This window comes from Corythoichthys intestinalis, chromosome 5, assembly GCF_030265065.1.
Source record: "Corythoichthys intestinalis isolate RoL2023-P3 chromosome 5, ASM3026506v1, whole genome shotgun sequence".
Classification (NCBI taxonomy): Eukaryota; Metazoa; Chordata; class Actinopteri; order Syngnathiformes; family Syngnathidae; genus Corythoichthys; species Corythoichthys intestinalis.
Genome location: NC_080399.1, coordinates 7191299 through 7335477, shown reverse-complemented (window position 1 = coordinate 7335477; position 144179 = coordinate 7191299). Strand labels below are relative to the sequence as shown.

At 39.0% G+C, this 144179-nt stretch overlaps 1 protein-coding gene across 1 annotated transcript; it reads right to left on the bottom strand.

The window, feature by feature from the left end:
- Nucleotides 1–44667: 44667 nt before the first annotated feature.
- LOC130915995 (zinc finger protein 536-like) lies at nt 44668–109630 on the bottom strand (the record flags this gene model as incomplete). Its single annotated transcript, XM_057836316.1, has 3 exons — nt 44668–45362; nt 68746–69423; nt 108058–109630. Coding segments are annotated over 3 exons (2487 nt in total), but the record flags the coding sequence as incomplete, so codon positions are not given.
- Between the last annotated feature and the right edge of the window lie 34549 nt (nt 109631–144179).

The window sequence follows — 144179 nt, the reverse complement described above, 5'->3', positions numbered from 1 at the left end:
TCCCATGATATTTCTAATCGTGGGGAGAGGGACTGTAAGACTTAAGCTAATTAAAAAAAGGCTCCAAAGGCTGGCTAAATTCACTCTACTCATTTTACACCGTCTTTTATCTCACTATATAGGTAAAACGGCGCTATTACAGATTAAGCGCGACAAATTAGATAACCCTACCTTAAGCCTAAACTAAAGACTGGATGAGTGTAACATATTATGTCTGTAACGTTAAATACAATTAGAAAACGATTTAATTAAAAAATATATATACAGTGGGGAGAACAAGTATTTGATACACTGCCAATGAGAAAACCCATTGGCAATGTATCAAATACTTGTTCTCCCCACTGTATATTATAAAACGGAATGGCCGATATTTTTTTGCCGATTCCGATATTTTGAAAATAACGTGATCAGACCCGATCGATCGATCGGGACACCTCTAGTTTAATCGAATTTAGTATGCAGCCCATTAGAGGTGGGAGTCTTTGGGCACCTAACGATTCGATCGCGATTACGATTCAGAGGCTCTGATTCGATTTTAAATCGATTATTGATGCACCCAAAACCCCCGACCCCGCTTCTAATTTTTTTTTTTACACTTGTTCCAAAATTGTTCAAAAATACTCTCGGGCTAAACAAACTATTTCAGTATCAAGTTAACCGTTAAAAACAGTAAATAAAATACTCAAGTCCCCATTCTGTATCGGCAGCTTTAAACTACAATTAATTGAATGTTGTGAATCAACCGTTAAAGTTGTTAAAATTGCTCCCGTTATTCCATAATTTCCTTTCTGTCTACTTTCGACGTAAAAGTTTTAAAACTGTTTCATCATTTAAAGATGTTCAAGTCAAGATTTTGCCGATTTGTGTGTTTTTTTTTTTTTTTTTTTTTTTTTTTTTTTAAGATTAAAAGTAATTAGGTTCGCTACAACAGAGTCTTCTAGAGAAGCCTACTGCTTTAAGATGGTGCCTGTTTACTAGCGCGGGAAAGTCTGTCATTTCGCATTTAGTTCTTGGTATATGATCTAACACGGCCGTCGTCCGTCATTTCACATCTAGTTCTAGATATATGTGATATCTACCGTAGCCATATGTTGCCGTATGTTTGTAGCAACTAGCAACTGGGCGCTGTTTGTAGTGGCTGACGGCCGCAGTCAGGTATTATTGTTTTTTTGGGGGGGGGGTTTTATCTAGCGGCATGAGTTGAACATGATATTTACTCTCGGTCCGTTCCTCATTGCGTCCTGAAGACCGCACGGACTGTGTTTTATTTCCGCTTTACCTGGTATAATTGAATAATCGGCATTTGGATGTTTGTGAATCGTTCTCGAATCTTCCACGGCCGAATCGCGAATAATCTAAGAATCGGAAATTTCGCACGCCTCTAAAGCCCATTGAAGGGGAATTACAGAACAAGGAAAACGCAACATAGAGAGCCGCAAAATGTCAGTTTCAGTCTCTCTACTCCAATATTTTTAAAGGATATTCTTTTTATCCAAGTATTTTTTTCCCCAATTGCTAAATGAATGGTAAGGTCATGACAAATAACAATCTTGTGCTAAATTGAAAATGAAATAATAAAAATCCATTTATTCAGTACGACATGACAATATTACTCCATAATGGTCAAAACTGTCCACTTCACCTTTACTGTAGCACCTCCTGAACGCTATATTATGCCGCCGTAGTTAGTCAGGCTTTTGACATTTCTCTGCCCCCCCCTGCTTCGGAGAATGTAAACAAACCAAGAGGCGTGACAGCTAGCTGACATGCTAACCCGAACCGAGAGACGTCTCAAAGTCTTATTTTCGCATTCGAAGCGAAAAATCACACAAAACTAGCCCGGACCACGTCACACTAACGCGGGGTTGTCGATTGTCTTCGCCGATCGGCAACCCGCCCGGCGGAAAGCAAGTTACAGCTCGATTCCCCTGCTACTACGGACAGGAGAGCTTGCCGGGGAAGCTGCTGGAGAGTACCGCCGGACAAACCGGCCGAAGTCGGAGGAACGCGTAACTTCCACATGGTCAACAAGAGTATAATGAAAAATAATGCTTTACTACACGGCGACAACATAAACAGGGCGTGCAGTTGTTGTGCAGCTAACATGACAGACAGAATGTGTCTTAGGAGATCTTTTCTATCTGCCCATCCATGATGAAACGTAAGTTAATAGCAGTGTTGTTAATAACGGCGTTACAATATAACGGCGTTACTAACGGCGTTATTTTTTTCAGTAATGAGTAATCTAATTAATTACTTTTCTCATCTTGGCAACGCCGTTACCGTTACTGAGGCGGGAAAGGCGTGCGTTACTATGCGTTACTAAGTTGGTTGAATAAAAAAAAGTCTGAGAGAAACGGACTCACGGGGACGAGAGCAGAGCAGGAGTGGGGAAGACGCCGTTGCAACCGCGATGCTAGGTGGCTCCAATAATACCTGACTGCAGCCATAGCCGACAAACTACACCCACATGACACGGTAGATATCATATTATAGAACTAGATGCAAATGACAGACACTGCTGCATTGCCAACATGTTTTAAGGACTACATGCGTTTGTAAACAGCCGCCATCTTAAAGCAGTAGACCTCTCAGGAAGGCCCTGATGTAGAGATCCTTCCTAGCGAACCTAAGTAATTTTTTTTAATCTAAAATGCTCCTAAATCGGCAGAATCTTAACTTAAATCTATCTTTAAATGATGAAACCATTTTAAAACTTACACATGTTTAAAGTAGACAGAAGGGAACTAATGCAATAACGGGAGAAATTTTAACAACTTTAACGATTGATTCACAACTTTAAATGACTTCCACACATAGCAAAGGTTACTAGCTAGTTATCGCAATACCCTTGTGTCTAGTTAAGTGGAGAGTAAAGAATTGGGCTAGGGCCAATTGTGCCCCAAACCCTTTAAGCTTCACATTGTGTGACCTGTGTTTTTTTGTTTTTGTTTTTGTTTTGTTTTTTTTGAGGAAAAAAAAAATATCACTAGTTACTTTGCCAAGTAACTAATTACTCTTACATTCAGGTAACTGAGTTACTAACGCAATTACTTTTTGGGAGAAGTAATTTCTAACTGTAATTAATTACTTTTTTAAAGTAAAATTAACAACACTGGTTAATAGTCCTTTATTTAAATAAAGTGTGTAGTGTTTACTTTGCAATCGCTGTATTAGCAGCCATTTTAACACAATGTTGCAATTTCTGATGCGGTTGAAAATTTGACAGAACACCAGGCACATGAAGAGGGCAATACACCAAGTATAGTGTTCTCCCGGCGGGGGGATGTTCGACAAGCTGCTGGTGTCGTAGTTGACAAGGAGCATGTCAGCCACAAAATGCAAGCCACCTATGTATTAAAATGATCCCAGTATTTGACATAATACAAAACACGATGTTTACTCACTCCCTCGTAAGTCCTCGTAAATAAATATAGCGATCGCTTCCACACACATCCAAGCATCCAACGACGTCAGAGCTGGCTGCTGCTCGTAGCTAAGCCGAGGAAAGCGCATTCTCGGCGGGCACACCTTTATCGTCGGCCATGTGGGCTTCTCGGTGGACAGGGAGTGTTTTCACCCACAAAATGCAAGCCATCTTCTTATTAAAATGTGTGCCATGATCCCAGTAATAGACATAATATAAAACATGTAGCTTACTCACCTCACAAAGGTCCAACAGTTGTCGGACTTGTTTTGGCCATTATCCGCGGTGAATGGGAAATTTTTGAAACCCAAAAAGCTCACACACCTCTCTCTGGTGCAGCAACACAAGCCTGCAGCACATAGGGCTGGCGTGATGCGAAAAATAAACTAAATAATCAGCAAAATAGGCTGAATCCGCAGTCGTTCTGCATACTGTAGTATTGGCTGTATCCAGAAGATGATTATTCCACTGACGTCACATTCGCAGTCTTCGTCAATCTAGAAAGTTACTCATTTTCATAAAATTTAATTTTCCAAAAATTGAATGAATATATTAGGGCTGTCAAACGATTAAAATTTTTAATCGAGTTAATTACAGCTTAAAAATTAATAATCGTAATTAATCGCAATTAATCGCAATTCAAACCTTCTATGAAATATGCCATATTTTTCTGTAAATTATTGTTGGAATGGAAAGTTAAGACACAAGATGGATATATACATTCAACATACGGTACATAAGGACTGTATTTGTTTATTATAACAGAAAATCAACAAGATGGCATTAACATTATTAACATTCTGTTAAAGCGATCCATGGATAGAAAGACTTGTAGTTCTTAAAAGAAAAATGTGAGTACAAGTTATAGAATATATATATAATAAACCCCTCTTAATGTTTTCGTTTTAATAAAATTTGTAAAATTTTCTATCAAAAAATAAGCTAGTAGCCCGCCATTGTTAATGTCAATAATTACTTACACAATGCTCATTGGTGCTGAAGCCTATAAAATCAGTCGCACCCAAGCGCCAGCAGAGGGCGGCAAAACTCGATAAAACACAATTAACAAGTGAGCGTTTCACTGTACCGTCATTTAAATGTGTCTGAGCGGGGCATCTGCGTTAATTGTGTCAAATATTTTAACGTGATTAATTTTTAAAAATTAATTAACGCCCGTTAACGCGATAATTTTGACAGCCCTAGAATCTATCAATCGCTTCAACACACATCCAAGTGGTCCATTTCATTCAGGAGCATAAAATACCGCATGAAATATGAAATAAACATGCTTTTTGCTGTCATAGGCTGTTTAAGTCTGTGGTACTTACCTGGGTTGGATGCCACCTTAGGTTAAGTCTAAGGGGTTTGGCAATGGTTAAGACACACAGGGTATTTTCAGATGCTGACTAAAGGCAATGTATCATTTTAAACTAGGTTTTGGACTCCTTCAGAGGCTTCATTCACTTTCTTTTAACTGCTAGCACTAAACTAATGAGTTTGAGAATGACTAAGGAGAAACTGGTTTGCTCAGTGGAAGGTTGACTCACACTTTGTCTAAGGAAGTCAAATAGATCTACATGCAGCATGGACTGCGCAGATGAAAAAACAAACAAACAAACAAACAAAAATTACACCATGAAAATAGTATGTGATCCAAGGATGCAAGCTGATTTTGTTGGCCTACAGTAGTTGTTTTCTGTGCTTTAGGTTGCAAATAAACCATTGAAATCTCTCCAAAACAATGAACAAAAAAAGCCATTAAAATACAGTCTCTCAATTAAAAAAAAAAAGTGATCACAAACTGCAATTTCAGCAACTTATTGTTGGATGTTTAACTCACTTTTAACTTCTTAAAGACTACAAAGTATTTTAGCAAGAAACGAGAAGTCAATGCGGATGTTTTGCTTTTGAGGGCTGCACAAAATAATATGGCGGGCCAAATCTGGCCCCAGTGCCTCGAGTTTAAGACCTGTGTCCAACAAGACAGCATAAATGACTAAAATGTGACTCATAAGCGTTTTTGTCTGAGACATCAGAACTAAAATAGCTGCCAAAAACAACAGTTTCACAATTCTGCGTCGTAACTTGACCCTAAAACAATTGCCCAGTGATTGACGGGTGATAAATTCTGGTTAGACCCCGCCTCCTGCATTCTTACACTCATTACGATGGGATAATTCAACTGCTGCTGCCACCCTTATCAAGATAACTGTAAAAAATGAGCTCTACTTTTTCACTCATTCCAAGAAATTACAATCTATCAGCTCGTTCTGAAATCCTTTCACCAGGATTTCTTATTACATTATAATCTTTATTGTAATGGTTAGTTTGTAAAACTACACTGGATTATAAAAACAGCTTTTAAAATATTTGCAAGATTTCTTCACCGCTTTTATAATCGACTGCAATGCCGCATTTCCATAAGGATTCTTCCTCCCTCATCTGCCTCACAGGCTCTTAACTTGATTGTTAGCAATGATATTTTTCATTTGATCGCGTCAGTCATAATAAACAAAAACACAGGCAAATTAGTTCTCTGATTGAGCCGACGATAAATAACCCTTTGGGGGGAAAGAATGTCAGTGTGATACAGCATAGTTTCCTGTGTCACGCGTCTTCCGGGTATTCTGCCTAATCCTCTTTTTCCCAGTCTTGTCTGGGAAAGGCCTTTCACTCTGGTGGCCTGAGGGACATGAATAATTGTTGCTACAGAGACTGTCTCATAAACTCCTAACACTGTAATCGCACTCTGACAGATGTAGACCCACAATGTACTGCACTCAAGCTTGGAAAGAGAAATTTAACCCCTTCGTCTCCAGCTTAACTCAAGACTTATTGGAGCTACGTTAGAAAATCCGAGGTTTGGACTCGCACCAGATTCGGGATAAACAATGCCCATGTTTACATGCAGCCAATAACCCTTTCAAAATTGGGTTTTAGGCAGTAACCTACAGCACCTCTAGCACTGCCTGTCTCTCAGACTTTTTTGGCGCCATTAGTGTGAACAGCACAAAAGAATTTTGGTTTCGTCAACGATTACGATAACGAACGAGCTAAAAATGTGTCTTGGGCAGAGGTGGGTAGTAAAGCGTTACATTTACTCTGTTACATTTACTTGAGTAACCGGAGAAAACTGTACTTCTAAGAGTAGTTTTAATAAGCCATACTTTTTACTTTTACTTGAGTAGATTTGTGAAGAAGAAACTCTACTTTTACACCACCATTTTGGGCTACATTGGACGTTAAATTTTCCCTCTCTAATCTACATGTTAGATTTTTTATTTTTTTTATTTCTTTAGCCAAAATAATCACATGACTCCATTACACCAATCAGACTCAAGCTTGCCGTTCAATGGTCACGCATGCCTGTTCAATCATGCGGCGTCTTTAAAGCTCAGTGAAAAATGAAGTATTTAACGTAAAGCGCAGCCGTTAACATGCTTCGAAAGCGTAAATTTTAACCTCTCTCTCAGATTTTATTTGGCACTGATTGACAATGGAAAACCGGCGATATGATCCTTTTGATTTAATTATAGTAACTACAAAATAACTCTTCACTATTCAAACTAGGAACTGGCAAAATCAATTTGGCAACATGGCAAAAAAAATGCCACATGGCAAAATCAATTTTGCCACATAGGAAAATCAATTTTGCCACATGGCAAAAAATGCCACATGGCAAAATCAATTTTGCCACATGGCAAAAAAAAAAAAAAATGCCACATTGCAAAATCATTTTTGCCACATGGCAAAATCAATTTTACCACCTGGCAAAAAATGCTACATGGGAAAATCAATTTAGCCACATGGCAAAAACAATGCCACATGGCATGATCAATTTATCAACATGGCAAAAAAATGCCACGTGGCACGATCAATTTTGCCACATGGCAAAAAATGCCACATGGCAAAATCCATTTTGCCACATAGCAAAATCAGTTTTGCCACATGGCAAAAAAATGCCACACAGCAAAATCAATTTTTTCACATGGCAAAAAATACGACATGGCAAAAACAATTTTGCCACATGGCAATAAAAATGCCACATGGCAAAAAAAAAAAAAAAAGTGCCACATTGCAAAATCCATTTTGCCACATGGCAGAAAAAAAAGCCACATGGCAAAATCTATTTTGTCACATGGCAAAAAAAAGCCACATGGCAATATCAGTTTTGCCACATGGCAAAAAAATTGCCACATGTTAAAATCCATTCTGCCATATGGCAAAAAATGCCACATGGCAAAATCAATTTTGCCACATGTCAAACAAAAAAAAAGGCCACACGGCAAAAACCACTTTTCGTTCTCGGCCCTGCTGTCCTCATGTGTGCGTGTGCTGTGTGTGGGGTGGACGGTGTGCGTCTGCACATGCACTCACTTCAAGTTCTATGCTTCCTTCGCTAAAATAATAGCACGCATCACAAATATCAACATTTTGAAAAAAAAAAAAAAATGACGAGACTCAGGCGTCGAACTCGCGTAAGTCGGGTCCGTCATAACCCGAGGACTACCTGTATCAGCTTTTTGATATCTTGTCACACCCCTACTTGTAAGCGTAGCAATACATTTTAACCAAATAGCATAATTTTCAGACTATTAGCTGCTAGTTTTTTCCCCTCATTTTTGAATCCTACGGCTAATAGTCCAGTGTGGCCTATTTGTGGATTTATTTGGTTTAATAGGTAACACTTTATTTGACAGCGGTGTCATAAAACTGCCATAAGACCATCATAATTATGACATGACACTATCATGGGCATGAATGAATGCATATGACCGATGTCATTAATTGTCATCCAGCAAATTATGTCACTAACTCCATTTATGTCCTGCTTGGATCTTTTACATCCATTCAAAAGTGAGATAATTTGCCGGATAACACTACTGTAAATCTGTTAAAAGAATTCATTAATGCTCATGACAGTGTCACGTCATATTTAATGATGGTCTTATGACAGTCTTATAGTGCCACTGTCAAATAAAGTGTTACCAGATACCATAATTGGCAATTAATGAAACAACTGAACAGTACCTGAGGAAATAATTAGCACAGAAAATGAATTTTGATTGTTATTTACATCTGTAGAGCTGCAATGCATGCTGGGAGGCATGTTCGGCGATAACAGCAGGTGCCACCAGATGTTGACCGTCTCCCCTAAGGGAGCAATGATGGCCAAATGAAGTTTTTGAAGCAATGCAGCTTTGCAGTCACTTGGTTCAAAGCTTCATGGTGGTTCATTTGGTCTTATGACAGTCTTATGATGCCGCTATCAAATAAAGTGTTACAGATTAATATCTTGTGGTTTGAATATCCCATACAGTGAGGACAGCTCTGGCTTATAGTCCGGTGCGGTTTATCTCTGAACAAATGCCGTTTTCCTGTCAAATTTGGTGGGTAGCGGTTAATAGTCAAGTGCGCCTTATAGTCCGAAAATTACGGTACTCATTTTTTATTTTTAGAAACTGAAACATGAAGAGTGAAGGATGTATGAGTGGTCGTGTTTGCCGTAAATTACAGTTTGGACTTTCCAAAACTGAGAATGATTCACAGCCTCTGACTTAATGCCCATGTAAAAAAAAAAAAAAAAATGAACAGCCTACTCGTTTTGGCTGACCACCCTGACTTTCGCATTTTCTTTAATTGCGTTGTAATCTAAAAGGAATGACATTTGTGAGCCGATCCCGAACAATGGCTTGCGCCGTAACCTTTTGTCCCCCGCTAAGTGGCGGCATCCTGGTATAGATCCTGCAACGATGAAGCATGAATAGTAATTGTTTACCTGGAGTTGCTACAATGTCAACAGTCTAATCCATCACGCGGACCCTGTCTACTTATTTATAGACAAGGGAATAAATCCAATGAGTGGATGAAAGTTGAAAAGACGAACACAAGGACACAAATAGGAGCACTATGGATAATCCTTTAAACATTTTAATCAAAACGTCAGCGACGGGAAAGATAAATGAAGCGTCCGTCCGTCCGTAATTAAACTTGTGCATCATCATAACATGATAAACATAATGTGATAAACAGCCTGACAGGCAGCCGCTGATATACGCGTGCCTATAGTAAGATGAAGGATTTCATCTAAATCAAGGCCTGATGTTTGCATTGTGAAAGTGAAGGTAAGCAATTTGAGCTTTATCATCAATACAGATTAATATCATGGAAAATGTTTGAATATGACAGTGAAGGATTATATTTCAGTGCCATTGACGTCCAGTCCATTTTGACTAGGAGTCAATGGCAGCCTATTAAAGTTTTTTTTTTCTCACATAACTAACTGGCTGCCACTGACGTCGCTATACGTCCAATCCTTTTTAACTGGAAACATCATGACATTTTTCATACACCCTTTATTTTTATCTCTAACAAACTTATTTTTCTAATATGACCTTTTAATTTATTATTTATGTGTTATTATGACCTTATTACATGATATCAAAACTCTCAATGCTTTATTCTAATACAAAAAAAAAATGAAATCATTACATTGCTCTTTTCATTTGGTAAAATGTTTCCCTTGTAATTAAGAAACAAAATATCACCCCAAAATTAGCATTATTCAAATTTTTATTTTCATTTTTATTATTTTTAACCTATTATTATTATTATTTATTTTATTTTATTTTTTGCTTTAATTCATTGGCTGCCATTGACGGCGCTAGACGTCCAATCCATTTAGACGGCGAACGTCATGACATTTTTCATTTACACCCTTATTATTGTCTATTACAAACTTAATTTTGACAGTCTTTTAGTTTATTATTCATGTGTTATTATCACCTTATTACATGATATAAAGACACTAGAATGGTTCATTCTTATCGAAAATGACTTTTTAAATCATTGTGTCTATATTTATTTGGTAAAATGTTTTCCCATGTAAGTAAGAAACAAAATATCACAAAAAAAATAACCTTGGTTTTTTTAATATCATTTTGTTTTACCCCATTGGCGGCCATTGACGGCTCGATACGTCTAAACCATTTTGACTGAGAACATTATGAATTTTTTTATTTACACCCTTATTAACCGTTCTTGCAACCTTTTGTTTATAATATTTTAACTGATTATCGTTGCGATGTTAAAACCTTATTACATGATTATCATTATCTTATGATTAAGCACTTTGAATTGCCTTGTGTTGAATTGTGCTATATAAATAAATTTGCCTTGCCTTGCCTATCAAAAGTATAATACGTACTTAAGTTTTATAGAACTATACAGCTACCATTGACAACGCTAGACGTCCAATCTATTTTGACTGGGAGCATTATTATCTATTACAAACATATATAAATAAAACCTTTAAAATAATTATTCATGTGTTATTACGATCTTATAACATGATATCAAGACTAGAATGCTTTATTTTTATAGAAAATGACTTTTTAAATCAATATATCACAATTTTTATTTGGTATAATGTTTTCGCTTGTAATTAAGAAACAAAATATCACAAAAAATAAACTTGATTTTAATGTCATTTTGTTTTAACTCATTGGTGGCCATTGATGGCTCGATACGTCTAAAACATTTCGACTGAGAACATTATGAAATTTTGTATTTACACCCTTATTAACCTTTCTTGCAACTTTTTTGTTTATAATATTTTAACCTATTATCCATGCGATGTTATAACCCTATTACATGATTATCAAGAGTATACTTAATTTTTATAGAACTATTCGGCTACCATTGACAACGCTAGACATCCAATCTATTTTGACTGGGAGCATTATTATTTATTACAAACACACACACATATATATATATATATATATATATATAACGTTTACAAATATTACTCATGTGTTATCACGATCTTATAACATGATATCAAGACTACAATGCTTTATTCCTATAGAAAATGACTTTTTAAATCAATATATTATTTTTTTATTTGGTAAAATGTTTTCGCTTGTAATTAAGAAATTACTTTTCTGACTCATTTTGAACCAGCTTCCTTCTTTTTGTTTTGAAAAAAGACAGTAAATGCAACTGTCTTTTTGGCATGTTAAAATACCGTTTGATCCTGGCTGCTTGCTCCCAAGATGCCGCAAATTTCAAGTTTTTTATTTGTTTTTTTTTATTTATTTTGGTTTTTTTTTTTTATGTCAGGTGCGTGATTTGTTGGTCCAGCTTTTCAGTGCATCAACAAATCTCCGACTCTTGCAAATGACGTTAAATTTTTATAAACAACATGCAATTCTTGGGATTTGTTGTGTAAATGAATTTATTAATATTATTATTGTATTTTATACTGTAATGTCCGTAACTGTGTGTAATATTCTGATATAATGTTTTCCGAGGCACCCTGAAGTGCACGCAACGTTACTGTTGTTTTGGCCACATGAAGCGGGAGTGCGATAGAGAGGCACAGGCTCTATCTTTCGCTCTGCACAGCCTGCCGAGAGCTCCAAGCTGTGTTCGTACTGTTCGCTCCATGTGTTAATAAATAAACAAAGTTGTCAGCACGTCGTGTGTTCGATACCTTTGTCAACAAAAAAGCTCATAACAAGACACTATGCACGATCCATTTAAGAGACGCTGGGACTGGAGAGTTGTTTGTAGGAAGCGAGGGGGAGACGAGCGAGAAGCAAAACTTTTCGGTCGAATGTGACGGCAGTCCGCTATTATTTTGTTTATTGTTTTTTTTATTGTTCCCACAATAAAGTGGAGAAAGCCATCAACGACTCCTCTCCTTTTTTCCCACCAACGTTTTTATATTATCATTATTTTCTATGCACGAGAGGTGCCGGATCTGCCCAAATACGTCCCGGAACATAGTGAGACCAAAATCAAGAGGTGCCAGATCCTGTTCCGGCAAGATCCAGCTCAATGTAACCACTGTCTGTCCGTCCGTCCGTCCATCCGCCCGTCCCTCTATCTATCTATCTGTCTGTCTGTCTGTCTGTCTGTCTGTCTGTCTGTCTGTCTGTCTGTCTATCTATCTATATTACTACTCTCCAATTATGAAGATAATTTAAGTTTGTAAGCAAAGAGTGAAATGTTATTTTATTATGTAGCGTTGGACATTTCCTGTAAGACAGGGTCTTAAATGTCTCCAGGGTATCACCCAAAACAAATGACTCGGAAAAATCTGTTTGCAATATGTTATTCTTAGCAGCTCGGACTGCGGCTGAATTGCTTTCAAAGCAAACAGTTCATCATTTACCCAGAATATTCCCCAAAGAACAGATAAGGAAAGACGCTGCAGACGGAGTGTTTATCAATATTTTCCACATTTTCAGACTTCTAACATTCCATGTCAGTCTTTTGCTACCCTTCAAGACGAGTTGTCTCCCAAGTCATCACATTTATAGGACAGGAGATGGCACAACACCTTTCGACTGTTGCGGATGCGTTCTGACAGCGGAGGAAGAAATGCATAGACAGGAGAAAACAGAAAACACCTTTAACTCTTATAGACATGTATGCATTTAACTAATTCGCGCTTCTCTGTCAAAATGAATTGGACGTCTAGCGATGTTAATGGAAAATATTCAATTAAGAAAACATGCTGCATGTGTTTTTTTTCTTCAACTTGTTGTCCAAGGTGGGTAATAACGTGTTACATTTACTTGAGTAACGTTTTAAGAAAAATGTACTTCTAAGAGTAAATTTGAGATGTCGCAAGAATAATCACATGACTCCTTTATAACAATCAGACACAACCAGTGTTGGGCACGTTACTTTAAAAAAGTAATTAGTTATAGTTACTCACTACTCCTTCCAAAAAGTAACTGCGTTAGCAACTGAATTACTCTAGAATAAAACTAACTAGTTACCAGGGAAAGTAACTATTTCCGTTACTTTAAAAAGTTGTTGTATGTCAAAGAATTTGAAATGTTCTGAGCAGTATTCGAGTCAGTTGAATAGAGAAGAACAGACAGGTAGTTTATGGAACCTTGTAATATTTATTGCACCTCACCAGCAACAGATTTATCCTACACTTGAAGTGCAACAAAAATAAACTGATTTGAATTGCTTACCACAGATGTCGACAAAAGCTTTGCCCTGGGACATAAATTACACTTAACATGCACGTTCTTTCCTTTAATTTCGACCAACTTGAAATAGTGTTTATATCTCCACCTCGTAAAGGACAAATTTTCCCTCTGAATGCTCTACCATCATATCCCTCTGCATGTTTTGCGTGTGTGTGTTTGCCGCATGTTCCGGTTTGTATGTGAAAACACCGGCTCTGAAGTTTTTTTGTTTTTTTTTAATAAACTTTATTAACAACAAATACACATATACAAACACAGGGCGAGACAATTCACATATTAACAACCGGATCTGAAGTACGTGCGGTGCTCGAGCGTTTACGTCACAGAATGGGGGATCACGTGAGATTTTACAACAACGCAGCCATATTGGAAGCAGGTCTGGCTCGCGGGACATTGAACTTTAACTTGCCAGTTCGATAAAGAGACAAATTCGTTACTAAGGCGAAGAACAGATATGTGATCAAACTTAAGGATGTGAACAATGTTGACCCTTACGAGCAAGCCGAAGACAAATGGAGTAAAGATTAGAGGTGTGCAAAATTTCCGATTCTTAGATTATTCGCGATTCGGCCATGGAAGATTCGAGAACGATTCACAAACATCCAAATTCCGATTATTGAAATATGCCAAGTAAAGCGGAAGTACAACACACTCAGCACGCCGCGCGGTCTTTGGGGCGCAACGAGGAAGAACGCAGCGAGAGTAGTTAAACATCATGCTTCTCATTACCCGGCCCCTCGGGTAATGCCAATGCTCAACTCACGGCTCTAGCTCAACTCATGCCACGAGATAAAAAAAAACCAACAACATACCTGACTGCTGCCGAAAAGCTGCTACAAAGTACATCCACATAATGTTAATGTAGATATAATTTATATAGGACTAGATGCAATATAGATTAGGTAGCGTTAGCAGCACACCTACAAAAAGCTAGATGCGGGCGTTAGTAAACGGCCGCCATCTTAAAACAGTACACTTCCCTGCAAGGCTGTTGTAGCGAACCTTCCAAGCAAACTTAATTAACTTTTTATCTAAAATACTCCTAAATCGGTAAAATATTGACTTGAATCTATCTTTAAAATAGTTTTAAAACATTCACATGTCGAAAGTAAACAAAAGGGAAATTATGGAATAATGGGAGCAATTTTAACAACTTTAACGGTTGATTCACAACATTAAATTAATTGAATGTAGTTTAAGGCTGCTGATTCAGAATGGGGACTGGAGTTTTTTATTTACTGTTATTTTTGTACAATTTATTTACTGCTATATGTTAACTTCATACTAAAATAGTATTTTTGAACAATTTTGGAACTAATGTACAAAACATAATTTTTTTTTTTTTTTTTTTTTTTTAAAGGGGGGTGCATCGTTTTATAATCGAATCGGAGCCTCTGAATCGTAATCAAATCGTTAGGTGCCCAAAGATTCCCACCTCAAGTAAAGATGTCGACGGGCTTCCACAATTACGCGAAATGGACATTCTGCTGTATTTATTGTTTTGGTGTATCTAAACTCATCAGCGATTCCGAAATTACAAATCGCTACAAAGCTACGAACAGTTTGGCTGCGGATGGGTGCAAGACCTGCATATTATGACCGTATCAAACGGCAACTCCATCGTTCTTGCAAAGGTAGGCTATGTGTGTTTACTATTTTCATTGCCATGAACCTGAACACATCCCAAGTCTTGGATGACAAATAAACAGAGCAGAGTACTCGCTACGGCTGGTAGTTTCTTCAAATTGTTCAAAGTAAGTAACGCACTGCTTTTGACCGTCAGTAACAGTAACAGCGTTGTAACAGCGGAAAAAGTAATTAGTTAGATGACCCCGTTACTGAAAAAATAACGCCATTATGTAACGGCGTTATTTATAACGGAGTTATTCCCAACACTGGACACAACAATACACATAACAAGCTTGCAGTCAGAAGTCCTATGATCACGCCAGCGTGTTCAATCACGTGGCATCTTTAAAGCACCATGAAATAAATGTCTCAACATTACTCGAAGCGTAGATTTCAACCTCTCTCCTAGCTTATATTTGGCATTGATAAACCACGAGAAAATTGGGATGTGATCGTTTTAATTTCGTGGTAAGGAAATATTTTTCTCCATTAGAGGGCACTCACTCATGCTCTTTGGATGGGTGATGTTTCATAAATGTAGATTTTGTAGTTTAAATGTAATTATTTTTGTGTATTTCTGGCTTAATATAGTCATGTAATAGGTTATTCTATACAAAATAATAGCAGTTCACATACTGTAGAGCAGGGGTCCCCAACCTTTTTTGCACCCCGGACCGGTGTTATTTGGGTCTTTTTTTCACGGACCGGTGTTCTGACAAACTTTGCAACCCATCAACAATTTCAACGATGCGGTTCTGCACATGCGCGTAACGTTAAACATAGCCGCAAAATGCGCAAATGCAGCGATTCCAAAGTAAACACTACAAACTTTCTTGAAAGAAAGGAATATTAACTTACGTTTGATTATGGAAGGACTTGTGGAAAAGTTGTCCTCAGATACATCCTGCAATGTAAGCTGCACACAACAACTTCACACCGCTCTCACCATTAACGACTTCGCCTTGTCGTTAAACATTAATTAAGAAGCCCGCTTCACAAAGATACAATGTTGGAAATTATAGCAAGGTTTTCAATGCTGTTGTAGCGATGTCAGGATATTCCAGAATGACTTTAATCCAGAACCTCGGTAGAGTTGTTGTCTCAAATGTACGTTTAATAACCGTCAGTTGCGATCTCTACAAGTTGATCTTACTGTTGCACAGACATGCTCGAATCACTCGGTTTATTCACAAACGGGTCACGAATCCACTCCTTCGCAGTTTGTGGGTCTTCGAGGTTGTAGGCTCATCAGGTGCCCTTTTCGCCATAACAATATCTCCAAAGACGTCTGTTTTCCAGTCATCTTCGTTCGTGTGGGGGCTAATTATTTCCTGGAACAAATTTGCTGCCCCCGCGGCCTAGCAAGACGTTATTATCGAGGACAAGCGCACATAGCTATATTATATACACAAACAAAATGTACTGCTAGCAGTCCAATCAATGGATTTCTATGACGACATCCTAATCTATCCCGTAGTATTATATCTAGAGAAGATAGGGTTTTTGGTGCGTTAAGCAGGGGCACAGGGTTAATTCTGCCAGAATGCGGTCGTTATTAAATTATTATTTCTGTGCGGCCCGGTAGCAAATGCGCCACGGACCGGTACCGGTCCGCGGCCCGGCAGATGGGGACCCCTGCTGTATAGGACGTTGTGCTGAGAAAAAAAAAATATATATATATATATATTTTTTTTTTAGGGCTGTCAAAATTATCGCGTTAACGGGCGTTAATTAATTTTTTAAATGAATCACGTTAAAATATTTGACGCAATTAACGCACCCGCTGGCATATTGCCTCAAACATTACAATGAGGCCGTTTATGGACATTAAGAGTGAAGAGAATGCCACCGGCCGCTTGGGGGCAGCGCCGTTCCATACTCATGTCTTCTAAACGTGGGAGAATTAGTAGTTGTGAGACGTTTATGCTGTATTCACAATGCAATGCAAATTGCTATTTGTGCTCCACACATATTTCGGTAAGTTTTCTTTCTTTTAGTGGCAATTATGTGTCTCTTGTTTTATTTTGGGTAAGATATGTACAGATAGAGTGGGGAGAACAAGTATTTGATACACTGCCAATGGGTTTTGGCAGTGTATCAAATACTTGCTCTCCCCACTGTATATGCTATACAGTAAAGGCGAGTGGACACAGGCGCGCCGTTTATTGGCATAAGCTTCTCCTTCACAACAAACATAAGTATCCTTTAGTGAAAGCACAACAAAAATAATATTCCTATCTCTCAAAAATATATATATATTCTCAAAAAGAAAAGCACTTCAGTCTATAGCAATGAGGCCCTATTCTGACACACAGTTAAACAACAATGCTAAATAAACTGGCATTCCATATCAATTTAGCTATGCAAAATACACGTAAAACTTTTCACTCTATTTTTATTATTGTTAGTTTTATTCTTATTATTATTATATTAACTCTACTTTTGATTGAACATTTTACAAATTTTATTAAAACGAAAACATGAAGAGGGGTTATAATATAAAATTACTATAACTTGTAACTATAACATTTATCGTTTAAGAACTACAAGTCTTTCTATCCGTGGATCACTTTAACAAAGAATGTTAATAATGCCATTTGTGGATTTATTGTTACAATAAACAAATACAGTACTGATGTACAGTATGTTGTATGTATATATCCGTCATGTGTCTTATCTTTCCATTCCAACAATAATTTACATAAAAATATGGCATATTTTAGAGATGGTTTGAATTGCGATTAATTGCGATTAATTACGATTAATTAATTTTTAAGCAGTAATTAACTCGATTAAAAATTTTAATCGTTTGACAGCCCTAATATTTTTTTTTTTATCAAACATGTAAGCAGTTACTTATTACTTGAGTATACTTTTCACCGAATACGTTTTTACTTGTACTTGAGTAATTTTTTGGGATGAGTACTTTTACTTAAGTAAGATTATTTCTGAAGAAACGCTACTCATACTTGAGTGAAATTTTTGGCTACTCTGTTCACCTCTGTACAATATATACTACTTAGAGTTAGGCTAGGACTTCAACAGGGTAAAAGTATCAGAATGCATTATGTATGTATTACTCTAGCAGTACCAGTAATGATGCTGATTTTGTCTTTGCTAAAGCTTTCCAAACAGTCATATAATATGGAACTCTTTCACTTCTATCGACAGTGATTGACATGAAATCCATTTGAACTGAGATGACTGGCCCTTAATGATCAAGTTTCAGTGCAATTGGCAGAGATTTACTTCCAACCCATTATGCCTGGTAGAGCTGGCAGCGACTGACTGTAAGTTAGCATTAAGCTAGTGCATGTTCGAAAAACAAATGTATTTTGGTATTTTAATGCAAAGTATGCACACTTTTCTTTATTAGGTGTGTTTAGTGTTACAGTTTACCTCATCTGGATTGTAAAAAAACAAAACAAAACAAAAAACTTAATAGCACAGTATAATAATAACAACAGTTCATATTGATGACAATGTGCTAAGGGAAAAATGTTTAAAAAAAAATATCAGACATTGTAAGCAGTTACTAATAATGTTACTCATTACTTGAGTACATTTTTTTGGATGACTACTTGTACGTAATTTTAAAGTAATGCTACTCTTACTTGAGTAAAATGTTTGGCTTCTCTACCCACCTCTACTCAAGCGCTAAGCGTTAACTAACCTGCAACTTGTCTTGTGGGGAATGCGGAGCAGGGGACCACTGCGGTACACATCACAGCAGAGGAAGAGCTTGGGTAAAGAGGCGGAGGTATGTACCACCTAGAGTTCCAGCAGGAGAGATTCCACGATTTCTCAAACATAGTTGAATGGTTTGGAAAACCACTCTGACATGTGTTTTTAATTAATGAATGCCATATACTGTAGCATGATTAACTCATTTGCTCCCAAAATGTATAAATATGTTCTATTTTTAATCGTTTCAGTGTCCCAAAGATGTGTCTCAGTGTCCCAAAGTCTTTTATGTTTTATTTCATAAGAAACATCTCTGGGTTCTGATTCAACTGAGCTCCAAAGCACAAAGCTGAAAATCAATTTTAAAGCAATAAAATTGGCCACTGGAGGGCAGTAGCGCATTTGGTGAGACCCGCAACCCGATTCAACGGCAACGAATGGCCGGGCAGCACGGCTGTGTTAAAGTCAAAGTTACGTTTGAAATGGATGCTTTCACAAAAAGCTCAATTTCTCTGTTTTTTTATCAGAAATTCGAAAATTGCTCAAAGTAAGGTATTTTCTAATACTGATTTCTAAAGAATGGAAAAATATATGAACTAACTTTTTTTTCCTGCTGAAAGAAGAGAGACAGCTCTTTTGACTGAGCCATGATGCACATCAGACAATGCTTCTCATCAAGACATTTCTTACCAGGTGTGTTTTATCGTGGCCAGGGCAGCTTTAAATGGGTGATTGGGCACACACCTGACTTAAAATGTTTGGTAAAAATTGGTTTTAATTGCTCTTTAAGTCTCCTTAGGCAGAGGCTTCACTCACTTGTTTTCCCCCTCCTGTCATTGTTTGCATACTGTCCTCATTAAAATATGAAAACCTATAAATGCTTGGGTAGTTTTAGTTAACCCTTTAACACCGAACGTGTCGGCAGCGACGCGTTTACGCATATCATCTTTGAAGCTTCGTCACGCTGTAATTACATCACCCACGTGCTGCTGGTTGGTTTCGTTTGAAAGTGCAGAAGTTGATGTCCACACCAGTTTTTATTTGAAGTCAATCGGCCAAGAAAAACGGGAGATAATGTCATTTGAATTTTATAGTTTTATTGCACTCATAAATATGCATTAAAACGCTGCATGGACCATGTATCCATCTCCATATTTCCATCATTTCTTGTCCTTTTTCAAAAGCGAAAGTAGCACAAAAGAGTACTTATCCCAAGAGTCGTTGTGATGTCAGGAAGGACGAACCATATGTGATCATTTTTAATAAATTTCCGAGCGAGGCGCCAACTATTGAAAGGGAGGCATGCGAAGCAAGCAGCGGCCGGTGTCGTGCCGAAAAATGCACAACCCCGGTTGGTTTGAGCGAGCGACTTTGAAACGTGCAGAATGAATCTAAAACTGAATTTAGCACAAGCTAATGCATTATTTCATTAACTCAAGGAAGAAGATGAGTCGTATTTGTCGTTGTTTTCCTCTGATGAATCGGCGTCTCGGCGAGTAGAAGTGACAGTAGAGCGCAAACTGCGAAAGAGTAGGCTGTGTGACGTTGTGTGTGACGCAGCTCCGTGACCTGTTCAAGAAGACGCTCTATTGAGTGCGCAAAAAAAAAAAAAAAAAAAAAAAAAAAACTTTATTGGGTCACATGCCTGAAAAATTTTAATTGAACTACTTGTCAATATTTTTTAAAATACTTTTTTTCAATGTTATATATATTTTTTCTTCACTATAATCTTTTCAATTTTTATGTAGATGTGTGTGCGAGAAGCTTGATTGCATGTACGTATATACTTTTGATAAGGTGATGGGTACAACACCTAACTTCACAAAGAGATATCTTCCTAACCCTTTTTGTGTTAGATGATATATATAAATTTTTTTCTCACTATTTTGCACACTATATAGACTTTTGACCATAGTATGTGTAAAGGCCAAAAACGCCTATGACCATACCTGCTGTTTGTGTTGAATTGTCAAACATAAAACTATTCAATCTTATTTTTTTCTATTGAATGTTTATCCTAACAAGTTGACTAAATATTATCAAGCTTCAAAACGGTTGGTCAAGCATGTTTGGTTGTCAATGGGACGTCAACATTACAAATTTTGAAAAAAGATTTTGGGATTTTTTTTGGCTTTTTGTGTCCAAAATGTGGATTATAATTGGTCAGTGAAGAAAACAACAGTTTAGACATGAATTTCAAGGTGTCCTGAAAAAAGTGACCCAATTTGGCCATTGTAAACAATTTTTTCTTTGAAATATAAAGGCAACATCAAATGCATGCAAATTCGGCCAAAATAGGCTTAGGTGTTAAAGGGTTAAAGCATACACTGTTTTTTCATCTGTGAGATTTTGACAAAGATCAGATCATATTTGATGGTGATTTTATGCAGAAATGTGAGAAATTCCAAAAGGTTCAGATACTTTTTCATACCACTGTATGTCCCTCTTAGCCAATTGGATGCCAGGAAGATACTAGGCAATAGCCATTGGCAGAGCAGCTCTAATTATGTTAAGCTCAGTAAACTCTGGGAGCTGCGAGTAACAGCCGTACTGTATTTTTTCCTCTCGTATCCTAAAATTTCGTTCCTAACAAGAGGCAATATTTTTCCATTGCTTCGTGTCGTAACCTGAAGATTTTGTGTGTAAACATGTTCGTAAGTAGAGGTGCCACTGTAATTTAGTATCATAAAGCTGTCACGGACCCGAATTCCAAAAGGTTCAGATACTTTTTCATACTACTGTATGACACTGAAAGAGCGTAAGTAACGTAAGAGTTAACACCCAGAGAAACAAACTGAAGTTAAAGATCTTATTCTGTTCTCTGCTTAAGCACCAGATTTCCAATGTTACTGGACTCCGATGACAGGCAATGTCATCCTCTTTCAATCCATCGCCGTCTGGGCGTTTGTCAGACAGCTGGGCCACGATGCCAGTAAAATGGGATCAATAGCATCGGGGAAAAAGGGAGCAGACAATCTTTTACCCCCTTGAACTTCTGTACCCGTGATTGATTTGTCCCCCGCCGCCACATAGGAGACATTAGAGACAAGAAACATGTGCGTCCGCATATGTGCGCGTGTGTGCGTACACCTGTGTACGTGTGTTGAAAGCATGTTTTCGTAAAAGCGCCACAAATGCGTGTGCGTGCCAGTGATTGACGATGTAAAGTGCACACACATCATCAGCGAGGCATTTGCGAGGTGTGCGAGTCAGGGGCTGTCATCCCCCCCTCCCTCTCCCCAAGCAGAGGCCTCCCTCGGCGCTTGATTTATAGCAAATCATTAAAATCTGCTTATTATTGCTGCAGCCTGCTCCCCCTCTCGGTGTCCCCGGCCCCACCGAAAGCTTTGTGTGACCAACGACACACACGGAGCGACGGTCAGCAGGCTCTGGCACGTTCAATCCATTCTTGCCGCATGTTGGAATATCAACAGCCAGATGTCTTATTTCATAAACATCGCCAATGAGGGAAGCTGGCTGCGTTCCGGCGTAACAGCTGGAGTGTAGCGCCGTGTCTGTCCTTAAAAAGTGGCATTGAAGGGCTCGGGAAAGTTTATGACACGTACACACACCTGCACGCTGCTATTGTCTGGCGTCTTTGCAAGTGTAAATGTGATGTGACTCGAACGATGACAGGTGTGTTTGTCAAGGATGTGGCTGTCACTTCAAATCAGTGGTTTGTTGCTTTCCACCTGATGTGTGCGCATGTTGAAAAACTAAGTGTTATTCAGGCGTCTCTTCTGATGGCCAATCATAGGAGAATATTCCAAAGCAGATCATTAGATAGAAAAGTGCGCTCAGGTTCCAGTGACTCATACTGTGAAGAGGAGAATCATTATCTAGGCGTGTGTCCATCTCAAGTCCATTAGCGGCAAACAAAAGTGAGAATCAGCATTTGACGTACTGTTCGAGCGGCGCGTGAAATGATGCTGATTATTCCCGCAGAAGAAGCGGAGTGAGAATCACAGCTTGTCTATTGTCGCCTCGGTTTGTCAAGCGCTTTTCAATTACACCCTTTAACTTGAGGCACTCTCGCATCCCCATGAAGTGATTTTAATGGAGTTTTGCTGCAATTGTTTGTTATGCCAGACAGGTCTTTTCAGGAGAATGTGAGGAAAGGAAATGAGAAGAATTTAGAGAGATAACACGATACGAGCGGGTGAGCAGATTTTTAGATTTGAGGTGAATAGCCATTTGTCGGGTTTATGTACTGCGAATTCTTTTGAGGGTCATGGGTGGGCTGCGTAACACTCCGGACTGATAGCCAGCCGATCACAGTAACCACACAAGTATATTCATAAAGGTAGTCCCCAGGTTACGAACGAGTTCCTTTTCTACGCTGGCGACGTAACCCTAATTTCCGCCTCTAAAATACCCATAAATCTCCAAATAACTATCCAAAAAATCCAAAAGTGTTGTATTTTGTTTAATGATGAAGGATACACTGCCCTCTGGTGGAAGCGTTGGGCCTGGCTGGACTGTCCCCATATGACTTAGGAGCAGACACTCGTCTGACATTGATTAAGGACAGCTGCACAATGGTTTGGCCCACACGGGGCTGTAAGTTGTTTCAGCTAATATTCAGGAACTTGACACAATAATGGAAACATAATGGAGGGGGGGTGATGGCGTTGCAAATGTGATGATGATTGGCTATCATTAGGATTAGCATAGCATTCACGTTCTCATTAGCAACTTTTTTTACATACAGTTCGTGGCGTCCAGGTGGGTACATTTATTACAAAATAATATATTGTTTTCCTACTGCTGTATTTTAAGCCAAAAGAACTGTTGTGTTTGATGGCTGTTGATGACCTGTTTACTGACGTTGCGCAACCGCTTTTGTTTCAACCTAGCCATTTAAAGAAGGTAAGTAATCTTATATTTATTATTCGAAATGAGTGTCATTTTTAGCTTAGAATCATTAATTGATGTCTAATATTTAGTTTAAAAAAAAAAACGACTTTAAAAAATTATTCACTCGCATATTTTTAACTTATAAACAAATTACGTCACAATGAAAAAAATGGCGTCTGCAAAAAAGTCACTGATATCTACCTCATAACTATCACTTAATTGTATTTTTTTTCGTTACCGTCGCATTTTTCCCGATATATTTTAGATGATAAATAATTGAGCCATACAAAGACTCATTGGGGGAAAAAAGTTTAAACGGGTAAATATTAGGGCTGCAGCTATCGAATATTTTAGTAATCGAGTAATCGACTGAAAATTCTATCGATTAATCGAGTAATCGGATAAAACAAATATATTTGTAGGTGAAGAGTAATTATAAATATGCATGAGAAAACAAGACATTTCATCTAATCTTGAACCATTTTCAGTCAATCAATGTCTTTATTTTCGATGTATATTGTTGAAAACAGCCAACAATTGCATCTCAGATGTAACTAGAATTTAAAAAAAAAAAGACTAATTCACTGCTTTCACTCAAAAAACTTTTAGATCTTATTATAAAAAAATATATATATATATATATATATATATATATATATATATATATATATTACCTAAAAATGCCGTTATGCTTGATAACACACATCACTTAAAAGTTAGGATTTTTTTCCCACGTGTTTCAATTGAATTTCTCTTTGTGTAAAGCCATTTTTAAGTTCGAGTTAAGTTTTAAGTTAGTCTAAACTGTAAGTCCTGATAGGATCTTGAGTTTTTGCAGTGTTCAAAATAAATGTATGATCCAGGCGGTAGTGGAGCAAATTAGGGACTAGTGCTACTTGGTGTTTTATCCAGCAAAGACTACTGAGCTCAAATTGATAGTTAGCATGATTAAGTTTTTATTTTACACCCTCATCACTCCACAATGCTATGTTATGTTAAAGCCTGTATGTAAGACACATTAGCCACGCATCGACAGTGGTCATAATTAATTGAAACCTAGCCCTCCGCAGGGCTAACGTTACGTAAGCTAGTAGCGACAGTAACGTTAATCTTATTTATTAGCGCTTAGCGCTCTTTATTAGCACTTAGCGCTCTACTGCTTTAAGATGGTGGCTGTTTACTAATGCTGCCCAGACGCGGCCGAGTCTGTCATTTCGCATCTACTTCAACATACATGTGATCTCTATGAGACGCATCAGACGCTACCTGTACCAACGTAGCATCGTGCGGGCTAGTATTTAGCAACGTCGGCGTCGTTTGTGGCGGCTGTCGGCTGCAGGAAGTTTTTTTTTCTCCCTTCTTCCTCTCCGCACGTGACAGCGCGTTGTCCCGCATTAAAAGTAGTCTGAGCAAAACGTGATGCTTAGAGCTGTCAAAATAAACGATTACTTGAGGTGAATAAAATTACTCGGATCAGTTTTTAAACTCGAGTTACTCGAGTTGCTCGAGTACTCGTTTCAGCTCTAGTAAATATATGAATATGAAAATCTCGACCACTCCTTGATGTCTGCGATTTCTGCATCGCGACCCTTGTTATATGACCATGTTTCAACCACAAAATTCCCAAAAAGTCCAACTGTGGCCATTCACAGCTGTGTCTTGACACAGTTTTTGGATCGAAAAGAGGTAAGTACGCGATCTCGTCAAAATCATGGTGTCTGTAATTCTGCTCTCGCGTGCGCTCACCTCCAGATAGGGTTTTGCTGTTTATTTATTTATTTTTTTTAATGCCCTCCTGTTCAAAACTTATCTTCCCCCAGAAAATTGAGATTTTAAGCTTTCCACTGATGTATCACACATGCATAATGGACAATTTTGAAAGTTGGCCAAATTAGGGGTCTCAGAGCGGAACTTCAAGTCACCTGAGTGTTTTCCGCCATAAATATATTATTACAAAAAAAAAAAAAAAAAAATCGTCTCGCCCACCCGGGCGGTATGGTCTCTCCTGTCAAGCTTGGGTCCTCTACCAGAGGCCTGGGAGCTTGAGGGTTCTGCGCAGGATCTTCGCTGTCCCTAGGATTGCGCTCTTCTGAACGGAGATGTTGGTCGTTGTTCCTGGTATCTGTTGGAGCCATGCACCCAGCTTGGGGGTTACTGCCCTTCGTGTCCCGATCACTACTGGCACCACTGTTGCCTTCACTCCCCACATTTCTCCAACTCTTCCTTCAACCCTTGATATTTCTCTAGCTTTTCGTGTTCTTTTTTACCTGATATTGCTATCGCTCGGGATTGCTACATCTATCACTACTGCTGTCTTCTGATGTTTATCCACCACCATTATGTCAGGCTGGTTGGCCATCACCAGTTTGTCTGTCTGGATGTGGAAGTCCCACAGGATCTTGGCTCGGTTGTTCTCGACCACCTTTGGAGGTGTCGCCCACCTTGACTCCGGGGTCTCCAGTCCGTACTCGGCACGGATGTTCCTGTACACTATGCCTGCTACCTGGTTAGGTCGTTTCATGAATGCCTTGCCTGCCAGCATCTTACACCCTGCTGTGATGTGCTGGACTGTCTTAGGGGCCTCTTTGCATAGCCTGCACCTGGGGTCCTGTCTGGTGTGATAGACCCCGACCTCTATTGATCTTGTGTTTAGGGCCTGTTCTTGTGCTGCCATGATCAGTGCCTCCGTGCTGTCCTTCAATCCGGCCTTTTTCAGCCACTGGTATGTTTTCCCCATTTCAGCTACCCCCTCAATTTGTCGGTGGTACACACCATGCGGGGGCTTGTCCTTCCATGATATCTCCTCAGTGTCCTCCTCCTTACTGAGCTTCTGTTGCCTGAGGCATTCACCGGGAAGGTCATCACTGGGGGCCATTTTCATGATGTACTCTTGGAGGGATGTAGATTCCTCCTGGATAGTGGCTCTGATGCTCTGATGCTCACTAGTCCTCGGCCTCCCTCTTTCCGCTTTGTGTAGAGCCTCAGTATGCTGGACTTAGGGTGAAACCCTCCATGCGTTGTAAGGAGCTTCCTTTTCTTGCTTCACATCTCAACCCCATAGAAAATCTATGGCGAGAGTTGAAAGTCCGTGTTGCCCAACGACAGCCCCAAAACATCATGCTCTAGAGGAGAGCTGCATGGAGGAATGGGCCAAAACGCCAGTAACAGTGTGTGAAAAGCTTGTGCAGAGTTTCCAGAAAACGTTTGGCCTCCGTTATTGCCAACAAAGGGTACATAACAAAGTATTGAGATGAACTTTTGGTATTGACCAAATACTTATTTTCCACCATGATTTGCAATTAAATTCTTTAAAAATCAAACAATGTGATTTTCTGGTTGGTTTTCCACATTCTGTCTCTCATGGTTGAGGTTTACCCTTGTTGACAATTACAGACCTCTCTAATATTTTCAAGTGGGAGAAATTGCACAATTAGTCGTTGACTAAATACTTATTTCCCCCACTGTATTTATATATGTATGTATGTATATGTATATGGCGGAAAACACAGACAAGATTGAAAAAGCAGTTTCTGCTCTTGCAACCCTTTTTAAAATAAACTGCTGTATTTTAAGCCAAAAGAATTGTTGTGTTTGAAATAACAATATGTCCATATGCTGCCATAGTAGATTCATAGCACATTGAGCCCCCAAACTATTTTTAATTTATCTGTTTTAAAGCCCCCCGATTACAGACGACAGCCCCAAAACATCACTGCTCTAGAGGAGATCTGCAAGGAGGAGTGGGCCAAAATACCAGCAACAGTGTGTGAAAAGCTTGTGAAGAGTTACAGAAAACGTTTGGCCTCCGTTATTGCCAACAAAGGGTACATAACAAAGTATTGAGATGAACTTTTGGTATTGACCAAATACTTCTTTTCCACCATGATTTCTTTAGAAATCAAACAATGTGATTTTCTAGGGGTTTTTTCCCCATATTCTGTCTCTCATGGTTGAGGTTTACCCATGTTGACAATTACAGGCCTCGCTAATATTTTCAAGTGGGAGAACTTGCACAATTAGTGGTTAGACTAAATACTTATTTGCCCCACTGTACAAGAAATTCTTTCTTCACCCTCCCCCCCATCTCCCCTGGTAGGGTGAGTGGCTGTTCATCTCAAGCTTGGGTCCTCTACCAAAGGCCTAGGAGCTTGAGGGTCCTGCGAAGTATCTTAGCTGTTCTTAGGACTGCACTCTTCTTTACAGAGATGTCTGATGTTTTTCCAGGTATTTGCTGGAGCCACTTCTCCAGTATGGGGGACACAGCCCCCAGTGCTCCTATGGCCATGGGCAGCACTGTTGCTTTCACCTTCCAGGCTCTCCCTAGCTCTTTCTTGAGCCCTTGGTATTTCTCTAGTTTCTCGTGTTCCTTTTTCCTGATATTGCCATCGTTGGGGCTGTCCACTGCTGCTTATCCACGATTATGACGTCCGGTTGGTTAGCCACAACCATTTTATCAGTCTCTATCTGGAAGTCCCACAGAATCTTAGCCCTCTCATTTTCCACCACCTTGGGAGGTGTTCCTCATTGCAATATATGGGTCTTCAGACCATACTCTGCACAGATGTTTCTGTACACTATACCGGCTACTTGGTTATGGCGTTGCATGTATTATTTTCCTGCCAGTATCTTACACCCTGCTGTTAATTGCTGGACTGTTTCAGGGGCCTCTTTGCAGAGCCTGCACCTGGGATCCTGCCTGGTGTGGTATACCTGGGCCTCTATGGCTCTGGTTCTCAAGGCCTGCTCCTGTGCTGCCATGATAAGCCGTAGACTTCGTAATGGTATTAATGGGTCAGATCGGTCATGCACTGCTCCTCGCATTCAAGTAGGGGGCCGCACACATTAAGAGGAGCTATTCACAAACACACACATGCAGCGATCTAACGCCGGATTTCTATTGAAAGAGTACGAAAGCTATACCGCATACAAACAGGAAGGATTGTCTCAGGGGTGATTTGTTCGATTATTCAAGGTAATTATTACATTTTTCGTACCATGCATGCATTTTGAAAGGTTGTGAAAAAAAATAAATCGGAGAAATTAGCCGCTACTGAATCGGCATCATAGTTCGCAATAGTTACGGGAAAAAATGCTAACTGCAAGGTTTTTTTGCTTTTAACCAAGAATCGAGACTCTTTTACGTCCGTATCAATGAAGAATTGGGGGATTTAAGCATTTATTCACAAGAATTTTCACCAGAAAAGCTCTGTTTACATCAGGCGGCCGCTAGTTACATTCACTAACAGACTAGCATTGTAGTTCGACATATTTACGTAAAATAAATGCTAACTGCATGTTTTTTTTTTTTTTGCTTTTACCTAAGAATCGAGACTAATTTACGTCCATATCAATGAAGAATTCAGGGATTTACGCATTAAGCAAATTGTTGTATATAGTCGAATCGTCTCGAAATATGATTCTAAATGACAAAATAATGTTATTTAACACTTTTTTATCCTGTCATAGGCACATTAAGTGTTGTGTTTTTTCCAGCACCTAAATTGGCGCTCCACCACAGTGTCACCACCCTCCGCCTCCCATGTCCGCATTTCCAAGACAGATAAAGCAATCTGTTTTCAATTGCGCCACCGTGTCCCACTTTCCTCCTCCTCGGTTGCCACAATCTCATCTCCCGGATGGTCCGAGCAGGTGCGGGACGGCGGGGCCTCAGCCCAAAGGCCACGGAAGGCAAAACGAGAGAGGCTTGTCGGCACGCACGCAGAATAACAATGCCTCCATTTCTCACACTGACATAATCCCCGTGTTTTATTTGTTCCCTTGTAATTCTTTTTATATCTCGGGCTTATGTTCTTTGGCATCCGTTCAATCCCAGCCCGGGGACACGGGGCTCCATATGTGTGCCTTGCTCCAGTTAACGCCTATTAGTTCCATTGTAAGTGTGACTAAACTGGCACGTCTCAGCCGGGAGATGGGCCGGCTTTGACTGACAGCCCATGTCTGGATCCTGTACTTTGAGTCTCACGCCGACATGTCAAACACAGGCTGTGTCAAAGCCTACGCACATCTGACCGCTTGACTTTAAATTCCGCGTCGGAGCGCGACCTACAGTGAAGTCACGGTCCCAGTTATGTCCTTTAGGATTTGGGAAAAAGCCGTGTTTTCTCTTGTTTTGATTGGAAAGATGGAGAAAATGACGTGTGGCATTTTATAACCTTCCTTAATGAAAATCAGCAACTAGTGTTGCACCGATACCCTATACGGCACTAAAATGATGTAATCTGTATCAGCGAGTAATAAATACAGTGGTATGGAAAAGTATCTGAACCTTTTGGAATTTCTCATATTTCTGCATAAAATCACCATCAAATGTGATTTCATCTTTGTCAAAATCACACAGATGTCAAAACAGTGTCTGCTTGAACTAAAACCACCCAAACATTTAAAGGTTTTCATATTTTAATGAGGATAGCATGCAAACAATGACAGAATAGGGGGAAGAATAAGAAAGTCAACCATCTGCCTAAGGAGACTGAAAGAGCAATTAAAACCAATTTTTATCAAACAATGTAAGTCAGGTGTGTGTATCCAATCACTGATGAGAGGTTTAAAGCCGTTTAAAGCCACCCTGCCCACTATAAAACACACACCTGGTAAGAATTGTCATGATGAGAAGCATTGTCTGATGTACATCATGGCTCGGTCAAAAGAGTTGTCTGAAGACCTGCGATCAAGTATTGTTGAATTGTATAAAGCAGGGAAAGGATACAAAACCATCTCTAAAAGTTTGGATGTTCGTCAATTGACAGTCAGAGAAGTTGTCTACAAATGGATAGAGTTGGGCACTCTTGCTTCTCTTCAAAGGAGTGGCCGTCCGCCAAAGATGACGCCAAAAGGTCAGCGCAGAATACTCAGAGAGGTAAAAAAAGAACCCTAGAGTGTCTGCTGAAGACTTACAGAAATCACTGGCGCAGTCAAATATCTCTGTGGACACATTAACTATATGTAAAACTATGGCCAAGAATGGTGTTCATGGGTGGACTCCACGGAGGAAGCCACTGCTGTCAAAAAAAAAACAAAAAAAACAAAGGCACTTGGACACTCCACAGAAGTTTTGGCAAAATATTTTGTGGACTGATGAAACCAAAGTTGAATTGTTTGTGAGTAACACACAACGTCATGTGTGGAGGAAAAATGGAACAGCTCACCAACATCAACCTGATCCCCATCGTGAAGCATGGTGGAGGGAGCATCATGATTTGGGGCTGTTTTGCTGCTTCAGGGCTTGGACAACTTGCAATCATTTATGGAAGAAAGAATTCAAAAGTTTATCGGGATGTTTTGCAGGAAAACCTGATACCGTCTCTGAGACAGTTGAAGCTAAAAAGACGATGGGTGCTGCAACAAGACCATGATCCAAAACACAGAAGTAAATCAACTTCAGAAGGCTTTCAGAAGAACAAAATACACGTTCTGGAGTGGCCAAGTCAAAGTCCAGAATTGAACCCCATTGAGATGCTGTGGCATGACCTAAAGACAGTGATTCATGCCAGACATCCCAGGAATCTGACGGGACTACAGCAGTTTTGTAGAGAAGAATGGGTCAAGATTAGTCCTGATCGTTGTGCCAGACTAATCTGCAGCTACAGGAAGCGTATGGTTGAAGTTATCACTGCCAAAGGGGGGGGAGGCACAAAATATTAATTGTGATGGTTCACTTACTTATTTTTCCCCCTTCTGTCATTGTTTGCATACTGTCCTCATTCAAATATGAAAACCTATAAATGTTTCGGTGGTTTTAGTTAAAGCAGACTCTGTTTTTCATCTGTGTGATTTTGACAAAGATCACAGATCACATGATTTTATGCAGAAATGTGAGAAATTCCAAAAGGTTTAGATACTTTTTCATACCACTGTATACTCTTAACATCGTTATTAACAACACTGGCTGGGATACACACCTACTCTTCCAGTAGAGGTCCTTCTTATCCACTCGGATGCCAGGAAGATACTAGGCAATAGCCATTGGCAGAGCAGCTCTAAGTATGTAATGCTCAGTAAACTCTGGGAGCTGCGAGTAGCAGCCATATTGTATTTTTGCCTCTCATATCCTAAAATTTCGTTCGTAACAAGAGGCGATATTTTCCCATTGCGGCGTGTCATAACCTGAAAATTTTGTTTGTAGAGATGTTCGTAATTAGAGGTGCCACTCATCAGCGGATTTTAAGAGGGGGCCAGGCCCCCCCTGGTGGCCAAAAAGTGAGATTGCATGTAATTGACTTTCCTATATATATAAAAGATGTTTAGCAATAAAACTGCAACAAAAATGAATAAAATGAACAAAGAAATATATTTTTATTATGGGTCGAAATTATTTTTCGAACAGCTCATGTGACTGGCAACTTAGATGGTCATTTGCTTTGCATATAATTTAAATATATATATATATATATACAGTGGGGAGGACAAGTATTTGATCCACAGTCATTGGGAAAACTAATTGGCAGTGTATCAAATACTTGTTCTCCCCACTGTATATATATTTTTTCAAATGATTTTTTTTTTCTTTGATTGAATATGTATATATATTTTTTAATTGAAGCAACTTTTTTGGGGATTAAATGATTTAGACACAAAAATGTCCTACACATAATATGGCCCAAACAAAAAAAGGGATTGCTTCAATCAAAGAAAACTTTTTCGGTGAAAAAATTAAGTCTTCAAATGCAAATTTTTCAGTCTCAAATATTTTTTCGCATTCAAAAACTTTTACCATCATAGAATTTTTTTATTTTTTTGATTAAATTTTCTTTTTGAAAATATATATATTTTTTGAAGCAACTTATTTTTTGATTGAATAATGACACAAATGTCCTAGCCAAAATGTGGCCCAAACACAAATATACATTACTTCAATAAAAAAAAAATTTTTTTTTTTAAAAAAAGAATGAAAATTAGCTTTCGCATGCATTTTTTTGAGTTTCAGATTTATTTTTTTTATTTTTATTTTATTATTATTATTTTTTTTTTGATTGAAGCGACTTTTTTTGGGGTTGAAAATATATATTTTGATTGAAGCGTTTTTTTTTTTTTTTGTTCTTTTTTTATTGAAGCAACTTTTTTTGATTGAATAATAAAGACACAAATCTACTTCCATATGGCTCCACCCAGGGGATACAATTTTTGACTGGGGTAACTACATTGGCACGACACCGGCGGGCGTAGCATATTCAATGGATGATGATCTTGGCGAAAAGTATTGCCTAAGCAGCCTGATTTAGAATTCCCCTCAAGAATGATGGGAAACAAAAAACACTCATTGTCAACTCATTATAATAAATATTAAGTTAGTTAATTTAATTGCTGAGACTGCGTTTCGGGGTTATCAACATGTTGTGCCCCCCAAGTCAAACTCCGCCTATAGTGCCACTGTAATTTAGTATGAAAAGGGGAAGACGTGGTATTGGTAGAGTATCGGCAGGGTGTCGAAATCGGTATCGCGAGCCAAAAAATGATATCCGTGCCACACTACCTGCTTTCCAATAAGAGCTTCATACTGTAACAAGAGCATTTGTACCACGTGACGCCAACTTGAATACTGTTTTCCCAACTGCGCAAGCTAATTACCTTTAATTTTTCATCTGTGCTCCGAGGGTTGTAGGAGACTGTGATTAGTGATTCATTACTTCTCATTACCTGACCTGTCAAACTGTTTCCTTTCCTTATTGAAGCTGATTAGCCGAACACGGCCCGTCTATCTCTGCGAGGCTGAGAAAGACCTCAAGCATGATCTGCGGTGAGTGTCTGAAGAGAGACTGATAAAGAGAATGAAGAGGAAGCAGATAAGCCGGCAAAAGTGTTCTATTTGATCGACATCGTACGGACATTTTGGGGTATTTGACAGTGATGTTTGGCGTGAGAGAAGGCCTGACTCACAATCTCTGTTCTTGTTTGAGGTCAAGACCTTGAAATGCTTCTACACTGAACCCAACCAACCTTGTCTCACTTGACTTCACTTGGTGCACTGGGGCTCAGAAAATGGACTTGGCCAAACTTCCATAAAGTTCAAAAACATTTAGGAAGGACTTTGCAGAGTAATTGAAGGATAATGAAAAGGTGACATTTCTTACTTGTCTTGCATTAGAGAAAGATGACTGATTTACAGCAGTTTGGAATTCTGGGTAAAAGGTCACATTTTAAATGGAAAAAGCTGTAACTCTTCTTAACAACCTGCATAAATTTGAGCCGTTAAACCAAAAACAGACACCTTTGCTACAGCATCAAAACAAAATATAATGTGCGCAAGGTGTAATCTGTGTGTTTTATCAGGTTTATAAATAAAATATTTAAAAATAACGAATAAACTCTCACCTTAGAAACGTTTATGTCAAGGTTTTGATCCTGAATTGTTTTTGAATGTGCTTTCCTGAACCATCATAAGCATTGATAAAACATCTTAAAAATGATTTGCTTGTGATATTAAAGATATCAAATGTTAAAAATGCTGAATGGACGGCGTGGGGTTGGTTGCCGACGGGCTTACACTCACCAGGGATTCACAGGATTCACTGGATTACTGATTGCTGCATTCGTTTGCGTTATGTGTTGTGAAAACAGAAGAAAGGCATTTCGCTTAAACGTGCTCGTCAGTTTCTGGATGTTGCTAAAGAGTGGGGGATAACAGACAAAGTTACTACTATTAGAACAGATAGTGGTCGGAATATGATGGCAGCAGGCAGGAGTCTGCTCTTTGCTGTATAATATAGACAATTTATTTTATTTTATACGAGCTGAGTTGTTAAATAAAATTTTAAAACTATTTGGTTAAGTATCAATTCATTCACACATCATACAGTTCATCTTAAAACAAATTTTTAAGTCAATTATAGTATTTTCCTAGGTTTTTTTTCCTGAAGAGCAACTTTATTTAACCCGAGGGAAATGTGATTAATCATCATTAATCACACAGTTGACATAAGATTAACTAGATTACGTTTTTTAATCGTTTGAAAGCACAAATATTTATATTAATAACAAATCTTAATTCTATAATTTATTTACACCCCCCCCTTACTTAAGTTGTTTTTTTACAACAGAAAAGGTAACAGAGGCAGTCAGATACCATTTTAATTTTTTTCTGGTCAGATTGTCAGACAGAAGCGGCACGGCAAAATGCCACGCAAAAAAAAAAAAAAAAGTAAAAATACCAAAATGGCTTACCTCTTTGTCCACTGAAGGACCATGGCCCGCCAAAAAATGTTTACTGCATATGAAATGTGAATAGCTTCACCGTGCTGGCGTCAAACTGGTCTTTTGAACATCCGCGCAAGTTGATCCATTGTTCATATTTTTTTCCTCCGAGTTTTTGGTTTCGGGAAACGTATGCAGAAAACATCCTTCATATGTCTTAATGTCTAGAGTCGTTTCTACAAGTTCCATAGCAGCAGTTTTTGATCGGCATGTTCTTTTTTCAAAGATTACCAGAGAAAATAAGCAGAAATACACATGGGTTGTATGCGAGGGCGTGTCGATAATGTCCCACTTCCGTGTTACGATGGCAACGTCACGTTCTAAAAATACCATACGAGCGGTATGCTATTTGGAAGAATGTCTACTCAGACCAGGATACATTAATAACTGTGTATTAATTCACTAATGTATATGGCGGAAAACACAGACAAGACTGAAAAAGCAGTTTCTGCTCTTGCACTCCTCTTTAAAAGAAACTGCAGTATTTTAAGCCAAAACAACTGTTGTGTTTGATAGAACAATATGTTGCCATAGCAGATTCATGGCGCATTAAGCCCCCGAACTATTTTTAATTTGTCCATTTTACCCTGAAAACCACCGTTTACAGACGTCGCGCAACCACTTTTGTTTCAACCTAGCCATACAAAGAAGGTAAGTAATTATATTTGTCATTCAAAATGTCTGTCATTTACAGCTTAGAATCATTAATTGATGTCTAATATTTAGTTTAAAAAAAAAAAAACGACTTTAAAAAAATCATTCACTCGCATATTTTAAACTTTTAAACAAATTACGTCACAATGAATAATTTGGCGTCTGTAAAAAAGTCACGGATATCTACCTCATAACTATCGCTTAATTGTAGTTTTTTTTAGGGTTGTCAAACAATTAAAAATTTTAATCGAGTTAATTACAGCTTAAAAATTAATTAATCATAATTAATCGCAATTCAAACCATCTATAAAATATGCCATATTTTTCTGTAACTTACTGTTGGAGTGGAAAGATAAGACACAAGATGGATATACTGTATACATTCAACATACGGTACATACTGTAAGTACTGTATTGGGGTGGGGTGGCTCAGTGGTAGAGTAGTTGTCCCCCAACCTAGAGGTTTGTGGGTTCAATCCTCCGCCCTGATGAACTCGTCTAAGTGTCCTTGAGCAAGATACTGAACCCCACGTTGCTCCCGGTGCTGCGTCACCAGTAGGTGGATGGCGAGATAGTGTAAAGCGCTTTGAGCGCCTTGAAAAGGTGGAAAAACGCTATATAAGTTTAACACCATTTACCATTTATTTGTTTATTATAACAATAAATCAACAAGATGGCATTAACATAATTAACATTGTTAAAGCGATCCATGGATAGAAAGACTTGTTCTTAAAAGATAAATGTTTGTACAAGTTATAGAAATTTTATATTAAAACCCCTCTTAATGTTTTCGTTTTAATAAAATTTGTAAAATTTTCAATCAAAAAATAAACTAGTAGCCGGCCATTGTTGATGTCAATAATTACACAATGCTCATGGGTGCTTAAGCCCATAAAATCATTGCACTGTGCTGTCATTTTAATCAGCTTGAGCGGGGTATGTGCGTTAATTGGGTCAAATATTTTAACGGAATTAATTTAGAAAAATAATTACCGCCCGTTAACGCGATAATTTTGACAGCCCTAATTTTTTTGTTACTGTTGCATTTTCCCCGATATGTTAGATGATAAATAATCGATCCAAAAAAAGAAAAATTGAAAGAAAAAAAAAACATTTAAAAGGGTAACTATATGAAAAAGAAAATCTCAACCACTCCTTGCTGTCTGCGATTTCTGCATCATGACCCTTGTTATATCACCATGTTTCACCCATAAAATCCCAAAAAAATCTGGCTGTGGCCATTCACAGCTGTGTCTTGACACTCGTTGATACATGCTACATGGAGTTTTTGGATTGAAACAAGGAAAGTACGCGATAATATCTTGTTAAAATCGTGGTTGCTGTTTAAAAAAATATATATATATTTTTTTTTAAATGCCCTCCTGTTCAAAAATGTTTCTTCCCTCAGAAAATTGAGATTTTAAGCTTTCCAATGATGCATCACACATGCATATCGGACAATTTTGAAACTTGGCCACATTGGGGGGTCTCAGAACTTCAAGTCGCCTGAGTGTTTTCCGCCATATGTAAATTAATTAGGGCTGTCAAAATTATCGCGTTAACGGGCGGTAATTAATTTTTTGAATTAATCACGTTAAAATATTTGACTCAACGCACATGCCCCGCTCAAACAAATTAAAATGACAGCAGTGTCACGTCCACTTGTTACTTGGGTTTTTTTGTCTCCCTCTGCTGGCGCTTTGGTGTGACTGATTTTATGCACCATGAGCATTGTGTAATTGTTGACATCAACAATGGCGAGCTACTAGTTTATTTTTTGATTGAACATTTTACAAATTATATTAAAATGAAAACATTAAGAGGGGTTTTACTATAAAATTTCTATAACTTGTACTAACATTTATCTTTTAAGAAGTACAAGTCTTTCCATGGATCGCTTTAACAGAATGTTAATGTTAATGCCATCTTGTTAATATATTGTTATAATAAACAAACACAGGACTTATGTACAGTATGTTGAATGTATATATCCGTCTTGTGTCTTATCTTTCCATTCCAACAATGATTTACAGAAAAATATGGCGATATAATAATATATATAACGATGAATTTTAATCGTTTGACAGCCCTAAAATTAATGTTAGGTATTGCATTATATATATTTTTTTCTATGGTACTAAACCATTAGTTTAGTTACTGTCTGGTTATGTATTACTAATCTTAATAGATATGTTAATTAATGTTAGATAAGGATTATATGAATTATTACACTGTTATTTTAACATTAGTTATTGTCTAAAAATGCAATAAGTAATATTAATTAATGAACCCTTTATTAAAAGTGTTTTTCTTTAATTTTATCAAGGACATAATGTTATGCATCGCTGTACTTATAATTTCCTTGACAAATTTACAGTGGCGGCAGAGAGCGGGGGAGGGGGGGCGCGAAACGTTACATCTTCTTGAGGGGGGCGTGATAGAAAATAATTAAGAAGAACTGACTTGCAGTCTCGACCCTTCAACTGCCATTGACGACAATAGATGTCCAATCTATCTGACCCAGACTTATCGTTTAAAGCTCATATTAAACAAACCTGCAGAACGGCCTTTTTCCACCTGCGCAATGTAGCCAAAATTAGAAATATTTTATCTAAAAACGATGCAGAAAAATTAATTCACGCGTTCGTTACATCTAGATTGAATTACTGTAACTCGCTACTTGCAGCTTGTCCTAAAAGTTCTCTAAAAGGTCTTCAGCTAGTCCAAAACGCAGCAGCAAGACTCTTAACAGGAACTAATAGAAGAGAGCACATCACCCCTGTACTCCAGGCCTTTCACTGGCTTCCAGTTGAGTTTAGAATTAAATTTAAAATCCTCCTTCTTACTTTTAAGACCATTAATGGGTTGGGGCCATTGTATCTCACCGATGCTCTGCTTCCTTACCGCCCCAACAGAACACTCGGCTCTCAGAATGCAGGTCTACTGGTAGTTCCCAGGGTTTCTAAAAGTACTGTCGGAGCTAGAGCCTTTAGCCACCAAGCCCGTTTTATGGAATCAGCTTCCAGCTAGTATTAAAGAAGCCGAGACAGTCTGTACATTTAAGATTAGACTAAAAACGTTCCTATTCGACAAAGCTTATGGTCAAGCTAGTTGAAGTCGGACTAGACTCACAGTTCAGTCTAAGCTGCACTAGAAGCTATAATGCTGGGGGAAGTACAGCCACTGAGTTCTATCTCCTTTTTCTCACTCTACCTACCACTTGTCTTACTTTATTTCTATTTTTCAATGTTAATATCTATAGTTGATTAGTCTCTTCATCACTAGTCACCCGGTGTCCCCTTTCCCCCCTCCCCTCTGGGGAGAGGCTATTTTTCAGCTGCAGCCTCCTGACTATCCGGACGCCTGGCTGGATGGACATCGTCGTCGCCACCTCCGTCTGATGTGGCTAGATGGACCTCTTCTTGTTCCTTTACTCTATTGCATCTTTACAAACTGTAACTCCATCTGCTAATTCCCATTGGCAGTCCAGGTGCATCCTGTCTATCCGTCCTGGGAGTGGATCTCTCCTGTGGTACTCCCCAAGGTATCTCATTTCTCCCAGAGAGTTTTGGAGTTTTTCCATGCCGACATGGAGGGTCGAAGGATGGGGGATGCCGAGGACTAAGCCTGTCGCAATATGCAATAATTCCATTTAACACGCGATAAATAAAAATGAAGGCGGTAATTTTTACGCTGCGATTTATCGCGTCGCATGCACGTGCATGCGCGCGTGCGGCAGACGTGCTGTTAAAAGTTCGGATTCATCGTTACCAACGGCGCAAAATGCATCTTCGTTCCAGGTCAGGCAAAAACTAGCGGCGGAGCCAATCGTTCCCATTATATCCTATTGTTCAACGTATACCGGCCGCGTCAGTGCTCCGGAGTGACTGTGGACCATCAATGGCGCGCTTGTGTTGTTGACGTCTGGGCGGTCCCGTCAGCAGTGACATTTCACGTGGGGCGGCTATATTTCGGCACAACGCCGGATATTACAACGAAGTCCGCCAAAACATTGTCACCGACTTGGTTGCTAAGAACAACCTCGCTTTGACAACGAACAGCTGCTTCAAACTCGTCCTGTTTATGAAAGTCGATTGTCATATGCTGGTGTTGTGTAGTAATGAGCAGATGTGACTTCAGCGGCGCTTGCTAACTTTTTTAATGCGCGCTCACACTAGATATCATGAAATGGCAAACTAGATGTGGTACGTCCCATTCCATTGGCTACGTGAGCCCAGAGTGATTATGGGACACGTAGTCCATATACTACATCGCTGAATTCTAAACTGTCATGACTGAATGGAAGTTAAGAAGGCCAAATCAATCCATACCAGTGACTATAGAAAATGTTGCAAATATTGTTAATTCAGTACGTGACACAGATGGATTCGGACCACAAATAGGATGTCTTGCTCATGTAGTAAACCTAGTTGCTAAGAGAGCTGTAGCAATCAACAGTGTGCCCTGCCTCACTTTACAAACGGTAAAGATTGTTCTCAGCACTTTTGTACAAATTTTTTTCAGATCAGTAAGAAGTAAGCACATAAATATTATGCACTAAAATGCATGTTTATATGAGGGCAATTTAATTTTTGCTCGTTAGCAAAAAAACAAAACAACAAAAAACGAAACAGAAAATATAAATGCTATTTTTTTTTTTTCAAAGCATTAAATGTATTGAATCGGATTGAAAATCGTGTCCCCCGTATCAAAAATCGTACCGAACCATGACTTAACTATATCGTTGCATCCCTATGGAACACCATTGCAGAAGCTATGACGGAAAAAGTTTTCATTTGCCTAAATGCTTAAGTTATTAAGTGTAATTAAAAAAAAAAATGTTTTTACACATTTTATTTATTCTGTGTTTCTGTGCGGTATCAATATTGTTTTTTACTTAAGAGGCATGGTCTATTGTTTTTAGTTGTGATTTCTTAAAAAGTATTTTTGAATTTAAGAGTAAATATTTATCGCGTTTAAATGGGTGTACTTGATCTATTAAAAATATACTGTATTCTCACTGTGTTATTGTAAATTGGTTTTTAAAAAAAATGGGAGGGGGGGGCGCAATAATATCGCATATCGCAATAATTTATGAGAATAATTATCGCACACTAAAATTTGTTAGCGCGACAGGTCTACCGAGGACTTGACCTTTATTTATTTCATCTCTATTTATTTCATCTGCTGTTTCTGACTGTGTATGATATTGCCTCTGCAAAGCCCTTTGAGACAACCTTGTTGTGATTTAGGGCTATACAAATAAAGGTGAATTGAATTGAATTCAATCCATTAGAAAAGGGAGCGAACATTTTTTCAATCTAAGGCAGCGGTTGCGATAGACTTTTTCGTTGTCTGTCATTTTGACTGACAGGGTCATAAAAATCCGGTGATAATCTATTTTTAGCCGTCACTTAAATTTTTAAAATGACTATATCTTGATGCAGTCGCTATATGTACAGTGCCTTGCAAAAGTATTCGCCCCCCTTGAATCTTGCAACCTTTCGCCACATTTCAGGCTTCAAACATAAAGATATAAAATGTAATTTTTTTGTCAAGAATCAACAACAAGTGGGACCCAATCGTGAAGTGGAACAACATTTATTGGATAATTTAAACCTTTTTAACAAAAAAAAAAACTGAAAAGTGGGGCGTGCAATATTATTCGGCCCCTTTACTTTCAGTGCAGCAAACTCACTCCAGAAGTTCAGTGAGGATCTCTGAATGATCCAATGTTGTCCTAAATGACCGATGATGATAAATAGAATCCACCTGTGTGTAATCAAGTCTCCGTATAAATGCACCTGCTCTGTGATAGTCTCAGGGCTCTGTTAAAAGTGCAGAGAGCATTATGAAAACCAAGGAACACACCAGGCAGGTCCGAGATACTGTTGTGGAGAAGTTTAAAGCCGGATCTGGATACAAAAAGATTTCCCAAGCTTTAAACATCTCAAGGAGCACTGTGCAAGCCATCATATTGAAATGGAAGGAGCATCAGACCACTGCAAATCTACCAAGACCCAGCCGTCCTTCCAAACTTTCTTCTCAAACAAGGTGAAAACTGATCAGAGATGCAGCCAAGAGGCCCATGATCACTCTGGATGAACTGCAGATATCTACAGCTGAGGTGGGAGAGTCTGTCCATAGGACAACAATCGGTCGTACACTGCACAAATCTGGCCTTTATGGAAGAGTGGCAAGAAGAAAGCCATTTCTCAAAGATATCCATAAAAAGTCTCGTTTAAAGTTTGCCACAAGCCACCTGGGAGACACACCAAACATGTGGAAGAAGGTGCTCTGGTCAGATGAAACCAAAATTGAACTTTTTGGCCACAATGCAAAACGATATGTTTGGCGTAAAAGCAACACAGCTCATCACCCTGAACGCACCATCCCCACTGTCAAACATGGTGGTGGCAGCATCATGGTTTGGGCCTGCTTTTCTTCAGCAGGGACAGGGAAGATGGTTAAAATTGACGGGAAGATGGATGCAGCCAAATACAGGAACATTCTGGAAGAAAACCTGTTGGTATCTGCACAAGACCTGAGACTGGGACGGAGATTTATCTTCCAGGACGACAATGATCCAAAACATAAAGCCAAATCTACAATGGAATGGTTAAAAAATAAACGTATCCAGGTGTTAGAATGGCCAAGTCAAAGTCCAGACCTGAATCCAATCGAGAATCTGTGGAAAAAGCTGAAGACTGCTGTTCACAAACACTCTCCATCCAACCTCACTGAGCTCGAGCTGTTTTGCAAGGAAGAATGGGCAAGAATGTCAGTCTCTCGATGTGCAAAACTGATAGAAACATACCCCAAGCGACTTGCAGCTGTAATTGGAGCAAAAGGTGGCGCTACAAAGTATTAACGCAAGGGGGCCGAATAATATTGCACGCCCCACTTTTCAGTTTTTTATTTGTTAAAAAAGTTTAAATTATCCAATAAATTTTATTCCACTTCACGATTGTGTCCCACTTGTTTTTGATTATTGACAAAAAATTAAAATTTTATATCTTTATGTTTGAAGCCTGAAATGCGGCGAAAGTTTGCAAGGTTCAAGGGGGCCGAATACTTTTGCAAGGCACTGTATATACACAATAATACTTTATAATATAAAGTAACTAACATTAGTGCAGTCATGGATTACAGTAAGCAGGCCAGTACTGTGTTTCCATATATATTTTTATTATATTATGTATATACAGGATATATATATACCCCCCCCCCCCCCAAGTGGGACTTTCCAAGATCCAAATACATTTATTTAACAATAATAAAATATTATATAATTCCATTATATATATATATATATATATATATATATATATATATATATATATATATATATATATATATATATAATTTATTTATTTATTTTTTATTTATTTATTGTTATTATTAAATAAAAATGCACGTTGATACGACGCACATAAAGGCAACTTCCAATATTTTAAAAAATCGTTAGAAAGTTGTATGGACTTACAATCCGCTAGCTTGCTGTTTCCTGTTGTCTTCCGAAATACACCTGGGTGACGTCAAGTGTTCGTTCATAGCCGACGTGCTACCGTGGTATGTGAGCTCAGCTTAGTAAAAAGAGTACACACAGTGGTGGCACCCTCCATATTTTCCTTGAAATAATTTCAGGCTCTGGCTAGTCTGGTCCGCTTTTTTGGCTTTATGCCGCTTTCACCGTGTTACCAATTCTGCCCTTCTTGGTAATTAGCGGCGTTTTCAACTGCTCGCCGCAGTGAGGAGTGAACCGGCGATTCACTTGATTCGTTGTCATCCTTCACTGCATCAGTCCCTCTTTTTTCACCTATTTTATCAACACCATCGTCGTTTTGGGCTTTTTGAAGAAAGTTCGGACACTCAGTTGCCTTGACATTTTTCCGAGTAAGGCCAACGAAGTCATGCATCAAGAGAGACAATAGCTAATTAATATGCTCACTCGCCACCCTGTGGTCTGGGGTGTGAATTGCAACCTGTCAAAATGACGGATGGACTTCAGTTTTTTCCGTCACCGTTGTAAAAAAACGGTCAACGACGGAAAATATTCGGTTAACGTAAAAGTGTCTGAAGTCGGAGTTTATTTTAAAAATTAATTTAAAAAAAAACAAAAAACGATTTAATTTGCTTTTAAACATGATCATTCACTGTGATGAAGCTGGAAATATGACAGCACAGCAGAGTACAACGATGACTACACTAACACGATATCGAGAACAACATTCATCACCATTAGGAGCAATTAATCCCTGGTATTAATTAAAGGGTGTTGCTTTAAGGGATGGTGAATCTAATTAGGAGGTTTGACAGGGTGACACCCATATCCAGTGGCCTAATGGCGAGGAACAATAAACCAAATTCGCAAAACTCTGTGTCCTTGTTCTAACTCAGAAGACGGCCGAAATAAAGTATTGACAGCTATGACAGGCTTCCGATTAGCCAGTCAGCCGGAGGCCCTGTCCCTGTCACCTCTGGTGTAGACGGATGAAGGGTGACTGAGGAGTGGGTCACCTGCAACTTAAAAGCTAGCATGCCGAGCCAAAGAATCGGGGTCTCTACAGGAAAGGACGCACTTAAAGTAAGCGCAGAAGGAACGACAGTAAACAAATGTCAGATGGCAGAGCGGGTGGGCTTTGACAGACACGTCTCACGCAGGCTGACGGCGCCGTCAATAGCCCCGGGAAGGCCGTCCTGATTGACAGCAAGCAGGTGGCGCTTGGATGGAGTTGTCAGGACGACTGTCACTCAAAGTCACATCACCGTGGCGACGGTTCGCGTGAACAGGCGCACAGCTGCCCAAGGTGATCTCCGGGTACACGAGCAATGTTGGCACGGCAAGCCCGGATCATATGCTGTAATGGCCGCCGTTTGGGTGGGATTTAACATTGTTTTACTTGGAGTTTGATCGAGAACGACTCTAGTTTCCCCCATTTTCTCAGCTCGCCTTAATTGCGCATTGTTCCAGCACCATGGCGTAAAGTTAATGGGCAATAATTATATGTGAGAGAGCTTTTTCTCCCCAGAGTGGAATCCAGAACAAATGGAAGCTCTGATGTGCAACATTCTACTTCATTACATCTGCCGCCACCAAAGCCCCAACATCTGGTACCACATCCTGACAGATAGACAAGATTTGTCAACTGGAAGCAAAATGGAGTGATTTTTTTTTTTTTTTTTTTTAATAACCTAACATGGGGTATTTATTTACTGGATGAAGGAACAAATGCTTTGGGCAGACATGGCGCATTCTCCCCTACTGGCTGAACTCATAGTCAAATGCACTCATTGCCTTTGTTACACTTTCACATCACAGTGGACTTTATTATTGTCATTATTATATTCAACCTCATTGCTACAGATAAATACATACGGTGGATCTTCAAGAAACACTGGAATGTACATCAACATTTGCTGTTAATCCCACATTGCACAAAAAATACCCTTATTTCGTTCACTGAAGGAACCACAAAGGAGAAAAGAAGTCAAGTTGTCTAGTACTCGGTGTATGAACACCCCAAAGTGTTATAATATAATCCAACATAAGAAAGTGCATAATAGCCCCCTTTTAACTTAAAATCTCAGTTCTTCTTACCAAAGCAATAATCAGAACTGTCCGTGTCAGTGGTTTCCACGACGACAACATCAAGTGTCACAGAGTGGCGCCACGTCCATGGGCTCCCTCGCCGCGGCCCGACCGTCCTCCTCGACGCTCGGCGGTGATTTGGACGGTCGCTGCGAAGCGTGCGAGCGGCGGAGACGGCGGTCAGGGTACAAGCTGTTATCGAAGGGCTTTCTATGGACGCAGATGACGTGGGTCTTTAGGTTTCCCTTCTGCGAGGCGCTGTAGGGGCAGTACTTGCACGGGAAGGGCTTCCGAGCTGAGAAGAAAGAGAAGAACAGTAAGAATAATAATTATCCCAAAAATGTTGAGAGAAGTCAACAGAATATTATTCAAATTTTTTAAGGTTATGCAGTGTAGGATGGGCGGATGAGATGAAGAAGAGAAGGTTTGATGGACAGTTGGATGAATTGATAGATTGACGGACAGGTGGGTAGGCGGTTGGGTGATAAGTTGTTCGGTCAGGTGGACTGACGGAGGCATTGATGGACACTTGGATGAATAAATTGGTTGATTGACATAGGGAAGGATGGAAGGTTAGATGGACACATAGATGGATTGATGAACAGTTGGATAAATGGATGGATTAATTATTTGATTGACAGATGGGTGGTTGAAATCGATGGACGGACGGTTGGATGAATAGATGAAAATATTGACTGACGGACGGTTGGTTGGATGATTGATTGATTGACGGATGGATGAATTGACAAACAGACGGATGGATAGATGAAAGGATTGATTGACGGACGGTTGGTTGGATGAATAGATTGTTTGATTGACAACCAGATGGATGGATGGACAGTTGGGTGAGTGAGTGAGTGAGTGAGTGAGTGAGTGAGTGAGTGAGTGAGTGAGTGAGTGAGTGAGTGAGTGAGTGAGTGAGTGAGTGAGTGAGTGAGTGAGTGAGTGAGTTATTGATTGATTGACAGATGGATGGATGGACAGTTGGGTGATTGATTGATTGATTGATTGATTGATTGATTGATTGATTGATTGATTGACAGATGGATGGATGGACAGTTGATTGATTGATTGATTGATTGATTGATTGATTGATTGATTGATTGATTGATTGATTGATTGATTGATTGATTGATTGATTGACGGATGGATGAATTGACGAACAGTTGGATGGATGGATGGATGGATGGATGGATGGATGGATGGATGGATGGATGGATGGATGGATGGATGGATGGATGGATGGATGGATGGATGGATGGATGGATGGATGGATGGATGGATGGATGGATGGATGGATGGATGGATGGAAGGAAGACAGGTTAGGGTTAGTTGGTTTGATGAATAGATTATTTGATTTATTGACGACCAGATGGATGGGTGGACAGTTGGTTGACTGAATTGATTGTTTAATCGATGGATGGATGGATGGATGGATGGATGGATGGATGGATGGATGGATGGATGGATGGATGGATGGATGGATGGATGGATGGATGGATGGATGGATGGATGGATGGATGGATAGTTGGATGAGTGGATTGATTGAATGACATACAGGAGGATGGATTAATGACTAGACAAATGGACGGATGGATGGTTGGATTTGGATGGATGGACAGACAGATGGTGGATTTATAAATTAATGAATGGATAGAAAAACAGATGCATGATTTAACATTTGTCATTATTTCATATTGAACTTATTTGGTATTTGTACTCCATTGATTTCTAAGTCAAAGAGTATCCTGCCATTTTCCAAACCAATGTGCTTCTTGCCCCACTGCTTATTTATTTAGTTGTCAAACGCCAACTTGTTCGTCAACCCTTCACTTGTCAAGCAGAGGTTTGGGCTGATTTTGAACTTCAGATAAGAAAACCCCCTAATCCATTGTCACCCATTTCCTGCTAGCTAAGAATGCACGCACACGTACAGATAAATAAACACACGTACACACAAGTGTTAGGTTGAGGAATGACAGACGTCTGCAGCTGAGGAAAGGAATGTCAAAACTTCCTGTGCGTCTAGTGCAAGTCAACTCCACTCGTCCACTTAAAAACATACAAACAGTAAGTGCATTGCAGCAGATCTGAGATTATTAACACATTGACTGCCATAAACGCTGTTAGACGTCCAATCTTACATTCATTTTCTGCCACCCTACTCTTTCAAATGGATTGACGTCTACTATTGACAAACTAATTTAAATAGTATTCATTTCGATTTTAAGAGCCACATAATTGCAAGTCTATCATCGTCAATGCCACCGAAACCTGATCTCAATTTACCTTCGTCCCATGATAGACACGTGTCCTTTCCAGGACAAAAAAAGACATTATTTTTCCCCGTCTGTCTCACACTTGAACGTGTTTCTCAGTGATTCATTCTTACAGTAAACCGTTATGCTGATGTCATTTGACATCACTTCCCAAAAAGCCGTTGTCTCCAACCCCCCTTTCACATTCTCCCTCCCCCTTTCCCTTTCCATCACACTCATCACCGGACAGCTGCGGGACGCTGAATACTGGGCTGTACATCTACATAAAATTGTGTTTTGAGGGAGGAAAATTGTGGAAAAACTCACAGAAGGTGTGTGCAATAAAAGGTAATGCTCCATCTGCTTGTGTATAATAACCTGATGGCTAATAAAGGACACACGCACCCACAAACTCGTCAAATTCGGACACATGTGAATATCATCAGAGTCAAAGAAAATAGAAATTCCGAGTCAGGAAGGTCTCTCACCTACATCAGGTTCTGCTCTTGTCTTTCATTCTTACTAACCCCCACTCCATGAAATGAGAGGGGAGGTCCAGAAGAGGGCAACCTCCAAATAAGTTCCATTAATCACACAGCAGAATCTAATGTAACTAATATTTTACAATTAGAGGAGACAGCCGTGAGCTCGCAGCCATCCATCTCTTCGGCGCACCATCCTCTATTCATAGCTTGCTTTTCGTCAGTGTACACTAACACACAATGTACACACGGTGCGTGTGATCCTATACCTTTACATGCGCTGGCACAAATAGATTGGAGGGGAAATGAGAAAAGAGGGACGTTGACAGAAAGAGGGATGATAAGCCAAAGAACAACCATTGCTGACTTTGGAGAAGACAGTGCTTTGTATTATGAAGGGGGGAACATTCAGTGGCAGTGACGGAGATGGACGTCCAATTCATTTGAACTTCGGATGGGCTGGCAGTGAATGATGGCAGTTTATATATTGTAAAATGTGGGAGGAAAAAATTGAAAAACTTTAGTTTACAGTAAAATAATGGTAGCTGTAGTCACCAGAATTGTCTTTTTTAGAAATGGGGAAAAACACGCTTAAAAACTGGCAAAAAAAAAAAAAAAAGTAACTGGCAAAAAAAGCCAGAAAAAAAAACTGAATATATAAAATAAAATGAATGAACGGATGAAAAAAATCAATGGACAAACAACATATACCTAAAAAACAAAAAAACTAACTTTTTTAAATGTCATGTAATCATAAAAAAGACACACAAAAACCAAAATAAATTCTCATAAAAACAAAAAAAACTAAACGACAAAAAACAATCATTAAGAAAGACTAAAAACTGAACATATGTACAGTGTGTATATACTGTATATATGTACGATATATGTATATATATATATACACACATTGGGACAAATAAGTATTTTAGTCAACCACCAATTGTGCAAGTTCTCCTACTTGAAAAGGTTACAGAGGCCTGTAATTGCCAACATGGGTAAACGTCAACCATGAGAGACAGAATGTGGGGGGGGGAATCACATTGTTTGATTTTTAAAGAATGTATTTCCAAATTAGAGTGGAAAATAAGTATGTGGTCACCTACATACAAGCAAGATTTCTGGCTGTCAAAGAGGTCTAACTTCTAACGAGGTCTAACAAGGCTCCACTCGTTACCTGTATTAATGGCACCTGTTTTAACTTATTGTCAGTATAAAAGACACCTGTCCACAAGCTCAGTCAGTCACACTCCAAACTCCACTATGGTCAAGACTAAAGATCTGTCGAAGGACACCAGAGACAAAATTGTAGACCTGCACCAGGCTGGGAAGACTGAATCTGCAATAGGTAAAACGCTTGGTTTAAAGAAATCCACTGTGGGAGCAATTATTAGAAAATGGAAGACATACAAGACCACTGATAATCTCCCTTGATCTGGGGCTCCATGCAAGATCTCACCCCGTGGCGTCAAAATGATAACAAGAACAGTGAGCAAAAATCCCAGAACCACACGGGGGGACCTAGTGAATGACCTACAGAGAGCTTGGATCACAGTAACAAAGGCTACTATCAGTAACACAATGCGCCGCCAGGGACTCAAATCCTGCACTGCCAGACGTGTCCCCCTGTTGAAGCCAGTACACGTCCAGGCCCATCTGCGGCTCGCTAGAGTGCATTTGGATGATCCAGGACTGAGAGAGGACTGGGGTAATGTGTTATGGTCAGATGAAACCAAAATAGAACATTTTGGTAGAAACACAGGTTCTCGTGTTTGGAAGAGAAAGAATACTGAATTGCATCAGAAGAACACCATACCCACTGTGAAGCATGGGGGTGGAAACATCATGCTTTGGGGCTGCTTTTCTGCAAAGGGACCAGGACGACTGATCTGTGTAAAGGAAAGAATGAATAGGCCCTTGTATCGAGAGATTTTGAGTGAAAATCTCCTTCTATCAGCAAGGGCAAAGAAGATTGAGACGTGGCTGGGTCTTTCAGCATGACAAAGACCCCAAACACACAGCCAGGTCAACAAAGGAGTGGCTTCGTAAGAAGCATTTCAAGGTCCTGGAGTGGCCTAGCCAGTCTCCTGATCTCAACCCCATAGAAAATCGGTGAAGGGAGTTGAAAGTCCGTGTTGCCCAACGACAGCCCCAAAACATCACTGCTCTAGGGGAGATCTGCATGGAGGAATGGGCCAAAATACCAGCAACAGTGTGTGAAAAGCTTGTGAAGCCTGTTGCCTCATTATTGCCAACAAAAGGTACATAACAAAGTATTGAGATGAACTTTTGGTATTGACCAAATATACTTATTTTTCACCCTGATTTGCAAATACATTCTTTAAAAATCAAGCAATGTGATTTTCTGTTTTTTTTGTCGCCACAGTCTGCCTCTCATGGTTGAGGTCTACCCATGTTGACAATTACAGGCCTCTCTAATATTTTCAAGTGGGAGAACTTGCACAATTAGTGGTTGACTAAAATACTTATTTGCCCCACTATATACGTATATATACTATATATATCATATATCAGTTGTTTTCGTCACCGATGACAATAACGAAAATATTTCTTCAATGAACACTTTTTTCATGACGATGACAATTCGATACCAAACTAAAAGGTTTTTGGGGAGACTAAAACATAATGAGACCAATGCCAGTTTTCATCTGATGAGATGAAAATGTGCAATGCTTTCAATCACATTCCACAGTGTGTGACATTTGATGTGTAGTTGACTATATCATAGCAGTGTCTGGTTGTGTCACACGTGCTGTCTCCTCCCCCTTCCAGTTTCACCATTGTGTCATCTCCGGTCAGATTTCTTTTTCCTGGCCAGAGAGACACACTAAATGTAACTCGTAGCATTAGCATAGCATTCGCGTAGGCGTTAGGCTAATGCTAAACTTGAGCCTTCTCTAAACTCTCGGACTACCTATTTTTACATACAGTTCGTGGCGTCTAGGTGGCTGTAGTTAATTGAAAATAATGTAATGTTTTCCTGCTGAGTGCGTCCTTGTAGACGCTACAATATGTGCTCGTCTGTCAATGTTTATTAGTTGGAAACCTTTATCTATTTATTTATTTTGGGAGTTAATTTTTTAATTTTATAGACGAAAACATTATTAGTCAATGTCAACTAAAACTAGACGAAATTAGTCGAGAGTTTTCGTCAACCAAAACTAAACGAAAACAAACACATTTTGAGATGACTAAAATACGACTAAGACTAATAAGGATTATCGTCCAAAAGACTAAGACAAAAATTAAAAGGGATGCCAAAAACAACACTGATATAAACAGTACATACAGTTTATAACTGATAGAAAATACCCAGATAGCAGACCGACGCTGATGTTGGATCAACATTCCGCTGTCGATCTTGTATCATTGAATCAACATCACTTTTGCACCCTCAATGAATGTTGTTTCAACGTTGAAATCATTACAAAACCTAAAAGTCAATTCGATTATTAGTAATATTGGAACAACGCTGAATCAATGTTATGTTTTCGACCAAAACGCCCGCATATCCATAATTCAATGACTTTTCAATATTTCCCGGTCAATCATAAATCAACTGTTTGTCAACATTAGTTCATCAACTATAAAACAATGTTAACCCAACCATCGCCTGACATCCCATAGAACAACGCTGTTTCAAAGTCACTTGACGTCGAAAATTTCGATGTCAACCATAATGATGGTTTTGATGGTAAATTGATGGAAAATCAACGTTTATTCAATGTCGGTCTGCTATCTGGGTTTATATATATATATATATATATATATAAAACAACAGAAAAACAAATACAGATAAAACTAAAAAAATAAATAAATAAATAAAAACAAAATAAAAACAAAAAAAAAAGTGAAAATCGAGGTAAAAAAAGTAGGGCTGTTAAACGATTAAAATTTTTAATCGAGTTAATTACATCTTAAAAATTAATCGTAATTAATCGCAATTAATCGCAATTCAAACCATCTACAAAATATGCCATATTTTTCTGTAAATTATTGTTAGAATGGAAAGATAAGACACAAGACGGACATAAACATTCAACATACTGTCCATAAGTACTGTATTTGTTTATTGTAACAATCCACGATTATAACGATCCATGGATAGAAAGACTTGTAGTTCTTAAAAGATAAATGTTAGTGCAAGTTAAAGAAATTTTATATTAAAACCCCTCTTAATGTGTTGGTTTTAATAAAATTTGTAAAATTTTCAATCAAAAAATAAACTAGAAGTCCGCCATTGTTGATGTCAATAATTACTTACACGATGCTCATGGGTGCTGAAGCCTATAAAATTAGTCACACCCAAGCGCCAGCAGAGGGCGGCAAAACTCCATAGAACACAATTAACAAGGGGGCATTTCACTGTACTGTCATTTAAATCTGTCTGAGTGGGGCATGTGCGTTAACTGCGTCAAATATTTTAACGTGATTAATTTTTAAAAATTAATTACCGCCCGTTAACGCGATAATTTTGACAGCCCTAAAAAAAAAAAAAAAAAGTATTGTAATGTCTGATTTGAATTAAAATTATAGGTAAAAATGATTTTTAAAAATAACATTAAAATCATTATTTAAATATATGACTTAAAAAAACAATACCATCCCATAACGTTTCACAGTTAGTTAGTTTAAAACAAATGAATTAACGACATAAATGACTATAGTCAACTGTTACTTTGAGTTTTAACAAATATAGCCCTTAAAGACCTGCAACATGAAGCAATTATCAGAAAATCACAAAATTTGAAAAATAAGGTCCTAATGAAACCTTTTTTTTTTTTTTTTTTTAATTTGTAAAAAGAAAAGTCAAAATGAATTTAGTAATAAATGCTCTAATATCTATAACCCTTGCTAAATCCTGTTTTTTTTTCTTTCTCATGGAACCTGCAGATGCATGTGTTGACTTGCATCAATCATTTTTATTCTAGGGCTGTCAAAATTATCGCGTTAACGGGCGGTAATTAATTCTTTTTAATTAATCACGTTAAAATATTTGACGCAATTAATGCACAAATGCCCCGCTCAGATTAAAATGACAGCACAGTGAAATGTGTACTTGTTGTGTTTTTCGGAGTTTTGTCGCCCTCTGCTGGCGCTTGGGTGCGACTGATTTTATAGGCTTCAGCACCCATGAGCATTGTGTAAGTAATTATTGACATCAACAATGGCGGACTACTAGTTTATTTTTTTGATTGAAAATGTTTCAAATTTTATTAAAACGAAAACATTAAGAGGGGTTTTAATACAAAACTTCTATAACTTGTACTAACATTTATCTTTTAAGAGCTACAAGTATTTCTATCTATGGATCGCTTTAACAGAATGTTAATAATGGTTATGCCATCTTGTTGATTTATTGTTATAATAAGCAAATACAGTATACATATGTACCATATGTTGAATGTATATATCCATCTTGTATCTTATCTTTCCATCCCAACATTAATTTACAGAAAAATATGGAATATTTTATAGATGGTTTGAATTTCGATTAATTACGATTAATTAATTTTTAAGCTGTAATTAACTCGATTAAAAATGTTAATCATTTGACTCCCCTATTTTATTTAAAAAGAAAAGTCAAAACTCTGAATTAGTCTCAAAATCATGAAATTTTAGGTGTATCAAATGTGATACATTTGGCAATAAAGGATTAAGCTATACTTGATGCTTATTAAACAACTGAAAAAAAAACATTTGAGAAAAGAAATATATAAAATTGTGTATCAACAAATGAATATTAAAATATTTACTAAAACATTTTTGGCACTTTTGGTCCTCCTACTCATGAGCAGCGGTATAAAAATGATAAAAACATCATGCTGACCTGCTCGAGCACCGAGTGCACTTTTCTGTGTGTGTTGGTGTGTTTGTGAGATAATGACCATGATGACAGTGGCGGGGCCGACGGGGGCCAGAAGAGCTGAATGGTGACGGATGACACTGCGCTGAGCTCTGATGGCACACAGACAGTGAGTGATGAGCGCGCATCCTTCCCATGCAGCACTCCACCCTTCATTATCCGAGCGAGCACAAAAGAGGGCCGGCCGCGTTGCCCCCTCGCTGCCCTCGCGCGACATCTGCTCGCGGAGACGGGGCCTTAGCGCCGCTCGCTCTTCTTTCACCTCGCCGTCGCTCCATCCATCTCCATCTCCGACCGTCTTTCTCGCCGCTTTTCTCTCGCTCCCTCCGTCGAGGGAACACAGAGGTCAGACAATGAGATCATGACTCATCCCTTTCATACCGGGAGCCTTTTCTTTCTCTCCATTCTTAATCATTGCTGTATGGATCTTCTCATATTCACCGCGAGAGCTTTATCAGTTCATTTGTCAACTGCTTCAAAGTTATCCAAGGGCGTCGTGTTATCAAAACACTTTCCCCTGTGGAGCCTTTTGGGAAATGACTCCGCAGGCTCACTTTTAGCATGGTAAATGCTGCCATCTAGCGGGGGAGAGGAAGCATCGCAGGGATGACAGGCTGAGTCGAAAACACAAGGGAGGCTTGTGTTGAGCTAATGAGCATGCAGACGGGTTCAAACAGAGGTCACCATCTGGCCAATTACCAGCGTTGGCACATTGGAGCCGACCCGAGCTGTCAGCGCGAACGCATCACTCCTTGTCCAAAGTGCCCGGCAATATGTCAGCGTGCCACCCGACAGGCCGTCCGGTGCGGGAAGGATGGGGGCCATCGGGAGATGACGGGCCCACCTGGTTGACGCCGCAGACAGGATGGGCTTCCGGGCCACCTGCTTGCCGCGCTTTTGGAGGACACGACACGCTCTCTCAATGTCGCTTATCTGTCTCGAAATCCCGTTTGACGGGCAGATTTGACAGTGGATGAAGAATGTTGCTTTCTGTAAGCTTCACTCTGTATTGTAATTGTTGTTTAGTAGTTTAAGATAGGGCCTTTTAAAAGTTCTGTAAAGTAAATGTTCATGATTTATCACGATACGGCGGAAAACACGGACAAGACTCAAAAAGCAGTTTCTGCTCTTGCGCCCCTCTTTAAAATAAACTGCTATAATTTTAGCCCAAAAAAACTGTTGTGTTTGATAGAACAATATGTCTATATGTTGACATAGTAGATTCTTAGCGCATTTAGCCCCCGAACTAGGGTTGTTCCGATCATGTTTTTTTGCTCCTGATCCGATTCGGATCGTTTTAGTTTGAGTATGTGCCGATCCCGATATTTCCCGATCCGATTGCTTTTTTTTTTGCTCCCAATTCAATTCCAATCTTTCCCAATAATTTTTCCTGATCATATACATTTTGGCAATGCATTAAGAAAAAAATGAATAAAACTCGGACGAATATATATACATTCAACATACAGTACATAAGTACTGCATTTGTTTATTATGACAATAAATCCTCAAGATGGCATTTACATTATTAACATTCTTTCTGTGAGAGGGATACACAGATAGAAAGACTTGTGACTTTGTATATTGTGACTAAATATTGCCATCTAGTGTATTTGTTGAGCTTTCAGTAAATGATACTGTAGCCCTGCCCAAATGCATGGTGGGATGTGCAACCATGACTGTGGGTAGTGCTACCAATTGATATATCTTCTCTGCGTTGGGAAATAACATAGGGTGTTAAGAAAAAGATTAATTGCTACTTGCTTCCCCACATTGTTTCCTACGATATTTCTAATCGTAGGGCGAGGGATTGTAAGGCTTTAGCCAATTAAAAAAAGGCTCCAAAGGCTGCCAACATTCACTCTACTCATTTTACGCTGCCTTTTATCTCTCTATATAGGTAATACGGCGCCATTACAGATTGAGCGCGACAATGCATGAGTGGGTCGTGCAGCGCATGCATTAATTGCATTAAATATGTTTACATGATATATTTTCAAAAAAATTAGTTACCGCCGTTATGAGGATAAATTTGATAACCCTGCCTTAAGCCTAAACTAAAGACTCTGGATGAGCGTAACATTATGTCTGTAACGTTAAATACAATTAGAAAACAATTTAATTAAAAAATATATATATACTAAAAAAAAGGCATGTCCGATATTTTTTTGCTGATACCGATACTTTGAAAATGACGTGATCGGACCCGATCGATGACATCTCTATCCCGAACTATTTCTAATCTGTTGTTTTACCCTGGAAACCCCCGTTTACAGATGTCGCACAACCTCTTTTGTTTCAACCCAGCCATAAAAACAGGGCAAGTAATTATATTTATTATTAAAAATGTCTGTCATTTTTAGCTTTGAATCATTAATCTATGACTAAAATATAGTTTTAAAAAAAGACTTTAAAAATTATTCACTCGCATATTTTAAACATTTAAACTAGGGCTGCCGAAATTATCGCGTTAACGGGCGGTAATTAATCTTTTAAATTAATCACGTTAAAATATTTGACGCAATTAACGCACATGCCCCTTTCAAACATTAAAATGACAGTAGTGTCATGGCCACTTGTTACTTGTGTTTTTTGTCTCCCTCTGCTGGCGCTTGGGTGCGACTGATTTTATAGGCTTCAGCACCCATGAGCATTGTGTAAGTAATTATTGACATCAACAATGGCGGGCTACTCGTTTATTTTTTGATTGAAAATTTTACGAATTTTATTAAAACGAAAACATTAAGAGGGGTTTTAATATACAATATCTATAACTTGTACTCACATTTATCTTTTAAGAACTACAAGTCTTTCTATCCATGGATCGCTTTAACAGAATGTCAATAATGTTAATGCCATCTTGTTGATTTATTGTTATAATAAACAAATACAGTACTTATGTACAGTATGTTGAATGTATATATCCGTGGTGTGTCTTATCTTTCTATTCCAACAATAATTTACAGAAAAATATGGCATATTTTATAGATGGTTTGAATTGCGATTAATTACGATTAATTAATTTTTAAGCTGTGATTAACTCAATTAAAAATTTTATTTGTTTCGTTTGACAGCCCTAATTTAAACAAATTACATGACAATGAAAAAAATTGTGTCCGTAAATAAGTCACGGATAGCTACCTCATAATTAGCTCTTAATTGTATTTTTTTTTTTTGTTACTGTCGCATTTTCCCGAATATGTTAGATGATAAATAATCAATCCAAACAAAGACATATTGAAAAAACAAACCAACAAAAAACGTTTAAAACGGTAGATACATGAAAAATAAAATCTCGACCACTCCTTGATGTCTGTGATTTCTGCGTCGCAACCAGGGGTATAAGTGGGCCAGAACAGTCAGGAACGCAGTTCCGGTATAAGATTCAGGGCCCGAACGTATTTCCGGTATAAGATTCTGTTCCGGTACACGGTGCTTATTCCAAAAATATGAGGGCAATGTCAAAACGCTATGTAAAAAAAAAATGCTAAGCTGCCACACATGCATTTCATCTCCAAGAAGAAAACACTCAACCAACATCAGATTTACATACACAAGTGTTAACAACTAGCATAATAAAGTGCTTGTGTAGCTTAATCCGTTTCCACCAATATTTATTATTCATTTTATTCCACGGACGGCATGGAGGTTTCCCCAGCTGCTGCAGTTATCCGAGACTGACGATGATGAGTCACGTCAATGTGTGAATGCACGCAGCAAAGCAAAACGCCTGGACTCATTTATCCTTAAATTGGCTGACATACCGACATGTGATCAGCAGAGATAGTTAGCTCTGATTGGTTCAAATGTGCATTTTTTCTGGAACACCAACAAAAATAAAAGTTTGTTGAATTGATGCGACAAAAAATGGATCAAATCTTTAAGAGCAAGGAAAGAGTTGAGAAGGCTTATTTATCATATTTAGTTTTATTTGCTCTGATGGGGAGGTTCAGAACATCTTAGCTGTCAATGTGCACTTTGGACTTATATTTGTTCATTTATGTTAGGCTACTTATTCATTTCCTTCTGATTAAAAAAAAAGTCAAAGTTTGCGCGATCTTCAAAATATATTCCATTTCACTCTGCATAATATAAGTCATTTGTACTTATTTTTCTGAATGTTTGTGACTTATATCTGTATTATTAAAACAAAGAAGAAAAGCAAAAGTAAATATTTACATTAACTTCAATTTGAATATACATCCTATGTTCATAAATAGTTAAAATTGAGATTTGGCATTTAGTATGTGAGGAAATGAGGGAAAATAAAAATTTGGAATGAAAATCAGTTTTTGTATGTGTTATAGAAATAACTGTGCCAAAACCGTTTTCTTAGCATTTCAGTAGTTTTAGGAGGTTTACCCCCCCCAAAATGAAAATAAACAAACAAAATTTATGGCTCCATGGCGAGCTTCACGTCGGGGAGTTCCAGAAAGAAATTCTAGCCACTTTCACCCTTGATCGCAAAACGTATTATTAGGGTTGTTCCGATCATTTTTTTTTTGCTCCCGATCCGATCCCGATCGTTTTAGTTTGAGTATCTGCCGATCCCGATATTTCCCGATCCGATTGCTTTTTTTTTTTTGCTCCCGATTCAATTCCAATCTTTCCCGATAATTTTTCCCGATCATATACAGTTTGGCAATGCATTAAGAAAAAAATGAATAAAACTCAGACGAATATATACATTCAACATACAGTACATAAGTACTTTATTTGTTTATTATGACAATACATCCTCAAGATGGCATTTACATTATTAACATTCTTTCTGTGAGAGGGATCCACGGATAAAAAGACTTGTAATTCTTAAAGGATCAATGTGACTTTGTATATTGTGACTAAATATTGCCATTTAGTGGATTTTATGAGCTTTCAGTAAATGATACTGCAGCCATTTAACTTCTGCCCAAATGCATGATGGGAAGTGCAACCATGACTGTGCGTAATAATACCAATTGATATATCTTCTCAGCATTGGGAAATGAAATAGGGTGTGAAGAAAAAGATCAACTACCACCTTTCTTCCCCACATTGCTTCCCACGATATTTCTAATCATTGAGAGAGGGATTATAAGGCTTTAGCCAATTACAAAAAGGCTTCAAGGGCTGCCCAAATTCTTTCTACTCATTTTACGTTGCCTTTTAGCTCTATGTATACATAATACGGTGCCATTATAGACTGAACGCGACAATGCGTGAGTGGATAGTGCAGCGCATGCGTTAATTGCATTAAATATTTTAATGATGTTACCGCCGTTGACGCGATAAATTTGACAGCCCTACTTTAAGCCAAAACTAAAGACTCTGGATGAGTGTAAGACATTTTGTCTGTAACGTTAAATACAATTAGAAAACGATTTAATTTTTAAAAACAAATATATATATAAAATCAGTCGCACCCAAGCGCCAGCAGAGGGCGGCAAAACTCCATTAAACACAACAAGTGAGCGTTTCACTGTACTGTAATTTAAATCTGTCTGAGCGGGGCATCTGCGTTAACTGCGTCAAATATTTTAACGTGATTAATTTTAAAAAATTAATTAACACCCGTTAACGCGATAATTTCGACAGCCCTAATACATATATATATAAAGGCATGTCCGATATTTCTCTGCTGATTCCGATACTATGAAAATAACGTGATCGGACCCGATCGATCGGGATATCGATCGGGACATCTTTACTTATTATATGACAATATTTCACCCATAAAATCCCCCCAAAATCCGGCTGTGGCCATTCACAGCTGTGTCTTCACACTTGGTGATACATGCTACATGGGGTTTTTGGATCGAAAAGAGGTAAGTGCGTGATAATTTCTCGCTAAAATTGTGGAGTCTTTAATTATGCTCTCTCATGCTCTCACTTCCAGTTCGGGTTTTGCTGTTTAGAAAAATAAATTAATAAATGCCCTCCTGTTCAAACATTTTTTTCCATAAAATAATTGAGATTTTAGGCTTTCTAATGGTGTATCACACATGCGTAGGCCTATAGGACAATTTTGAGTTTTGCCAAATTGGGGGTCTCAGAGCGGAACTTCAAGTCACCTGAGTGTTTTACGCCATATTTATAATTGCGCTTTACTTAAATTTTTAAAAAAGTTTTATCCGATTAATCGATTGATTTTTCAGTAGAATACTTGATTACTAAAATATTCAATAGCTGCGGCCCTAATTGCCATTCTTTCATTCATTCGAATTTGGCAAACTTAGTTGATTCACTGTTTACTTCTATTTTACAAAACCTCTGATATGGTGAACTATCACTGGCAATTAGGGAAAAAAAATGTATTCATCCAGTGTTCTCAACATGACAACTCAAGCAACCCTATATCCCATTGTGACGCTAAAACAACATTCGTTACAATTACAACAGTGTGACAACTAGTGGGGCTTTGAATTTAGGGGAAGATATGCTTTTCCACATTATAATAACCATCTGCGAAGGATGACACAAAACTACAAGTTGCTGTTCAAATCCAAAAGAAAGAACAGATGTGAATCCCTAATGGAGTTGACAGGCACTATCCCGTCTTTCACGTGAACATATTGGCTTTTGGCATAAAAAGGAGGCGGGGAGGAGTGAAGGTGTATCACGTTGCACTCCTAATACATGCATATCAAAAGGCCCCAGCTGTTGGATCCTCTCTCCAGAGAGACGCCATTATTAAATCTGCACTCAGCAAGCGGATCACACCAGCACAAGAGCTTTAAGCCTCTCTATCAGGGGGGCTCAATTGGTTCGGGTTGTTTGCGACCTATCACATAAGGAGATGATATCAGTCCTTAAAGCGTGGAGCTCATCAATGAAGCACACCTGAGTCTACTTCCGTTGGCATCAATTAAAAGAAGATGAAAACTTGTTGATGTTTCCATGTATGGATGTTTTTTCACACACACTTTTCACGTGGGAGGTTGCCAAAGTCATTTTGGCGGTTCGTTAGCAGTGTTAAGAGAGCGTCACTCAAGCTAACAATGTCACACGTTTGTCAGTCACTTCTAGGAAGTTTGAAGTGATAGTTATCCAAATCCCCTGACATTTCTGAAGACTTCTACAAAGTACATTGATCAAAAACTTTATCGTCCACTAGATGGCATTGTCGACCTGAATATCACAAGGATAGCGCAGCAACATGCTACTACAGTGCTTGATCTAGGCAATAAGAATTGATAGACGAAGAGGATAAAGTCTGGAAACACACTAGGTCAAGGGTTTAGGTTTGGTCTCAACATTGATAGGGACGATATAACAGCATAACCTGCATGTACACTTTTTGCTGGGGATAGGGCATTTATACAATGGAATCACCAGTCTCGGACGAGCACGCACTCAGACATTTTATTATGTAGAACAAACTCAGACAAAAAGCCTGAAAAAATAATGAATTAGTTCAAAAGTGCAACTCTTTAGCATTCATAAACACTAAAAGAAATGAATAAAAACATTGTGGTGGTCAGTAAATGTTACTTTTATAGCGCAAGTGCAGGGAAATAAGTATAGAATCACTCCATTCTGAGGAAAAATATATGGAATCATGAGAAACAAAGAAAGAAATAACAATCAAAACATCTCTAGTATTTAGTAGGGTTGGGAATCTCTGGCATGAAGCCGATTCGATATGTATCTAGATCAGGGGTGTCCAAACTTTTTGCAAAAGGGGCCAGATTTGGTGCGGTAAAAATATGGGGGGCCGATCCTGGCTGACGTCCTTTACGTAGAACAATATATTTAGGCAAATTTTAGCAAGCCATTCTGTGTGTCACATTTGCTTTATTAATGTTTTTAATTAATAATTTCAACAATCTCGCAACTAGCCTTTTTAGCGTTCTCTTTTGACTCTTGGGCTCTTGTGAAGTACTGCTGCTGTGAAATTTAACTAGCTTCAAGTTGCTTCAATTTCTTCAATTTCTCGCTGCGTATCTTCCCTGTAATCTTGTCTAGGGCTGCAGCTATCGAATATTTTAGTAGTCGATTAATCGATGGTCTACTTTGTTCGAATAATCGAGTAATCGGATAAGGAACATGAAAAATTAAAATACCTGAGCTGAGCCTCAAACAGTATATATATATATATATATATATATATATATATATATATATATATATATATATATATATATATATATATATATTTTTTTTTTTTTTTTAATTTTTATTTTATTTTATTTTTTTTAAATTTTTTTTTTTAAATGAGGATCAATGTACAACAAAAGAACAACTGGCTAACTTACATAGAAAAAGTCCGCTAGCTTAAATGCTAACTTTTTTTTTTTTTTTTTACAATGCTCTTAACAAATGGCTCAGACACAAATTCCCACAAAAAAACGCTAAATATACCTATAAACTAAATTAAGAATGCATTCAAAAACAGCTCCAACAAAACCTTAGCTTACGTTGGTCTTAACAGGGAGCAGTTGGATTCAGCCATGTGAAAAGAGGCAGACCAGAGGGCAGTGTATCCACCCTCATCAATAAAACACTTTCAAAATAAACCATTAAAACGGCACTTTAGTTAAACGAATACTCGAAGCAACAAAATTTAATTAGAATATTTTTTTTGTAATCGAATACTCGAGTTAATCAATTAATCATTGCAGCACTAATCTTGTCGTACATGTCTTGTCTCGTTTGGTGATATCGCCTCACATTGAACTCTTTAAAAACAGTGACTGTCTCTGCAAATGAGGCAGACACAGTTGTTGCGTATTTCAGTGAAGAAATAGTCAAATTTCCACCTATCCTTGAAGCGTTGCCCGTCGCAGTCAACTTTCTTTTTTTTTTGTTGTCGCCATTTTAGAAAATTGGAAGAGTCACACGGGGTAATGATGCTTAGAGTGCTGTTGCCTCTTAGTGAGTAAATGAGGAGCAGCATTTAGTGTGTAAGCTACTTCATATGCTGGTAGCTGTACTGCTGACCAATTTATTAAGTCTGTGTGCGGGCCAGACGTTATTGATTTTATGACAGAGGCTGGGGGCCGGATGAAATTTGACCACGAGCCGCATTTGGCCCCCGGGCCGGACTTTGGACATGCCTGATCTAGATACACAGGTTACGATTCGATTAAAAAACGATACATTCTTACGGCCGAGCGATTCGATACAGTTTAAGAACGATACGGTTCGATACAGAGTGAAAACGATACGATAGTAAACATTTGTTGTGTGTGTTCGTACAGTATTTTAAACATATAAAAAAAAGATTAAAAATGAAATTAAACAACAAAATTTCATACCAATGTTATGTTTTATTTTTTTATGAAAAAAAATAAAAAATAAAGCTTACTATATGACCGTCATTTTGTTGGATTGGATTGATAATAAAATAAAACTCCAGTGACAGACAACAATAAAGTGCAGTAATTTAATTAATGTATTTCCTGGTGTTTTGAACACAATAGGTAAGTAATTTAAGTGCAAACTTTCAACGTAAACATCTTACAAGCAAAAAATATTAGTTATATGCAGCAGCTCTAGAAAGAAAAAAAGCTAGTATTATCATAAATAAATAATAAATTATGCTTTACCACTGGTATAACTGGGGGAATAAAAACATGGCATTTTAGACGGACAGGTCTATAATCATTACTTTAACATTATACACAACAAAGTCATTCACTTATGCCTGTGCTTCCACATTTTTTTTATTCCTCATGACTGTCTATATCTTTTTTGAAGGGCAGATTTTTCTTTAGGAAGATCAACTGATCCACATGATCATGTTTAAGTAAACTGTGTTTCGTGGAAAGAATATGCCGCCCTTTCCACCATTGTAGTGGGTTATTTTCCAGGGTTAATAACTCACGATGTCTGTACCGCTTCACACTAGCTCTATCCCATTCGAACAGATCTAGCTGCCTTCGTCACTCCAAAGTCTGACTTTAGTTTTCCTGGGTGCGTTGAAAATCACTGCACGTCGCTGGCGTGGTGCGCAATCTGTCCATTGTTTTAGCATGTTGCTTCGTTGCCACTACTAGCTTCGTTTTGGGATGTGAAGAAAACGCTACAGTGGTTTTGTTAGCTCTCGCGTTGTTATGATATGCCCGTGACGATCGAGTAATGACGGCGACTACCAGCGCTTCTGCCTAAATGAATGGGAAGTTAAGGCAACCACGACGGCGGTCGCCGGTCACCATCTAAGTGCGCTGTGTGGTGAATGACACAGAAAACATGCACATTTGAACCAATCAGAGCTAACCATCTCTGCTGTTCACATGTCAGAATGTCAGCCGATTGAACGGATAAATGAGTCCAGGCGTTTTGCTTTGCTGCGTCCATTCGCACATAGACATGACTCGTCGTCGTCAGACTCAGATAACTGCAGCAGCTGGGGAAACCTCCATGCTGTCCGTGGAATAAAATAAATAATAAATGTCGGTGGAAACGGATTACCCTACACAAGCACTTTATTATGCTTGTTGTTAACACTTGTGTATGTAAATCTGATGTTGGTAGATTGTTTTCTTCTTGGAGCTGAAATGCATGTGTGGCAGCTTAGCATGTGTTGTTTTTTTTTTGTTTTTTTTAACATAGCGTTTTTACAGTTGCTGTCATATTTTCGGAATCAAAGCACCGTGTATCGGAACAGCATTCCGGCCCTGAATCTTATACCGGAACTGCGTTCTGGCCCTGAATCTTATACCGGAACTGCGTTCCTGACCGTTCTGGCCCACTTTCACCCCTGACTGTACCCTTATGTCAGGGAGTTCCGGCAAGAAATTCTAACCACTTTCACCTCTGCCTATAAACACCCCAAAAATCGGAAAAACTGGCTGCAATTTCTCTGGTTTCAAATAAACGAAGGCTCATTCATCTTGCCAGTCTACCGTAAATGGATTGGACATCTAACAGACGCACAATTTTGGTGAAAACTTGTTGGTTCCCTTATTTTATTTTATTTTTTTAAACATTGACACCTTTTAAAAACGATATATCGATTCTTGGCAGGAGCATATCGATAACCTTTTGGGATATAGAGAATCACGATTAGAGCTGAAACGAATACTCGAGCAACTCGAGTAACTCGAAAACTGATCCGAGTAATTTTATTCACCTCGAGTAATCGTTTATTTTGACAGCTCTAAGCGTCACGTTTTACTCGGACTACTTTTAATGCGGGACAACGCGCTGATGCGTAGAGGTAGAAGCAGAAAAAGAAAAAAAAACTTACTGCAACCGACAGCCGCTACAAACGATGCCGACGTTGCTAAATACTAGCCAGCACAATGCTACATTGGTAGGTAGCGTCTGATGAGTCTTATAGAGATCACATGTATGTTGAACTAGATACGAAATGACAGACTCGGCCGCGTCTGGGCAGCGTTAGTAAAAAGCCGCCATCTTAAAGCAGTAGAGCGCTAATAAAGAGCGCTAAACGCTAATAAATAAAGATTAACGTTACTGTCACTAACTCAATTAACGTTAGCCCTGCGGAGGGCTAGGTTTCTTTTAATTATGACCACTGTTGATGCGTGGCTAACGTGTCTTACATACAGGCTTTAACATAACATAGCGTTGTGGAGTGATGAGGGTGTAAAATAAAAACTCAATAATGCTAGCTATCAATTTTAGCTCAGTAGTCATTGCTGGATAAAACACCAAGTAGCACTGGTCCCTAATGTGCTCCAATACAGCCTGTATCATACATTTATTTTGAACTAGGGCTGCAGCTATCGAATATTTTAGTAATCGAGTAATCGAATGAAAATTCTATCGATTAATCGAGTAATCGGATAAAACAAATATATTTTTAGGTGAAGAGCAATTATAAATATACATGAGAAAACAAGACATTTCATCTAATCTTGAACCATTTTCAGTCAATCAATGTCTTTATTTTCGATGTATATTGTTGAAAACAGCCAACAATTGCATCTCAGATGTAGCTAGAATAAAATTTTTTAAAAAAGACTAATTCACTGCTTTCACTCAAAAAACCTTTAGATCATTTTTTTTTTTTTTTTTTTTTTTAAATATATATATATATATATATATACAGTGGGGAGAACAAGTATTTGACACACAGTCAATGGGAATACCCATTGGCAGTGTATCAAATACTTGTTCTCCCCACTGTATATATATGTGTGTATATACACACCTAGAAATGCCGTTACGCTTGATAACACACATCACTTAAAAGTTAGGATTTTTTCCCACGTGTTTCAATTGAATTTCTATTTGTGATCAGCCATTTTTAAGTTCTAGTTAAGTTTTAAGTTAGTCTAAACTGTAAGTCCTGATAGGATTTTGAGTTTTTGCAGTGTTCAAAATAAATTTATGATACAGGCTGTATTGGAGCACATTAGGGACCAGTGCTACTTGGTGTTTTATCCAGCAATGACTACTGAGCTAAAATTGATAGTTTGCATTATTGAGGTTTTATTTTACACCCTCATCACTCCACATCGCTATGTTATGTTAAAGCCTGTATGTAAGACACGTTAGCCACGCATCGACAGTGGTCATAATTAATAAAAACCTAGCCCTCCGCAGGGCTAACGTTACGTGAGCTAGTAACAGTAACGTTAATCTTATTTATTAGCGCTTAGCGCTCTTTATTAGCGCTTAGCGCTCTACTGCTTTAAGATGGCGGCTGTTTACGAACGCTGTCCAGACGCAGCCTAGTCTGTCAATATGCATCTAGTTCAACATACATGTGATCTCTATGAGACTCATCAGACACTACCTGCTACCAAACGTAGCATTGTGCGGGCTAGTATTTAGCAACGTCGGCGTCGTTTGTAGCGGTAGTTGGCTGCGGTAAGTTTTTTTTTGTTTTTTTTTTTGCTTCTTCCTCTACGCACGTGACATCAGCGCGTTGTCCCGCATTAAAAGTAGTCTGAGCAAAACGTGATGCTTAGAGCTGTCAAAATAAACGATTACTCGAGGTGAATAAAATTACTCGGATCAGTTTTTAAACTCGAGTTACTCGAGTTGCTCAAGTATTCGTTTCAGCTCTATTTTGAACACTGCAAAAACTCAAAATCCTATCAGTGGCCTATACTACGAAGCCGGTTTTCTGGCTTAGCAGGGTAACTTCGAGAGTAACTTTATCACGTGCGACGTAAGTTCGCGGCTATGCGAGACTACGAAAGGTGGATATGTTGGAACCGAGAAGTGTTGCCATGGCAACACACGCCACACGCCAAACCTGGTCGTGTCAGAGTTAGATCTTGCTTAACATCATGATTCCAATTAACCACGCTCTATTTAAACAGCACTCCTCCGCAGACGTGTCCTCCTGACAATGACAGCGTACTTGGACGACCCATACGACATTGGCGCGCGGATTGTGAGGGGCTCTCTCCGGAGGGCACGGGTATTTCGGGACCGCCAGAATCCGCTGGCGTACCCGGAAGATGTTCTCCATGAAAGATATAGATTTTCAGCTGAGGGAATTCTTTACCTGTGCCAACTGATCTAGGCAGACGTCACTAATGTAACCCGCCGAGTCAGGCCCTCACAACCGCGCAGATTGTGTGTGCCTGTCCGTGCGCTCTTTCGCCAGGGACACTATATGTATTCCATCGGTGATGCTGAATATCTGCGTAAGAACACTGGATGCCGTGCGATTCGGAGTGGGGTATGGAAACGCTTCAAATTGATGCATTTATAATAATCATAGAAATATGTAGACTATTTAAACATTGAGAAAACTTGCGTTTTTTTCTGCCAACTCGAGGAGATTAAATTAAATGTCAAATCCACTGATAGGACAGACGGACAAATATAAAAGTTTATTGAATATGCATTCTTGTTTAACTGTGAAAAATCGTTACAAAAGACGGGCTTTTATTTACGCAACAACGCATGGCATCCCCGCATTTCCTTGTTCTCCTGAGTCCTCACAAATATGACATAATTTTTTTTTTTGGGGGGGGGGGGGGGGGGGGGGTTGTCGGGCTCGGGCCTGCAAATCAAGTTTATTGATTGGACTCGGCTCGGGTCGGGCTGGATTTTTTAGGTCCAAACTAAAAAAAAGAACATACGTATTCGTACAGTCAAGGGGACTAAACATACAATCATCCTGTTTCGTGTGGTGATGCGTGACAATTATTTCTTACTGTTAATGTCCCAAATCTTATTTTATTGTCCAGACAGCAGGCTTTATTTCTTTTCATGGACATATGTAAACTGGCATATTGACGCATTCACAAATCACACGATCTGTAAATTCGCTGTCAACAGACCCGTTGCGCTCTACTCGTCGAAGCGGTGTTGGATTTCGCGGTGAGGGTGGATTTTAATTCCTCATAATTCCGCATGATCATCGCGCATTCCTCCTCCGTGAAGTAAGGTGCCCGTGCCGTCGTCACAAGTAGTGTTTGACTCTGGTCACCCCCCCCTTTTATGTGAACGCGCAGTAACTCTGACTGGGTTGACACAGGTTCGACTAATCAACCTCATAATCAGCGTCGTAGCACTGATTGACCACAAACTAGACAACCAGGTTTTGTCAACTCCGGTTACCCGATGGTAAACTGGATTACTTCTGGGGAGGTTGAACTCGGTTCGTAGTATAGGCCACAGGACTTACAGTTTAGACTAACTTAAAACTTAACTAGAACTTAAAAATGGCTTGACACAAATAGAAATTCAATTGAAACACGTGGGGAAAAAATCTTTTCAGTGATGTGTGTTATCAAGCGTAACGGCATTTTCAGGTATATGTATATTTTTTTAATAAGATCTAAAGGTTTTTGAGTGAAAGCAGTGAATTAGTCTTTTTTTTTTAATTCTAGTTGCATCTGAGATGCAATTGTTGGCTGTTTTCAACAATATACATCGAAAATAAAGACATTGATTGACTGAAAATGGTTCAAGATTAGATGAAATGTCTTGTTTTCTCATGTATATTTATAATTGCTCTTCACCTAAAAATATATTTGTTTTATCCGATTACTCGATTAATCGATAGAATTTTCAGTCGATTACTCGATTACTAAAATATTCGATAGCTGCAGCCCTAATCACGATATATCACCATTTCGACATTTTGTCACACTCCTAGAGTAAACTGATATTGGATGACTTCTCGCACATGCTTACCGGATGCCAGATTGATGTTGCCTACACCGTTGATTGTGTTCCTTTGGGCCTCGCTTCGGCTCTTCTGCGCGCTGAGGAGCGAAAGCAGGCCAGCTTGCTCGTAGGGCTTGATCTGATCTGGAACCGGGTTCTCAGATGAAGACGTACTGGTTTCCGCCGGGGCCCACCGACCCGTCTCGTCCCGTTGACCGTCTTTCGGCATCTTCCACGCAATGGCTTCTTCATCTTTGTCGTCATCTTCAAGGCTTTTTCTGTCAACTTCACTTTCAAGGCCAGTTGAGCCGAAATTCTGTTGATCTTTCATCCCCAGAAGGTCACACTTGTACGCGGCTTTTGCGCCGAGCTCACCCGAGTAACTCTGGTTGAGCCCGTTGCTGAAGACGCTGGACATTTGGACCAGTAGAGCAGGAGACAAAGTGGAATGAGAGGAAATGGACAAGTCTAAAGGCTCGTACTGGGACTTGCTAGCATTCGCAGGAGGACTTTCACTGGACGAATTCTTGTCAGGGATAGGCAGTTCTCTGAAGGCTCCGTCTCCCCCGGATCGGGACTTCAACTTGGAATTTGGGCTGGAGCTTCCGCTACGTGGAGATGATTGGTCCCCGCCGTTCTGCCAGTGCGGGAAGTGGTAGCGATCCAGTTGGAAACCAATCGCAGGGTAGTCGTAGACGTTGTCACCTAATGCACACAAGAACAGCAAACGCATAATCAAATTGCGGGTGCGTGGAAAGCGTTTTGTCGCGACAAAGGCACGCGACTATTCTCGGCGTGAAAAATGTTGCAATCCCACACCGGGTTGCTTTGAATGATTTAAGCGCTGGCCCGCAGTAAATCATGCTTGTAATCAGCTTTCAGCTCCAGTGATCCATCATTTTACAGTACGGATGCCACCGCCGTGTGCAATAAATACAGCCAAAGATGTTAACACTAAACAAGATTCCTACAGAAATAATAAAAGAGGGAAATTGTAAAAGAGGGAGAGAGAAAATGGAGGGATGGCAGGGAATTACTATGCTTCAGCGCCGTTGACGGCGATACACGTCCAATCAGTGACATTCAATCGTAGTATTAGTGTTGCCAGCACATATTTTGCAATGGGCAATAATACAGTGTCCTCCATAATTATTGGCACCCCTGAAAAAGATGTGTTTTTTTAGCTTCTAATATTTTTTTAATTCAAATAATATGGGACCTTAATGGGGAAAAAAGAGAAAAATCCAACCTTCAATACAAGTGCATTCATTCAGTGGGGAAAAAATCCCACATAAAGAAAAAATATATGACATCAAATAATGTGTGTCACAATTATTAGCTCCCCTGGTGTTAATACTTTGTACAACCCCCTTTTGCCAACAAAACAAGGTCTGGGGACTGAGATGGCCATGGGAGGAGCTTGATTTTGTGTCTGGTGAACCATTTCTGTGTAGATTTGGCCATATATTTAGGGTCATTGTCTTGCTGAAAGACCCAGTGATGACTCATCTTCAGCTTTCGGGCAGAGGGCAACAGATTTTGATTTAAAATGTCCTGGTATTTCAAAGCATTCATGATGCCATGCACCCTAACAAGGTTCCCAGGGCCTTTGGAAGCGAAACAGCCCCACAGTATCACTGACCCACAGCAAGTGAGCGTTTCACTGTGTACTGTCATTTAAATCTCTCTGAGCGGGGCATCTGCGTTAATTGCGTCAAATATTTTAACGTGATTAATTTAAAAAATTAATTAACGCCCGTTAACGCGATAATTTTGACAGCCCTAATATATATATATATATATATATATATATATATATATATATATATATATATACACACACACATCTAAATATATATATATATATAGATGTATATATTTATGAACCAAAAAAATTGGAAGAAAAGGCACACTGCTGTCACAATTAATCGATGTGTATATATATATATATATATATATATATATATATATATATATATATTAGGGCTGTCAAAATTATCGCGTTAATGCGCGGTAATTAATTTTTTTAATTAATCACGTTAAAATATTTGATGTGTCTAACAGCGAACTCTTGTGGTCGCTTTGCGACATGGTTTGTTTTCTTGCCAGTTCAATATGGCTGCACGACGTCTCGGGCTGACGCCTACGTTGTAATGTTGTGCTTATATGATCCTTGGACAAGATTTGTCCGTAAGTATGGTTGTTGTAAATAATGCACATATTATGTTATTAAGGGAAATGGTATATTTTTTGTATGAGACGCTTTTTGTTTATGTTTTGTGAACCTGTATAGCGTGCTCAGCTAACGTTGTTGCTAATGCAATGCTTGTGTACTTTTTTTTGTAGTTTTACGACGGTCTAAAGAGGACAATGGTTTGAGGCCATTTTATTAATAAATCAGATGAAAAAGAAAGAAGTCTGATTATTATGGCGTCGTTCACTAGCTGTCTAGCTTTGGAAAAAGTAGACGCTTCGGAGTGAGGACAGCATAGACAGATTTAAATGACAGTAGAGTGAAATGCCCACTACAGTCCATGGACAAATCTTGTCCATGGATCATATAAGCACAACATTACAACGTAGGCGTCAGCCCGAGAGGTCGTGCAGCCATATTGAACTGGCAAAAAAACAATAAACCATGTCGCAAAGCGACCACAAGAGTTCGCTGTTAGACCGTACAAAAAGCCTTGCTGTAAAACTTACCAAAAGGCAGAATACTGTCTGAGCGGGACATATGCGTTAATTGCGTCAAATATTTTAACGTGATTAATTTTAAAAATTAATTACTGCCCGTTAACGCGATAATTTTGACAGCCCTAATATTTATATATATTTCTGTCTCCATCCATGTACCCGTTTATAAAGCGCACCATGATTTTACAAGTTTTTTTTGGGGAAAAATGTGCGCGTTATATTCGGGAAATTACAGTATCAAAATTATTATAACTTGTCATTCTTAAAAGATAAATGTAAGTACAAGTCTTTCTATCCGTAGATACCTTTCTAAGAAAGAATGTTTATAATATGAATTCCATCTTGTGGATTTATTGTTATAATAAACAAATACAGTACTTATGTACAGTATGTTGAATGTATACACCATCTTTCCATTCCAACAATAATTTACAAAAATATGGCATATTTTAGAGATGGTTTGAATTGCGATTAATTACGATTAATTAATTTTTAAGCTGTGATTAACTCGATAAAAAATTTTAATCGTTTAACAGCCCTAATATATAGACGAAAATACATGTACTTGTAGTACACGTACATATGATTGTGGCTTGAGTACACGCAAATACACATACCTGTAGTACAAGTACATGTAGGTACACACACTTATCATACTTGTAGTACAGGTGAACGATATGTACGCATATCCTTGTCTTATTTCTGCAACCTTAGTTGACGAAGCCTACAGAGGTCTTGTAAATGGCTGATTGGTGGAGGGTGGGCAGGACCAGTGGAGAACTTAGCAATTTTGGGGCCTAAGGCGAACATATCCAGGGGCCCTCTTCATGGGTCAGGGGCTAAAAAGGTGAGAAAGGTGTGGAGGAAATATGTTCCGGTACACTAGGGCTGTCCTAAATGACAAATTTTCTCCTGATTAGTCAGCCGACTAGTTTTACGATTAGTCGACTAATCTAATCATTTTCTTTTTTTTTTTACTAATTTGGCAATGAAATTTTTGTTGACGCTTATTAATTCACAAAACCATTTTGGAACACTTAAATTCTTCATTAAAGTACAAATAATCATGTAAATAACAATAATTAATCACAAATAAACAATGAGGTTAAATGCTGATAGCATTTACAAGTGCAAAAGAATGGAAAGTAAACAGATTCAAAACTCTGACTTTGCCTTTCCAACATTATTCAAAACAATTATTTAAAAAAAATTCTAGCATTATTATTATAGTATACTACTATATATAATAGTAGTATAATAATTATAATAATTGTTCATTGCCAATCATATTTAAGCTATAGGCTATTCTTAGTGTAGAATCTGTATTCTGTAGTATTTACTCAACATATTATAATATTAATTCTGAAGTATGTGGGATTAACTCCAGAAAGCGTTATTCATATGATGAACATGACATGCTTTTATTTTGAAATGTTCACCAGAGGTACGTTCGCTAAACCACTAACCGAAAGCTTTACACACCGTAAAAAAACATTCTTCGTTATTGCTTGTGGTGTCACTAACAGATTTAATTTTTTTTCGTTAGCAAATGCTGTTAACCAGCTGTTGAGTGTTGTTGTATGACTGATTCGAACTGTACTGCATTACTTCGCCACAGGGTGTGCTGTCGTGTATTTTATATTCGGTGTGAAGAAGAAAGTTAAAAGAGGCATTAGCGGCCTGTTCTCAACTTCTCCCTCACTGCACTTTGGCTCTCATGGAGAGCACGTTTGCTCATGTGTTTGAAATACACGATAGCCGACGTGCAAAGTAGCAGGTGAGCTGTAAAATTAGCGAACTTAGTAACGTGAAAAACGCGGGAGAGCTAAGTGAAGCTAACGAACAGCTAAGCGATGCTAAACGTTGCTAAATGAAGCTAAGCGACTGATACTCAGTCCATCGTCGTGGAACAGTACATTGTAGTGCGTGTGTGTGGGGTAGAGATTATATAAATGTCGCATTATAATGGCTTTCTTTTTTGTTTTGTTATTTATTTGTTTGGTATGCTGACATAATTAAACATGACGAATAGTTGGGGGTGCTGCTGGCTCCGGTGGCCCAAGCTCTTGCTCGTTGGGGTAAGGGCAGCTGGTTTGGGGCCCCTACTGGTTGGGGGCCTAAGGCAATCACCTACTTCGCCTGAATAGTAGATCCGCCTATGGGCAGGATATCCGTTGTAACACACAGAATCAAAACAATAATAACTAAAATGAGCGTAGCAGTGACTTTTAAAATGGGAAAATATTGGCTTAACCATTTAGAACTATGTTAGAAATATTTCCCAAAAACATGTTTCTGGTCTATAAAAAAATTATACTGTAAAATTTATATCTCTGCTGTCACTTCACTCGTTCACTATGACTGACGCTGCTAGATGCCGTTTATTCGCTTCTCCCTGTCAAAATGGATTGGATGACTACGGCCGTCAACAGCCGCCAATGACTCATACCTACCTCAATTCCTCTTTCCCAAAATGTTTATTAATACAGATTTTTCTCCCCTTTTGATCCGTTTCAACTTTTAATTACAGCAAATTCCTAGCGTCTCCTTCTTGTGTTTACCTCTAGCGTAATCCCGGTAATGATCCCCGAAACAGCCTCCAGGGTTAAACACACTCGCCTGCGAGCGTTTGGAATAAGAGACAGTCGTCCTCGTACTGTCTTTAAACAGCCCAGCTGTTTGGCTGCCATTCCAATTACAGTAAAAGTCATCCAACGCCATTAAGCCACAAATATTGGCAGTTTATTGCCCAACACTCTCTTGGCATTTGAAGGTCAGGCCATACATTATACTGTGTCTTTTAGGGATGCGTCTGGGATAGGCAGATAAACCCACCACCATTAATTTAATTCCATGCATATTGATGCCTTATTGTTCTTCTTTAATGGACTAATATCTGAGTTACAACAGTGATTCATCCCCGCCAGAGAAATATCAATTTCATACACCTCGAGATGTGACCCTGAGGTAATTCTCCACATCTAATGATCTCAAGTCGGCGCTCCACTTTGTTTCCAACTTTAATAGAAAAACCACAATTGTGCAGTGAACGGTAGTAAAAGGGCTTTTCTTTTTTTTTAATGTTTGGAATGTAGAAATCCATAAAATATCAACGTCCTTGAACAAAAGTCGTTCTTCTTTGTGCTGTGAATACACACTCGCGCGCTTGATATTAATACACCTGCAATGTCTAATAAACATCAAAATTAGACTCTAACGTGCTAAACTAGGCAACAAAATTGGAAGAAAAGGCACGCTGCTGTCACAATTAATCGATTAATTGACAACTAATTGATCGTCAACAAAAACTAATGGATGAGCGAATGAAAGATGGTTGACCTAAAAATTAATTCTCTTTTTTAAAGGGTATGACAACACCTGGGGAAATGCTAATATTCCATCATTTATCCATAAACGCATGCCTTTTGGATTCATATCATGCCACTTTGTGTAATTACACACAACACCAAGAAAATTATAGAAATTTGGATCGATTGTCAAGCTAAACGGACCCACCCACGAGATCCCGGAAATCTAGCATATTGTGTGCGTGACGTCACTACAAGGAAACAACCGGCTTAGTGCTTAGTACTGAATGGCGGCGATGATAGCGGACAATTTTATTTCTAGTTGCAGCGACAAATCCGACGTAACGAACATTCTTCTAATAGTGACGAAGAGAGTTATGAACCTTTCTTTGGTGTTTTGGGTTATCAATTTGAGCCCAAAAGAAAGCCAATGCAGCCTAATGAAAGGATCATTGAGAGGAGCAATCACACTGATGAAACACCGGCAACATCGTGTGGGAAACACCGAATGCTTTGTTGTGCATTTCTTTTTGTGAAGCTGATACACCGTGACCGCAAAATAATGTAATGTATAGAATAATTATCATTTATAGTGCTATCATAGGTTTTCACTCTGCCAACAGACACAAATATGAATGGGATTCGAGGATTTGTTCTATATATTTTACGAGCGATAATTTATACATGTGTCCAGTCCTATATCCAATGTGTGATATGTTTTTATTATAAGAGTACTCACTCTGGCCATTTCGAGCTTGGCTGCTCCGCTCCTTTGGTTAGCCTGGGGTGGTCTCATCAGAGCCAGTCGTCCTCTTTCTTGATATCTCGGGACATTTAGGTGGCTGCGCGTGTATGGTGGCTGCTTTCATCAGCAATTTCTTAGCAAAACCTGATTCGATTTGTCCATAGTTCGAATAGCTTTCAGGTGTAAAATGCGCACCACTCAAAACCGTGCTGGTGTTGTGCCGAAAAATAGCCGCCCCGCGTGAAGTGTCCCCCCCCTGACGGGAACACTTATTTATAACTAAAGATGCACCGATACCGATACCAGTATCGGCAGGGGGCGCCGATCCGGCCCGAAATGGTTGTATCGGTATCGGCGAGTACCAACAAAGATGGCGCCGATACCATTTACCGGTCCATTATTATAACATTTGACCACAGCCTTTTTCTCCTCCTGGCGCTCACTACACTCTGTCTCTGTGTTGTGTGATGACACGTGAACACCAAGCAGCTATCGCTATTGGCCTGCTCCAGACCAATGAGAGCGGGCCAATAGCCACTCCTGACCAATCAAAAGGGGGCTTTTTCATATGGACGAAAAACAAACCAGGAAATATGGCGGCGCCGCGGCGGTCGGGAAATATTTCCAAATAGAAATCCAGTCGATTAAAATCAATGGCTGCATGCAAGATTTGCTGAACTGAAAGTTTGGAGATGTGGAGTTAAATCGGCCGGTTTCAATACCTCGAACTTGATAAAACATTTGAAGACGAAACGTGAACGAACACAACGAGTTTGAGCCTGCAAGAGCAGGACTGCTATCCAGAGGAAGAAGGCCGCTGGACCGGAGCAACAATCTCTGGTCAGTTCACTTCGTCTACTTTACTTATTTTGTCTTTTACTGAAAGAAATGCTGCAGTAATTTAGGAAGTGTTTCCAAAGTATTGTTGCCCCCTTTCAGAAATCGAAATAAGGGTCTCCCACCTCCCGAAAAAAAGGAGAGACGGGATGCTGTGGTCAATTTATTCTTACTTATAATTGTTAGCGTCCGCAAATGCGGAACCAAGGTTGAACCTCAAAGCAGACAACAAGCGGGGGATACATAAAAGGGTTTAATGATTGCACACAAAAAATAACACGCGATCGCAGGACAGTAGAAATAACAAAAGGAGTCCGTGACAGCAGGTCGACGGACAAACTAAGACGATAGGCAGCGGTTACAAACGAGAGCAGCACACTAACAGAAAACCCAATGCAGGGGCATAACAAGCAAATGTAGCGAGATTATTGTGCCAGATGTCAAATAGCGACCAGCAAGGCAAATATCTCGGCAGCCTTCTCTGAGATCACCCGTGCTTAAATGCTGCGTTGATGAGCCTGCATTGGATTCAAGTGCCACGCCCCCACGTCCAGCAACAAAACACAATCTATCCAGCAGCAGAATGTGACAATAATTTCATGAAAGTTGCACAGTTTGGACTTTGAGAGGTTTAAAACAGTTTATTCAGTTCATTCAGAGTTTATTATTATGAATTGATTTTTACTTTCTTACTGTTGGGCTAGTATTATACATGTTTTATTAATTTCACAAATTTAGCACTATTTTGGCCATTGAGAGCCAAAGGTTTATTCAACTATTGTCTACTAGGGTTTAGTGTACTTTTTCCTATTTTGCAAAGGTAAGCAACAGCCTGACAAAGCCTTGATAGCAATGATTTCACATCCAATTATGTAGCTCTTTGGAAAAAAAAAAAAATAAGAAAAAAAAAAAAAATATATATATATATATATATATATATACAGGGTGGTATCGGTATGGTATCGGTATCGGCCGATACTGCACAGCCAGGTATCGGTATCGGGGCCAAAAAATGGTATCGGTGCAACACTATTTATAACGCTTTATTGAGATGGAAACATCAAATGTTTTAATGGACGCATTACAGTAATGGATTTACGACTGTAAAATCAGTTTTAAATAAATAAATTACACAAAATACAAGTACTGTATTTTAGTAACAAATGGTGGACTGGGCCACATAACCATCTTTGAACAGAAATGTATTAGTCTACAAGTTTTCACGACCATATCCCAATGACAATCACACAGGTATGACATTTATTAGTTCAAGCAGAGTAAAATAAAACATATTCACGGTACAAGAAAATCGATTCCATGGCCATTAATTGGTTAAAAAAAAAAGCTGTACGAGTGACGTGTGGGCCCTCAATAATAAAATAAACAAACACATAAATAAATAAAAAAAATAAAAAAAACGCTCAATAAAGCGTTATAAATAAGCGTTCCTGTCAGGGGGGACATTTCATGCGGGGCGGCTATTTATCGGCACAACACCGGGCTGGGTCTGCAAAATTAGCCCTCTTAGCACGGACGAACTTTACTCATTGTCTGCGTTGTCCAGCTCTTTTTCTCGCATTCGGGAACTCATGGGTACTACATTGCGACAAATGGCTATTTGTACACCACATAGCATGACAGGTTTGAACCATTTTAGCGATTTTTTGATAAAACACGAAAGCAACTCTCTCGTCGCCAAACAACGATGGCACCTGCTTCGACCTGTTGTTTCCTTGTTGTGACGTCTCCACCCCATTCGGCTGTTTCCACAATACTTTCGGAAATGTTCGTAATTTTCGATCTATTTTCGATAACTGCTCATGAATGCGATTAATTTTTTTGTTAACTTTATTAATATTTGTTATCTTGCCACGTAACGGTTCTATTGATATCTCACAGCCCCTTAGTGTTTTAATACCCTTTAAGCTTCTTCATAGCAACTATTAATTATTTTTTTTTAATTTTCTGATTTACATTTTTTTTCATCATGTTTTATTTAAAAAACAATCGGGAGAAAATTGTAAATATTCTCTTATTTTGTATATGTATATATATATTTTTTTTAATTTAAATTAAAGAAACTAATATGGGGCAAAACGGTACATGTATAATTTTTTTAAGTAAAAAATATTCATTTAAAAATGTTAATAAGGAAAACAATCCATAAAATAATCTTTAATTTTATTACATTTTTATTTTACACAGAAAGATAATGATTTACTTTCAGCAATGACGTAGAGGGCCTTGATACCTTATTGTTAGTGCTGCAACGATTAATTGATTAACTTCGATTCGAAAAAGGCTTCGAATCAAATTTTGCTGCTTCGAGGATTCCTTTAATTAGAGTAGCGTTGTAATGGTTTGTTTTGAAAGTGTTTGCATTTAGTTTTATTTATTTGGGTGGATACACTGCCCTCTAGTGGAAACACTGAATATGGCATAAATCATTCAAAATGGCTGAATCCAGCTGCTTCCTGTTTAGACCAACATGAGGTAAGTTTTTCTTTGAGCTATAATGTTTTTTATGCATTCGTAATTTAGTTTATAGGTAACGGGCAAGGTTTCCCCTTCCCATAAAAGATTGTGGCGCACCACCACTCCAAAATAAAAGCTGCTACGCCTTGCAAATGAGGTGTTTTTTTTTTTTTCCCAGCCTAGTGTGAAGGGTTCAGCGGCAACCCATTCATTGTGTATTTTAAATCGGACCTTTCGGCGAAAGTGAGCGGTGGACAGCTGTCTTGGGCGGAACAGCAAGTTTGAATGAATTTACGCAGGCCCAAAATAGAGCCTTGTTCTATTTTCAGAGCGCCACCACGCTTACGTTAGCAACGTACTTGTTCTCCCCACTGTATATGTGCTATAGGCTGTACGCAATCACAGCTGACGAAATTTGATAAATGCTCTTTTTTTTAATGTTTTGCGAGCTCTGGGACAGTCGAAAAATGACTCTCATACCTCTCCTTGCTAACCTAAACGGTACCTCTATATGCTTTTGTGTGGAAATGTAGTTCATGAAAAACAAAAAAAATATATTATTCACCTCCTTACTCCTAGAAATAGGAAAAGTCAGTTTTTTGTTTTTTTTTTGGCAACAATAAAAAATAAACGCATTGGTGCTTGGGACGATGGTAAATGTGCTTGCCACTTTTCACTTCCTGACAGCATCTATGTCAGGCTACATTGCTCTGCCCGTTTTGTGCTTGCCATGGACCGTTCTTCACACTGGGCTGACGCTAGTGTGAAAAGGCCTTTGAGATTTAAAGATATATACAGGTACACTCACCGCCCACTTTATTAGGTACACCTGTCCAACCGCTCGTTAATACTTAATTTCTAATAAGCCAATCACATGGCGGCAACTCAGTGCATTTAGGCATGTATACATGGTTTAAGACAATCTCCTGCAGTTCAAACCGAGCATCAGTATGGGGAAGAAAGGTGATTTGAGTGACTTTGAACGTGGCATGGTTGTTGGTGCCAGAAGGGCTGGTCTGAGTATTATAGAAACTGCTGATCTACTGGGATTTTCATGCACAACCATCTCTAGGGTTTACAGAGAATGGTCTGAAAAAGAAAAAATATCCAGTGAGCGGCAGTTCTGTGGGCGGAATTGCCTTGTTGATACCAGAGGTCGGAGGAGAATGGCCATACTGGTTCGAGCTGATAGAAAGGCAACAGTGACTCAAATAACCACCCGTTACAACCAAGGTAGGCAGAAGAGCATCTTTGAACGCAGAGTACGTCAAACTTTGAGGCAGATGGGCTACAGCGGCAGAAGACCACGCCGGGTGCCACTCCTTTCAGCTAAGAACAGGAAACTGAGGCTACAATTTGCACAAGCTCATCGAAATTGGACAATAGAAGATTGGAAAAATGTTGCCTGGTCTGATGAGTCTCGATTTCTGCTGCAACATTCGGATGGTAGGGTCAGAATTTGGCGTCAACAACATGAAAGCATGGATCCATCCTGCCTTGTATCAACGGTTCAGGCTGGTGGTGGTGGTGTGGGGAATATTTTCTTGTCACTCCTTGGTGCCAATTGAGCATCGTTGGAACGCCACAGCCTACCTGAGTATTGTTGCTGACCATGTCCATCCCTTTATGACCCTAATGTACCCAACTTCTGATGGCTACTTTCAGCAGGATAATACACCATGTCATAAAGCTGGAATCATCTCAGACTGGTTTCTTGAACATGACAATGAGTTCACTGTACTCAAATAGCCTCCACAGTCACCAGATCTCAATCCAATAGAGCATCTTTGGGATGTGGTGGAACGGGAGATTCGCATCATGGATGTGCAGCCGACAAATCTGCACCAACTGTGTGATGCCATCATGTCAATATGGACCAAACTCTATGAGGAATGCTTCCAGCACCTTGTTGAATCAATGCCACGAGGAATTGAGGCAGTTCTGAAGGCAAAAGGGGGTCCAACCCGTTACTAGCATGGTGTACCTAATAAAGTGACCGGTGAGTTTATAGGCCTACATATCTATATATATACACAGGGTGTTCCAATATGGTTGACCCCAGTCTAAATGCCCATTTCTCGGAAACTACTTGAGGGATCTTAATGAAACTAAATTCACTTTATGTTGAAGGTCACAAGTTTTATTGGTTAAATTTCCAAAGAAAAGTACTAATATTTGTTGGTTCTATGACAGATTTTCATAAACGCTCAATATGAGCGTCGTCTGTGACTCTGCACACGTCAAGTCGGTATTTGAGCTCGTGCCAAACTCGCTGAAATTTCTTGAAATTTTTGGTGCCAAGTCCTAATTTGTTTTGTAGTTGGTGCCTTCTTTGCAAAATTTGTAAAGAAGGCACGCTGCACTTTCGGTGACTGAGTCCGAGCATATTCTAACATGCTAAATGCTTTTTCTTTTGAAGTGAACGGCATCTCTTAACCTGAAAAGATAGAAATGCCAAACGTTACACACAAAAACTTGAAACGTTTCTACACAAGCTGTGAAAATTTGAGGTCATTCAAACGAAAATTGTCAAAATTATTGGCCTACGAAATGGGGTCAAACATTTTGGAACACACTGTATTACAAAATTCCACTAACGGGAAAGTGGCTTTAACAGTGCCACGCCTTTTTATCTCCATTAAGAGGGAAGGAAAAAAACTGCCTAATGGAACTCTTTGAGATATGTCAATTATTCTGCGGTTTAAATTACAAAACCTTAAATCTGACCTCATCTTTCAGCATCCTTGTAGCAATTTGCCTGCGACAGCAGCGTCGTAAAACAACCTTAAGACAGAAGAATCTTGCTTTTTGTGCTCTTCTCTGGACCGGTTCCATCTCTGCGATTGCCTAGTTGGCGCTAACTTAATCAGTGTAAGATTTACTTACACTGTAGGAGCTCACAATATGTGAGCAGAGTCATTTCGCAGCTTAGATTTATCAAGCAAAACTCCAATTACTGCATCATTACAAGCTGCCGCCGCTCTTGCCTGTAATAAAGTGATGCATATGCGTTATCTGACCTTACGGAGAAAGTTGTAAATAAATGTATGACCAGAATAAAAAGCAACAGACAAGCACGGAAGAGTGTTTGTGAGTCAAGTGAAGAAGAAAAAAACTGTTTGCAGGATCCTCACTTTTAAAGTAAGAATTTTAATCTTTGTTTAAGAATAATTACTTTAAAGTTAGCGCTTTATTCTAAGAATTTTCACTTTGTCCACAGAATTCTGACAATTCTCACTTTAAAGACAGAAATCGGACTTTATTTTCAGAATTCTCACTTTTACTCTCAGAATTTTGACTTTTTGGTCAGAATTCTCACTTTACACGCATAATTCTCAGTTAATTTAAGACGTCGTCTTTATTCTCAGAATGTTGTAAATTGAGAATACTGACTTTATTCCCAGAAATTTCAAGTGAAAATTCTCAAGTGATAATTCTCATAATTGTCATTTGATTCTCACTTCAACTTTATAATTCTGATGTTATCATCAGAATGCTCACTTTTATTCTCAGAATTCTGACTTTACGGTCCGAATTCTCATGTCAGAATTCCCACTTTATTCTCATAATTCTCTCCTAATTCTTAGAACTCTGTTAATGGACAATTCTAATTTTAATCCCAGAATTCTGACATTAAAATCAGAATTCTCAGGTGGGAATTTTCACTTCATTCTCATCATTCTCACGTAACTCTCACTAGTTTTAGAATTCTGATTTTAAACCACTTTCATTCTCAGAATTCACAAGTCAGAATGCTGACTTTATTCTCCTAATTTTCCCCTAGTTCCCAGAATTATACCTTTATTCTCGAAATTCTGTAAATTGAGAATTATTTATTCCCAATTCAAAGTCGTGGGGATTTTCACTTTTATTTGTAAATTCTCGCGCAATTCTCACTTAAGTTTTAAAATCCTGATTTTCAAGTCGGAATTATGACTTAATTCCCGGAATTCGCACTTTTATTCTCTGAATTTTGACTTTACAGTTAGAATGCTCAAGTAAGAATTCTCACTTTACTCTCATAATTCTCTCTTAATTCTCAGAATAATCACTTCACTCTCATAATTCTCTCTTAATTCTCACTTCACTGTCAGAATTCTGTAAATGGAGAATGCTGATACTTGAATTCTGATAGATTTATTCTCAGAATGTTCACTTTACAGTAAGAATTCTCATGTCAGAATTCTCAATTTACTCTCCTAACACTCTCCTAGTTCTCAGAATTCTCCCTTTCTTTTTCCCAGGTCAAAGGCAGTGAGTATTTTCACTTTATTCGTATGAGTCTCACATAATTCTCACATAAGTTTTAGAATTCTGATCTTCAGGTCAGAATTATTACTTTATTCTCAGAATTCTAACTATGAAGTCAGAATTCTCAAGTGATAATTTACACTTTATTCGAATAATTCTCACGTAATTCTCACCCTTGGGTTGTCGTCGAGTAAAAATGACCCGCCACTGTGTTTTGTTTGGGAGAGTATTCACACATATTGTGGCGAAGGATGTTTTGTTTGGCAGAGTATTTACACATATTGTTGCGAAGGACAAGATGTTGGTTCAAGTAATATGAAATTTGGTGTTCAAAGTTCAATTAAACTGCATGAATTGGTGTTTAGTGAAGACGGGTCAATTCAAACCGGAGGACAAAGAATGTATGAATGAGGGCAAGGAGGGGTTACGTTTTAGAAATCTCAGGGTTTTTACGTCATTCAAGTCAGAATTCTTACTTTATTCTCAGAATTCCAAATTTAGTCAGCGTACTAACTTTATTCCCAGAATTCTGACTTTATCAGCATTCTCAGAAGGGTGAATTCTGACTTTAAAGTGAGTAATCTGAGAATCAAGTGAAATTCTGAGTAGAATGACGAAAAAATTCTGACTTTAATGTCGGCTTGAGCGAGAATTATGAGAATAAAAGTGAGAAGTCTCACTTTTATTCTCAGAATTCCCCCTTTACAGTCAGAATTCTCATTTTACTCTCATAATTCTCTCATAGTTCTCAGAATTCCCCCTTTGTTCTCAGGATTCTGTACATTGAGAATTCTGACTTATCTCCCGGTCAAAGTCAGTGGGAATTTTCACTTTATTCGTAAATTTCTCGCTTAAGTTTTACAATTCTGATTTTCAGTCAGAATATTGACTTTATTCTCAGAATTCTCACTTCTATTCTCAGAATTCTGAGTCAGAATTCTCCATTTGAAATTCTCATTTTATCTCAGAATTATGACTTTAACTTTAAAATTCAAACTTTATTCTCAGAATAATGACTATGAACTCAGACTTCTTAAGTGAGAATTTCCACTTCATAACTCTAACGTAATTCTTACTCAAGTTTAAGATATCTCTGAGTTTTTACTTTATCCTAGTCAGAATTCCATCTTTAGTCAGCATACCAACTTTATCCCCAGAATTCTGACTTTATCAGCATTCTCAGAAGGGCAAATTCTGACTTTAAAGTGAGAAATCCGAGAATCAAGTGAAATTCTGAGTAGAAGAAAGAAAAAAATAATTGAAAAAAAGTAATTGATCTTTTTCTTAACACCCTATGTTATTACCCAACGCAGAGAAGATATATCAACTGGTACCACTACGCACAGTAATGGTTGCACTTCCCATTATGCATTTGGGCAGAACAGTTAAATGGCTACAGTATCATTTACTGAAAGCTCCACAAATACACTCGATGACAATATTTAGTCACAATATTAGTCACAATATACAAAGTCACGTTTATCCTTTAAGAATTACAAGTCTTTCTATCCGTGAATCCCTCTCACAGAAAGAATGTTAATAATGTAAATGCCATCTTGAGGATTTATTGTCATAATAAACAAATACAGTACTTATGTACTTTATGTTGAATGTATATATTCGTCCGAGTTTTATTCATTTTTTTCTTAATGCATTGCCAAAATGTATATGATCGGGAAAAATTATGGGGAATGATTGGAATTGAATCGGGAGCAAAAAAAAAAAAAAGCAATCGGATTGGGGAATTTCGGGATCGGCAGATACTCAAACTAAAACGATCGGGATCGGATCGGGAGCAAAAAAACATGATCGGAACAACCCTACCTACAGAATCACTTGAGGAAAAGAAAAAATATCATTTTTTTAGTTTAGTATAATTTGTGCACGAAAGGGTTGAGGTCACCGTCAGAGAAGTCAGAATTCTGAATTTAAAGTGAGAATTCTGAGAATAAATTCAGAATTATGAGAGTTAAGTCAAAATTCTGACTTTAAAATGATAATTCTCAAAACAAAGAGAAACTTCTCACTTGAAAAGTGAGAATCCTACCAACCGTTTTTTGTTATTTTTCTCCGCTGACCCTAATCCTCCTCCGTAGACAAGTGATTCATTTCTGGCTGAAATTGCCTTTAAGATTTATACGCGCGCGAGCCCATCAATGCGATCACAGCCCGGTGTCGTATATGCTTACACAGCCATTTGGCAGTTATATTGTCGACATCAAAGTCTATACAGTGTGGCTTTTTCTATACGTGTAATCAAGCACCTGAGATGCAAAACAGTCGTCGGTGGCGGGCGGCTGCTTTGGTTTAAGATGAAACAGAGTGCGAGTCGCACGCCAGACTGGTGAGAAAAACAGGGGCGCCAGATGTTCTTTGATGTTTATAATAGCATATATTATTAATATTAATTAGACCACATAGTCAATGACGCATTTGGGACGTTTCCAAGTCAATTAAGCCGCGTGGCATTCAGGGTACAGTGGAAACAATATTTCAGGGCAGGTGTTCAAAACTCCCCGGGTAAATCTTTTTATCCGCACGCTAGGAAAACAAGCATTTTGAGCTCGCGTTCAGTCTCGTATCTGCAATAATAATTAAAAAGAGGATTAAATGACAGAAGTGCGAGTGAGGCGCCCAAAAGCCAACAGGTAATCTGGCTGCTTAAAGCACCCTGACTGACATTTATTAAGAAGAGTAACACCTTTCAAATCTCATGAAAATGCAGACGAGCATTGTTGCGGCGCAGCCGAATAAAAAAAGCCGTTCATTTATTAATGAAGACGACTTTCCTAATAACCCGGGATTCTTCTGTACTGTATGAAATGATACTATTATGAAAAGAGAATTGTTTTTCTTCCACTACAACACTGAACTCAATTACTTTATTTCCTGAATAATAAACTGGCTGACTGTAGGCAGGCTGGCAAGAAGAATATTGTAATCGCATTAACGTAAATGTGAAAGTAACTCTATTGTGTCCCTTCACTCGAGAGGCAGAAATATGAAACCCGGGTTTACGTCATCCGTCGATTATGAGTCAGTCGTGTAGGAATATTGTGATTGTTGTTAATGATGTTAAAGCCGTTTTAAGTGCTAATCAAGGCTAATTCATGGACAGCGGTAATCAGGATTAATTTACAGATGTAGAGAAACAAAACTGAGCATTGATTTGTTGATTTATGGCGGAAAACACCGACAAGATTGAAAAAGCAGTTTCTGCTCTTGCACCCCTCTTTAAAATAAACTGCTGTATTTTAAGCCAAAAGAAGTGTTGTGTTTGATAGAACAATATGTCTACATGCTGCCATAGCAGATTCATGGCGCAATAAGCCCCCAAACTATTTTTAATTTGTCTGTTTTACCCCGGAAACCCCTGTTTACAGACGTCACGCAACCACTTTTGTTTCAACCCAGCCATAAAACAAAGGTAATTAACTAGGGTTGTTCCGATCATGTTTTTTTGCTCCCAATCCGATCCCGATCGTTTTAGTTTGAGTATCTGCCGATCCCGATATTTCCCGATCCGATTGCTTTTTTTTTTTTTTTTTTTTTTTTTTGCTCCCGATTCAATTCCAATCATTCCCGATATTTTTTCCTGATCATATACATTTTGGCAATGCATTAAGAAAAAAATGAATAAAACTCGGACGAATATATACATTCAACATACAGTACATAAGTACTAGGGCTGGGAATCTTTGAGCACCTAACGATTCGATTACGATTCAGAGGCTCCGATTCGATTATAAAACGATTATTGATGCACCCCCCCTCCTTTTTTTTTCTCTTTTTTTGTTTTTTTATGTTTTGTACATTAGTTCCAAAATTGTTCAAAAATACTCTCAGGCTAAACCACACTACTATTTCAGTATCAAGTTAACATATAGCAGTAAACAAATATACAAAAATAACATTAAATAAAAAACTCCAGTCCCCATTCTGTATCAGCAGCTTTAAACTACATTCAATTAATTTAATGTTGTGAATCAACCATTAAATTTGTTAAAATTGCTCCCGTTATTCCATGATTTCCCTTTTGTCTACTTTCGACATGTGAAAGTTTTAAAACTATTTGAAAGATTGATTCAAGTCAATATTTTACCGATTTAGGAGTATTTTAGATAAAAAGTTAATTAGGTTTGCCTGGAAGGTTCGCTACAACAGCCTTGCAGGGAAGTGTACTGCTTTAAGATGGCGGCTGTTTATAACGCCCGCATCTAGCTTTTTGTAGATGTGCTGCTAACACTACCAAATCTACATTGCATCTAGTCCTATATAATTGATATCCACCGTAACATTATATGGATGTACTTTGGAGCAGCGTTTCGGCAGCAGTCAGGTATGTTGTTGTGTTTTTTTTTATCTCGTTGCATGAGTTGAGCTAGAGCCGTGAGTTGAGCATTGGCATTACCCGAGGGGCCGGGTAATAGGAAGCATGATGTTTAGCTACTCTCGCTTCGTTCCGTCCCGAAGACCGCGCGGTGCGCTGAGTGTTGTGTACTTCCGCTTTACTTGGCATGTTTCAATAATCGGAATTTGGATGTCTGTGAATCGTTCTCGACTCTTCCACGGGCGAATCGCGAATAATCTAAGAATCGGAAATTTTGCACACCTCTAATAAGTACTGTATTTGTTTATTATGACAATAAATCCTCAAGATGGCATTTACATGATTAACATTCTTTCTGTGAGAGGGATCCAAGACTTGTAATTCTTAAAGGATAAATGTGACTTTTAAGATCACGGCGTCTTTAATTATGCACTCACGTGCTCTCACCTCCAGTTAGGGTTTTGCTGTTTAAATGTCTTGTTTTTAAAATAACCTCCTGTTCAATATTTTTCTTCCCCCAGAACATTGAGATTTTAAGCTTTCCAATGATGCATCATACGTGCATATCGAACAGTTTTTAAATTTGGCCGGAACTTCAAGTCACCTGAGTGTTTTGCGCCATATACTTCTAGTATGTTCTCTTTTAACTCTTTCGCTGCCATTGGCTGATTAGGTGCCCTAGGCAAAAGTGTCGTAGGAGCCCCACCCCCCCAAATGACAATATATATTTTTAAAATATTGTATACAGTGGTACCTTGACATACGATCACTTCTACACTAGGGCTGTCAAAATTATCGCGTTAACGGGCGGTAATTAATTTTTTAAATTAATCACTTTAAAATATTTGACGCAATTAACGCACATGCCCCGCTCAAACTGATCAAAATGACAGTGTCATGTCCATTTGTTACTTGTGTTTTTTTGTGTTTTGTCGCCCTCTGCTGGCGACTGATTTTATGGTACCATCCATGAGCATTGTGTAATTATGGACATCAACAATGGCGAGCTACTAATTTATTTTTTGTTTGAAAATTTTGACAAATTTTATTAAAACGAAAACATTAAGAGGGGTTTTAATATAAAATTTCTATAAGTTGTACTAACACTTATCTTTTAAGAACTACAAGTCTTTCTATCCATGGATCGCTTTAACAGAATGTTAATAATGTTAATGCCATCTTGCTGATTTATTGTTATAATAAACAAATACAGTACTATGTACAGTATGTTGAATGTATATGTCCGTCTTGTCTTATCTTTCCATTCCAACAATAATTTACAGAAAAATATGGCATATTTTATCGATGGTTTGAATTGCCATTAATTACGATTAATTGATTTTTAAGCTGTGTAGCATTTGGAATCGTATAACACAAAAATAGTAGGGCTGTCAAACAATTAAAATTTTTAATCGAGTTAATCACACCTTAATAATTAATTAATCGTAATTAATCGTGATTCAAACCATCTATAAAATATGCTATATTTTTCTCTAAATTATTGTTGGAATGGAAAGATAAGACACAAGACGGATATATACATTCAACATATTGTACATAAGTACTGTATTTGTTTATTATAACAATAAATCAACAAGATGGCATTAACATTAACATTCTGTTAAAGCGATCCATGGATAGAAAGACTTGTAGTTCTTAAAAGATAAATGTTAGTATAAGTCATAGAAATTTTATATTAAAACCCCTCTTAATGTTTTCGTTTTAATAAAATTTGTAAAATTTTCAATCAAAAAATAAACTAGTAGCTCGCCATTGTTGAGATCAATAATTACACAATTCTCATGGTCATAAAATCAGTCGCACCCAAGCGCCAGAAGAGGGCGACAAAACTCCAAAGAACACAAGTAACAAGTGCACATGACCCTTTGCTGTCATTTTAATCTGTTTGAGCGGGGCATGTGCGTTAATTGCGTCAAATATTTTAACATGATTAATTAGAAGAATTAATTACCGCCCGTTAATGCAATAATTTTGACAGCCCTAAAAAATAGCAATTTAAATTACCCCCAAGAACGGTCAGAGACGTAAGACAACCAGAGGATATAATATATAAGAAAGACAGGGCATATGGTGGTAAAGTTTAAACAGGAGAATGTCATTGTCAGTGGCGTAAGGCAATGCACGCAAGAAAAAGGTGTTGATAAAAAAAGCTAGCTCTCAATCAGGACGGCTCTTTTTCCCGTCTTTTTCAGCCCTGGACACTCAAGCCATCTCTTTAACTGAACATTTGTATTTTCTTCCACATCTTTACCAGTGAATTTGGCACCAGGGACATCATTTTTGGACAGAATTGGTAGGTTTAGCTCAGTAAACATCTCGTTCATACACTATTTCCATGAATTTACTATTAGGGACAAACGGGAGGTTGATCCGCTTAGCAAACATTGCTAAAATCATGATTAATTAGCAAAAGTGACGTGTTGGTTGCGGTATGCCATTGGGGTTCGTGCTTTTGCCAATTTTCCCAAAGAGGGGATTATTACTTTAAAAAATAAAATAAAATTTAAAAAACTTGTAATCACTACGAAATCTGAATGTCAAAAATTGATATTCGATATTTTCTGCGTCCTATATGGGATACTGGGGACGGGTTTCAATAAGCTTCGGCTTCTCCCGTCAGGCCTTTTCTTTTCGGGTTGAATTAATTGTAAACACATATAAATGCTGTATGTTTGTTTGGATTTGTCATGCCTGAAGGAAAAATAACATTAAAAAAATATATTTGAAAAAAAAAATGCCGTCGTGCTTTGGCAACTGGGGATCGTGTTGTGGCAGTGTTTGGACTTTGCGTTTCACCTGACACTTCTCGGCCACCGTATATAGTCTCCCAACGCATGTTTTCGGCTCATCATCATCACGTCATTGTTCTGAAAAAAAGTTGTTTGTCCACTAAATATTTTCGTTATCGTCATCGTTGACGAAAACAACACTGTGCTACCGTATTACATGCCTCCCAGCATGCAATGCGGCGCTATAGATCTAAATAAAGTTCATGTTCTGTGCTAATTGTTTCTTCCGTTACTGTTCCAGAGATTTCATTAATTGCAGCTTATGCTATTTAGTTTGTTTCTTTGTGATAATTTTAGTTTCGTTCTGAAACCGTGAGTTTGAATGTCCTTTGTTATAAGTATAACACCATTTACCATTTACCATAACCTGCCGTTAATTGTTATTGTTTGTAAAGTGGATCTGCTCACATACTACAAGCGCAAACTGTTCCGATTGCCTCGCAAGTGCCACAAAATAGCAGGTGGCTATCCGTCCAGGTCGGAGAATGCAAATATTTTTTGTATGTAGCCTATTGAAATGTAAAAAAAAAAAAATAAACACTCGGAAAATGTAACATTTTTTTTTCTCCAAAGCAATTTGCCACCCCCTCTCCTAGATAGTGCCCTAGCCTAGCTCGCCTATGCCCTGCCATTAAGGAATCATGTAGCTTCTAAAAACTAAATCAAAACGTCTACTAGTGAAAAACCACACGATTGGACGTCTATCGTCGTCAATGGCACTGAAACATAGTCACTCACCGCACTTAATGAATCATCAATTATTCACCGTCATGGTAATTCATGGTTGCTTCCCTTATTCATTCCTCTGTAACTGCAAACTATTTTGTTTACTGTTGTGTAAAGGGTAACCGTTAACCTTTTCCCGCCATCAATCACCAAGCTGGTAATAGGAGCAGCTAAAAGGAAAGCCACGCCATGCGCACGCGCCAGCCAACTTTGATCGACGCGTACATCGCTTTTACAGGCAATTATTAGTTCTGGCTGTCTTGATTGGACGCGTTTAAAAGAGCGAATTAAGGAGAGATCACGCAAGAGGGACGTTATTTTGTCTGCCGACTGACCTTGAGGTTAAAAGTACTAAATGGAGCACTTAATTATTACGTGTCAGAGCATTTTAGGATTGTTTGGGGTATGTTTTCCTCTAAGCCGAACCCATGTAGGTCAGCAGCCTAAAGCGTGCATCCTTCATTAGTTGATCGTCCTTCCTTCCTCCTATGCGCGTTCTCCAATCTGCCCCGATCAGATATTGAGCGAAGTAATTTGCCTCCTATTGAAAGCAGACTGCGATTTCTAATTTAAGATGCTATTTGGAATCTAAATCCCGAGCAATATCTGAACATATCAAACAAAGGAGCCGTCTCTCACCCCGACAGCCGTGACTGTACTATATTTGCCTTCCATATTGAGCACATCAATAACATCATGACCACCATAGGCTATAGTATGAATAATGCAGCTAGTAATTCTGGACTAATCAATGTTCCTCAAGCTGAACATCTGGCACTGGTAATTCTTTCTCAGCATCTCCGCTCTCCTGAATTAGAAAACGTTCGCTCACATCCCAAAAAGCAGACTTAATCGGTAATAACACACCGAAAAACAGCTCCACCTGTTATTAACTCATTGCCTGCCATTGACAATGACATACGTCTGATTCATTTTAACAGGCAGTGAATTAGAGCACTTTTACACGAGCACTGTTTGGTCCGTTTTAAACGAACCAGAGTTCTTTCTCTCAGATAGTTTCCATAGTTTTGTGAATGTGAACGTTCTCCATAGTGTATCACAAAAGTGAGTACACCCCTCTCATTTCTGCATTTAAGTATACCTTTTCATTAGAAAAAAACTGACAAAATAACTAGGGCTGTCAAAATTATCGCGTTAACGGGCGGTAATTAATTTTTTTAATTAATCACGTTAAAATATCTGACCCAATTAACGCACATGCCCCGCTCAAACAGATTAAAATGACAGCTCAGTGCAATGTCAACTTGTTACTTGTGTATTTTGGAGTTTGGTCGCCCTCTGCTGGCGCTTGGCTGCGACTGATTTTATGGGCTTAAGCACCCATGAGCATTGTGTAATTATTGACATCAACAATGGCGGGCTACTAGTTTATTTTTTGATTGAAAATTTTACAAATTTTATTAAAACGAAAACATTAAGAGGGGTTTTAATATAAAATTTCTATAACTTGTACTAACATTTATCTTTTAAGAACTACAAGTCTTTCTATCCATGGATCGCTTTAACAGAATCTTAATAATGTTAATGCCATCTTGTTGATTTATTGTTATAATAAACAAATACAGTACTTGTGTACCGTATGTTGAATGTATATATCCATCTTGTGTCTTTTCATTCCAACAATAATTTACAGAAAAACATGGCATATTTTATAGATGGTTTGAAATGCGATTCATTACGATTAATTAATTTTTAAACTTTAATTAACTCGATTAAAAATTGTAATCGTTTGACAGCCCTAAAAATAACACTATGACACAATGAAAAGTAGCCTGTGTGCAGCTTATATAATACAGTTCATTTATTTTCCCCTCAAAATAACACAAAACATAGCCATTGATATCTAAACCCCTGGCAACAAAAGTGAGTACACCCCTTAGAAACTACATCCCTAAATGTCCAAATTGAGTACTGCTTGTCATTTTCCCTCCAAAATGTCATGTGACTCATTAATGTTACTAGGTCCAGGTGTGCATAGGGAGCAGGTGAGTTCAAATTTGTAGTGCAGCTCTCACACTCTCTCACACTGGTCACGGAAAGTTCCAAAATGGCACCACATGGCAAAGAACTCTCTGAGGATCTTAAAAGACATATTGTTGCGCTACATGAAGATGGCCAAGGCTACAAGAAGATTGCCAACACCCTGAAACTGAGCTGCAGCACAGTGGCTAAGATCATCCAGCGTTTTAAAAGAGCAGGGTCCACTCAGAACAGACTTGGGTTGGTTGTCCAAAGAAGCTGAGCGCACGTGCTGAGCATCACATCCAAATGCTTTCTTTGAAAGATCGTTGCAGGAGTGCTGTCAGCATTGCTGCAGAGATTGAAGAGGTGGGGGGTCAGCCTGTTCAGACCATACGCCGCACTTAACATCAAATTGGTGTGCATGGATGTCACCCCAGGACGAAGCCTCTTCTAAAGACGGTACACAAGAAAGCCCGCAAACAGTTTGCTGAAGACATGTCAACAATGCACATGGATTACTGGAACCATGCCCTATGGTCTGATGAGTCGAAGATTAATTTGTTTGGTTCCGATGGTCTCAAGCATGTGTGGCGGCGACCAGTTGAGGAGTACAAAGATAAGTGCCTGCAGTGAAGCATGGTGGTGGGAATGTCTTGGTCTGGGGCTGCATGAGTGTTGCAGGTGTTGGAGAGTTATATTCCATTGAGGGAAACATGAACTCCAAAATGTACTATGAAATACTGCAGCAGAGCATGATCCCCTCCCTCCAGAAGCTGTGTCGCAGGCCAGTGTTCCAGCATGACAATGACCCCAAACGTACCTCCAAGATGACCACTGCTTTACTGAAGAGGCTGAGGGTAAAGGTGATGGACTCGCCAAGAATGTCTCCAGACTTGAACCCAATAGAACATTTTTGGGGGATCCCCAAGTGGAAGGTAGAGGTGCGCAAAGTCTCAAATATCCGGCAGCTCCTCAACGTTGTCATGGAGGAGTGGAAAAGCATTCCAGCGACAACCTGTGAAGCTCTAGTCAACTCCATGCCCAGGAGAGTAAAGGCAGTTCTGGATAATAGTGGTGGCCACACAAAATATTAATAGTTGACATGTTATATGTTAATATTGACAACTTTTACTGAGGGGTGTACTCACTTTTGTTGCCAGGGGTTTAGATATTATATGCTATATTTTGAGTTATTTTGAGGGGAAGATAAATTAACTATTATATGAGCAGCACACAGATAACTTTTCATTGTGTCAAAGTGTCATTTTGTCAGTGCTGTGCCATGAAAAGATATACTAAAATATCTGCAAAAATGCGAGGGGTGTACTCACTTCTGTGATACACTGTAGGGTATGACACTACACGCAGGGCATCCTTGGAAGCACAAGTACACAGTGTGCACGCTATTCAAAATCAGCAATGGTAAGATGACCGACAGTTATCCATGGTCAAATGTTGTTGTTCCGCGCTGAGCAGTCGCATTTGATAGACAGAATTGTGTCCAAATGTGGCAGTTGTGTTGTGCATGCTGTTCCTGAACCCTGAACGGACCATGTGAGAGTGACAGTGGCCGAGACGGGCAGCCGTTTCGTGTGTTTCACTCGCCTGGAAGTGGCGATAATTTGACAGTTCAAAAAGTCAAGAAAGTGAGAGCCGTTGCAGGCTTGCGTGACTTGGGGTACCACGCGGTTCCCTTTTGTTGTTTGATTTCCCTTATGCATTTTTTATATACTTCAGTTCGCTCGCCATAGAGTTGGGAGGGAGCGACCCCGCCTCTGGCCAAGCGGCGACTAAATACATGCATAGACTTCATAATGCATTGACAGGTCAGATCGGTCATGCACTGCGCCTCGTATTCAAGTAGGGGGCCTTCCACATCAAGAGGAGCTATTCACAACCACACGCACGCAGCGATCTAACGCCAGATTTCTGTTGAAAAAGTCCGAAAGCTGTTCCGCATACAAACAGGAAGCATTGTCTCTGGAGTGATTTGTTCGAGGATTCAAGGTAATTATTATATTTTTCGTAACATGCATGCATTGTGAAATTAGCCGCTACTGCATTGGCTTCATAGTTTGCAATATGCGAACTGCACGTACTTCGACATATTTACATGAAATAAATGCTAACTGCACGTTTTTTTTGTTTGTTTTTTTTTTTAACTAACAATCACAATTTTTTACGCTCATACAGTATCTATAAAAATGGGATTTAAGCATTTATTCACAAGAATTTTCACCAGAAAAGCTCTGTTTACATCAGGCGGTCACTAGCTACAACAGACTAGCATTGTACTTGGAAATATTTACGTAAAATAAATCTAACTGCATGTTTTTTTTTCTTTTCTTGCTTTTACCTAGAATTGAGACTGATTTGACTGGGTCAAACTTGTGTTTGTTTCCCATGCTAGCTGCAGGTAAATAGCTTACGAACGAGATGTTTACCGAACTAAACCTACCAAATCTGTCCGAAAATGATGTCCCTGGTGCCAAATTCACTGGTAAAGATTTGGAAGAACATAGAAATGTTCAGTTAAAGAGTTGGCTCGAGTGTCGAGGGCTGAAAAAGATGGGGGGGGGGGGCTGACATGATCCAGAGGTAGCTTTTTTATCGACATCATTTTCTTCTGTGCATTGCCTTACGCCACTGACAATGACATTCTCCTGTTTCAACAAGCTATCCTTTAGCACCATATGCCCTGTCTTTTTTATATATTATATCTTCTGGTTGTCTTATGTCTCTGACCGTTGTTGGGGGTAATTTACATTGCTATTTTTGTGTTGCGATCGCAAATGCTACTCAGTGACAGCCAACGAACACTTTTTAATTTTTTCATTAAAAACAAATCTAATTCTATTAATTTCTTTACACTTCCCCCTTACTAAAGTTGTTTCTTTACAACAGAAAAGGTGACAACAGTGGCAGTCAGATACCCCTTACATTTTTTTCAGGTCATTCATTGTCAGGCAGAAGCAGCACGGTAACACATCATGCTAGCAAAAATATCAAAATGGCTTTCCCCTCCGGGGCAGGCTGTGACATAAAATGGATCAGCATTGTCATCTGTAGGACCATGGCTGCATATTAAGGTGAATGGCTTCAACTTGCTGGCGTTAACTGGTCATTTGGACATCCGCACAAGTTGATTCACTGTTCGCATTTTTTCCTCCGAGTTTTAGGCTTTGGGAAACGTATGAAGAAAACATCTTTCCATATGTCGTAATGTCTAGATTCGTTTCTACAAGTTCCATAGCAGCAGTGTTTACTCGGCAAATTCTTTTTTTTGAAAGATTACTGGAAGAAAACAAGCAGTACTAGCATGGGTTCTATGCGAGCGAGCTTCTATGTTGATTGACCCCTTTGTGGTTTACGATTGTGACATCACGCAGCCTTGTGGTTTCAAAATAGCATTCGTGCGGTACGCTATTGAATCTTTTTGAAGCAAAAAAAGCTTTGCACGCAAACTGTTCAAAGCTTCACGGAGCTTAATTTGCTCTATGGCGCTATTAAGTGGTCTTGAAGTCCAAAAGGAAACTCAGCTACGAATTCTACGGCTATTTCTTTCAGAAAATTTGTCAGTTTGCCCCACCCGGTCAAAATGGATCGAACGTCTAGCGCCGTCAGAGGCAGCGAATGAGTTAAACGAGTGCCCTTAAAGCCTCATCAAGTGGTGCGTGTTGGCCATATGTGTAGGATTTACCTATCTGTCCTGTAGCAGACCTGAGTGTTGAGCCCGGGCCAGCAGTGTGTGATTGTGTTAATTAATCTGTCATTGTGAGCGCGGGGAGCAGCTGCAGAGGTCTCAGGGATATATTGTCAGAGCTAAACAATGCGGTGCTAAGCCCCCAGAGTGAGTCTACCATTACACACGACTAAGAACAGAGAGGAAGGCAAGGGGGGGAGCGAAAGAGAGAGAGAGAGAGAGCCCGCCGGATTCATCATTGACTAAAGCAATGACGCCTGACCTTTACAATGAATTAGTTTCCATGCTTAATATTGACTGAAATTAGAGTCTGATGCTGAATGTGCCATCCCTTACTGCGCGCGATCAGAAAGGTTTCCCGCAAATGACAGCATATGGTCTCGGAGATAGGCTAGAAATTGAAAACAACATGTTAGTTAAAGCGCAAGTACTAGTGGATTCAGCCCATACGTGTAAAATATGCAGATAGCGCTATATGTAAACAAAACATCTAATGAGATTAGGCCTGATCCATTTATCTCTGCTACACGGCCCGCGAGAGCGCATCAGAACGGGTCGGACTCGACTCGGTAGTAGACGACAAGCGGGGCGACGGCGCTACGGCTCGACCGTCCTCTCTTCGTTTAGGCCCGTGAAAGCGTGTTAGCGGGATGCCATGACAAGAGTGGCATTTACCCAGAGAGCCAAATCATCCAAAGCACCAGGTGGAACAGAAGACTATCAATAAAAATACCAGGTGGTAGATCAAATCATAAAAATCACTGGGTGGTATATATCAAATCATTAAAAACACCAGATGGCATGCATTAACATCTTGTGCCCCCGGAGGCAATTGGTTGAGGATGTGACAGATATAAAATAGAGGGTACTAATTATCACTACAATGCCATTATCCTTAATAAAAAAAATAAAAAAAGAGGAAGAAAAAGTCCTTGTGGATGTCAGTGAAATCTACAGCGGTGACCTGCCATTTAAGTCAACATTTTCTCAAACCGTATAGAAAAAAACTGACAAGTAGGGATGGGAATTGATAGGATTTTTATGATTCTGTTATCGATGTTGCTTAACGATTCGATTCTTTAACAATTCTCTTATCGATTCTAATTTGGGGAAAAAGAAGAACAAACATTTTGATTGGCGTTTAGTTAGTTTAATCAGAAGTCGTCCGCGGCCATGACATTGACTGGATGAGACTTTCTCCAAGGAATGCTTCGACAGTTTTGGCTCCGTGGCATGATGCATTGTCATCTTGGAAAATGACAAACATATTTTCAATTAAAGGGATAAGACAACTAAAATTTGAATGTAAACTAGTGCATTTATTGAAGATTTAACCCCAGTACCTTTGCCTGACATGCAGCCCCATATCATCAAGGACTGAGGAAATTTTGGATGTTTTCTTCAGGCAATCATCGATGTAAATCTCACTGGAACAGCACCAAACCAAAGTTCCAGCATCATCACCTTGTCCAATGCAGATTCTTGACTCTTGACACCTTGTCCAATGCAGATTCTTGACTCTTGACAAAGTGATGATGCTGAAACTTTGGTTTGGTGCTGTTCCAGTGAGATTTACAAAGATTACCGTTAGTCGTAGCAGCACAAAAATACCACCATCCGATGCGGAGCTATATACTTTTGTGTGAAATCAGTAGTCAGATTGGCCCCATGACCCACCAAATTTAAATTACCGTAATTTTCGGACTATAAGCCGCTACTTTTTTCCTTCATTTTGAATCTTAAGGCTTATAATCCAGTGTGGCTTATTTGTTGATTTATTTGGGTTAGTAGGTAATACTTTATTTGACAGCGGATCATAAGACTGTTATAAGACCTTCATAATTATGACATGACACTATCATTGGCATTACTGAAACTTATGTCATTCGGCAAATTTCATCACTAACTCCATTTATGTTCAGCTTGGATCTATTACATCCATTCAAAAGTGAGATATTTTATAACACTAAATGACATCTGTTATAAGCATTCATTCATGCTCATGACAGTGTAATGTCATAATTATGATTGTCTAATGACAGTTTTATGGCGCCACTGTCAAATAAAGTGTTATTAATTACCATAACTAGTCAGTAACTTACCAGTAACTTAAGAAATAATTATCACAGATCATGAATTTTGATTGTTATTTACATATGAAGAGCTGCAATGCATGCTAGGAGGCATGTTGGACAACAACAGTATTGACAGCAGGTGGCAGCAGAGGTTGACTGTCTCCCTAAGGGAGCAGTGATGGCCAAATGAAGCTTCTTGAAGCAATGAATCCATGGTGGTTCATTTAGTCTTATGACAGTCGTATGATGCTGCTGTCAAATAAAGTTAATATTTTTGTGAAAATATCCCATAATACAGTAACTACAGCTGCGGCTTATTGTCCAGTGCGGCTTATCTATGAAAAAATGCCATTTTCGTACCAAATTTGGTGGATGGCGGCTTATAGTCAGGTGCGCCTTATAGTGCGAAAATTACTGTATTCAGGAAAAAAAAAACACTGATTGGTGGACTACCAACCGAAATTAGTATTAAAATTGCCCATAAAATCGTTTAGGATTTTTTTTTCTTATAGAGTATTCCACGAGGAATACGATAGACCAATTAATAGACTTTTTTGGAAAAATCACCATTTCTTTAAGTAGTCTCATGAATAATGACACGGCCTCTGAAACTAATTGCTAAAGCACTTAGCGACGACTCTAGATTATACTCAGTGAATGGTCCCTCTTTGAATAATCACGTAAATTTACTTGCTGAATTAAACGTGCGTAACATGTGTAAGGCAATTACCTGATGTAATTCGTGCTGGTTGGAATCTATAAGAGAATCGTTAGATAAATTGCCAAACGATTCCATGGAATTGAAATGCACGGAACCGATTCTCTATAGGAACCGGTTCTCGATTCTCATCCCTACTGACAAGTGTTGTTTTTGGTAGCAGTTTTATTCTTTGTCTTAGTCTTTTAGGCAAAAAGATTAATTTGAGCCATATTTTAGTCATTTCAAGATGTGTTAGTCTAGTTATAGTCGACAAAATCTCTTACAAATTTCATCTAGTTTTAGTCGACAGTTATCCGAATTCTTTTCGTCTGTAAAATTCAAACGTTTTAGCCCCAAATTTTATTTTTACTTAATCGTTTATTAAATAATAATTAATTATATATATATATATATACACAGTGGGGCAAATAAGTATTTAGTCAACCACTAATTGTCCAAGTTCTCCCACTTGAAAATATTCGAGAGGCCTGTAATTGTCATCATGGGTTAACCCATGGGAAAAAAAACCAGAAAATCACATTGTGTGATTTTTAAAGAATTTATTTGCAAATCATGGTGGGAAATAAGTATTTGGTCGATACAAAAAGTTCATCTCAATACTTTGTAATGTACCCTTTGTTAGCATTAACGGAGGCGTTTTCTGTAACTTTTCACAAGCTTTTCACACACTGTTGCTGGTATTTTGGCCCATTCCTCCATGCAGATCTCCTCTAGAGCAGTGATGTTTTGGGGCCGTTGTTGGGCAACACGGACTTTCAACTCCCTCCACAGATTTTCTATGGGGTTGAGATCTGGAGACTGGCTAGGCCACTCCAGGACCTTGAAATGCTTCTTACGAAGCCACTCCTTTGTTGCCCTTGCTGTGTGTTTGGGATCATTGTCATGCTGAAAGACCCAGCCACGTCTCATCTACAATGCCCTTGCTGATGGAAGGAGATTTTCACTCAAAATCTCTCAATACATGGCCCCATTCATTCTTTCCTTTACACAGATCAGTCGTCCTGGTCCCTTTGCAGAAAAACAGCCCCAAAGCATGATGTTTCCACCCCCATGCTTCACAGTGGGTATGGTGTTCTTCGGATGCAATTCAGTATTCTTTTTCCTCCAAACACAAGAACCTGTGTTTCTAACAAAAAGTTCTATTTTGGTTTCATCTGACCATAACACATTCTCCCAGTCCTCTTCGGGATCATCCAAATGCTCTCTAGCGAACCGCAGACGGGCCTGGACGTGTACTTTCTTCAGCAGGGGCACACGTCTGGCAGTGCAGGATTTGAGTCCCTGGCGGCGCATTGTGTTACTGATAGCAGCCTTTGTTACTGTGGTCCCAGCTCTCTGTAGGTCATTCACTTGGTCCCCCCGTGTGGTTCTGGGATTTTTCCTCTCCGTTCTTGTTATCATTTTGACGCCATGGGGTGAGATCTTGCATGGAGCCCCAGATTGAGGGAGATTATCAGTGGTTTTATATGTCTTCCATTTACTAATAATTGCTCCGACAGTTGATTTCTTCACACCAAGCGTTTTACCTACTGCAGATTCAGTCTTCCCAGCCTGGTGCAGGTCTAAAATTTTGTCTCTGGTGTCCTTGGACAGCTCTTTGGTCTTGGCCATAGTGGAGTTTGGAGTGTGACTGATTGAGGTTGAGGACAGGTATCTTTTATACCGATATTGAGTTAAAACAAGTGCCATTAATACAGGTAACATTGGAGCCTCGTTAGACCTCGTTAGAATAAGTTAGACCTCTTTGACAGCCAGAAGTCTTGCTTGTTTGTAGGTGACCAGAAAATTTTTTTTCCACTTTGATTTGGAAATAAATTCTTCAAAAATCAAACTGTGATTTTCTGTTTTTTTTTCTCCCACATTCTGTCTCTCATGGTTGAGGTTTAACCATGTTGACAATTACAGGCTTCTCTAATCTTTTCAAGTAGGAGAACTTGCACAATTGGTGGTTGACTAAATACTTATTTGCCCCACTGTATATAATAATAATAATAATTTATATAATATGTATAATGTATTAAATTAAATTTCTTTTAAATTAAATTAATTAAATTTAAATCTTTGTGATGATAATCAAGGGTGTAGGTTTGCATAGGGATGGTAGGAACATAAAGTACCGTCTTCAGAAGCGGCTTCCTCCTGGGGTGACAGCCATGCACACCAATTTGATGTAGAGTACGGCGTATGGTCTGTTTAACGTTTAAAAGGGTAAATATATGAAAAAGAACATCTCGACCACGCCTTGATGTCTGCGATTTCTGCAACGCAACCCTTGATATATTACCATGTTTCACCCTTAAAATCCTCAAAAATCCGGATTCGGCCATTCACATCTGTGTCTTGACACTCGGTGATACATGCTACATGAGTTATTGGTTTGAAATTTTTTTTAAAAATGCCCTCCTGTTCAAAATTTTTCTTCATGTATCACACGTGCATATCAGACAATTTTGAAACTTGGCCAAATTGGGGGTCTCAGAGCAGAACTTCAAGTCACCTGAGTGTTTTTCGCTAGGGTTGTTCCGATCATGTTTTTTTACTCCCGATCCGATCCCGATCGTTTTAGTTTGACTATCTGCCGTTCCCGATATTTACCGATCCGATTGCTTTTTTTTTGCTCCCGATTCAATTGCAATCATTCCCGATTTTGGCAATGCATTAAGAAAAAAATGAATAAAACTCGGACGAATATATACATTCAACATACAGTACATAAGTACTGTATTTGTTTATTATGACAATAAATCCTCAAGATGGCATTTACATTATTAACATTCTTTCTGTGAGAGAGATCCACGGATAGAAAGACTTGCAATTCTTAAAGGATAAATGTGACTTTGTAAATTGTGACTAAATATTGCCATCTAGTGTATTTGTTGAGCTTTCAGTAAATGATACTATAGCCATTTAACTGTTCTGGCCAAATGCATGATGGGAAGTGCAACCATGACTGTGCGTAGGGGCACCAATTGATATATCTTCTCTGCGTTGGGAAATAACATAGGGTGTTAAGAAAAAGATCAACTACCACCTTAATTCCCTACATTGCTTCCCACGATATTTCTAATTGTGGAGAGAGGGATTTTAAGGCTTTAGCCAATTATAAAAAAGCTCCAAAGGCTGCCTAAATTCACTCTACTCATTTTACGTTATCTTTTAGCTCTATATGTAAGTAAAACGGCACCATTATAGATTGAACGCGACAATGCGTGAGTGGGTCGTGCAGCGCATGCGTTAATTGCGTTAAATAATTTTACGTGATTAATTTTTAAAAAATTAATTACCGCCGTTAACGCGATAAATTTGATAGCCCTACTTTAAGCCAAAACTAAAGACTCTGGATGAGTGTAACACATTTTGTCTGTAACGTTAAATATAAATAGAAAACGATTTAATTAAAAAATATAAATATATTAAAAAAAGGCATGTCCGATATTTTTTTGCTGATACTTTGAAAATGATGTGATCGTCATGCCGATCGATCGGGACATCTTTATTTTTCGCCATATTCTCTATTGTGAAGATAAGAAAACAAATCTTACTATGTGTTTCCAAATGAGCAAGACGGAGCGCAGCCTAGCTTGAAACACATCTTAACCTCCGATGAGTAGAGTGTGGAGAGGCGCAACACATCTCAAATAAGTAACATGACCCAAAGACTGCTAGGCTGACGTACTCCACGTATGATATGAGAATGTCACGCATTGTGAACATATGACACAAACTACGTCACATTTTGGTCTCGTTGTGGTCTCGCTCGCCAAAAAGTGGCATTCGTCTTGTTATCGATCCACGTTTTTAGCTCGTCATTGTCATGACAAAATTGTTCGTCAAGAAATATTTTCGTTATCGTCATTGTTGATGAAAACAACACTAACTGACAGATGAAAAATATGGACGATCATGAAGTGCAGCTGTTTGACAATTTCTTTGCAAGGTGCCTATGAGAAGACAAAGGAAGCAGAAACAATATTAAAGTCATGCTAACGTATTCCAGTATGAAAATATGGCCTACAGGCGATGACATGCAGCACATGAATATTGCCACTTTAAATCTGTCGGGACATATATTGCATGTTATTCGTCTGTAAAATGCAAATTCACAAAAAATGATTTAAGATATCCTCTAATGAAAGCAGGCTGAACATGCCATTGGCCACATCTAGCTGATAACCCTTTCAAAATGGGGTTTTGGTGGTAAACACATTCAAAAACCTGAATGTGCTTATTGTTGGTTTAAAAAACCCGTAACTAAACTGGATATCTTGCCATGTAGAAGAAGGAAAGAAGCTTTTGCGCACCCTTGGTTTTTGGATTACAAGAAGTAGTTGTTGTCGATGGCAGTGGTCCCGTTCCATGGCGCACATGCAACCAGGCCGCACAGAAATTAGGAATAGTTTATTAACGGCGACATTCTGACCTGTGCCTCTTGACACACCAGTCTGTCAGCCTACTCTATTGATTAATCTGAGTGGAGATATGTGGACGTCGCCTTCTAGTGGTGTCCCCCATTACTGGGGTGTTTAAACACCTCAGTAGCAGCCCAGCGGCAGTCAATGTCAACAGTAACGTTAGCCGCCTGCTGCTGGCGTCACACCTCACCTGATGTCTTCATAGAAATCAATTGGAGCTAGCACTAGTATAAACTGTATTTTTTGTGTCTATGTGCACTTGTTCTCGATAATGAAGTATGACATAACCGCATCAGATTTGTTTCTGGAAATAATAAGCCAAAACGCTAGCGAAGATGACTGAACAACTATATTTCCTCCACCTCCTTTTGTCACTTTTTTAAAGCAGCACCTAAAGGCTTGGACTTTTCCATATTAAAAGTCTTAAATGTCATATTTGCAGCAACGGAAGTGAGACATTCCTTGATCAATAGCGCTAGCCGCTAACGTAGTGAACTAGGTCATGAATTAAAAATCCTCTGGGTCCAAAATTAAAAAATTACAACAATCTCGGGTCCGGAAATATTTGTAATGCTTCTTTTTTTCCATAAAATACAAACGTATTTTTACGTGGCCATGCTGATAATTACAACATTCAAAAATGTAAATAAAATATATAAAATAAATTGATAGTAAGTAATAAATTATTAATTAATAAGTAATTAATAATATTTAATAATTTAATAATTAATAATTTAATATTTAATAATAATTAACTATTTTTTTAGAACAGATGGCAGAGTTCATAGGCAAACTTTGCGAAAAAGCTGCGTGTTTCGTTTCATAGTGCCTTTTCAAATGGCTGGTTTTTACAAGTGCTTCCGTTGTTCGGCCATTCCTTACTACGCGGCGAAACGTCTACACAACGCTCAGCGCGCTTGCGCGCATCCGTTAGAAGCGGTGAGTACTCACTATTTTTGTTTTTATTTAGTTTTTAGAAACTTTTCATTGCCTGAAAAATACTTTTTGCATGTATTACCCTCTCATACTTTGCACCATTGTGGTTTTTTGCGTTAGCTTTGAAGCAGTTGACCACATTAGTCACGTAGCGTATTTAAACCGTCCTTATTTGGTATAACTGCTAATTTAAGTATTTTCTTACGGCATTTTTTAGTACGTTCTGCCTTTATGCATCCAAACAAAACAAGTTTACGCTTTGGGTGTCAAATTCGACTAATGTAGCACGTTTCGCCAATGTAGCAGATTTTGGCAGAACACCGTCTCTGAACAGATGAGGCATAGCGGTCTTGTGCTGCCACCAGGTAAAATGAACAAAAATGTGTTGGTCTAATCCTCCTTTAACACTCTGTTTTCTGCATCAGTCTTGCGTAGTTTTGAGCACGCCATTTGCCGTACCTTTTCGCCTCTTCCTCCAACCTCATTCGGCTCAGTTTTTGGCTGTCACTCCGCGGAGTCTGGAAAGCGAGTGTGAGACATGCTGTTCTAAAAAAAACTTTCAAATGCTTCACTCCCATTGTCTGGCTCACGCGCGTCACTGTTAAGGTTTTTGTTTGTTGCCCACCTCCGCTCTACAAACCCGCAGAAAAAAAATGATTTTTGTTGTTGCAAGGTGTATTAGTCCGGACAGCTTGAGATCCGGTCCAGACGGCTTGGGGGTCCGGAACCGGACCGAGGTCCGCGGTCCGCGGTACCGTGACCTCTGATATAGATGATATACTATATATGACGGCAAACACAGACAGGACTGAAAAAGCAGTTTCTGCTCTTGCACCACTCTTTAAAATAAACTGCTGTACTTCAAACCAAAACAACTGTTGTGTATGATAGAACATAATGTCTATATGCTGCCATAGCAGATTCATGGCACTTTAAGTCCCCGACCTCTTTTTAATTTGTCCGTTTTACCCTGGAAACCCCTGTTTACAGATGTCGCGCAACCGCTTTTGTTTCGACCCAGCCATAAAACGAAGGTAATTAATGATATTTATTATTCAAAATGTCTGTCATTTTTAGCTTAGGATCATTAATTGATGTCTAATATTTCATTTTAAAAAAAAACAACTTTAAAAAAAATCATTCACTCGCATATTTTAAACTTCTAAACAAATAATGTCACAATGAAAAAAATGTTTTCTGTTAAAACTTCAGGGATATCTACCTCATAACGATTGCTTAATTGTATTTTGTTGTTGTTGTTGTTACTGTCGCATTTTCTCCGATATGTTAGATGATGAATAATCGATCCAAACAAAGAAAATTAAAAAAAAAAAAAAAAAAAAAAGTTTAAAAGTTTAAAAGGGTAAATATATGAAAAAGAAAATCTCGACCACTCCTTGATGTCTGCGATTTCTGCATCGGGACCCTTGATATATTACCATGTTTTACCCATAAAATCTCCCAAAAATCCAGCTGTGGCCATTCACAGCTGTGTTTTGACACTCAGTGATACATGCTACATGGAGTTATTTGATCGAAACAAGGTAAGTATGTGATAATATCTCGCTAAAATCATGGCGTCTGTAATTCTGCTCCTGCATGCTCTCACCTCCAGATAGGGTTTTGCTGTTTAATTTTTTTTTTTAAATGCCCTCCTGTTCAATTTTTTTTCCCTCAGAAAATTGAGATTTTAAGCTTTCCAATAATGTATCACACATGCATATCGGACAATTTTGAAAGTTGGCCAAATTGGGGGTCTCAGAGCGGTTCAGAGTGTTTTCCGCTATATACAGTGGGGAGAACAAGTATTTGATACAATTCCAATCATTCCCGATAATTTTTCCCGATCATATACATTTTGGCAATGCATTAAGAAAAAAATGAATAAAACTCGGACGAATATATACATTCAACATACAGTACATAAGTACTGTTTATTATGACAATAAATCCTCCAGATGGCATTTATATTATTAACATTCTTTCTGTTAGAGGGATCCACGGATAGAAAGACTTGTGGCTTTGTATATTGTGATTAAATATTGCCATCTAGTGTATCTGGCCATGCCCAAATGCATGATAAGAAGTGGAACCATGACTGTGCGTAGTGCTACCAATTCATATACCTTCTCTGCGTTGGGAAATAACATAAGGTGTTAAGAAAAAGATCAACTGCTACCTTACATTGCTCGCCATGATATTTCTAATCGTAGGGAGAGGGATTGTAAGGCTTTGGCCAATTAAAAAACAGTTCCAAAGGCTGCCAAAATTCACTCTATTCATTTTATGCTGCCTTTTATCTCTATATATAGGTAAAACGGCGCCATTACAGATTGAGCGCGACAAAGCGTGAATGGGTCGTGCAGCGCATGCATTAATTGCATAAAATACTTTAACGTGACACATTTTTTAAAAAATTAATTACCGCCGTTTTTGGGATAAATTTGATAGCCCTACCTTAAGCCTAAACTAGAGACTCTGGATGAGTGTAACATATTATGTCTGTAACGTTAAATACAATTAGAAAACGATTTAATTAAAAAATATTTATATTAAAAAAAGGCATAGCCGATATTTTTTTTCCGATTCCGAAACTTTACTTTGAAAATGACGTGATCGGACCCGATCGACAGCCGTCGATGAAATGACAGCCGTGTCATGTCCACTTGTTACTTGTGTTTTTTGTCTCCCTCTGCTGGCACTTTGGTGCGACTGATTTTATGGGTTGACATCAACAATGGCGAGCTACTAGTTTATTTCAAATTTTACAAATTTTATTAACAAGAAAATATTAAGAGGGGTTTTAATATAAAATTTCTATAACTTGTACTAACATTTATCTTTTAAGAACTACAAGTCTTTCGATCCATGGATCGCTTTAACAGAATGTTAATGTTAATGCCATCTTGTTGATTTATTGTTATAATAAACAAATACAGTACTTATGTACAGTGTGTTGAATGTATATATCCGTCTTGTGTCTTATCTTTCCATTCCAACAATAATTTCCAGAAAAATATGGCATATTTCATAGATGGTTTGAATTGCGATTAATTACGATTAATTCATTTTTAAACTGTGATTAACTCGATTAAAAATTTTAATTGTTTAACAGCCCTAATTTTTTTATTTGACGCATATTGAAATGATGATACATAATGTTAGAAAACGTTCGGAAAAGCGTAGCACGAGTATTTTTTTCCCAAAATATTTTTTTCCTCAAAGCAATTTGGCCTAGCTTGCCTATGCTAATGGCACAGCACTGCAATCATTCAATACCAAATTATAATGACCTGAAGTAGCCCATTCAAGCCAAACTTATTGTTTTGTTACCTGAAGCCGAAGCAGGAGAAGAAGACTGCGGTCGTCGTTCCAGGGCGCTTCCCGAATTGGAGCTTCCGTTGTCCGCCGCCAGCTCGGTTGGCCCGTAATGACTCAGGCTGCCTTTGCTACCGGGTCGGCTTCCCGCGTTGCCATCTCGATCCGCGAGGCCCGCTTTGCAATCGTCTGTGGGGAGGCGTCGCTCGGACTTGAAGGAGGCGCTCAGCTGATGCTGATCCTTAGAATTGAGGATATGCTGCGGGGGTGTCATGATCTGCCAGCCCGGGTAGCTCACCGAATCTCCGACCTTCTGGAGGTAGTCCAGATTGGTGGCGGGAGGGCGAAGGTGATTTAAGGCCATCAAAGAGGAGCCCTTCGTTTCAGCGAGCAGACCGAGACTCGGGGAAACCCCGCGACCCAACATCTCGCTAACTTTGATGTCAACTCCCGCCGCGGCGAGTAGCTGATTATAATCTGTCTGGTCAGCTCTCTCAGCGGCGAGGAACCTGTTGTGAAGGCGGGAGATGTACTGTGAGTATAAGTTGCTCTGATATTCTTCCGTTAAATGATTCAGGTGAACGGGGTTCTCATGATGAGAAGGCAGACGAGCCTTGGACGCCAGTTTATTCAGGTGGACCTTCATGTGGTTCTTGAGAAACCAGGGTTCTTTGAAGCGACGGCCACAGATTTGACAACAGTGCTCGAAAGAGTCTTTGTGCTTCCTCATGTGACCTTTGAGGAACCAGGCCTGGCTAAAGGTTTGTCCGCAAACATCACACGGGAAGTCGCCACCCCCCTTCCCCTTGTCGTTGACCCCTACCGCCGACTTATGTCCCGCGCCTGATTCGGAGGTTATGTGCGTAGTCTCAACGTGAGCGATAAGCTCCTCCTCCTGGGCGGCGGCAAACTCGCACAAGGTGCATTTGTAAGGTTTGTGCAAGATCCGGATGTGACGCTCCAGTTCCTGCTGCTTCCTGAACTTGCCCTTGCAGAATGAGCAGCGAAAGCCACTGGGTGGAGGCTGTGGGGGCTCATCTGGGATCGGAATGACTTTAGGGGACACGGACACCGTCGGTTGGCTGTCGGGGAAGTGCTTCGGAGTCGGTTGGGGTTGTGGAAGTTGGGTTATGCCCACGTGAGTGGCTCGCATGTGCCTGTCCCTCAGAATGGCCCGTTCTTCAAGCTCGTGAAGCAACCTGTTCTCCTCCCTGACTCGTCCGCGGCCTTTACCTAGAATGCCTTGCTTGTGGGTACGCAGGTGTATCTTCAAGTTGCCTTTCTGCGCGGCCCGGTGATCGCAGTAGGGGCACTTGAATGGCTTTTCGCCAGTGTGTGTGCGCATATGAAGCGACAGAATACTATTGAATCGGAATCGTTTCCCGCACAACGGGCAAGGATACTTTCTGTTCTTGCGATTGTCGTCCTGAACTTGGCTAACGATGCTTTGATTTGTAACCCTTAAGAACTGCGAGAGCTCCACTCTGCCGTTCATGCTGCTAAGAATTCTCGCATCCATGATTTGATTGGCCAGAAGCGCCATCTGGCTCCTAATTGGGCGGGTGGGCGGCCTAATGAATCTGTCCTTTCAGTCTCTGGCTAAAGTTACAGGCTAGTGGTCAGGGGTGTTTGAAAGGTCCGCAGTGAACTGTGTGCTGGCTCGCTTGTACTTATTCAGTGTAAAACAGGATGCGGATTCATGCTGATCAGATGAAATCTGGGCTTGTTGCAGCTCAGACCTAAAGAGAGAACAAAGGGAACATTAAGTGCATTCAAATTGGAGCTTAACAAAGAAAGCATTCACAGGCAGAAAAATTACCAAAACTAGATGGATCTCCATTGGAATATTTGAGTTGAGCGTCAGAGGGGAGAAGTTCGACTTATGTACTGATTTAAAATGCACAAGTTTACATTGAAATTTTAGACAGCTTTCTTATCCCTTCAATTGAAAACAATGTTTGTCATTTTCCAAGATGACCATGCATCATGCCACAGAGCTAAAACTGTTAAAGCATTCCTTGGAGAAAGACTCATCCAGTCACTGTCATGGCCTGCAAATAGCCCAGATCTCAACCCGATTGAAAATCTGGGGTGGAAATAGAAAAAATAAATGCATGGATGATCTGGTAACTGCAATCAAAGAGAGTTGGCACCAAATTGATGAAGAATACTCAAGTCCATGCCTCAGAGACTGCAAGCTGTCATTCAATACTAAAGATGTGTTTTGATTGTTATTTCTTTATTTGTTTCCAATGATTCCATACATTTTTCCTCAGAATGGAGTGATTCTTTATTTATTTCCCTGCACTTGCTCTATAACAGTAACATTTACTGAGCACCACAATGCTTTTTATGATCGATCGGGTCCGATCACGTCATTTTCAAAGTATCGGAATCGGCAAAAAAATTATCGGACATGCCTTTTTTTAATACAGTATATATATATTTTTTAATTAAATCGTTTTCTAATTGTATTTAACGTTACAGACAATATGTCTTACATTCATCCAGAGTCTTTAGTTTTGGCTTAAACTAGGGCTATCAAAATTTATCGCGTAAACGACGGTAATTAATTTTTAAAAAATTAATCACGTTAAAATATTTTATGCAATTAACGCATGCGCTGCATGACCCACTCACGCATTGTCACGTTCAATCTATAATAGCGCCGTTTTACCTATATATAGAGCTAACAGGCAGCGTAACATGAGTAGAGAGAATTTTGGCAGTCTTTGGAGCCTCTTTTAAATTGGCTAAAGCCTTAAAATCCCTCTCTCAACAATTCGAAATATCGTGGGAAGCAATGTGGGCAAGAACAGCAGTGGTTGATCTTTTCCTTAACACCCTATGTTACTTCCCAACGCAGAGAAGATATATCAATTGGTGCCACTACGCCAGTGCTTCTCAATTCTTTTCTGTTACGCCCCCCCCCCAGGAAGATGTAAACATTTCGCGCCCTCCCACACAACTTTCGGCCGCCACTGTAATATGTATCATTTGCCTATAAATTATTAATATAAGTATACAGTGCCTTGCAAAAGTATTCGGCCCCCTTGAACCTTGCAACCTTTCGCCACATTTCAGGCTTCAAACATAAAGATATAAAATTTTAATTTTTTGTCAATAATCAACAACAAGTGGGACACAATCGTGAAGTGGAATAAAATTTATTGGATAATTTAAACTTTTTAACAAATAAAAAACTGACATTCTTGCCCATTCTTCCTTGCAAAACAGCTCGAGCTCAGTGAGGTTGGATGGAGAGTGTTTGTGAACAGCACTCTTCAGCTTTTTCCACAGATTCTCAATTGGATTCAGGTCTGGACTTTGACTTGGCCATTCTAACACCTGGATACGTTTATTTTTTAACCATTCCATTGTAGATTTGGCTTTATGTTTTGGATCATTGTCCTGTTGGAAGATAAATCTCCGTCCCAGTCTCAGGTCTTGTGCAGATACCAACAGGTTTTCTTCCAGAATGTTCCTGTATTTGGCTGCATCCATCTTCCCGTCAATTTTAACCATCTTCCCTGTCCCTGCTGAAGAAAAGCAGGCCCAAACCATGATGCAGCCACCACCATGTTTGACAGTGGGGATGGTGCGTTCAGGGTGATGAGCTGTGTTGCTTTTACGCCAAACATATCGTTTTGCATTGTGGCAAAACATTGTGGTTTCATCTGACCAGAGCACCTTCTTCCACATGTTTGGTGTGTCTCCCAGGTGGCTTGTGGCAAACTTTAAACAAGACTTTTTATGGATATCTTTGAGAAATGGCTTTCTTCTTGCCACTCTTCCATAAAGGCCAGATTTGTGCAGTGTACGACTGATTGTTGTCCTATGGACAGACTCTCCCACCTCAGCTGTAGATATCTGCAGTTCATCCAGAGTGATCATGGGCCTCTTGGCTGCATCTCTCATCAGTTTTCTCCTTGTTTGAGAAGAAAGTTTGGAAGGACGGCTGGGTCTTGGTAGATTTGCAGTGGTCTGATGCTCCTTCCATTTCAATATGATGGCTTGCACAGTGCTCCTTGAGATGTTTAAAGCTTGGGAAATCTTTTTGTATCCAAATCCGGCTTTAAACTTCTCCACAACAGTATCTCGGACTTGCCTGGTGTGTTCCTTGGTTTTCATAATGCTCTCTGCACTTTAAACAGAACCCTGAGACTATCACAGAGCAGGTGCATTTATACGGAGACTTGATTACACACAGGTGGATTGTATTTATCATTATCGGTCATTGAGGACAACATTGGATCATTCAGAGATCCTCACTGAACTTCTGGAGTGAGTTTGCTGCACTGAAAGTAAAGGGGCCGAATAATATTACACGCCCCACTTTTCAGTTTTTTATATGTTAAAAAAGTTTAAATTATCCAATAAATGTTGTTCCACTTCACGATTGGGTCGCACTTGTTGTTGATTCTTGACAAAAAAAAGCCTGAAATGTGGCGAAAGGTTGCAAGATTCAAGGGGGGCGAATACTTTTGCAAGGCACTGTACCTCTGCATAATATTGTGTCCTTTTTAATATTAAAGAAAAAATATATAGCTCAACTTACAATAAAGTATAGAAAAGACAAAGTGCATCACTTTGCCTGAATTTGAAAAAAAAAAAAAAAAAAAAAAAAAAGGTCACATCAAATCTGTAAAAATACATTCACGGTACATTTTTTGACCATCTAATAGTGAAAAATAAATTTCAATAAAATCAATCAATAAATACTAATAAATTCAAATAACCATTTAACCGTAAAAACAAAAAATAATCGAACAAAAACAACAGTGTCATTGGACAGTGGGACAGTTTTTATTTTTGCTATTTTGCACTGAGCAACTTGGTATGCCACCTTTTATGATGCTCACAGTGCTCGCTGGTTTACTGATGTAACACTGCGAAACAATGCGTGACGATTGTTGGCAATATTCGGCACGTCTTGGCTGAAAAAAAATCAAGTGGCTTATCAATGTGAGTGGGGTCCAATGTTTATAAGTGACATCTTATTTGATGTGGCTTCCTATTGTCCGTTGCAAACATTTTTAGACACAGACTGGTATTTTCTCGTCTCCCACTGTATTAAGAGTCAAAGCCAAACGCTACATACGCTTAGTAATATTGCCTCGTCTTAGCTCATAATATCTCCAGTGCTCTTTGCTGTGTGCTCTCGTTTTGTTCAAAAATACTGCGCACACTTTGAAAATGATACATTATTCAAGTATGGCAATAAAAGTATTTTCCCTGAGGTCACATGCGCCCCCCCGGCATCGCTCTGCGCCCCCCCTAGGGGGGCCCGCCCCACTATTTGAGAAGTGCTGCACTACGCACAGTCATGGTTGCACTTCCCATCATGCATTTGGGCAGAACAGTTAAATGGCTACAGTATCATTTACTGAAAGCTCAACAAATACACTAGATGGCAATATTTAGTCACAATATACAAAGTCACATTTGTCCTTTAAGAATTACAAGTCTTTCTATCGTGGATCCCTCTCACAGAAGGAAGGTTAATAATGTAAATGCCATCTTGAGGATTTATTGTCATAATAAACAAATACAGTACTTATGTACTGTATGTTGAATGTATATATTCGTCCGAGTTTTATTCATTTTTTTCTTAATGCATTGCCAAAATGTATATGATCGGGAAAAATTATCAGGAATGATTGGAATTCAATCGGGAGCAAAAAAAAGCAATCGGATCGGGAAATATCGGGATCGGCAGATACTCAAACTAAAACGATCGGGATCGGATCGGGGGCAAAAAAACATGATCGGAACAACCCTACTTTTTATTCATTTCTTTAAGTGTTTCTGAATGCTAAAGAGTTGCACTTTTGAACTAATTCATTATTTTTTCAAGCTTTTTGTCTGACTTTGTTCTACATGATAAAATGTCTGAGTGAGTGCTCGTCCGAGACTGTTGATTCCATACTTTTTGCTAGGGGTTGTAGTTGTCAAAGTGGATTGGACGTCTATCGGAGTCAGTGGCAGGAAGTGAGTTAACAGTCATTTGAAAGTGCACTTATATGCCTTCTTCTTGATAATCCACTTGAAATAGGTCAGTCAATAAAGCAAAGTAGGTTATACCTCATGAGCGAAGCCTACCTGTGGTTTCACACAAACTGCTGATTAACTCCGACCACGAAAACCTTACTCGACAAACACTAAAAGTCTAAGATGGAAATCACCGTCTTGATCTTATGTTGTCCTGACGCACAACGGAGCCAACATCAAAGTCTGACCTCTCCTACTTAGCCTGTGTTTTTGCATTTCTCAAATAACCAAAAGACTTAAAAAAAGAAGAAGAAAAAAAGATTAAAGTAAACGCGTTCGAGCACAGGAGAGAAAAATAAACAACTTAATGATGCAAAAAATGCAAGTATTCAAATGGTAGCATTTTTTTCCCTCCCCTGCACCATTATTTGTTGCAAGGGTAGCAGCAAAACAAAGGCTGAAATTCACATGGTGCGACAATGGCAGGGGTCACATAAGCGAGCGGCAAAGGGCAGCGAACAAAGCCTTCACTGTCCGCGTTGAATTAACACAGGCTTACATCATCCTGGGCTGCGAGCGCTCATGAAAATGATGTACACAAAAGCGCACAGTTAAAGAACCGGCGGCGTGGCTGCACTCCGTTATTGATCAGCGATCAATGCCACCGTACGGAGTTCGTCTAATCATATCTGACGGGGACAAAAGGGAATGTGCTTCATATTACTTAACCTTGTGTTATTTCCAAGTCGACCGTGTAGGTGTATGTGTGTGTGGATTACAGTAATTTGAACTATGATTGCAGTGGCTTCTATTAATGGCAATGGGAGACGTGTACTGTGATAAAGTATATCTAATTTGAAGTATGCGCACGAATCGATAGTATTGATCGAATTTCGAGGTCTGGCTGACTTTTAGTTGTTGGACTCGTTGGTTGCCACTGACAACGATAAACGTCCAATTCATATTTGTTCATTCGTTTGCCCCTCCCAGTTAGATTGGACGTCAATCGCAGTCAATGGTGGTGGACACGGAGTGGTATGATTTTTACTAGGGTTGTCACGATCATGTTTTTTTTGTTCCCGGTCCGATCCCGATCGTTTTAGTTTGAGTATCTGCCGATCCCGATATTTCCCGATTCGATTGCTTTTTTTTGCTCCCGATTCAATTCCAATCATTCCCGATAATTTTTCCCGATCATGTACATTTTGGCAATGCATTAAGAAAAAAATGAATAAAACTCGGACGAATATATACATTCAACATACATACATACATACATACTTACTTACATACATACTTATACATACATAAGTACTGTATTTGTTTATTATGACAATAAATCCTCAAGATGGCATTTACATTATTAACATTATTTCTGTGAGAGGGATCCACGGATAGAAAGACTTGTAATTCTTAAAGGATAAATGTGACTTTGTATATTGTGACTAAATATTGCCATATAGTGTATTTGTTGAGCTTTCAGTAAATGATACTGTAGCCATTAAACTGTTCTACCCAAATGCATGATGGGAAGTGCAACCACGACTGTGCGTAGTGACACCAATTGATATATCTACTCTGCGTTGGGAAGTAACATAGGGTGTTAAGGAAAAGATCATCCACTACCGTTATTCCCCACATTGTTTCCCACGATATTTCTAACTGTTGAGGGAGGGATTTTAAGGCTTTAGCCAATTAAAAAGAGGCTTCAAAGACTGCCAAAATTCTCTCTACTCATTTTACCTTGCCTGTTAGCCCTATATATAGGTAAAACGGCGCCATTATTGATTGAACGCAACAATGCGTGAGTGGGTCGTGTAGGCATGCGTAAATTGCATTAAATATTTTAACGTGATTAATTAAAAAAAATAATAATAATTACCGCCGTTTACGCAATAAATTTGATAGCCCTACTTTAAGCCAAAACTAAAGACTCTGGATGAATGTAAGACATTTTGTCTGTAACGTTAAATACAATTAGAAAACGATTTAATTAAAAAATATATAAAGGCATGTCCGATATTTTTTTGCCGATTCCGATACTTTGAAAATGACGTGATCGGACCCGATCGATCGGCATCCGATCGGGACATCTTTGATATAAACAGATTTTTAAAATTTTTTTTTATTGACACGGCCACGTGTTGAAGAAACATATGCGGCGACCCGTTGCCGACCATTACGGTACGTGACGTCACCATTTTGTTTCGGTAATACTTCACTCTGATCGGCCAAATGATTTCGTCTGTGTTAAATTCTGCTTTTTTGACTCTTCATAAAGCACAGAATTTAGTTTCTTGAACTCATTTGAGTCAACGTTTATTGCAGCTCTGCAACTCGGACCATAACAAACGTAACAACACAGACTTCCTGTGCGTGTCCGTCAACTATATCTGTCCCTCGCGAAATTCAAACCCAAATAACAATAGTTCCTATTGTTACAGTGAACAGCGATGCGCTCTTTCCGATTTCCGACTTCAGTCCTCACTTTTATTTTACCGTATCAATCCATGGAAGGAACATTTATTCATCATGATGAAACGAGCAAGTTATACAGCAGCCTTTAAAAGAAAAGTCACATCTGTTTTGTTTTCTCCTGGATTCTGTTAAGTTGGAGAAGTTGTCAAATCATATTATTACTGTACATATTGTCAGTTTACGGTAACGTTTTGAACTACCAATGTGCTATGCTTGTACTGTGTTTCACCAGTCAGTAAAATGAAATTTCTGTATCTGTACACGAGCTGTTTTCTTGTATTCTTCTATTTATTGGTGCTAAAATTTGGGGTGCGCGTTATACACGGGTGTGCCTTATATTCGGGAAATTACGGTAATATTTGTTCGCCCTTCCTGGTTAAAATTGTATTGGACGTCAGTCGCCGTCAATGGTGGTGGACACGGAGAGCAATGATTTTTACAGTATATGTCAGTGTCTGATATTTTTGAAATGGATGAACACTATTTAAGCATTACCACACGATATTATGCAACTATCATACCATCGATTAATCGAATAATTGCAGGAATGTTTACAGTAAAGAAAATAAGTATTTATACACCCTGCTATTTTGCAGGTTCTACAACTTAGAAATCATGTAGGGGTCTGAATTTTTTATCGTAGGTGCATGTTTACTGTGAGAGAGAGATACAGTGTATCACAAAAGTGAGCACACTCCTCGCATTTCTGCAGATATTTAAGTATATCTATATACAACACTGACAAAATGATACTGACACAATGAAATGTAGTCTGTGTGCAGCTTATATAATAGTTAATTTATTTTCCCCTCAAAATAACTCAAAATATAGCCATTAATTTCCAAACCCCTGGCAACATAAGTGAGTACACCCCTTAAAAACTACGTACATCCCTAAATGTTCAAATTGAGTACTGCTGGTCATTTTCCCTCCAAAATGTCATGTGACTCGTTACAGGAGTGCTGTCAGCATTGCTGCAGAGATTTAAGAGGTGGGGGGTCAGCCTGTTAGTGATCAGACCATACGCTGCACTCTACATCAAATTGGTGTGCATGGCTGTCACCCCAGGAGGAAGCCTCTTCTGAAGACGGTACACAAGAAGCCCGCAAACAGTTTGCTGAAGACATGTCAACAAAGCACATGGATTACTGGAACCATGTCCTATGGTCTGATGAGACGGGAGGGCTTTCTTGTGTACCGTCTTAAGAAGTGCTCTTTTTTTAAAGTTTCGTGAGCTCTGGGACACTCGAAAAATTACTTTCATGCTTGCTAAGCTAAAAGGTACCTCGATCTGCATTTGTGTGGAAATGTACTTCACGATAAACAAAAAACAACTATTCATCTTTTCATCAAAACTAGTAAAACTCGAAACTCGTCTTAGAATTTCCCCCACTACTCCTTGAAATTGGAAAAGTCCTCCCGTCTCATCAGAGATCATCATCATAGCCATTTTTAAATTTGGTATTCATTTAATGATGAAACACAAGTATCTAAGTAACATTTAATCAGTAGTACCCTAGATTATTTGATCGGTCAGTCGATTAATCGGATATTCAGGTTAACAATTCTTTTGTTAAAATATGTTGTAAAAATGACATTTTCAAATGACTGTTTATTCATATGTGTTCACTTGGTATAAATGTCATGTTTAAACAAATAAATATTTAAGCATTAACACACAAGATCATTCAATTGATCTTTTGTCGATCAATCAAACAATCGGATATTTATTTTGCATAAAATTTTATTGCAAAATATATTTTTATTCGCACTATTTACAGTATATTATTATTATTATTATTAAATTAATTTTATTTTATTTTTTCAAATTATTTTTTTAATATGAATTTAATGATTAAAAACAATCAAATAAAATTTAAGCAAAATCACAAGACAGAGAACGATCTACTCACACACCTGCTTTGGTCTATAAAATATCCAAAAATGGGTTTAAAAAAAATATTGATAATACTAGGCAAGTTTAAAAAAAGAAAAAAAGGGACATTGACAGAAATAAAATAAATTTAAGCAATCTGGTGCACACCAGATTGTTTCTTGTGCGCACCATAAACTATCTGGTAATTAGGCAAAGTTCGCTTGCTTAAATGCTATATAATGCTAATGCTCACAACAATCAAGACACTAGGGCTGCAGCTATCAATTATTTTAGTAGTCGAATAATCGATGAACGATTTAGTTCGAATAATCGAGTAATCGGCTAAGGAACATAAAAAATTGAAATACCTGAGCTGAGCCTCAAATGGTATTAAAAAAAAAAAAAAAAGGGTCTATGTATACAACTAAAGAACAGTTGGCTAACTTACATAGCAAAAGTCTGCTAGCTTAAATGCTATAAAATGCTAACATTTTTTTCCTTTTCGATGCTCTTAACAAATGGTTCAGACACATATTCCCACAAAAAGAAATGGCTAAATATAATTATAAACTAAATTACGAATGCATTAAAAGAAAAAAAAAACATTAGCTCAAACAAAAACACTTTCAAAGCAAACCATTACAAAGTCACTTTAATTAAACGAATACTCGAAGCAGCAACGAAAATATTTCGTCGACAAACAATTTTTTTCATGACGATGACGAGAGGATAAGCTATAAACGTTTATTGGGAGACTAAGACATAACGACACGATTGCCAGTTTTCGTCTGACAAGACAAGAACGAGACGAAAATGCGCCAGTTTTTGTCACATGTTCACAATGTGTGTCTGGTTGTGTCAGTCATGTGACGTGCTGCGCCTCCCCCCCAATTTACCCGCTAGTGTCCCCTTCAGTCTTCCCATTGCCTGTTTTGAGATACACACACTAAGATTAGTCTACTTTTCTTGACAAAAAGAGAGAATATGTTGCTTTAGCCTTTAAAGGTCTGTGCTGAGTGATCATCACACACTAATTGTTACTCGTAGCGTTAGCATAGTATTCATGTTCGTGTTAGCATCAGGCTATTGCTAACGGCGGGCGTCCTCTAAAACTCTGTGCTGAGTGATTATCACACAAGAAATGTAACTCATAGCATTAGCATAGCATTCACGTTCGTGTTAGCATCAGGCTATTGCTAACGGCGAGCGTTCTCTTAAACTCTCTGACAACTTTTCTTTTACATACAGTTCGTGGCGTCCTGGTGGGTATACTTAATTTTTTTTTTCATTTTACAGACGAAAACATTTTTATTAAACGTCGACTAAAACTAGACGAAATTAGTCTTCGTCAACCAAAACTAGACGAAGACAAACACATTTTGAGATGACTAAATTATGACTAAGACTAATAAGTATTGTCGTCCAAAAGACTAAGACGAAAATTCAAAAGGCTTCCAAAAACAACACTGACTCGAAGCAGCAAAATTTAATTGGATTTTTTTTTTCTAATCGAATACTCGAGTTAATCGATTAATTGTTGTAGCACTACAAGACACTAAAAACACTTTGTTAATGAAAATATCAAATGTATGCCGATCGTGACGATAAAAACCAAAATCAATATTCAACCCGCATTTAATCACGTCTGGCCTGAAAAGAAATATGAAGCCAAAAAACATCTCGCATCAAATCTCCACCTGTCCGTGTCAGGTGTTTCCCGTCCGTCAGAGTGCATTAGGTTCTTTTTGGATCCTGTTCAGCCAACGCTATGAAACATCATCTCGCAGCAGCACCTCTCAGGCAGGGCGAACAAGGAGCAGGTGCGATTACACGCAAGCAATAAAGAAGAAGAAATGTAACACAAATTTAAACAAGCTGTGGGAGCCGCGCATTCCAAAATTGCCGCATTTCTTTTTACGGCTGTCGGCCGAGAGGAATTTGTAAGCTATTTAATCAACGAGCAAGTGGAGATGTAATCTTTTAACTTTGTCGCTGCTGTATATTGTCAGCTGGGCGAGATGGACAGTATTGTAAATCCATAGTGTGGTGACAGCGCTCAAGCGCATGAATAAAATTTATAGATCAGAAGTGCATATTTCTTTTTTAACAGCAGATGCAAGGCATTAATAATTTGCTTGGTTGCTGGAGCAGAACACAACATGCACCGCAAACAGCTTCTGTAAACTGCGGAATGTAAATGATGCATAGAAATTAAAGCTTTATGAATAAAAGCAATTATTTTCAAGACAAATAGGAAGCTGTGGAAAATCCTGCCCGAGTCAATCAACTGCTTTTGTGACTTGATGACAAAATCTGGCAATCGTGTTTTTTATGAACTGGATTTGCGGAGGGGAATTATTTATAGGTCATTCGGTGTCACTGACGGTGATAGACGTCCAATCCATTTGGATTGGGAAAGGCTGGCGACGATTGAACGATGACTGGCGGCCATTGCCACTCCAAAGGGATTTGACGTTTACTGCCGTCAATGGCAGTGTAACTTTATTAAAAAGACGATTGAGAAAGGGGGATGATTGTGTAACACTAAATGTTAAAGGTCAACTGATATATCAGCCAGCCGATATATCCGGCCGATATATGGCAATGAAACATTATTCGACAGACGATTGAGAAAGATTGTGTCACGCAACTTGTTAAAGGTCAACCGACATATCAGCCAGCCGATATATCGGGCCGATATTCAAGATCGGCCAAAATATAGCCAATACATAGGAATAACCTTTATTTTGACTGTTTGGGTGATGATCTTTCTTATGAATGTCCACTGATACATATGGCACTATAACATTATTTGACAGACGATTGAGAAAGATTGTGTAACCCGACTTGTTAAAGATCGACCAATATATCAGCCAGCCGATATATCGGGCCGATATATGGCAGTGAAATATTATTCGACAGATGATTGAGACAGATTGCATAACACAACTTTTTAAAGGTCGACTGACAAATCAGCCAGCCGATATATTTTGGACCGATTTTCAAGATCGGCCATCGGCCGACATACAGTCAATACATTGGGATAACCGTTATATTCGCTGTTTGGGTGATGATCTTTCTTATGAAGGTCCACTGATACATCGGTGGGCCAATATATTGGGCCAATATATGGCATTAAAAACATTATTCGACAGACGATTGAGAAAGATTGTGTAACGTGACTTGTTAAAGGTCGACCGATATATCAGCCAGCCGATATATCCGGCCGATATATGGCAACGAAACATTATTCGACAGACGATTGAGACAGATTGCATAACGCAACTTGTTAAAGGTCGACTGATATATGAGCCAGCCGATATATTTTGGACCGATTTTCAAGATCGGCCATCGGCCAAAATATGGCCAATACATAGGAATAACCGTTATGTTGAGTGTTTGGGTGATGATCTTTCTAATGAAGGTCCACTGATACATCGCCGGGCCGACAGATCGGGCTGATATATGGCACTATAACATTATTTGACAGCCAATTGAGAAGGATTGTGTAACCCGACTTGTTAAAGATCGACCGATATATCAGCCAGCCGATATATCGGGCCGATATATGGCAGTGAAACATTATTCGACAGACGATTGAGAAAGATTGTGTCACGCAACTTGTTAAAGGTCAACTGATGTATCAGCCGGCCGATATATTGGGCCGATATTCAAGATCGGCCATCGGCAAAAATATAGCCAATACATAGGGTTAACCGTTTATGTTGACTGTTTGGGTGATAATCTTTCTTATGAAGATCTACTGATACATCGCCGGGCCGACATATCGGGCCGATATATGGCACTATTACATTATTTGACAGACAATTGAGAAAGATTGTGTAACGCGACTTGTTAAAGGTCGACCGATATATCAGCTAGCCAATATATCGGGCCAATATATGGCAGTGAAACATTATTCGACAGACGATTGAGACAGATGGCATAACGCAACTTGTTAAAGGTCGACTGATATATTAGCCAGCCGATATATTTTTGACCGATTTTCAAGATCGGCCATCGGCCGATATATTATCAATACATTGGATAACCGTTATGTTCGCTGTTTGGGTGATGATCTTTCTTATGAAGGTCCACTGATACATTGGTGGGCTGATATATCGGGCCTATATATGGCACTATAACATTATTCAACAGACGATTGAGAAAGATTGTGTAACATGACTTGTTAAAAGTCGACTGATATATCAGCAAGCCGATTATCGGGCCACTTTTCAAGATTGGCAATCAGCCAATATATCGGGCAGATATATGGCACTATAACATTATTTGACAGACGATTGAGAAATATCGTGCAACGCGACTTGTTAAAGGTCGATTTTGATTTTCAAGATTGGCCATTGGCCGATATATAGCCAATACATTGGGATAACCGTTATGTTCGCTGTTAGGGTGATGATCTTTCTTATGAAGGTCCACTAATACATTGGCGCCCCAATATATGGCTCTGAAACATTATTCAACAGACGATTGTGAAAGATTATGAAACACAACATGTTAAAGATCGACCGATATATCAGTCAGCTGATATATTGGCCCAATTTTCAAGATCAGCTATCAGCTGATAAATCGGGTCGATATATGGCACTATAACATTATTCGACAGACGATTGAGAAAGATTGTATAATGCGACTTGTGCAAGGTCGACCAATATATCAGACAGCCGATATATCTGGCCGATTTTCAAGATCAGTTATCACCCGGTATATAGCCAATACATTGGAAAAACCTTTATGTTTACTGCATAGATGATGATCTTTCATATCAGCCAGCCGATATATCGGGCCGATATATGGCACTGAAACATTTGACAGACGATTGAGAAAGATTGTTTAACGCAACTTGTTAAAGGTCAACCGATATATCAGCCAGCTGATATATTTGGCCGATTTTCAAGATCGGCTATCAGCTGATATATTGGGTCTTTATATGGCAATACAACATTATTCAACAGACGATTGAGAAGGAATTTGTTACCCAACTTGTTAAAAGTTGACCGATATATCAGCCAGGCGATGTATCAGGCCGATTTTCAAGGTCAGTCATCGCCCGCTGTATAGCCAATACATTGGAATAACTGTTATATTCACTGTATGGCTGATGAGTTTTCCTATGAAGGTCCACTGATACATCGGCGGACCGATATACAGCACTGAAACATTATTCAACAGACAATTGAGAAAGACTGTGTAACGGAACTTGTAAAAAGTCAACCGATATATCAGCTAGCCGATATATCAGGCCAATATATGGCCGTGAAACATTATTCGACAGCCGATTGAGACAGATTGCATAACGCAATTTGTTAAAGGTCGACTGATATATCAGCCAGCCGATATATTTTGGACCGATTTTCAAGATCGGCCATCAGCCGATATATAGTCAATACATTGGGATAACCATTATGTTCGCTGTTTGGGTGATGATCTTTCTTATGAAGGTCCACTGATATATTGGTGGGCCGACATATGGCAGTGAAACATTATTCGACAGACGATTGAGACAGATTGCATAACGCAACTTGTGAAAGTTCGACTGATATATCAGCCAGCCGATATATTTTGGACCATTTTTCAAGATCGGCCTTCGGCCGATATATAGTCAATACATTGGGTAACCGTTATGTTCGCTGTTTGGGTGATGATCTTTCTTATGAAGGTCCACTGATACATCAGTGGGCCAATATATGGCATTATAACATTATTCGACAGACGACAGGGAAAGATTGTGTAACGCAACTTGTTAAAAGTCGGCCGATATATCGGGCCGATTTTCAAGATCGGCTATCAGCTGATATTTAAAGGTCGACCGATATATCAGCCAGTCGATATATCGAGACGATTTTCAAGATTGGCCATCGGCCGATATATGGCCAATACGTTGGAAAAATCATTATGCTCACTGTTTAGGGTGATGATCTTTCTTATCAAGGTCCACTGATACATCGGCGGGCCGATATATAGCACTGAAACACTATTCAACAGACAATTGCGAAAGATTATGAAACACAACTTGTTAAAGATCGACCGATATATCAGCCAGCCGATATATTGGGCCGATTTTCAAGATCGGCTATCAGCTGATATATAGCCAATACCTTGTATAAACCGTTATGTTCACTGTATGGCTGATGATCTTTCTTATCAGCCAGCCGATATATCGGGTCGATATATGGCACTGAAACATTTGACAGACGATTGAGAAAGATTGTTTAACGCAACTTGTTAAAGGTCAAGAACCGATATATCAGCCAGCCAATATATTGGGCCGATTTTCAAGATCAGCTATCAGCTGATATATTGGGTCGTTATATGGCACTATAACAATATTCGACAGACGATTGAGAAAGATTGTATAACGCGACTTGTTAAAAGTCGACCAATTATCAGCCAGGCGATTTATCGAGCCGATTTTCAAGATCGGCCATCGGCCGATATATAGCCAATACAATGGGAAAGCCGTTTTGTTCACTGTTTGGGTAATATCTTTCTTATGAAGGTCCACTGATACATGCATACAACAATACATACATTCCAAACCGTTGCAGCACAAAGGATTTACACACTTTTTAGCCGGTTAAGATCAAAATGGAGAACTGGTTGACCTCAGATTTACCTACAGTGAAGAAAATAAGTATTTGAACACCATGCTATTTTGCAAGTTCTCCCACTTAGAAATCATGGAGGGTTCTGAAATTTTCATCGTAGGTCCATGTCCACTATGACAGAGATAATCTAAAAAATAAAAAAAAATCCAGAAATCGCAATGTAGGATTTTTTAACTATTCATTTGTGTGATAAAGCTGCAAATAAGTACTGTATTTGAACACCTTGGCTGTTTGGTACAGTAGCCTTTGTTTGCAATTACAGAGGTCAAACGTTTCTTGTAGTTTTTCACCAGGTTTGCACCACTGCAGGAGGGATCTTTGCCCGCCCATCAGTCAGGTTTCTGGGCTGTCACTGAGAAACACGGAGTTTGAGCTCCCTCCAAAGGTTTTCTATTGGGTTCAGGTCTGGAGAACTGCTGGGCCATACTAGAACCTTGTTATGCTTCTTACGGAGCTACTCCTTGGTTTTCCTGGCTGTGTGATCGGGTCATTGTCAAAACTCAGGCACGACCCATCTTCAATGCTCTGACTGAAGGAAAGTGGTTGTTCCCCAAAATCTCACAATACAGGGCCCCAGTCATCCTCGCTTTAATACAGTGCACTCGTCCTTTCCCATGTGTAGAAAAACACTTCCAAAGCATGATGCTACCATCCCCATGCTTCACAGTAGGGATGGTGTTCCTGAGATACTATCATCATTCCTCTACCTCCAAACACAGTTAGTGAAATTATGACCAAAAATGTCTATTATACTCTCATCTGACCACAAAACCAAGACTCTTCTGCATCATGTACTGTAGATGGTCATAGGCAAACTAAAGACGGGCCTTGACGTGTGCTGGTTTAAGCAGAGGAACCTTCCGTGCCATGCATGATTTCAAACCATGACGTCTAGTGTATTACCAACTGTAACCTTGGAAACAGTGGTTCCAGCTCTTTTCAGGTCATTGACCAACTCCTGTCATGAAGTTCTGGGCTGATTCCTCACCTTTCTTAGGATCATTAATCATCAGGATAATCACGAGGTGATATCTTATATGGGGCTCCACTCCAATTTAGATTGACTGTCATGTTTAGCTTCCTCCATTTTCCAATGATTGCTCCAACAGTGGACCTTTTTTCCACCAAGCTGCTTGGCAATTGCTCCGTAGCCCTTTTCAGCCTTTTACAGGAGAACTATATTGTCTCTGGTGTCTTTCAACAGCTCTTTGGTCTTGACCATGTTAAAAGTTTGAGTCTTACTGATTGTATGGGGTGGACAGGTGTCTTTATGCTTCCATTGACCTCAAACAAGTGCATCGGATTCAGGATAATGCATGAAGTGGGGATGGACTTTTAATAGGCAGACTAACAGGTCTTTCAGGGTCAGAATTATAGCCGACAGACAGCTGTATCACGCAAATAAATTGTTAAAAAATCATCCATTGTGGTTCCTGGATTTTTCTTTTTAGATCACCTCTCTCACAGTGGACATGCACCTATGATGAAAATTTCAGACCCCTCCATGATTTCTAAGTGAGAGAACTTGCAAAACAGCAGGGTGTTCAAATACTTATTTTCTTCAATGTATAAAAGACTTGAAAATATGTCAAAATCAATAGCAGCACAAACGATTGTTTCTTATTTTATATACAGTGGTACCTCTACATACGAAGTTAATCCGTTCCAGGACCTTGTTTGTAAGTCGAAATGGTCGTATGTCGAGCAGGATTTTCCCATAGGAATACATTATAATTCCATTAATTCGTTCCACAGCCCAAAAACCTTCACTAAATCCTTAAAAAATACTGCTGGTACTATTACAAATGGCAATTACACATAGCAAAACAAATAAATTATAAATCAAAATCGGAATAATAATAATAATAATAATAATTCCTGTATTAATGTAACGAATCGGGTTCTAATGTGGCGGACGTTTTTTGCTGACCCTGAACGCACCGCGGTGCTGACGTGCCAGAGGCAGACCGGTGAGCTTGAGTTTCACTTTCACTTTGAATGTTTTCTTAACACCGTCAATTGTGGCAGACAGAAGGTGTTTTTGTTTTGAATAAGTTGTGAAATAAATGATAAAAACGTGGCGAAGTTGACGATTTCTCTGGAGATGTTACCACAATAAGAATTGTCAGCTTAACTTATAAAGACTGGCGAACGATGGTCGGAGGAGGACCGTGGAGATGTATTGTTGAGCCATTTCACGGATGCCCACCCTACGCTCATATTTTTCTGTCATTTGCATCTTCATTTAGAAGGTAAGCGCCAACTTTTTCCTTGTTTCACCACCTGTACCAACCTTTTCTGAAACCAGTGTTGATTTGTCACACAAGAAAATCCGCCGTGCATTCGTCTGCGGTGCTGCCATTGTCGTCGTATTTCGAGCATGTCTTCGGATGTAGAAACAAATGGCGCGTCAAATTTTACGTCGGATGTCGAAAAGTTCGTGTGTCGAAGCGATCGTATGTAGAGGTACCACTGTATATGCACCCCCTAGCAAAAAGTATGGAATGACCAGTCTTGGACGAGCACTCACTCAGACATTTTATTATGTAGAACAAACTCAGATAAAAAGCTTGAAAAAAAAAATGAATTAGTTCAACTCTTTAGCATTCAGAAATACTATAAAAAATGAATAAAAAACATTGTGTTGGTCAGTAAATGTGACTATTATGGAGCATGTGCAGGGAAATAAACAGTGTATGGAATCACTCCATTCTGAGGAGAAAAATTTGGAGAATCCAACAAAGAAATAACAATCCGAACACATCTCTAGTATTCAGTAGCACCACCTCTGGCTTTTATGACAGCATGCTGTCTCCATAGCCTTGCTGTGGACCTTTTTTTTTTTTTTTTTCAATTTCCACCACAGGTTTCAATAGGGTTGAGATCTGGGCTATTTGCAGGCCATGACATTGACTGGATGAGTCTTTTTACAAGGAATGCTTTAACAGTTTTAGCTCTGTGGCATGATGCATTGTCATCTTGGAAAATGACATATTTTCAATTGAGGGGATAAGAAAGCTGTCTTAAACTTCAATGTAAACTTGTGCATTTATTGAAGATTTTACCACAGCCATCCCCCCAGTGCCTCTGCCTGACATGCAGCCCCATATCTTCAAGGAATGAGGGAATGTTTATATTTTCTTTAGGCAGTCATCCTTGTAAATCTCACTGGAACAGCACCAAACCAAAGTTCCAGCATCCTCACCTTGTCAAGAGTCAAGAATCCGCATTGGATGAGGTGTCAAGACTTAAGAATCTGCATTGGACGAGATGATGATGCTGGAACTTTGGATTCCTGACTCATTGACTCATCCGGTCAATGTCATGGCCTGCAAATAGCCCAGATCTCAACCCTATTAAAAATCTTTGGTGGAAATTGAAAAAAAATTGTCCACAGCAAGGCTCCGACCTGGAAGGATGATTTGGCAACTGCAATCAAAGAGAGTTGGCACCAAATTCATGAGGCAAAGTCCATGCCTCAGAGACTGAAAGCTGTCATAAAAGCCCGAATTGGTGCTAATAAATATTAGAAATGTGTTTTGATTGTTATTTCTTTGTTTGTTTCTCATGATTCCATATTTTTTCCTCAGAATGGAGTGATTGCATATATATTTCCCTGCACTTGCCCTATAAGTCACATTTACTGACCACCACAATGTTTTTTATTCATTTCTTATAGTATTTCTGAATGCTAAAGAGTTGCACTTTTGAACTAATTCATTATTTTTTTTAAGCTTTTTATCTGAGTTTGTTCTACATGATAAAATGTCTGAGTGAGTGCTCGTCCGAGACTTGTGATTCCATACATTTTGCTAGGGGTTGTATATCAATTTGCATCTGATAGGGGAGCAACTTCACATAGGTGGCACTATGCGGAAAACCAAACCGGACTACAGTGAGAGGCAACATCTCCAGTGGATGTGACATTGCTGACTTAAAAAAATGACAAATTATCCTCTTTTTTGTGTGTTTTGCATGTCTGTACCAACTGTTTCATCAAGAATCATCAAGACAAGTCATTCACAGACAGTCATACATCATGTATGGTTTCACATAGAAGCAATCAGACAGCCTGTGGAGTGTCCTGTCAGAGTTGTGGGGGGCCAGCGGTAACGCAGCTGCCCACCCTGACCCGGACAAAAGATAGCACCCATACACTTTCTGACAAGTAGATTAATGGAAGCCTATAGGAGCTTCTCTGTAGGCCCCCCCAAATGCCTGACGGAGATAGAATAGTCTAACCAGCGCCATTCATTACCGCAGGAGCAAAGAAAGAGCACACACAGCACTGACAAACTAGCGCCTTGTGAGTAATAGCTAAAGAACTCATAAAGGAATGCACACACATTTGTTGGGCAGACCGAGAATTGATGATTTTCACATCAAACGTGGAAGAGATATGAGTGGAAATCACCTTCTTCAGTGGAGAGGCAGCTTGAGGCTTTGGATCATATGCTGATTGAGTACATTAGACGGGAAGTTTGCACCGAAGACTTGTCGGGAATGACGAGGGGGTCCGTTTGTTCAAAATGTTTTGTTAGCAAACGGTAGTTATGCTAATAATGTCAGATATTGATGAATCTTTTTTGGAGGAGGACCAATTGTGATGTAGGACAAAATGATGGCACCTTGATATGAATGCCAATTAGAGAATTGACAAACATATTCAGAAGGTGAGCTGATTTTTTTGTGTGTGTGTGTATTCAGTGCAGTTGACGGCAATAGACTTCCAATCCATTTTGAAATGTGATCGATGCAAGCCCTCCCAGTCTAAATGGATTGGACGTCTATCGCCGTCAACTGCGCTGAAACAACAACAGAATAAAAAGTTGATTTTTAGTAGACTAAACTGTATGTCTTGGTCACCAGTGCAGCTGATCATTGGTACGCAAAGTCAACGATGATTGACAGGTTTTTAGCTTTGATCTGGCCAGAGACGCCTCGGTAGCTCTACGATCAAAGGCTTAGGTGTTAACCATCGTCAAGCTTGGTACACAATCTGAAGTAGCGGTGTAACAAAATATCGAAATGGTGATATATCGTGACACTTTGTATCCCAAAAGGTTATCTATTTGCCTCTGCCAAGAATCGATATATAGCTGGGGCACTTACAGGTCACTTTTTGTTCATTTTAGGGCATGTACAGATCACTTTCCGCTGCGTTTGACTCATTGCCTATTCATTTGAGGATATTCTTGGGTCACTTTCTGTTTTACAACCTAAAATAAACCGAAAGTGACCCATAAATGCCCCAAAATCAACAGGAAGTGACTAACAATAAACAGCAAATGGCCTGAAAGACACCCAAATTAAACTCGTCGGTTGCCACTGACTGCCAGACGTCCAATTTGTTCGAAGTTGGAGGGACCACCCTCCCAGCTCAAACGGATTTGACGTCTACTAGTGATACACTTACAGCAGAAGGATAAAAATAGCTTGGTTTTCTGTTTATTTGTTGTTGTTTTTTTAGAATATTCTAGAATGATTTCCTGACCAACGTATCAATAATCGTCGTATCGCCGTGTCGTGAGCTCGTTATCGTGAGCTTTGTATCGCAAATCATATCGTATCGTGAGGTACCGAGTACGCCTGCACAATATATCGTCAATTCAAACCATCTATAAAATATGCCATATTTTTCTGTAAATTATTGTTGGAATGGAAAGATAAGACACAAGACGGAATATACGGTACATAAGTACTGTATTTGCTTATTATAACAATAAATCAACAAGATGGCATTAACATTAACAACATTCTGTTAAAGCGATCCATGGATAGAAAGACTTGTAGTTCTTAAAAGATAAATGTTAGTACAAGTTATAGAAATTTTATATTAAAACCCTTCTTAATGTTTTCGTTTTAATAAAATTTGTAAAATTTTCAATGAAAAAATAAACTAGTAGCCCGCCATTGTTGATGTCAATAATTACTTACGCAATACTCATGGGTGCAGAAGCCTATAAAATCAGTCGCACCCAAGCGCCAGCAGAGCGCGACAAATCTCTAAAAAACATAACAAGTGGACATTTCACTTTTCTTTTATTTTAATCTGTTTGAGCGGGGCATGTGCGTTGATTGCGTCAAATATTTTAACGTGATTAATTAAAGAAAAATAATTACGGCCCGTTAAAGCAGTAATGTGAAGTAATTTCATAACATGCCAAATAGGGTCACAATTAAAGTAATTAAACATTGTCCAACAAATAAAGCATGAAAAAATGTTGTATATTTGACAAAATAATCGCGTTTCCGAAGTTCGAGCCTGAAAGGGGACGAACCCGGAAGTGATACGTCACACAGGGAACAGCGATGGCAGCTCCATACATACGGTCGCCATACAAAGCCCTTCAAACAATGATTCAAACAGCGATATAAGCGATAGATCGAGCGCGAGGGAGGAGATCCAAGTTTTTGAAGAGTTGGAGGAAGAAGAGGAGGTTGGAATTTTAGGTTGGACCTAACATGTATTAGCCAGACGCTAATCAGGATGCAAACAATGTGCCTAGACTACCTGACATGGAATGGATACAAGACCCATCGAGATTACAAGAATGGTAAGATATAGGCTGTTATTATTTTCATGATTTGAAGATGCAGGCATTTGCACATAATTTTATGTTTTTGTCTATCTGATGACATTGTTAAAAAATAATAATAATCAGACTTCATGTTCTTTTTGGCAGATCCGGCAGCTCTCGTGCATATAAAATAATAATATAAAAACGTTGGGGGGAAAGAAGGAGATGAGTCGTTGATGGCTTTCTTTAATTTATTGTGGCAACAATAAGAAAACAAAATAATAGCGGACTGACGCCACATTCGACCGCGAAGTTTTGCTTCTCGCTGATCTTCTCCTCGCTTCCTACTACTCCAGCGTCTCTTAAACGGATTGTGCATAGTGTCTTGTTATGAGCTTTTTGTTTACAAATGTATCAAACACACGACGTGCTGACAACTTCGTTTCTTTATTAACACATGGAGCTAACAGTAAGAACACAGCGCGGCACAGCTCTCGGTGGGAAGTGGCGTCTAATGGCGTGAGGAAATGTAGATTTTTCACACAAGCAAACAGATTACAAAGCACCACTTCAGTGTTGTCCCGAGACTACATTTCCCATGATTCACTGCGTGACTTGAGCTGCTCGCTGATTCGCTTCGAGATTGACTCAATGCCAAAACGCTAAATTGTCAGCGGCTCTCGCGAAACACAACGTAGAAGGCTATCAAGCGATCACCGTGAAAGAAACGCCGAACCGTACAAATGCAATGCAATGCTTGAAGCATGAAGGTGGAAATACATAATACAAATACAAATAAATGTGCACAAACTCACCGGCGGTGTGTGTCTCTTACTGCAACGTGACCGTGAATTACCGCGACGCCGACCCGCTTAAATGCACATCCACACCCCTTTCCCGATTGACAGTGGATTAACCCTTTCGGACAAGATCGTAGATGACGCACAATTTAAACACACTTAACCTAGCTAACGCAACAACAACTATGATCAGGGATTGCCACGAGTTAACTTTCGGCTAACGTCGCTAGCTTATACTGTTCATTCCACAACAGTTGGCTGCTCTGCTTTAACAAAGTCATCAGTCATCTATCCAAAAATCACACTTACTTTTTGGCAAATCCTTGATCATAAGCAGACCGGTTAAGGAAGCAGGCATCTTCGAAGTGTTTGCAGCAGAGAACACTACTCGATGATGGCGTGAAATTCATTTGCTTCGTGCGAACGAAAGATGTCCATTTACGTGCCCTGCTATTCTTTGGCCACTCGTACAACTTTTCGTTTGAGTGAGAACAAAACATCGCCACACACCGCCGTGGCATCTTACCGAGAAGCAATGCAACAAACTACTGTTATATGGCGGACTTCCCTCGCACTTCTAGGTGTGACGTAATTTCCGAAGATTTCCCAAGATTGCCGAAGAAAAGCGTTTTCGTTGTCAAGGGCGTTGCTATGGGTTAAACAAAGAATCTGGAAGGGTTGCGTTAAAAAAAATCAGGAAAATATGCTTATAACTGTTTAGCCATTGATATTATTCAAGAACATGGTTGGCCAACCTTACTTCACGTTACTGCTTTAACGCGATAATTTTGACAGCCCTAATTATAACCCCTCTTGATGTTTTCATTTTGATAAAATTTGTAAAATTTTCAAACATAAAAAATAAACTAGTAGCTCGCCATTGTTGATGTCAATAATTACACAATGCTCAAGGTGCTGAAACCCATAAAATCAGTCGCACCCAAGCGCCAGCAGAGGGTGACAAAACACCAAAAAACACAAGTAACAAATGGACATGACACTGTGCTGTCATTTTAATCTGTTTGAGCCAGGCATGTGCGTTATATGCGTCAAATATTTTAACGTGATTAATTAAAAAAATTAATTACCGCCCGTTATTGCGATAATTTTGACAGCCCTATATACTATATTATATTACAGTGGGGAGAACAAGTATTTGATACACAGTCAATGGGAAAACCCATTGGCAGTGTATCAAATACTTGTTCTACCCACTGTATATTATATTATATTATATTATATCAAATTATTATTATTATTAATTTTATTTGATTTACTTTTGTTCCGTGAAGAATTCGGAAATGGTTATTTGATTGTGGCTTTCTGAAAAACAATCAATTATATTTAGGTGCTCTTGTAGGGCTGCAGTTATCGAATATGTTAGTAGTCGATTAATCGATAGACTAGTTAGTTCGAATAATTGAGTAATCGGATAAGGAACATGAAACATTAAAATACCTGAGCTGAGCCTCAAACGGTATGATTTTTTTTTTTTAATGATCTATGTACAACAAAAGAATAATTGGCTAACTTACCTAGAAAAAGTCCACTAGCTTAGATGCTATAAATGCTGTTTTTTTTTTTTTTTTTTTTACAATCCTCTAACAAATGGTTCAGACACATATTCCCGCAAAAAAAACGGCGAGATATTCCTATAAACTAAATTATGAATGCATTAAAAAACATTAGCTCAAACAAAAACTTAGCTTGCATTGGTCTTAACAGGGAGCAGTTGGATTCATCCATGTGAAAAGAGGCAGACCAGACGGCAGTGTATCCACCCTAATCAATATAACTACATGCAAACACTTTCAAAATTAATTATTACAATGCTAATTAAACAAATACTCGAAGCAACAAAATTCAATTTGAATATTTTTTTCTAATCAAATACTCGAGTTAATCGATTAATCGTTGCAGCACTACACTTCTGCAATCGTCACACTTTTTCTGTTACAAACTGACCCGGCCCCTCATCAGAGAAGGAAAAAGTTATGTGGCCCTCACAGGAAAAAGTTTGGGAACCCCTACTCTAAACCAACAACTCTTTCCCACACATCTTATCCTAACCTTGCTACAGTGTGTCATACATAAACATGACATTCGCCAACTTCCTGAGATGCTTGCAATAGCGCCCGCCTAAAGTCACACAAACATTGTCTCCTTAATACTCTCTCGTCAAATCGTGTCTCTGTGCAGGCGAGGACACGCAATCTCGCGTGTTGTCTGTCTCTCTCACACATCCACACTGGAGCATGTGTATATAGAATGTATTTTAAATCACTCATGTGTAAACAGTTGCTGGTGTTTGCACAAGCCACCTGTTCTTCCTGGACACAAACAAAGCGTTTGGCGTTAAGAAGGCCCGCGTCGCAGCGCGCGGCGCGTAGGGGACGCCTCGCGCGAGACCGGCCAATCCGCCGTCAGATGGTCGGGCCCCGCAGGACCGCTGCCAACTCCAACAGAACTCACACAGATCTCAAAGAATGGATCTTTTTGGGTCGCTGACAACACGGTTTGTGCTACTTCCTGTCCTGCAGTGCGAAAAAAAAAACACAAACTCCGGTCGCCATTTTATACAAATGATGTGGCGAAAACCGGGGAAACTGGAGACGCCTCGACTTTGGTTTGCCAAAGCACTCGGAGGCACTAAAACAAAAGACATTAAACGAGTCATCACAAAACCGCAGCAGGAGTCGGGTAATGCCACTTACAGTATCTCATTAAGCTATGGCATCTACAGGAAAAAAATGACAAACAAAGAGTATAATCCAAGGCACATTAACTGGGCTGATAATTCAATGAGCCCTCATTTGGCAGCCATCTTGCTTTCGTGATGGGCTTTTTTTTTTTGCCGCAGCAACACACACACGCATACTCTTTCCTCTTGGACCCACCCCCTCTCTCTTTCAAAAACAACAAAACATCCACCATTAGACAACGGGGTACCGACGTAATTAGAAAATGACTTCCTTTGCAATCCTAGCTAAGTAGTTTACACACTGTAATTACAGGGACAAAATCATCTTTTCATCATTTCGCTGATTGAGCTCATCAACCCGGTGGGATCCCGGGACGAATCAGGCAACATCTGGCCTCGGAGGTTTGGAACCCCGTTTTTTTGACAAACGTCGGACGACAGGGCCCGGACAACTGGGCGAGTGAAAATTAAAAAGTTTGGAAAGTTGTAGAGGTGCACGATAATTATCGGTCCGATAATTAACGGTCTGATAATAGGAATTATGACGTCATCCCAATAAATCCGATAACATAATATATTATCGGCCCTATTTATGCCGATCGATCGGGTCCAATCACGTCATTTTCAAAGTATCGGAATCGGCAATAAAATATCGGACATGCCTTTTTTAAATATATTTATATTTTTTAATTAAATCATTTTCTATTTGTATTTAACGTTACAGACAAAATGTGTTACACTCATCCAGTCTTCAGATTTGGCTTAAAGTAGGGCAATCAAATTTATCGCGTTAACGAAGGTAATTAATTTTTCTAAAATTAACCCATGTGCTGCACGACCCACTCACGCATTGTCGCGTTCAATCCATAATGGCGACGTTTTACTTACATATAGAGCTAAAAGATAACGTAGAATGAATAGAGTGAATTTAGGCAATCTTTGGAGCCTTTTTATAATTGGCTAAAGCCTTAATATCCCTTTCTCCACAATTAGAAATATCGTGGGAAGCAATGTGGGAAAGTAAGGTAGTAGTTAATCTTTTTCTTAACACCCTATGTTATTTCCCAACGCAGAGAAGATATATCAATTGGTGCCCCTACGCACAGTCAGAACAGTTAAATGGCTACAGTATCATTTACTGAAAGCTCAACAAATACACTAGATGGCAATATTTAGTCACAATATACAAAGTCACATTTGTCCTTTACAAATTACAAGTCTTTCTATCCGTGGATCCTGCTCACAGAAAGAATGTTAATAATGTAAATGCCATCTTGAGGATTTATTGTCATAATAAACAAATACAGTACTTATTTACTGTATGTTGAATGTATATATTCGCCCGAGTTTTATTCATTTTTTTCCTTAGTGCATTGCCAAAATGTATATGATCGGGAAAAATTATCGGTATGATGGGAATTGCATCGGGAGCAAAAAAAAGCAATCGGATCGGGAAATATCGGGATCGGCAGATACTCAAATTAAAACGATCGGAATCGGATCGGGGGCAAAAAAACCTGATCGGAACAACCCTACTATTAATAGTATTTTTGGCACGGTGTCAGATTGGGATTTGTGCGTATGTTTCTACTCCTGTTTTTCCAGTATGCAAAGTTTTGTTACTGTCTTTGTTTTTTTCCATTATAATAATGTTCATGTCATCATGAAAATTCTGGTTTGGGCAAAGGCAAATCTAAGCTGAATCAACCACTAGTATGTTTGACCTACAGGTGTTCAAAAACTCAGGTGAATATACATTGAAAAATTATATATATATATTATCGGTTATCGTATCGGTATCGGCCTTGAGGAGCAGGAAGTTATCGGTATCGGTTTCAAAAAATGGATATCGTGCACCCTTAGAAAGTTGCCTAGGAAAGTTATTGTTCTATTATTCGAGAAAATGCTTTAGTGTCGTACCGTGTGTTGCGACCAATTAACAGTTTCAAGGTAAACCGTGGTATGAAAATGTCAAGGTTTTAAAACCGCAAAAAATTTTCGTCATACCATCCTTAAAGAGCATACAACAGGAGAAAAAAAGTCTGAAATAGCATTATTATGTGAATTAGAATCATATTTTGAGACGATTCGACAATATACAACAATTTAGCAAAGCGCAGATGACGAGAAATTATGTCTTTTAATCTGCTGGTTAGCCACGCCTACCGTTGTAGGGCTCTAGACTCCCCAACAGGTGGATGACGTCAGCGGGTGACTGGGCTCATCGGTTTAACTCTTCAGCCCATTGAGGGGGAATTATTCAGAACGAGGAAAACGCGACGAAGAGACCCGCAAAATTTCATTGTTTCAGTCTCTCTACTCCAATATTTTTACAGGATATTCTTTTTATCCAAGTATTTTCCCCAATTGCTAAATAAATGGCATGGGCATGGCAATTAACAGTCTTGTGCTAAACGGAATATGAAATAATAAAAATGCACTTATTCAGGACGACATGGCAAAATTACTCCATAATGATCAAAACTGTCGACTTCACCTTTACTGTCGCACCTCCCGAACGATATTTTATGACACCTAAGTCGGACATATGTCATTTCCCTTCCCCGGCTTCGGAGAATGTAAACAAACCAAAAGGGGGGACAGCTAGCCGACATGCTAACCCGAACCGAGTGATGTTTCAAAGTCTTTGAAGCAGAAAGTCACACATACCTAGCCCGGATTATTTGACATGACGACTGGGTTGTGGATTGTCTTTGCCGGAGAGCAATTTACAGATTGTTCCCCGGAGGAGGGCGGCTGCAGTTGTTGTGCAGCTAACGTGCAGCTAATGTGCACATGGAGAGCTTTTTACATGCCTATCAATGATCAAACGTAAGTAGTCCTTGATTTAAAGAAAGTTTGTAGTGTTTACTTTGTAATCGCTGTATTCGCGGCTATTTTTAACTCAAAGTTGCAATTTCTGATCGGTCGGAAAATTTGACAGAACACCAGGCACATGAGCACAATAAGCCGAATATATTGCTCTCCCGGCGGGTGGATGTGCCACAAGCCGCCGGTGTTGTGCCGAAAAATAGCCGCCCCGCATGCATGTCAGCCACAAAATGCAAGCCACCTACATATTAAAATGATCACTGTATTTGACATAATACAAAACACAATGTTTACTCACTTCCTCGTAAGTCCAATGGTCCCACAGTAGTAGGGCTTGTTTTGGCCAATATCCACAGTGAATGGGAACCTTTTGAAACTTCAAAAAGGCGCACACGCCTCTCCCTCATACAGCAAGATTTTTCTGCAGCTGTTTGGCTGGCGTGATGCGAAAAATAAACATATTAATCCGCAAAATCAACTGAATCCTTAGTCCTCATATACAACAGTACTGCTGTCTAGTGAAGAAGACTCCTTCTCTCGTACACGTCACAGCGCCGTCCTCCTCAATGCAAGACCGAAGCCGGAAGTAACTCATTTTCATGGCGCGAGATTCAAAAAACTAAATAAATATAGCGATCGCTTCCACACACATCCAAGCGGTCCATATCATTCAGGAGCATAAAATACCGTGTGTATTATGAAATAAACATGCTTTTTTGTGTCACAGGCACTTTAAAAGTTAATGTCCCAAAAACAGAGAAGTCCCTCGTTTGCAGCTGCAAGGCTTAACCCTCCCCGACCGGTTGTTGCTCAGTGTCAGTGAGTCAGCTGTACAACACGATGGCTGGAGGAGGTGAAACTCTTTTTTCCCATTCGAAAAAAACAAAATCGCTGGTATGGGAATAGTTCGGAAATGATTTTGAATTTATACAAAATTAAAGGTTACAAAACACCGTCATGAACGTTTCCTACCAGCTATGAGAGTTAACTCCAGCGTGTTTAGCGTATCTAGCGGTGGTAAAACATAAGGTGTTTTTTTTTTTTTTTCTCTCCGGCAACTGTCTACAACCCTTAGCAAAAAGTATGGAATCACCTGTCTCGGACAATGTAAAGTTGTGCATTTATTGAAGACTTACCCACAGTGATGGGGGAAAATATTATGTAATGCCTTAACATCAGCACATTATGCCTTTGTGATGTATGATTGCTTCTGTGACCTAGATTGTTACAACTTCTATTGTTTTTCACCTTGGGTCCCATAGTTAGGAGGGAATCTCACGAGATAACTTGTTTTGCACCATAGTACGCGCTTGAGTCCCATAGTTAGGGGGGAATCTCACGAGATAACTTGTTTTGCACCATAGTACGCGCTTGAGTCCCATAGTTAGGAGGGAATCTCACGAGATAACTTAAATAAACATTCTACTTTAACCGCTGGGAGCCTCAACTGGGGGGGCGGAGGGGGAGTCTCACGAGTTCGGGTGGTGCGTTTTCATGGGGGCAGGGAGTGGCCAGCCATGTCCCCGCGTCAGACGTACCAAAAGAGTCGGAAGATTCCCCCAACTCCCCGCATTACGTACGGGTCGCTTGGCTTTGTTCCTTTGCTGCTTTGCCGGAGCGTTGGCTCCCCGCTCATTTGTCAAGGTAAGCGATTTTCATTGCTAAGGAACAGTTTGTTGTGCTGTAACGGTAACGCGGGGATTCTGGGATTGACAAACTAGATCTAACGTCATCGTTACCACTTGTTCTTGTTTTTGATGTGTGTTTGCTTGCTCTTGTGGGATTGTAATCAATAAATCTCATTTATTCTGCATTTTCTAATCAATAAACATCGTCTATTGAGCAAGAGTGTGCTGTGTGTGACTCACAGCGAACCCGGAAATTTCGGAAAACACACAGCCATCTATCTCCCAAGTGCCTTTGCCTGACATGCAGCCCCATATCATCAAGGACTGAGGGAATTTTGATGTTTTCTTCGGGCAGTCATCTTTGTAAATCTCACTGGAACAGCACCAAACCAAAGTTCCAGCATCATCACCTTGCCAAGAGTCAAGAATCTGCATTGGACAAGGTGTCAAGGGTCAAGAATCTGAATTGGACAATGTGATGATAGCTGCACTCTGGTTTGGCCCACATTAGGCCATTAAGTGTGAGCAATTTTCTATAAGAATTGTAAATACGTTAGCATTCATAGCATTTAGATTAACGGACTTTTGTGAAGCAAATTAGGCAAATTGAATCTACTAAATTTACATAATAATCAGAGTAGATGGACGTTTAAAAAACTTATTGTTTTGTGTCTGGTGTTTTATTGTTAGATACGTGTCATTTTGAACAGACATGTCCATATCTGTGTTACAGCTTTACAAATTGTCAAAAGTGAAGAAAGTAAAAAGTTGCAAACAGGGGCGCTGCCAAGGATGTTGGGCCCCATGAAAAGATATCACTTTGAGCCCTCCCACAAGTGCCGGGACACACACACACATATTTAGAGTATCAACTACGTAATTTCCTGCATTCTGGTGAATCTTTACACGCTTATTTGTGCATTTTCTGCACTAATTTAAGATGAAAATATATTTATGTAAACATACAGCGTATAGAGCAAAAATGAATATACCGAATGCCATCTTTTACAATCTAAATATATTTTTATTAGAAATATTCTCAAAGCATAAATGTTTTGTTTTAAATTAAGTATACTACAGTATACATTACAGTATACAATATACAACTGTTTTAGTATGAAGAGCTTGCTTAGGGTTTGCCTGCTGTACTGACTAAATGTAAGCTAAAAGTGGAGCAAACACTAGCTAGCAAACAATTACAGTATTTCATTATGGAGTAGGCTTCGCCCCATCTGGAAACTCGCGATCTCCACTATAGGCTACAGCTCTGAAGCGAGGTCCCTTGTTAACAAACTAAATTCAATTGATGACAAACTAAATTCAATAAATTCTTGACGAACTGGATTCAAGCTGATTTTAAAAAAGAAAATTTCCACACCAACTTTCAACATCTGTAGGATACCAAAAAATGGCGTTATTATTTGGAATTGTTTTTGAATAGGTGAATGTCGCTCATTGAGGCCGGGAAATCCCGTATTTCTTACGGAGTGAGCTGGGACCTCGCTCCGGAGCTTTGTAATAGACATCGCGAGGTTCCAGATGGGGCTGTAGTGGGCTAAGATAACAGGTTAATTCTCAGCACTACACTGGCACAAGGGACACCAACCTTCCTTTGTGAAGTACTTTGTCACATCCTGTTGGCCTTTTCTACCCTTGTCTTGTTTTGCTTTCTTTTCTTTCGTCTTTTAATCACCTGATTTTTGTTTTGAAAACATTTCTGCAGTACCGCGTACTCCAAGTCATTGACTGGTGTAAATGCGCACCGCTGCTCCCGGTCTGATCGAAGGAAGGGCGGACCAAACCATTTAATGAAAATACAGGGGTTTTGGGGGGGTGGCTGGCAATACATACAGTGAGGCAAATAAGTATTTAGTCAACCACTAATTGTGCAAGTTCTCCCACTTGAAAATATTAGAGAGGCCTGTAATTGTCAACATGGTTAAACTTCAACCATGAGAGACAGAATGTGGAAAAAAAAAAAACAGAAAATCACATTGTTTGATTTTTAAATGATTTATTTGCAAATCATGGTGGAAAATAAGTATTTGGTCAATACCAAAAATTCATCTAAATACTTTGTTATGTTCCCTTTGTTGGCAATAACGGAGGCCAAACATTTTCAGTAACTCTTTACTCGCTTTTCACACACTGTTGCTGGTATTTTGGCCCATTCCTCCATGCAGATCTCCTCTTGAACAGTGATGTTTTGGGGCTAAAGTAGGTTGTCTTTTTCCCCATTAGCCTCAATGTAGCAATGCTAACGTTTACAGTGTTTAATATAGATGTGTTTCCGAAATTTTTATGTCTGAACTGTAATTCTACGGCGTGTTGATTGACCAATAAACATCTGTGAAAGGAACTGGAGTCTCATATGTCATCTACTGTACACGGACGCACAAATGTATGCAGCACACACGCGGTGATAAAACGCAACCGTGAAAATTACCGCCCTCGTTTTTATTTACCTTGCGATAAATGGACTCATTGCATATCGCGACAGGCTTAGCAACTTCAATAAAACATGTCGTTAATTGACTTACGACCCATCCCCTAAAAACTTTGAATGTTACTGTATATTTATGCTCTGTCCGTAGTCATGGAACAGTCCATTGTAGTACGTGTGTGGGGGGGAGATAATATAAATGCAGCATTCAAATGGCTTTCTTTTTTTTTGTTTTTGTTTTGGTATTTGTTTGTTTGGTATGCTGACATAATTATGCATGACAAATAGTTGGGGGTGCTGCTGGCTCCGGTGGCCCAGGCCCTTTCTCGTTGGGGCAGGGATAGCTGGTTGGGGGCCCCCGACTGGTTGGGGGCCTGGGACGATCGCCTACTTTGCCTTAATAATAGATCCGCCTATGGTCATAGTTGACAAATTTTCACATATTGGAGCACTTTGTCAGCACTCCTTATTGTCGGTCTCCAGGTGTCTAACGCATCACGTCCATCGCCATCAATGCCAGTTCTTTAAAAGCACCTCTTATGGTCATCGCAAAATTTCATTACCATTGACGTCTCTCGCTGTCAATCCCTGTTAGTTTAAAGACCAAATGTGAAGTAATTTCATGAAATGCCAAATAGGGTCACAATTAAAGTAATTAAACATTTTCCAACAAATATAGCATGAAAAAAATAAATGTATATGTCGTATATTTGACAAAATAATCGCGTTTCCGAAGTTCGAGCCTGAAAGGGGACTAACCCGGAAGTGACACGTCACACCGAGAACAGCGATGACAGCGCTCCATACGGCCTCCATACAAAGCCCGTCAAACAATGATTCAAACAGCGATATAAGCGACAGATCGAGCGCAAGTGAGGGGATCCAAGTTTTTGAAGAGTTGGAGGACGAGGAGGATGTTGGAATTAGGGTTGTTCCGATCATGTTTTTTTGCTCCCAATCCGATCCCGATCGTTTTGAGTATCTGCCGATCCCGATATTTCCTGATCCGATTGCTTTTTTTTGCTCCCGATTCAATTCCAATCATTCCCGATAATTTTTCCCGATCATATACATTTTGGCAATGCATTAAGAAAAAAATGAATAAAACTCGGACGAATATATACATTCAACATACAGTACATAAGTACTGTATTTGTTTATTATGACAATAAATCCTCAAGATGGCATTTACATTATTAACATTCTTTCTGTGAGAGGGATCCACGGATAGAAAGACTTGTGACTTTGTATATTGCGACTAAATATTGCCATCTAGTGTATTTGTTGAGCTTTCAGTAAATGATACTGTAGCCATGCCCAAATGCATGATGGGAAGTGGAACCATGACTGCGTAGTGCTACCAATTGATATATCTTCTCTGCATTGGGAAATAACAAAGTGTTAAGAAAAAAGATCAATTGCTACCTTGCTTCCCCACATTGCTTCCCATGATAATTCTAATCATAGGGAGAGGGATTGTAAGGCTTTAGCCAATTAAAAAAAGGCTCCAAAGGCTGGCAAAATTCACTCTACTCATTTTATGCTGCCTTTTATCTCTCTATATAGGCAAAACGGCGCCATTACAGATTGAGCGCGACAATGTATGAGTGGGTCGTGCAATGCATGCATTAATTGCGTTAAATATTTTTATGTGATACATTTTTTCAAAAATTAATTACCGCCGTTATCGGGATAAATTTGATAAACCTACTTTAAGCCTAAATTAAAGACTCTGGATGAGTGTAACAGATTATGTCTGTAACGTTAAATACAATTAGAAAACGATTTAATTAAAAAATATATATTTTTTTTTTTTTTAAAAAGGCATGGCCGATATTTTTTTGCCGATTCCGATACTTTGAAAATGACGTGATCGGACCCGATCGATCGGCATCACATCTCTAGTTGGAATTTTATTTTGGTCCGTACATGTATTAGCCAGACGCTAATCAGGATGCAAACAATGTGCCTGGACTACCTGACATGGACTGGAGACAAGACCCATCGAGATTACAAGATTGGTAAACTTTAGGTTGTTATTATTTTTATGATTTGAAGCATGTCACGTAAATAAACCACCTACTATTGCCTGGGATAAAAGAAAAGTTTTGACATATCCCTGATCGTGTTGTGGAATGAGCGGTGGAGGCTAGCGACGTTAGCTTTTGTTTGCCTGGCATGTTTCGGCGAACACTTTCCGCCTTTGGACCCTCTGACGGGGGCGGGGGTGTTCGCCAA